The following is a 141,128-nucleotide window of genomic DNA, read 5'->3' as shown; positions in this document are numbered from 1 at the left end:
CACCCTGCCTTCCATTTTGAAACACTCTCCCTTCATTGTTGAAAGCAACATTCTTCAGGCTCTTCTGCATCTTCCATGTGAATTAGGAACCATCTGTTTGCAGGAAACAGAAAACCTCTCTACCTAATAGGCTAAACCAGGCGTCCCCAAACTGCGGCCCCCTGAGGCCATTTATCCCGCCCCCCGCCGCACTTCAGGAAGGGGCATCTCTTTCTTTGGTGGTCAGTAAGAGGAGCACAGTACGTGGTGGCCCTCCAACGGTCTGAGGGACGGTGAACTGGCCCCCTGCGTAAAAAGTCTGGGGATGCCTGGGCTAAACAATACAGGACATCTATTCATTCACAAACAGTTTGGGCAGGGATGGACAGAGCACTCAGGGATGTCGCATCGGGCCAGTTCTTTCTTGCTGCCCCTGTCTTCCTCAGCCTCAGCCTCCCTCTCAGGCTGGCTGCTGTTGGTGCCACCTGCCTCTTCCTTCACACACTGATAGAAAGAGCTTCTTGGCCAGGTGTGGGGGCTCATGCCTGTAATCCCAACACTTTGGGAGGCTGAGGTGGGCAGATCACGAGGTCAGGAGTTCGAGACCAGCTTGGCCGGCATAGGGAAACCCTGTCTCTACTAAAAATATAAATCAGCTGGAAATAGTGGTGTGCACCTGTAGTCCCAGCTATCAGGCGGCTGGGGCAGGAGAATTGCTTGAACCCAGGAGGCAGAGGTTGCAGTGAGCCGAGATTGCACCACTGCACTCCAGCCTGGGCGACAGCGAGACTTCCATCTCAAAAAAAAAAAAAGGAAGAGCTTCTTGTCCCAGGATGTCATTCAAAAGCCCAGTAAGTCTCTGGCTGGCATGTTCCCCTCGAAACAATCATGATACCATGTGCTCCACTCCGGAGCCAGAGATGCCTTCAATCCCCAGAGTTGCCAGGATCTTCCAAATGAAAATAGGAGCTGCTGAAGTGGGGAAGAGGACTGGCCACTGGGGAGACCTCACCACATACCCCTGCCCTGACCCCTCCCACCTCTAGTTCTCTGCCTGCCGGCCTCAGCCTCCCTCTCCACACTGGTTCCCCCGGGGTCCAGAGCCCCTCCCCCAGCTCCGAGACCATGCCCCTGTGGCTGACTCCCTCCTCATCCACACTGAAGCCCTGACTCTCTTCCAACATCCTGCCCTATATCTTGATCTATTCACAAAGCATTTCTACTTGATGTCCTCAAATTCACCCTCATCTGAAAAGAACTAATGATTCTCTTCCTGACATCACATACCCACCCCCCTGGCACACACAGACACATACAGACACACAGACACACACACATACACACACACACGTTTGGCTCTCCAGTTATTCCCATGTTGGGCTGGTCCTTCTTCACCCCCGACATCACATCCTGTAGGACACCCTGGCAGTTCTCCAATGCATTGAGAGTTACCTTAAGCCTGGGCCACACGGAATCATACTCCCGGCTTCTGTCCCGGACATGCCCCCAGTCTCCTCCTCACTTGCATGTCAGCCTTCCTGAAATACCACTGCTTCCTGTCCCCCCTCCCTCAAACACCTTCAGTGACTCGCATCTCCCACATGACCAAATTCACCTCCCTTCCCCTGGCATTTGAAGGTCTTTGAGAACCAGCCTCCTCTAACTTGACAGGCTTCGCTCTGCCATCTGGCACAGATGTCTGTCTGGTTCACCGTATACCCAAAAAGAGCCTGAGCGTTCCTGCCTCTTCACTTCCCTACAGCTTCCCAAAGCCCCCATGCTCCTGGCAGTCTTCCCTGACCACCGTAGCCCCACAGTCTCTCTGTCACTGTCTGGGTCAGTGGCCTGGCCCTCAGAGCCACTGCCCAGCCTCCCATTTTTGTGTTTGTAAAACCATTTGCCTTTGTCTTCCCAACTGTATCCAAAGCCCCTTGAGACAAGAGTCGCCATCCTCAAATCTCCCCTGGGGAAGCCAGTTCTTGGTCGAAATGAGCTCTAGTCCATGGAAGCACCATGCACCATTCTGAGCAGAAAGGATGGTTTGGTGTCTTACCAGGGAGGATGTCAGGAGCAGGACCATTGAAAGAAACTACAGAAGTTGAAGGCTCCTCAGGGAGGGTGCAGTTGTTAAGGGCAGCATGCTTAGAGGAGAGAGCCACAGAAGACACCAGCTGGCATCAGAAGACACCAGCTACGGCTGGGCCCGGTGGTTCACACCTATAATCCCAACACTTTGGGAGGCCAAGGAGGGCAGATCACCTGAGGTCCGAGTTTGAGACCAGCCTAGCCAACATGGTGAAACCCTGTCTCTACTAAAAATACAAAATTAGCCCAGCGTGGTGGGGCTCACCTGTAATCCCAGCTACTTGGGAGGCTGAGGCAGGAAAATCGCTTGAACCCAGGAGGCGGAGGTTGCGGTGAGCTGAGATTGCACCATTGCACTCCAGTCTAGGCAACAAGAGCAAAACTCCATCTCAAAAAAAAAAAAAAAAAAAAAAGGAAAGATAACAGTTCTAATCCCAGCCACCCTGCTCACCAGTTGTGGCATCTTGGAGAAGTCGTGTAGCCTCTCTGAGCTTTGGTTTCCTCACTTGGATGAAGGGGTGTCACGTCTCCTGCTCTGCCTGCATCCCTGGGCGGTTGGAAGAGCACATGAGGCAATGTGCAGGGAAGGGCTTTGCAAAACTGCAAATAAACTGACCAAGGAGTGTTTACCCAGTGGCCTGGCCTCAGTCTGGCCTACCAGTGGGAGAGGAGAAAGAGCAACAAGGGAGCCTGGCCTGTCCCCAGCAGGAGGCTCTGCGCCCGTCTGGCCCTCAGCAGGTCGCGGGGAGAACAGGAGTTGATCAAAGGCCAGGGTTGTAAACAGCAGGCGAGGGCACCTCTCCCCAGGCAGGGGAACCTGCAGACCAGCTCCATCTGACACCCTCCCGGCCGCCAGCAGGGCCTTCCTGCCCTCCAGTGGACAGAAGTAGGAGGTGCACCCACTTCTGAAGCCGAGCTGCCTGTGAGCTGCCTAGCCTCACAGCAGCAGGATCTAGAGATTGCAGAATGCCATCTGGCACCAACAACTGTGGCATGAACTTTGTTCAATCTTTTGGAATTCTCAACAACCGTTCAAGGTTTGCATTATTATTCTCATCTTACAGAGGTAGATCCTAAGGCTTAGAAGGTATGGAATCACTCACAGCCATAATGGTGGGGCTGGGCTTCCTCTCTGCACCAGAGGGTATGTGGAGGGGGGTCTGAGTCCCTGTAGGCCAGGTCTCATGGAGCCAGGGGCATGGAGGATGTGGGCTCATTTTCAGGAAAGCCAGGCAAGGTGGCTCATACCTATAATCCCAGCACTTTGGGAGGCAGAGGCAGGAGGATCGCTTATGTCCAGGAGTTCAAGGCCAGGCTGGGCAACATAGCGAGACTCCTGTCTCAAAACAAACAAACAAAAAAAGAATGAGAGAAAGGAAGGAAGGAAGTGAGGAAGGGAGGAAGGAAGGGAGGAAGGGAGGAAGGAAGGAAAAGAAAAGAAAACCAGGAGAGCTGGTGTTCTGGCAAAGGCTCCTGAAACCCACCGCACTTCTCCGGCCCCTCTGTCTCTGTCTGCAGCTTCAACTTTCCTTTCAACATGGGGACTGAACCCGTGGTCCATGACTCTTATCCTCTAAGGTGGGGTCGGCAAGCTTTTCTGGAAAGGGCTGGATAATAAACATTTTAAGCTTTGTGGGCCCTATGATTTCTGTTGTAGCAGGAAGCAGTCATGACAATGCATAAGTGAATGAGCACGTCAGTGTTCCAATAAAACTTTATTTATAGACACTAGGATTCAAGTTTTTACACAATTTTCATGTGTCATGAAATATTGTTTTTCTTTTTGGATTTTTTTCAGCCATGTAAGAAAGTAAAAAGCATTTATAGCTTTCAGGCAGTACAAAAACAGGCAGGCCGTGATTCCCTGATCCCTCCCCTAAGATGCAGGAGTCCGTCTCTAAAGCAGTGATACGTCAGCTCCTCTTGTGTGACTGTTCCAAGTCGCTTTCCCTTGTTCCATTTCTTCTTCCAGTGCCCTCAGTGATGCCAGTACCCAAGGTCCTGCCCTCAATTCTCTGTCCTCCCTTCCAGGGGACTTTTCATTCCGTTGTCACAGTCGGCTGCAGGAAGTGCCAGTATATGCCCCTTTGCCCTCACTCCGCAGCCACAAAGCCTTTTGCGACCGCCGACGGCTCACCCATCCTTCAGTTTGCCTCACACCTCGTCTCACCATCTGTGTGTTTTAAAAGCCATTTGCTGGCCTGGTGCAGTGGCTCACACCTATAATCCCAACACTTTGGAAGCCCAAAGCAGGTGGATCACCTGAGGTCAGGAGTTCAAGACCAGCCTAGCCAACATGGCAAAACCCTGTCTCTACTAAAAATACAAAAAAAAAATTAGCTGGGTGGGGTGGTGGGCTCCTGTAATCCCAGCTACTCAGGAGGCTGAGGCATGAGAATCGCTTGAACCTGGGAGGTGGAGGTTGCAGTGAGCTAGGATTGTGCCATTGCACCCCAGCCCAGGTGACAGAGTAAGACTCCATCTCAAAAAAAAAAAAAAAGAAAGAAAGAAAAGAAAAGAAAGAAAGAAAGGAAAGAAAAGAAAAAAAGAGCCATTTGCCTTCTCCAAACCCTCGGGAGTGACAGGGCATGCTAGAGAGCGCAAACTGGTTGGCCAGCACTCTAACTTGGATCTAAAACCTGCCTCTCCCACCAGCCAGCATCTGATCTTTATCTTTCCCCTCTCTGGGCACTCATTGTGTCCGTGTTGTATGCTAGTGTTGGGGAAGCTGTGTGGTGTTGTGATGTCAGCACTGAGTAAGGAGCCAGGTGCCCCAGGGTCTGAGGCACAAGAATCACTTGAACCCAGGAGATGGAGGTTGCAGTGAGCCAAGATTGCGCTCCAGCCTGGGTGACACAGCAAGACTCTTTAAAAAAAAAAGAGAGAGAGAGAGAGAGAGAGAGGTAAATATTTGGGAGTCAACAGCATACAGATCCGAGGTGTCCAATCTTTTGGCTTCCCTGGGCCACACTGGAAGAACTGTCTTGGGCTACACATAAAATACACTAACAATAGCTGATGAGCTTTTTAAAATCTCATAATGCTTTAAGAAAGTTTATAAATTTGTATTAAGACATATTCAAAGCCGTCCTGGGCCACATGCAGCTCACAGGCTGCCGGTTGGACAAGCTTGCTATAGATAGTCATGCAGCTGTGGGCCAGGATGTCATCACCCAGAGAGAAGTTGAGTACCAGGACAGTTTTGAAATATGCACACAGGGTCAGTCGTAATCCTTGGTGGCCAGGAGGTGGCAGTATATGCCATTAAGGGGTGTTCTGAAGGGCAGGAAAGGGGCACTCAAGAGAGAGCAGATCTCCCAGACTTTAGATTTACCTCCTAGTTAGTCAGTGATGCCTGGCACCCAGGCATGTGGTGGGGTGGAGGATGAGGCAGGTGGAGATGAATCAGAGGGAAGCAGAAGTATGTGTAGCTTTTTCCAACCAAAACTCTCTGGAGGCTAGGTGCTGCTGCAGCTCACACCTGCCATCCCAGCAATTTGAGAGACTGAGCTGGACAGACTGCTGGAGTCGGGGAGTTCAAGACCTGCCTGGGCAACATGGCAAGAACATGTCTACAATTTTTTTTTTTTTTTTTTTTTTTGAGACGGAATCTCACGCTGTTGCCCAGGCTGGAGTATAGTGGCATGATCTCAGCTCACTGCAACCTCCGCCTCCTAGGTTCAAGGTATTCTCCTGCCTCAGCCTCCTGAGTAGCTGGGATTACAGGCGTGAGCCACCACGCCCAACTAATTTTTGTATTTGTAGTAGAGACGGGGTTTCACCCTGTTGGCCAGGCTGGTTTCGAACTTCTGACCATGTGATCCACCCGCCTCGGCCTCCCAAAGTGCTGGGATTACAGACATGAGCCACCATGCCTGGCCCATTTTTTTTTTTTTTTTGACAGACTTTCGCTCTTGTTACCCAGGCTGGAGTGCAATGGCGCGATCTCGGCTCACCTCAACCTCCGCCTCCTGGGTTCAGGCAATTCTCCTGCCTCAGCCTCCCGAGTAGCTGGGATTATAGGCGCGCACCACCATGCCCAGCTAATTTCTTGTATTTTTAGTAGAGACGGGGTTTCACCATGTTGACCAGGTTGGTCTCGATCTCTTGACTTCGTGATCCACCCGCCTCGGCCTCCCAAAGTGCTGGGATTACAGGCTTGAGCCAACGCGCCCGGCCTCATTTTTTTTTTTTTTTTTTTAATTAGCCAAGTGTGGTGGTGTGCACCTGTAGTCCCAGCAACTTGGGACTTGAGAGGCTGAGGCAGGAGGACCACTTAAGCCCAGGAGGGTGAGGCTACAGTGAGCCATGCTCACACCAAAGCACTCCAGCCTGGGCAACAGAACAAGATCTCCTGTCTCCAAACGAAAGCAAAAACAAAAACCTTACTGAATGGGGATCAAGATGTTACATTGTGAGAAGCACTTAACTAGGAGCCCAACGGGTGGGTGTCTAGGTCCAAATCCCAGTTCCACTGTTTACTAGCTGTGTGGCCTTGGGCAAGCTACCTAACCTCTCTGTGTTTCAGTTTCTTTGGTTATAAATAGTGATAATGATAGTATCTCCCTCCATTGGGTTGTGTATTAGATGGTTTGATACATGAAAACTTTTTAGAACAGTACAGCACATATATGTTTATAAATATTAGCAATTAATGTTATTATCTTTAAGATCATCCCTGAATGGGAAACCCTCCAGGTTCCTCTTTGCTAGGAAGAGGCCCCAACGTCTAAGTCTGGGACTCAGAAAGGTAGCAGTTGTGTAAGATCAGCTGCTGGGCTGGGAGAAGGGTCCCGGCAGACATGTACCACACCAGGCCGTTCCAGGAGCCTCAGACTTCAGAGGCCAAGCCAATGGAAGGGTCGGGTAGAGGCCACGTACCTCCTTACCTTCATGTTCTTTTTACCTGACCAGGGCTTAATACCTCCCTTTCTCCAGTGTCCAGGAGGAACTGGATCTAGAATAAACCTAAATGTCTGTGTGTGTGTGTGTGTGTGTGTGTGTGTGTGTGTGTGTGTGTGTGTGTGTTTGCAGGTGGACAGAGGAGAAGTCTCTCTTCTTCCCTCACCACTCTAGTTCGTCTCTGATCCTGAAGTCAAATGGTAAAGTGGAAGGACCTCGGGCCGGGCGCGGTGGCTCACGCCTGTAATCCCAGCACTTTGGGAGGCCAAGGCGGGTGGATCACGAGGTCAAGAGATCGAGACCATCCTGGTCAACATGGTGAAACCCCGTCTCTACTAAAAGTACAAAAAATTAGCTGGGCATGGTGGCGCGTGCCTGTAATCCCAGCTACTCAGGAGGCTGAGGCAGGAGAATTGCCTGAGCCCAGGAGGCGGAGGTTGCGGTGAGCCGAGATCGCGACATTGCACTCCAGCCTGGGTAAGGAGCGAAACTCCGTCTCAAAAAAAAAAAAAAAAAAAACATAAGTGGAAGGACCCCTGGGCTGGGCATTAGGTGACCCATGTTCCAGTCCTGGCTCTGTGACTTTGGGCAACTTACTTTCCCTCTCTGACCTCAGTTTCTCAAAGGTCCCTTCTAGCTGAGATATTTCATAATCTTTGAGTCAGCTTGTGATTCTCCTCCCGAAGTCATGCAGCTGCACCTGAGACTCCTCCTCCACTGTCTTCTCCCTCATCACCACATTCAACTCCAGTGTCCTTGCAAAGCCATCTAGAAATGGCTTAAATTATCTTTTGAGAGACAGAGAGAGAAAGACCGACAGCCTCTCATTTCCCCTACAGCAATGCTTCTCAGGGGTCAGTAGATGGGTCAAGACTGCCAATTTAGCAAACGCCTGGGCCCCTGGGAACAGGAGTCTGAAAACAGCTAAGGGGCAGGCACTGTGGAGGTCAGATGCTTCCACGCCGGCTTCAGTGGAGGGAGGTGGTGGGCTGAGCTCCAGCTCCTAGAACGCCTGCCCAGGTGATCATTTCCTGACCTTGCTGCTCAGAGCTCTGCGTCTGCCTCCGGCTGCAGCCCTCACCCCAATGGGTGTGAAGGGGCCCCAGCATCCTGCTGAGCACCAGTGGAAGATGTGCGTCCCTGGGAACTGGGGGCCTCCAACTTTGCGAGGCATTTGATATCTCACAGTTGGGCTGGTGGCATCAGGGAAGACCACCCTTCATTGCCAGAAACCAGGGCTCAAGATTCTCCCCCAAAAGTCCCTCTCCTCAGAACAAGCAGGAGTATGATCTGCTCCATCTCCCTGGAGGTGCTGGAGGCTGAAGGAGAGATGTGGTTCCACTTGGCTCACTCTGATTTCTCATAAGCAGCAGCAAGATGCATGGAGGATAAGCAGAGAAGCATTTTCTGGGCAGAGAAAATAACGAAGTGATGAAATGGTGGTTTGTTTCAGAGTGTGGGTCATGGGTCATCCTTTCTGGATTCAAGGAAATAAACCCACACCAATAACCCAGATGGGCTAGATAATTTGCAGGATCCAATGCAAAAGGAAGATGCAAGGCTCCTTGTTCAAAAAGTAGTAAGAATTTAAACGAGACAATACAGCATTAAAACAAGCAGGAGGCCCTCTGAATGTGAGGCTTTCCTGAGCATGGACCCTGACAGACTGCATGATGTGTGCCCATTGAAGCCAGCCCTGCAGAGAACTATCATTTCTTAAGCATCTACTATGTGCCATGTTTATTTATTTATTTATTTATTTTGAGAAAGAATCTTGCTCTGTCACCCAGGCTGGAGTTCAGTGGCACAATCATGGCTGACTGCAGCCTCGACCTCCCAGGCTCAAGTGATCCTCCCACCTCAGCCTTCCAAGTAGCTGGGACTACAGGCACGTGCCACCATGCCTGGCAAATTTTTTTTTTTTTTTTTTTTTTTTTTTTGAGACGGAGTTTCGCTCTTGTTACCCAGGCTGGAGTGCAATGGCGCCATCTCGGCTCACCGCAACCTCCGCCTCCTGGGTTCAGGCAATTCTCCTGCCTCAGCCTCCTGACTAGCTGGGATTACAGGCACGCGCCACCATGCCCAGCTAGTTTTTGTATTTTTAGTAGAGACGGGGTTTCACCATGTTGACCAGGATGGTCTTGATCTCTCGACCTCGTGATCCACCCGCCTCGGCCTCCCAAAGTGCTGGGATTACAGGCTTGAGCCACCGCGCCCGGCCCTGGCTAATTTTTAAATATTTTGTAGGGACAGAGTCTCACCATGTTTCCCAGGCTGGTCCTGAACTCCTGGGCTTAAGTGATCCTCCCGACTCGGCTTCCCAAAGTGCTGGGATTACAGGCATGAGCCACCGCACGTGGTCCAAGCCAGGTGTTTTATACGCGTTATATCATTTAATTATCAAATAACCTTAGACATAGGCATGATGAGGTTTTCTTTATGGAAGTGGAAACTTCGAGAAGTTAAACCGCTTGCCAAAGGTCATATCTGCTCATGAGTGGCATTGGAATCCAGAGCCTTCCAAGGTCAGAGCCTCTGTCCTCTCTTGAGCAACGCTGCCTCCGATTCGCAGAGTCCTTAGGGGACTGCCAGGAAGCATGCATGGCACCTGAGTATGGGCACGCTGAGGCGTGGCACAGATGCCCTCCCAAGTTTGACCTTCCTCGTGCTGGGCTGCTGGCGTCCTTCCCTGAGCCTGGAGCCTCCCTAGGCCTGCAGCTATTACAAAAGGCACACATGCTTGCAACTGGACGTGTATTCAGTGCTCAGCAATGTGCTGGGCCCCTCCCCACCCACTGGGGTGAGGGCTGCAGGCCGGGGTAGACACAGAGCTCTGAGTGACTAGGAAAGTCACATAACCCCTGTTAGCCTGTTTCCACATCTGTAAAATTGGCTAATAACAGTGAGCTCGTGTTGTCCTGAGGATTCACTGTAGTCTGGTATATAAAGTGCCTGAAACTTTTTAGGCGCGTGGCAAAGCCGGCTCTCCTCAACACAGCACACCCCTGCCCTGGAGTTGCAGCTAATTTCCCTAATTTCCTCCCAGACCAGCTTCCCCTTTCCCAGCAACCTGGGAGGGGCTGGAGCCACAGAGCAGCCAGGTGTGGCCCCTGGGAAGGGAGTGGGGCCTGGCAGGACAGGGAGAGGTCGGGAACTGGGAGCAGAGTGAACTGGTGCAAGGTGGGAAGCACATGTGGACCAGTGAAGAAGAGGTGGGGGTTTAGACTCACACTCCCCGGCCCCACCCTCTCGTCAGCAAGCCCCACCCCACCTGCTCCTGCTCCTTTTGAAGCACCCCAAATTCACTGTCCCCAGGGCTCTTCCCTGAGGCCCCACTGGTAAGGGAGAGCTCCTGGCTGCCTCTCCCTGAAATCACCCTTTGGGTTCCAAGATTTATTGCTAATCACACCAGGGAGGACTCAATTACAATGCCAAGGATGGGGAAATCACCAAGTTTCTGGATTCACCAGGTTTCTGGAGTGGCCATGGCCCGACTCCTTTCTGAGGTGGCAGCGCCGGCCCTGGTACTCAGGAACCACCTGCTTCCATTCCTCACTGAGGGTCTCACTCCAGTACCCCAGCTTTCCTCCTCCCCATCTCCTTTTAGGGAAACACAGGCCACCCCCTTCCTCTTGAATGCCTCCTTTCCCGGGAAGGCCCCCACTGGGGAGACTCTTTTCGTCTCATGCTGGTGGTCTGGGTTTCTCACCTCCTGGCTGAGGTTTCTCATCTACTTGGCTTCACCCCTCTCAGGGACAGTCTCCTGGGGACAAAGTTCCCTTTCAGTCCCCTCCCTGGCCCATCTCAGGAAGAGGAGGTAGATGGTTAGATGGCGGAATATCTAAGGTCTGAGAAAGCCTCTGGCACCAGAGAAAACAGCAAATCCTCCCTTCCCCTCCCCTAGACCCAGCCAACTGCAGCTCCAGGCTGCCTGGAGTGACACCTGCCCCTTTGCCCTCTTTCCAGGAGTAAATATTGGATCAGGTTCAGTTACCAGCTGTTCGACTTAAGAGCAAAGTCAGCTGTGTGATCATGAATGGCTGGGATCCTAGGGAAGACATGCCGAGAAATATCAGTGCCCCGGGGGGACCCACGGGAGAGCTCTTGGGGCAAACAGTGGGCCTGGGGAAGTACCAACTCCGGCTGACAAATCCCTTTGTTTCCCTGGCTACACCAGGTACTGCCAGGTACCAACCTGCAGAGCTAGGCTGGCCCTGCAGGAGCTGGCCCCCTGGATTATGTCTTTCTTGCCAGGGCATTTGGCATAATGATCTGATCTGGAGGCAGCTTGATATATTCAGGTTTTGTGCCTGGTAAGTTTACCTATTCACTCAGGTAAACTTACCATCACTGCCTGGCCTCTCGGGTACACCTGGTAGTAACCGACACACTCAAGTGCATTTTGATTGGATATACCTGTTCATGCGGGCGTGGGCCCCTGGATCTGGCTGATCATTCAGGAGTGTCTGAGCTGAGCAGGCCAGATATCCGCTCCATCACTCCGCTTGCGTTCCTGGGAGGCCCTGGGAACCCGAACCATTCTGGTCCTAGGGCTTAGCCCAGAGGAAAAGGAAGTGCGAGTCTAAACCCCCACCTCTTCCTCACTGGTCCAGATGTGGTCCCCACCTTGCGCCAGAGTCCACTCTGCTCCCAGTTCCTGACCCCTCCCTGTCCTGCCAGGCCCCAGTCCCATCCCGGGGGCCACACCTGGCTGCTCTGTGGCTCCAGCCCCTCCCAGGCTGCAGGGAAAGGGGAAGCTGGTCTGGGAGGAAATTAGGGAAATTAGTTACAGCTCCAGGAAACAACATCCCCAGGGCAGGGCTAAGGACTCCTGGCTGGTCCGCAGGCAAGGGAAACCGGTGCCTCCAGGCTGAGGTGGGGGCGTGACAGCTGTCTCCCCTCAGTCTGGTACAGACCCCAAGCCTGGCCAAGGGCTGCTTCTCAAACTGAGATTCTGAGTGAGCAGTAAGAGGAGCACAGCCTGTCCAGGCATTTCTCTGGGCTGTGCTAACCTCAGAGGACAAAACTGTGAGTCACCACCACACAGCTGTCCTCACCCCTGCGCCTAAGATGGAGGGGCCAGAGAGGCAAGGTCAGGGGCCAAAAATTCGTGCTGGCTCGGGGGCCATTTGGAGGCGAAAGAAGCCCCAGCGGGGAGGGTCAGGGCCCGGGGTAATTTCTGTGCACTTTTCTGAAGCTGTCAGCACAGCTAGTTCCCTGGGCTCTAGCTGGATGCTGGCCACCAATGCAGCAGCTCCGTTTTCACATGAAACGCCATGCGAATGTCTGACAGATAGCATCCACATCTTCTACCCATGCCCTGGTTTCAGAGGCTCTGGCCTCTGGCTCCCCTGTCTCTGACTTGCCTGTTTCTCTGCGTTGCACGATTTTCTCTCAGGCTCTGTCCTTCCCTATCAAGATCCAGCGGCTGGAGCTGGAACCTGGCATCATCCCGGCCCAAGCTGCCCAGGCTGGGCGACCCAGAGAACTCAGAGGTGGGGATGCTCCCCTCCCCAGGCAGCTGCCCTCTCTCCTCTCCACCTGCTCACATCCTGGCTCTACCTGGGCAGCAGCAGTTGGGTGGGATTGAGAAGTCTGGGAGCATCTTCCGCATCCTCCCTGGTGGTCACGGGTGGCAGAAGACAAGTGGGTGAGCAGGGCAGGCTAATCACTTCCACCTCTTCATGGAGACATCTTTTTTTTTTTTTTTCTTGAGACGGAGTGTCACTCTGTCGCCCCGGCTGGAGTGCAGTGGTGCCATCTCGGCTCACTGCAACCTCTGTCTCCCAGATTCAGGCGATTCTCCTGCCTCAGCCTCCCGAGTAGCTGAGACTACAGGCACATGTCACTACGCCCAGCTAATTTTTTTTTGTATTTTTAGTAGAGGATGGTCTCCATCTCCTGGCCTCGTGATCCGCCCACCTTGGTCTCCCAAAGTGCTAGGATTACAGGCATGAGCCACCACCCCTGGCTTGACATCTTTTCAATATTTGTTCAAAATAGGTTTAGAAGAGATGCCAAGGGCTTTGTGGGGTGGGCAGTGAAGAACTGCCGGGGCCAGCCTTGGGCCCTCTCCCTTCCCCAATCTGGTCTGTGTTCCTCACCTAGAAAGCAAGAGTCCTGCTGTGCAGCCAGCCCCACCAGCTTGTCATTAGAGAAGTCACCACAGTGAGGGGGTCACTGACAGCTTACACACTTGTCAAACAATTATTTTCCTTTCCTTTTCTTTTTTTAGACGGGGTCTTATCCTGTCACCCAGACTGGAGTGCAGTGGTGTGATCACAGCTCACTGCCGCCTCGACCTTCAGGGATCAGGCAATCTTCTGACCTCAGCCTCTGTAGCAGTTGGGACCACAGGCACATACCACCATGCCTGGCTATTTTTTTTTTTTCTTGAGACAGGGTCTCTGTCACCCAGGCTGGAGTGCAGTGGCGTGATCTCAGCTCACTGCAACCTTGGTATCCCCGGTTCAAGCAATTCTCCTGCCTCAGCCTCCACGGTAGCTGGGATTACAGACTTGCGCCATCACGCCTAAGTTTTATATTTTTAGAAGAGATGGGGCTCCACCTGGGTTGGCCAGGCTTGTCTTGAACTCCTGGCCTCAAGCGATCTGCCTGCCTCAGTCTCCCAAAATGCTAGGATCACAGGTGTGAGCCACTGCCCTGACCTAATTTTTTTTAACTTTTGGTAGAAATAGGGATTGGGGGGCGGGCAGGGAGGCAGTGGGGGAGGGACACTATGTCTCACTAGGTTGCCCAGGCTGATCACAAACTCCTGGACTCAAGCAGTCCTCCTGCCTCGGCCTTCCAAAGTGCTGAGATTGTAGGCATGAGCCACTGCACATGGCCCCAAACAATTTCTCTTATCACACATCTTGGTACTTTCCAAGGGCATTCTGTGCACCTGCCAGCTGGCCACTCCTTACTCCAGTCCTTGCTACAAGGTCCGCCTTGTCTAGCAACCTGACAGCGCCCCAGCATCCATCTCATCAGCCCTAGTCTGGCTCCAAACCAATGGAGTCTACGTGGTTGTGCTCAGATGTGAGTGGTAGAGTGAGTAGATGTTCTCAGACAACCCCCCTTTTTCTAGGACTTCATTTCTTTCTTTCTTTTTTTTTTTTTTTTTTGAGACGGAGTCTTGCTCTGTTACCCAGGCTGGAGTGCAATGGTGCGATCTCGGCTTACTGCAACCTCCGCCTCCCAGGTTCAAGCAATTCTCCTGCTTCAGCTTCCTGAGTGGCTGGGATTACAGGCACTTGTCACCATGTCTGGCTAATTTTTGTATTTTTAGTAGAGGCGTGGTTTTATCATGCTGGCCAGGCTGGTCTCGAACTCCCGACCTCAGGAGATCCACCTGCCTTGGCCTCCCAAAGTGCTGGGATTACAGGTGTGAGCCACCGCGCCCAGCCCTAGGACCTCATTTCCTAAAGTTGAACCTCAGAATCTCCTGCAGAAGCCAATGTGGCCCATTTGCTCTCTTGGTCCCAGGTGTTCAGATAGGAATGAGGTGAGACTCCTTCCTCTCATTCCATGCCCTTTCACTTCCTTTCCAAATCCCCTCCCAAGGTCATGGGCAAGCCCTGGGCTCTCTGTTCACAGCTCAGTCCTAGAAGCAAAGCCTCACCTTGGCTCTGTCCCTCCCCAACTGCCTCCCTGTCCCCCACAGGAGGGGCGGGCGGGTGTCTCCGGGAGGTTGGGATTTTGTGTTTAATTATGGAGCAGGAACTTGGCAATGACGCAGCTCCCAGCAGGGTGTGCAGTGTCTCTCCGCACCCTGGCTAATGAGATAGTGGGGAGCCAGCTGACAGAGGCAGGCTGTGTAATTTACGGGTGCCTAATGGCTGTGGAGGCTATTGCTTGTAATGTGATCAAGAGCAAAGGCCTTCTTTTCTTTTCTTTTCTTTTCTTTTCTTTTTCTTTTAAAATCCATTCCCCTAGGGGAAGTGGAGTTCTGGTTTCTCTCCTAACATGTGTTTTAAACTGGACACACTATTCAGTGGCACTGGGGATGATCCATTAGAATGGTCTTTCCTCGTGAGTGGCTGTTTAGAGCAGGGTCCTGAGCTGCCTGGGGCTTGGGAGACACAGAGGGGAAGTTCAATGTGCCTCAGGTGCACCTCAGACTCTCAGTCTAACTCCCCTTAGCACCTGTCCCAGTGGGATGCCACATTCAGCATGCAGGCTGCTCACTTACTGGACCAGTGGCTCCTGGAACCTTTTGAGAATCTCACAAAAGCTCTTCTCTCTGTCTCAAAAAGAACAATAGCTAGTGTTAATTGTCCTCTTAGTATGTTTCAAGATCTATGTTAAATTTCTAGACCTATCCCATCTGATCCTCATCACGGCCCTCTAAGAAGGGTGCTGTATTACCCCCATTTTACAGACGAGGAAATGGAGGTACAAAGTGCTGAATAATTTGCTCATATCACATAGATAGGACTTGAATATGGCAGATTGATTCCACTTGAACATGTTAATTTGTAGAGACTCTCTCTCTCTCTTGAGACGGGGTCTCCCTTTGTCACCCAGGCTGGAGTGCAGTAGTACGATCTTGGCTCACTGCAACTGCTGCCTCCCAGGTTCAAGAGATTCTCCCAACTCAGCCTCCTGGGTAGCTGGGACTACTGCCACACACCACCATGCGGGGCTAATTTTTGCATTTTTTTCGTGGAGACAGGGTCTCACCATGTTGGCCAGACTGGTCTCGAACTCCTGACCTCAAGTGATCCACCTGCCTCTGCCTCCCAAAGTGCTGGGATTACAGGCATAAGCCACTATGTTCCAGCTGAGATTCTCTCTTTAGAAACATACAGTCTCTGTTTCTCTATCTCACTTAACACACACACACTCACGATGTCAATATATAATGTTATGGGTTTTCAGACTCACTAAAGCCCTGAATGGACCCTCTTCTGCTGCTCAGGGATATAAAACTCCCCCATTTAGAAAGCTGGAATCCAGACCATGAAGTGCCTGAGGGCAGGAACTGTGGCAGTCATCATGACCTCTGAATTCAAACACCACTTAGTGTTTACTGAAGGAAGGAAAGGGGAAAGAGAGGAAAAGAAGGGAGGCTGTGAGGGCGGGCATGATCCCTGCCTTCAAGAAGTTCAGAGGCCCAGTGCGGTGGCTCATGCCTATAATCTCAGCACTTTGGGAGGCTGAGGCAGGTGGATCACCTGAGGTCAGGAGTTCAAGACCAGCTTGGGCAACATGGTGAAACCCCATCTCTACTCAAAATACAAATATTAGCTAGGTGTGGTGGCAGGTGCCTGTAATCCCAGCTACTCAGGAGGCTGAAACAGGAGAATCGCTTGAACCCGGGAGACAGAGGTTGCAATGAGCTGAGATTGCGCCACTGCACTCCAGCCTGGGCAACACAGCGAGACTCCATCTCAAAAAAAAAAAAAAGTTCAGAATCAAATTAGACAATCTATTAATAAGCAAAGACAAATGAGGCTTGTAAATAGCAATTCAAAAGAAGGGAATGGCTGTCTCCAGTCCAAGCAGGATCCATTGCGCCAACTGGATAAACCCCTGAATACTTACCGAAGGAGGTCAGACAACAGAGAACCACTGGTCCAGCAGGGATTGCTGTGGTGGGGGACTAGTCGGGCGACCCAGGCGGTAGAGTTGGAGCCTTTCAAAAAGAAGTCATTAAGCGTGTACACGGTGTTCTTGACGGCAGCTGTGTTTGTTTTCTTTCCAGGGAGGGGGTTGGCGGTGGGCAGCAGAGATGGGCCAGGAAATGGCAGAGTCCTTAGCTCCTGCCTCCTTTCAGCTCACCCAGACAGCTCAGTGGCCACCAGCTCTCCCAGTCTCCCTCAGCCCACGACATTTAGGCCTCTGCCCTACTCCCAGCTCTAGAATTGCCCTTGTTAAGGTCACCAATCTAGGGTTCCCAACCATCTCTGTTTGCCCAGAACTTTCAATGCTAGAACTGAGGCAATCCTGGGCAAACTGGGCCTGTGGCCACCCTCCCAATGGCTTCCTAGTTGCCAAATTCAATGACGTCTTTCAGTCTTGCTCTGTGGACACCCCCTGACTCGCCGTCCTTCCCGACACCTCTCTTCCCCTTGCTCCTGTCCTGATTCCTGCTCTGCTTGTTGACCTCTTCCTTGGTCAGCTTTGCTTCCTCTGCAAATCCAGTTCTGCCATGTCAGCTCTCTAAACCAGCCGTCCCCAAGCTTTTTGACACCGGGGACCAGTTTCATGGAAGACAGTTTTTCCAAGGACCAGGCAGGGAGATGGTTTCATGAGTGCATGGCGCTTAACGTGCACTTTATTTCTATTATTACATCGTACTATATAATGAAAGAATTCTACAACTCACCACAATGTAGAATCAGTGGGAGCCCTGAGCTTGTTTTCCTGCAACTGGACGGTCCCATCTGGAGGTGATGGGAGACAATGACAGATCATCAGGCATTAGATTCTTATAAGGAGCCTGCAACCTAGATCCCTCGCGCGTGCAGTTCCCAAGAGGATTTGTGTTCCTATGAGAATCTAATGTCGCTGCTGATCTGACAGGAGGCTGGGCTCAGGCAGTAATACGAGTGGCTGGGAGTAGCTGTAAATACAGATGAAGCTTTGCTTGCATGCCCACTGCTCACCTCCTGCTGTGTGACCCTGTTCCTAACAGGCCACCAGGAGTTGAGGACCCCTGTTCTAGACCCCAGTGAGCACCTGGTATATGCTAGTCCTGGGCATACAAAGACTAAAGATGTGACCTCTGGCCTCAGGAAGCTGTCAACACAGTAAAGGAGGAAGACACGGAGCCCCACGCACTGGGAGGCACGCAGTGAGAGAAATACGTAGAACAGATGCTTCCAACTGGGGAGCGATCAAGCCTGTGTAGACAACATAGAGCCTGTGTGTGTCAAGGAGGCAGTGACTCTTGAGCTGGGTTTTGAAGAACGAACGGGAGTTTACCAGGTAAGAAGTAAAGGAGGGAAGCTCTGCAGTAGCTGGAAACATGTGCCAAGGTATGAAGCAGTGAGTGGTGGTGCGTGCAAGAGAAGTACTCAGAGTTTGAAATGGCCAGATACAACATGACGGGGAGAAAAGCCAGATGAGCTGACCAGGGAGGCAGGGCTGGTTTGCAAGGACTCGTATGCCATAAGAGAGTCTGTGAATGAGCTTGAGGAGCCCCACAGCTCCTGAAAATGAATGGAAAATATGTGCATATGTGTTTTAATTCTTCAGATTTCATCAGATTCTGAAAGAGCAGTTGGGGACCCAAAGGCACCCTGTTAGGGAGCTATTGGAAGCAACCGGGCAGAGAAGGCGCCATTGGCAGACTGGCGAATGGCTAAGGTTAAGGCTGTCTGCAGGGCGGGACATGGAAGCTAAAGGCCAGCGGGCCAGTGGGGCCTGCAGGGTTCGAACCTCGGCCTTGGTCCCTGGCTCGGCCTTCTTCCTCCACCCTGAGCAAAGTCCTTCCAGGTTAGCCACCTCCATAGCACTTGTCTCCAGGCCCATCCAACAGGCCTCCGGGGCATTTCTGAGGGTCTTCACCAAGATGTTCAACGGGCTCCTCAAAGTCTACCTGGCTACTGCTGAAATCAGCACCTGTGCTCGGCCCATGGCAGATACTGACTAAATGCTTTCAAACAGAACTGAGATCCAACTGTCCAATGAACTCATGAGCTGGGTTTTAGGGTTTGGTTTTAGGTCTTCGTGGGGAGCAATCTTGTGTCCAAAAGTCTCAAAATTCTTAAGGTTTTCTGAAAAGAAAATCTATGGTTCCTATCCCTATCCATTAGTTGAGAAGTAATTTCATTATATTTCACTGCAATCCAAGCAGGAGTCTTTGACCCTGTTTCCTAGGTGAGCGAACAGAGATCCAGGGGTAAAGAATGGGCTTGGCTCAGGTAAACCAGTTATCTCTCCTCCCTGACCCTGCACAGGGGTCCTCTCAGTGGCCCGCCCCAGCCAGTGTGGACTGCATCCTTACCCCAAAGACTGTTCTAGTCTTGTTCCTAAGGACCACTTTCCCATTTACACCAGCTTTGTGTGGTGATTTTGTTGTCATGGCAATGCATCAACCTGAAGGGGGTGGGGTGCGTATGTGTGTAAATTTGGAAGGTGCTGCTGGATGAAGGGGTGGGGTTCTAATTGGTTTGATAGTTGCTAGGGTCAACTGGTCTGTGATTGGCTGACTCTATTTATGTGCCCACCTTTTTCTAGAACCCTCTGGGGATGCAGCTGTTGCTTCATCTTAGGTCTGGAATGGTGTGTGTGTGTGTGTGTGCGTGCGCGCACGCATATGTGTAAACACATGCATGAGTGCACACATGCCTGTACTTTCACCACAAATAGCAAAGGGAGGATGTGACACTTGGTGCAGTGATAAAGCGGAAAGTCCCAGGCTCTCTGCTGGAATCACACTGCAACCAGGTACATGATATTTTTCTCCTAATAGATCACTGGAAAACAATGGCCTAGGTTTAGCCAGAGGAGGAGTAAGAGTTGGCTCAGTCTAGCCAAGACCTGCTGTCCAATGACTCACAGACCTCTAACCGCCTAGGCCATAATGGGTCAGTCCATCTTCAGGTCTCTGCTGCCAATCTCCCTCCTGCCTGCCAAAGGCAGGCTGTTGAGGTGAGTTTCTCTGTTCTTGCTTAGCTTCTCATTTCTCATGTCTTCACTTGACTCCAGGAACCCTAAGAAGGGCCTTTTGGCTAAACACTGATGATCTCGTGCAGACCGTCCTACAGTGTGCAAAGCACTTTCACGTTCACCTTTGCATGTAATTCTCATATCCTGAAAGGCAGTGTTCACACTATTCCCATTTTGCTACTGAGGAAAACAGACGCCCAGATAAACAAAGTGATTTCTGTACCTTACGGGCAGAGTCAAGTCTCCGGCCTCCCAGATGTACCTGCAGTGCGCTCAGAGACTGCCTGCTTGGCGGTAAGGCTAGAGGGAGGGGAGCCTACAACATGTACAGAACGGAGATTCTCTGTTGGCTGAACTCTCCCTGTCTGGAGGTTGTGCCTCCCAGGGGAAAGAGGGGCGGGCTTGAACTTTGGTTTCACAGAAGCTATTCAAATCCACTGCCCACACAGTCTGTGAGGGAGAGCGGTTTCCAGCTTCCCTGCTCAGCCCTCAGGCACCCAGGGACGCCTGTCCTATCTGCAGAGCAGCGGCTTGTCACTGGCAGCGGGCAGGAGAGACAGGAGCAGAACGGGGAGCGGGCCGAGCTGCCGCTGGGGCCACCATTGTCATGCTGCTCAGGCCTGCCAGCATTACACTGCAGCTAGGGTGACCAGGGCCTCGCAGGGATGCCAGAGATCCATTCGACTAGCAGAGGAGAAGGGGGCTGCAGGACCCACGGGGTTCAGGCCACAGGGGCTGGGGTGCCAGGGAAACCCCCAGCTAAGAGTCTGTTGTCTGAACCTCTGCAAGGAGGGAGTTAATGGGATGCAGAGAAGAGAAACAGAGTTGATTGGGTGCCAAGTTTACATCTTATCGAAACCTCACAACAGCCCCATGAGAGCGGGACTATTACCATCTCCATGTTACAGCCAGGAAAGGAAGTTAGATATGTCAAATACTGCCCAAGGTCACACAGTCTATGTGGCTTTAAAGCTCAAAGTCTTGCTTGGTAAGGCAGCAGGAAAGGAGTCGCTCCTTAGTGGAAGACCTGCATCTACTGTGTTGGGCTTATTGCGAGATGCAGAGAAGGAAACTTGGCACTGGAGGGCAGGGGACACCGAAGGGTTCAGAGGGAATTTCTGGAAAGGTACAGACAAGCAGAAAAGTTAGGATGACCCAAAGAGCACACATGCACAGGCCACTGCTGTGCATGACAGCATATCACAGACTCCCTGTCCAGCTACTAAGCCCTGCCCAGGGTCCCTCTTACCTGGTCCTCCCTCCCCTGCCAACCTGCCCATCTGCACTTGCCCTTTTCTGGGGTGGTCGAAGCTCGGCGTGCCATTCCCTGGGCTCCATATAGAAGCCCACCTGCAGTTCACCCCCTTCCCTCAACCCCAAGAAGCAAGATGATGCTTCAAAACTGAAGCTTTCAGAGATTCTGAAGCAATCGCATGTGGTCAAGGGGGACAGGGGTGATGTGAAAGGCTCTGAGCAGGTGGCCGGCTCTACATCATTTAAACTTTAAGCTCTCATCTCTCCTCTGTGGATCTGTCCCAAATTCTCTTGGGTGGAGTTAAGGGCTTCTTCCACTGCTCAGCCCCTATTGCCTTGGTAGGTGCCTGTTGCTCCGCACATCTTTCTCCCTCCGAACAGTGAGCAGCATGAGAATAGGTGCTCAGACTTAAACTCATCTATCCAGTGCAAGGATCCAGTATAGTCCTCGTCACACAGCAGGTGCTCAATAAATGTTTGTTGAATGGCTGAAAGATGGTAATTTGCTATCAAGTTCTCCGTTACAAGCCACGCCCTATGCCAGGCCCTTAGCATACATTACCCTAACGTGCACAACAACCATACAAGATCGATTTAGCAACTTTGTTCTACAGAGGGCCTCAGAAAGGTTAGGTCACTTGCCCAAGGTCACAGAGCAACATAAGGAGATGCTGGGAATCAAGGCCCACCTAAGAAGCTCCAAGGCCCCGCTCAGCCTATCCAATCAGTGCTTCCAGTCTTGACACTCTTGGCTCCCTTATCTTCTAGAACCCAATAGTCACGAGGTTCTATGACCCTGTCTCCTACCTATCTCTCAAATCAGTTCCCGCCTCTCCTCCCTGCTGCCACTGTGTGGTCTAAGCTCATTCTCATTTGCCACTAGGATCAGCCTCCAAATTGGGGGTCTTCAGGATCCAGCACCTGCCCCCTCTGCTCTGCACAGGGGATTATTACCCCTCCTGGAAAAAACAGTAAAACCCTCCCTCCCTTCCTTTGTCGCCTTATCCTGTAACCCTCAGCTCAAGCGGGACAGCTCCTCCCAGACATCCATCACACTAAGCTCCCTCCTACAGCATCCTAACTGTTTGCTTCCCTGCCCCATTACACCATGAGCTTCTTGAGGCCAGGGACTGGTTTTATTGATCTTTTGTGCCCAGAGCCCTGGCTATCATTTGGCATATAAGAGATGTTGAGCCAGACGCAGTGGGTCACGCCTGTAATCCCAGTCCTTAGGGAAGCTGACGTGGGAGGATCACGAGGTCAAGAGATCAAGAGCACCCTGGCCAACATAGTGAAACCCCATTTCTACTAAAAATACAAAAATTCGCTGGGCGTGGTGGCACACCCCTGTAGTATCGGCTACTTGGGAGGCTGAGGCAGGAGAATCGCTTGAACCCGGGAGGCGGAGGTTGCAGTGAGCAGAGATTGCGCCACTGCACTCCAGCCTGGCGAAAGAGCAAGATTCCATCACAAAAAAAAAAAAAAAAAAAAAAAAAAAAAATGGGGGGTGTTGTTGAGAAAGTGTTTGTTGAGACCTCTTGAATTTAACCCCCCTAGTTCCTTGAAACTCTGCCCTTTGGCCCTATTCCCTCTAATCTCTAGTAAACAGTTCCTTAGCCACAGCCCTTCTCCCTTCCCTCCCTGCCCCTTCCCCACCTCTTCATGGCCTCCTGCCCTCCTGCTCCCCAGTCTTCCCGCCGCACACTGGACTATGCAGCCAGGTCGGCTGCTCCACAACTGAAGGCTCGGGATCCACACACCCGACAACACTTGGACAGTTTCATTTTTAGGAAGTGCTTGTGCCCAGGAACAACACTTGGCAGTTTCGTTTTTAGGAAGTGCTTGTACCCAGGAAACGTGCATGCCCTGGCAGAGAAAACAGAGGTAAAAAAGAGTCGGGAGGCCCTCTGTGAGAGGCCGACTACCCACAGGTCACTTTCGGGCACGGGCTCAGTGTCTTCCTTCATTCTCCTGTCCCCAGCTGAGAGCGGGACCTCAGGCACTGTCTTCCGGGAGGAAACTGTTCTATTCTCAACAATTCATGGTCTTCAGGGAAAGGGTTTGGGAAGAAGCGCGTTTGCGCTGTGGAGCACCCCCTCCTAAGAAGACCTTCCCTGTTGGGGCCCTCAGACTGCAGCAGCCAAGCCCACTGGGAGGGCAGGGAAACCAGACCTCCGTGATTAGATGCCACAGAGCTGAGGCACACCTCCTCTCCTCACAGCCTTCAGGAGGAAGCAGAGATGAGAGCGGCCTGGAGCCACTGTGCCCTTCACCCTGCACCAACCCCCACCCCCCAGCCCAGATTTTTGTTTTGTTTTCTTGATCCTTGAAGTCAGATGATGTGGGTGGGATCGCCATTGGCCTGAGTTCTAACCAGTCATGGCTCGCCATTAACTCTCGTGGCACTTTGGGCCAGTTCAACTGCTTGGCATGGCCTCAGTTTCCCCTTCTGTAAAATGAGACTGCAACTAGCTGAACTAGCCATTCTGTAACGCTTCTTGGATGATTCTCAATTGTCCTGTGGGGGTTAATTCCAAAAGGACATGCTGAATTATCCTTTGGGGAGGAAAATGGGAATGATGGCTGGTAACAAGGGCTTCATTCAGGTCCTGGAGAGGTGGGAACTTTGTCTGGGAAGGTAAATGACGAGTTCCACTGGATAGGGCAGAAGGGGAGGCCGAGGGCTACCATTGTCAAAAAATGACCACTAAATTCTGTCCACGTACTTTCGTTTCTAGGGCGCTAGGTACTGGGAGGTACCTAGGAGAGGTAGGAGCACCGCCTTTAGAGCTAGGCAGGCACTCTCAGTGAACCACCCCCTGTGCCTTGGTGTCCTGGGGTGATCCAGTCCAGTAGGCCTCATCCCCTAGCTAAGGCTCTCAGGGCCGGCCTTGGAAACGAAACAGGAAGAGGCACTTGGACCCTGGTTCCCAGAGTGGGAGAAAGGGGTGGGCACCCGGGCAGAGGGAGCCCAGGGGATTGGCAGCAGCTGTGGGCAGGGCGGGAAGGCCGGGGGCGGAGTCAACTTGTACATGTGAAAAACTCTGGCGGGGGCCGGGCATTTTCCTTCCTCCTCCTCCTCCTCCTCCTCCCTCCTCTTCCCCACCTTCCTCCACTCCCTCCCTTCCCCTCCCCTTCCACCTCCTCCTCGGCCAGCTCAGGTTGCAGCTTCTCTGGGGACCCGCTCACCTTTCCGGAGCAGGGGAAGCTGCCCCTTGCCCGGGCGGGGACCCCAGCAGGGCGCAGGGCACGGCGCCCAACCCCGCGGCACCCCGGCCATTGCGGGCGGGAGCGGGCGCACCGCGGCCCCCAGGACACGCGCGGTGAGTCCCGCGGGGCGGTGCACCCGGGAGGAAGCGGGAGGTCGAAGGGGGGCACCGCGGCGCCGGGTTTACGGAGCAAAGGTAAGCGGAACGGCTCTTAAAGGCGCAGTTTGCTTTTGCCCTGGGGCGAGAGGTTGGAGGGAAATACCGGAGCGGCGAGGGGAGAGCAGAGATCACGAGGCGTGTACTGTGTTGTGTGTTGGGGTGTCGGGGGTGCCCTGGAAAGGCACTCCTAAGTTCCAGGTGCTTGAGAGGGAGGGCTATTTTGCAGTCTCCGACCCCGCGACCTCTCGCCCCCAGGGAGTCTCCAGCTGGGATCACTCTGGCCCCTGGGCTCCAATCTGAACCCTACGAAGCAAAGTTTTCCACCCAGTTCCGAACCGGGTGCTTTCTAACCGCCCTTCATTCTGGGATGGGCAGGGGTCAGGAGTCTCCAGGGACAAGAGGGCCCGAGAGTGTGGGGCCACATCAGCGCCTTGAAGGGCTTCCTGGGCTCTGGTGAACTTTCCAGAGCGGCAGGCAGGGGTGGGAGGCCCGAGCCCTGGGAAGAACGTGGAAGGACACGTGAAGCCCTGCAGGTTCCCAGGTCTGAGGGAGGCGGGGGTCTGGGGAATGCCGCCTCTTCCTCTTCTCTCTTTCAACCCCGAAAGACCAAAGGGCAGTGCCCCCCTCCAGCCCTCATGGGCAGGCGACAGAGGGTTAACGCAGCAGTGGGGAGGAGGGATGGTGACCTGTTGGCCTAAGGAGATGTGCCTTGAGGATTCTGCTGTAGTCGAGGGAGACCATCAGGAATCTGAAATCCAAAATCGGGTCTGGGCTGGAGGCCTCTGTTTTCTCCCTTTGCGGGGGAGCGGAGGGGCGGGGGGGGGGGGAGGAATTCCCTGGAGGTGTCTGCAGACCTTGTACTGGGAGGGAGTTGGCTGCAGAGAGAGTGAGGGGTTTTCTGTGCGGCAGGGTCAGCACCCTCCTAGGGCACCAGCTGCCTCTCTTCCTTCTCTCTGGGCCCCTCCCGGCAGTGGCAGTCGGAGTGGGAGGACTGGGCAGTCGAAGTGGGAGGACTGACGCTGTGGGGTGGGAGGACCACTCCCTGGAACCTCTTCTGTGCTGCCTGCTGCTGTCTCCCCTTCCTCCCTAACCCCGGCCCAGCCCTCCGCAGTTCCCCAACTGTGGCCTGGGCCCTGTGACTCACTCACACCACCGGCTTGCCCCTCCTGTGTCAGCACCCGGTGAGCTTCGGCATGTTCTCATGGCATTCCCCACCCGGGCATGGGCACGCAGCACATTCCTGGACACTGGCCTGAGAGGATGCCTGGAGTGCCCGGTGGACTGGCACGTCCTCAGAGGTCCCCTGCCTTTCGCCTGGCTTTGGGAGGGGACTGTGAAAATGGTGCTGAGGGTCGGTGGCTCCAGGTTTGGGTTTGCATCCTGAAGGCGTTCCAGAGAGAGGGTCACCTTGCCACAGCAAAGCTGCTGTCTCGGGTTACCCTGTCCCAGCCACCTCCTGTGCAGCTGAGGAGCCTGTGGGGCTGACCTCCCCTACCCTTCATCTGGGGTGAACCTGACCATTAGGTTCCAAGACTCTCCCCATACCCTGCCAGAATGGAAGAAGCTCTCCACATGTGCCAGAAATTCTTTCCAAACTTACTGGGGGGTCCCAGAGGCAGAGTACACTTCATAAGTTATATCCGATTTCTAAATGCCTCAGTGGGCACCATTTGTTGAATATGTACTGTGTGCCAAGCAGTGTGTCACAACTTTATGAAGTAGGGTATTGTTATCATGCCCATTCTACAGGTGAAGAAACGGAGCCTCTGAGAGACCCACTTTCCCAAGGGCACACAGAAGTGGGATCCAGCCCACTTCCTTCTGACCTCAAGCTCCTGCTCTCAACCCCTGCCCCATTATGGGGATGTTCCACCCCACTTTGGGGTTCTCTGGTCTGCACTGGTCCTCAGAAGGAGGAAGAACGGGGTGGTGCTCCAAGTGTTGAGGCTCCCATCTGTCTGTCCTGCAGCAAGCAGAGCCAGGCTCCTCCACGGAGCACAGAAGAGAGGGCACCAGATCTGAGGAGCAAATAGGTTTCTGGTCTGAGATCTCGAGATCAGGCTGCCAGTCCTGCAAACCCCTGCTCGAGTCTAGAGGAGATGGAGATGCCTTTCAGGCTGCATTTGCTTTCAGTACAGACTTGGACTCTGTCCTCTGCCTACCTGGGCCTTCCTGCTCTTGGGAATGCATCCCACGCTGTAAGGCAGAGTCTGGCTTGACTATCCCCAGTGCCTACCCTAACCAAGCCTCTACTTCCTGGGATCACCCTGTTGGGACTTTTGTCTGGCATCTCCATCTACCTGTCCTCTGGTTCCTTCTTTTCTTCTCTCACTGAGCTTGAGACCTAAAGGTGAGGGCCAACCTCTGGCCTTGGTGGAATCCAGCTCCAGCATTTTGTAGCTATGGACTTCCCCTCACCAGCACACTTGCGGGCTTCTCTTAGCATCAGCTCCCTCATCTGTAAAATGATGATCATAATAGAGAGAGCTGTTATAAGATTTAAATGAAAGAATGCACAGTGCCTGGTATGCAGCAGAGAGCAAATAACTGGTAGCTCTAGTGGCTGGCAGTGCTTGTTTGGAAAGGAAATTTCCTTGTGATCGTACCACGGCTGATCTAGAGACTGAGGTAGATTTTACCAGCCCTAACAGGCCGAGTCCTTAGATAGACAGAATCTTTACTGCTCTTCCAGGTTAGGAAGGAGGGCTCTGTGTACGAGAATAGTGGTGGTGGAAGAGGGATGGGTTGGATAGAAATCTTCCAGGAGCCAGGAATGGTTTATTTTTATTTTTATTTTTTTGAGACGAAGTCTTGCACTGTTGCCCAGGCTGGAGTGCAATGGCACAATCTCTGCTCACTGCAACCTCTGCCTCCTGGTTTCAAGCAATTCTCCTGCCTCAGCCTCCTGAGTAGTTGGGATTACAGGCACCTACTACCACGCGCAACTGATTTTTGTATTTTTAGCAGAGATGGGGTTTCACCATGTTGGTCAGGCTGGTCTCGAACTCCTGACCTCGTGATCTGCCCACCTAGACCTCTCAAAGTGCTGGGATTATAAGTGTGAGCCACTGCACCTGGCCTAAGGGGGCCAGGAATCTGTGCTGTGGGGGTCCTACCTTCTAGCAGGTATGAGTAAGTCAGGCTGGAGTTGGAGAGGCAGCAGCCTCCTGCTCTGAGGGGCGTCTGGCAGCGCCTTTTTTCCCTGGAGTAGGAGGACCCTCCCCTGGTATTATGTTCTGCTCTGTTGTCCAGAGTGAGTGGCTGGCCTGGTTCCAGGCCCACCTGATTAGCCCACCTTTGGGAAGAAGTCACATTTCTCTTCCTTGACCCTGTGTCCCACCATAAGCCCTCTGTCTCCTTTCCTGGACTTTTCACCCTTGCCCTCCAGGCATTCCCTGCTGAGTGGGCACTTTCCCACATCCAGCGGGTAGGAGCAGACCAAGGTTAATCTTGTCCTGGCTCCCACAGCTGCTTACACACACACACGTGCATGCACACCCACACACAGGCTGGGCTCACCACAGCTCAGGCCAAGGATCTGGGACCCAGGATCACTACAGAGCTGGTAGCTGAGCCTGGCTGGAGCTGGCCAGTGGTTCAGTGGCAAGTCTGGAAGAGGGAAAGCCGTGGGCGCATCTCCGCCAGACCTCCTGTCTGAAAGAGAGCCCATCTGCTCCTAGAATCTCCACAGCTACATCTGCAGAGGAGGAGGGGTAGTGAGGCAAGTGTGAGGTTTGGTTTTAAACTGAAAAGGGAGGTGGGCGGATTGTTTGAGCCCAGGACTTCGAAACCAGACTGGGCAACATGGCAAGACCCCATCTCTACAAAAAAATGCAAAAATTAGCCAGGTGTGGTGGCACCTGTGGTCCCAGCTACTGGGGAGGCTGAGAGGGGAGGACCGCGTGAGCCTAGGAGGTTGAAGCTGTAGTGATCCATGATTGTGTTACTACTGCACTCCAGCCTGGCCAACAGAACAAGAACTTGTCTCCTGGAAAAAAAAAAAAAATCGAAAAGGGTCTTGGGCTGGGCATGGTGGCTCATATCTGTAATCCTAGCACTTTGGGAGGCCAAGGTAGGTGGATCACTTGAGGCCAGGAGTTGGAGAACAGCCTGGCCAACATGATAAAACCACATCTCTGCTAAAAATACAAAATCAGCTGGGCATAGTGGTATGTGCCTGTAATCCCAGCTACTTAGGAGGCTGAGGTAGGAGGATCGCTTGAACCCTGGAGGTAGAGGTTGCAGTGGGCTGAGGTCTCACTATTGCACCTCAGCCTGGGTGGGGGAAAAAAAGGGGGATCTTGAAGCGAAGTTCCCCGACAGCTTGAGTAACCCTGGTGAGACCAGACACCCTGCTCTGGGAGACGTGGGCCAGAACTTTTGAAAGGACAATGGTGAGATCCTCTTTCTTGATAATGATCCCAGCCTGTGAGCCTTCCTACCCCATACCATTAAATAAAAGTCTTCCCTAGAGATGACAGGGTGGGAGTAGACAAGATGACCCAATAACGGCTGGCTGATGCACTCATGATTATTTATATGTTGAGTATATGTCTCCTGCCTACCATGGGTGGAGGCAGTTTGTGGACTTTGGGGTTCGTTCAAATCCTGCCTCCTCCAATCAGTAACAGGTTGCCTTAGGTTAACTCATTCGCTCGCCCTCCCATTTATAAAATGGGAGGATAATATTTTTATCTCATGTGCTTTCGAGGACTCCAGTGAGATAATGTCCACCCAGCAGCTCGTTCTTTACCTGATGTCATTATCGAGGGGTGGTAGCAGAGTTAATGGGCTACATTTGGTAGTTCTCAGTGCCTTTGGCCCCACTTGATATTTTTTCTGAAGTCTGGGTCCCTGCAAACATTAGGGCTCAGGCCCCAAATTGGGAAGAGAACTTTATTCTTAAAATGTTTCAGGCCAGGCATGGAGGCTTACGCCTGTAACCCCACACTTTGGAAGGCTCAGGTGGGCAGATCACCTGAGGTCAGGAGTTTGAGACAGCCTGGCCAACATGGTTAAACCCAGTCTCTACTAAAAATACAAAAATTAGCCAGGCATGGTGGCGCGCGCCTGTAATCCCAGCTACTCCAGAGCCCGAGGCGGGAGAATTGCTTGAACCCAGGAGGCAGAGGATGCAGTGAACCGAGACTGCACCATTACACTCCAGCCTGGGTGACAGAACGAGACTCCATCTCAAAAAAAGAATAAAACTTTTTTTTACCCTCCCTCACTCTGAACACTGTTCTCCATCTTATCATTATCGAGGGAAGACAGAACTACAGAAGAATTCCTGCCCTCTCATCTTGCTTCCCTGAAGAAGCCTGCCCTTTTCTGCCTGGGGACTCTCCTCAGGAACCAGAACTTCTTCTCTTCTCAGTGAAGAGCCTAGCGTGACCAACCCGGGGGGGACAAGGCTGTCCGTCCCACATCCTGGCAGGACCCACTTCCTGGAAGCAGGTGGGCGGTAGGTGTTTTGCTGGAGGGCATCACTCTAGACAGAAGCAGTGCCAGCTCCCAACTCTGCCTGCAGCATGGGATGAGGCCAGGAAAGTGGTCACAGAGACCTCCCTGATCCTGCCATGGAGCCCAGCTGGCATAATCCCTTGCAGTGGCTGGGCTGGGTGCCACATTCTGTGTGGGTGCCAACCCTGACATGGCTCCTTCCCCAAGGAAGGTGGCCCTTGGATAGACTGCAACCTTCTTGGCTGTGGTGCCCAATAAAGGGAGTGCCCATGCAGTCCCTTCCAACCCTGCACAGTCAGAAGCTCACAGTGTAGTCCCTGCTCTGCCCTGTCACCCTCAGTGGCCTCAGGCAGATCACTCACCTTTCTGAGTCTTGCTTTCTTTGGCTAAAACATGAGGGCACAGAACAGGAGATTTCCAAAGCCCCTTCTGAGGCTGCTGGTCTGAGGTTCCGACTTTTGCCAGTCCTGCTAACGGGGCGAGTCATGGGCTGGTGCCCCAGGAGGGGCTCAGCTTTCTCTTCCTCCAAACTTCAGAGCCAGGGGCTTCCCTCAGCTGATGTCTGGGTACGTGGTCCCTGCCATGCTCAGATGGGCAAGGAAATCCTGGAAGGCCTCACCTCCCATCAATTAGGAGGAGAACAAGTGCCTGGCAAAGAAATGTATGCTGGATTCAAACACTACATAGGCCCTAGAATAGATGCTCAAGGCCAGGGGTTAGCAAACCATGGCTCTCGGCCAAGTCCTGCTTGTTTTTGTATGGCCCATGAGCTAAGAATGGTTTTTACATTTTTAAGTGGTCAGCAAAAAGTCCAAAGAAGAAAATAACGTGTTGTGACCCTTAAACATTTTATAAAATTCAAACATTAGTGTTCATAGTAAAGTTTTACTGGTGCGAGGCCAAATTCATTCATTTACATCTTGCCCGTGGGTGCTTTTGTGCTACAAAGGCAGAGTTGCAGAGTTGCAACAGAAAGGATGGCCTGCAAAGCCTGAAATAGTGGCTGTCTGGCCTCTTACAGAAAAAGCTTGCTGACCCCTGCCCAAGAATCAGAGTTCTCTCCAGGCCTTGCACTGAACCGTTCCAGGACCTCAATCTAAAAGTACTTTCTTTTCATTTAAAAAGAAGTGTTTTGGGAGGCCGAGGCGGGTGGATCACGAGGTCGAGAGATCGAGACCAACCTGGTCAACATGGTGAAACCCCGTCTCTACTAAAAATACAAAAAATTAGCTGGGCATGGTGGTGCGTGCCTATAATCCCAGCTACTCAGGAGGCTGAGGCAGGAGAAGTGCCTGAACCCAGGAGGCGGAGGTTGCGGTGAGCCAAGATCGCGCCATTGCACTCCAGCCTGGGTAACAAGAGCGAAACTCCATCTCAAAAAAAAAAAAAAAAAAAAAGAAGTGTTGCTCTTTTCTTCTTATGTAAGCAATAAATGTTCATTATGGAAATATTAAAAGATGCAGATAAGTAAAAAGACATTAAAATCACCCACAATTCTACCACCTAGGGATGACTACTGTTGGTGTTTTGACTTACTGCCTTCTGGATTATCTCACAGTATGCTGTGCTTATATGTGCATGCCTGTGGCACATGTGTACATCCTGCATATGTACGGTTTTTTTTTGAGACGGAGTCTTACTCTGTCACCCAAGCTGGAGTACACTGGCGCGATCTCGGCTCACTGCAACCTCCGCATCCTAGGTTCAAGCAATTCTCCTGCCTCAGCCTTCTGAGTAGCTGGGACTACAGGCATGTGCCACCACACCCGGCTAATTTTTTGTGTTTTTAGTAGAGATGGTGTTTCACCATGTTAGTCAAGATGGTCTTATCTCCTGACCTTGTGATCCTTCTGCCTTTTGACCTCCCAAAGTGTTGGGATTACAGGCGTGAGCCACTGCACCAGGTGACATACCACTTTTTAGAAACTGTACCCATCTGTCCTCTTCACTTAAAAACACATCTTGGCTGGGTGGGGTGGCTCACCCCTGTAATCCTAGCACTTTGAGAGCCTGAGGTGAGCAGATTGCCTGAGCTCAGGAGTTCAAGACCAGCCTGGGCAACATGGTGAAACCCCGTCTCTATTAAAATACAAAAAAATTAGCCAGGCTTGGCGTCGTGTGCCTGTAGTCCCAGCTACTCAGGAGGCTGAGGTAGGAGAATTGCTTGAACCCAGGAGGCAGAGGTTGCAGTGAGCTGAGGTCACGCCACTGCACTCCAGCGTGGGTGACAGAGGAAGACACCATCTCCAAAATACTTTAAAAATACACACACACACACACACACACACACACACACACACACACACCCCACACACACATCTCAAACTGAACCCTCTGGGGTACACCCAGGCAGGATGCTCAGCAGGCAGCTGAACCCAAGCATCTAGAGCTCAGGGGCTTGGTGGAGCCAGGGCTACAGATCTGGAGTCATCAGCACATGGGTGGTGGTTTCCCCTTCAGGAGGGGATGAGGTCACCCAGGAAGCGTGCCCAGAGGGGAAGAGCAAAGGGCCAAAGAGGGAATTGTGGGAGTGTTGACATTCAAGGGACAGGTAGAGGAAGTGAGTCTACCAGACCCAGGAGGGAAGAAGAAGTAGGAAGAGACCCAGGAGGCCAAGGGAGTGGAATTGGAGACCCAGGGCCCAGGACCGTGCCTGGCGTATAGCAGGTAGTTGTGAAATGAGTGAGTGATTTTGAGGGGGCTGAGTCCTGGTGAGTGAGTAACACTGATAAGGGACATTTGGAGAACAGTTGAACAACGACAAGATGTTTAGAGGCTCCCTGGGGGAGGCCTCCTGTGCCCAGCCTTGGGGGAGGGAGGCCATTCGGAGTGTGAGGAGGGAGGGGCAGAGCAATCTAAGTACCAGAAGCTGGGAACTGGTCAGAGGATCCCAGTGGAGTTCTTGGCGGTGACAGGAAGCTGCTCTTTTAAGCCTGTCCCTCAGATTGGAACGAGGAAGATCAGAGGTGATCGGCCAGAGGCTCCTGTCAGAATGTGGGCACTGGGCGGCACGGGCCAGCCTGGTGGGGTGGAGTATAAATAGGAATATGGTTTAGAGATGCTGGGAAATCCTCCCCATCTCCTCCCTCCTCATGAGACTGAAAGGTCCCCGGGGATGCCAGGCTCAAAGGCCCTTGCCGTTCTGTTGCCAAAATTGGGCATGGAGAGAAACCCAGAGACAGGACTGGAGGTCCCATGACAGGCCAGCAGGAGAGCTGGACACGGGCTATCAGGCTGAGAGAGGGCTGCTGGGTGGGGGAACTTGACGCTCTTCATTTCTTCTCCGATTTATTGTGTAAAAGACAGTGGGCGTCAGTTTCTGTGCCAGAGCAAGTGGAAGGAAACAGATGGAAGCTGTTTCCTCTGGGATTTAAGAAAGACCTAAGGAAAGGCTGCAGAGGGTGGGAATCTCAGAAACACTGGGCGGCTGGGGAAGGACCTTCCTTGAGGGTCTTTAAAGAGGACTGCTAAAAGGCGCAGAGAGGGCCTTCTCTGGCTGGGAGAGTTAAGGCGGGCCTTCACTGGAGGCAGGAGGATGTGGGAGATGGAGGCCACGCCTGCCCCTTGCCCCTTGCTCTGGTCTCTGGTCTCTGGTCTGGGATGTTCTGTACGCCCAGGACCAGAGCTCACAAAAGGGCACCTTGTCCCATCTGATCACTTGGCCAAACTGAGCCTCCTCAGAGAGTGCAGACCAGCTTTAGCTAGGCCCTCAAAAAGGGTCAAAGGAAAATACCAGAAGATGCAATACACACCTCTCTTCCTCAGGAAGCCAAGGGGCAGCAGAATGGATATCAGTAGGACGGACATGGAGCCACACAGAGGGGCTAGATGGGAGGTCGTGAGGGGTCAGGAAGGGTCAACTGTGGGGGTCAAGGCCAACATCTGAGCCTGAGTAGTGTGCCTGCCCTGCAAGGCTCTTTGACTCTTCCCTGAGTGATGGAGCCAGGAAGAGGGCTGCAGGCGCCTGCCAAATCCTCCCCACAGCCCTGGAGGCCCGAGCTCAATGCATGTTGCAGGAGGAATCTCTCATTTGGGTTTTTCTCTTCCAGTCCACCCCTCACTGTAGGATGGTGCCTCCAGCCCAAAGACCTCCACAGACCTCACTGGGGAGTCACTGCTGGGCAGGACGCTGCCCCCACTCCCCCAGCTCATCTCCCACTGCCATCGGGCCACATGCTGGTAGAGGAGGAGGGTCAGGTTTCAGCTGAGGCCCAGAGTTCAGCTTTTATATATCACTTGCTAGTCATTTGAGGGCTCACTCTGTCTTAGGCCTTGGCTCAGGCTCTGGGAGTGCAATGGCGGGTCACATCACAGTGTTTGCCCTTAGAAAGCTCACAGGCAGACTAGGGAAATGACAAGTAAACGGTTACAGGACAGGGAGCCAAGAGCCCTGCCTGGGGACGTCAGAATGCTGTGGGAGCAGAGAAGAGGGACCCTCACCTGGCTGAGTTTCAGGCTAGAGGAGATGCAGAGGTCCCCAAGGCAGGATGAGTAGCACGTTGTTGGTTTCCCCTTAGCGCCCAGCCCACGTGCTTGGGTACCAAACTGAGACCCAAGAGAACTGAGGAGGAAGCATGCCCTGGGGAGTGTGGGGCTGGGTGACTGGACAGTCTAGGCTTGTTCTAATGTGCACAGAAAGAGGACAGGGCCAGGCCTACCCCAGTCACGCTCAAGTCCTGCCTAGGACAAGAGCTGGCCTAATGAGAAGAAACCCCTTGAAACAGGTCCCTGGCCTGCCTGAAACTGGAAAGAAAGGCACCAACATGTATTGCACGTGGCAATGTGTCCTAGATCTTAAAAGTGACGCAGGAATATGGTTTAGAGATGCTGGGAAATCCTCCCCGTCCCCTCCCTCCTCATGAGACTTAGAAGTCCCCAGGAGTGCAAGGCTCAATGGCCCCTGCCGTTCATGTTGCCAAAGTCGATCATGGAGAGAAACCCAGAGACAGGACTGAAGGTCTTTACGGTCTTTGTCCTTGAGGGGTCTGATGTTTATATATCTGTAGAGGAAAGGGGCTTAAATAAGTCATTATGATACAGTGGCTCGATGGCCTCATTCAGTCACTTGCTCATTCATTCCACAAATGCTGAGTACCTAGTGGACTCCTTACTCCGTGTAAGGTACCAGGGAAACAAAACTGTTAAGGCCCCGTTCTTGTCCTTAGGGATCTCACAGTCCAGGGATGAGTGTGTGCTGGCTGCTGTGGAAGGGACAAGGAGGAAGCATTTCATTCTACCTGGAGGAACAAGGTGTGGTCATGCGCAGCCTCCCAGGGGAAGTGACCCGTGAGTTGAGTTTGGGAGTGGTTTTACCGAGGAGAAAATTGAGGAAGGGCATCCCGGGCCAAATGACTGCAAAGCCATGGGATGTGAGTGCAGTTTGCTCTGGGTATGCCAAGTACATTTGATAAAACCAGACCCTCTGGGGAGGGGTGAGTGCTAAGACTCAGGAAGACGGGGATCCAGATGCAAAAAGCCTGGTCTGCCAGGCTCTGGAGTTTGGACTTTTTCCTGAAGGCAGTGTTAGCTCTGAAGGATTATTTTTTTTTTCCGTTTTCTTTTTCTTTTTTTCTGAGATGGAGTCTTGCTGTGACTCCCAGGCTGGAGTGCAATGGCACGATCTCGGCTCACTGCAACCTCTACCTCCAAGGTTCAAGCAATTCTCCTACCTCAGCCTCCCGAATAGCTGGGATTACAGGTGGGTGCTACCACTCCCAGCTGATTTTTGTATTTGTAGTAGAGACAGGGTTTCACCATATCGGCCAGGCTGGTCTTGAACTCCGGACCTCAAGTGATCTGCCTGCCTCGGCCTCCCAAAGTGCTGGGATTACAGGCATGAGTCCCCATGCCTGGCTGCTTTGAAGGATTTTAAATGCGCAAGTGACATCATCAGAAAGCAGCTGAGAAAGTTGTCTAGGAGGCTGATGGCAGTTGCATTGGAGGCCAAGTATTATTCTCAGTTAGCAGCAAGGAAACTGAGGCATGGGGTAACTTCCCAGGTCACAGCTATTAAGTGGGGTTTCTTCCACAACACCAAACTGCAGAGACTTTTGGAGAGCAGGGCTGGACACCGTGTGTTCCTCACTGCAGGACGTTTCTGGTTGGACTGAAGCTAGGAGACAATGGCGCATTTGTCTGGAGCAGGGGTGACCCTGAGCCCCACTTTGCCTCCTGAGCAGACATCCAACAGGTTTGCCCAAATTGCTCCTGGAAAGCCTTCCCCGCCTACTTCCTGCATTCCAAACAGAGGCTATGGGAATGCTCTTGGAGCTCTGGGACCATCCAGAGCATCTGTTCGTTGGCAGGGTGACTGCAGGTCTGGCTGTCCTCATTTCTGGCCATCCCGAAGGTGCCAGGCCTGCATCCTCTCTCATCCAGGCTGGGGCAGGGCGAGGTTGTGAAGAGGCCCCGAGGCTTCTGCTGCCTCCGAAGGCCGCTGCAGCTCCGGCCAGCTAAGGGGTGACTGGCTCCGCCTGAGGTTTGTCACAGGTTCCTGGTGACTAAGGCCTCCAGCTGTGCAGAACAGGGTCAGCTGGAGGATGAAGGAAGAGATGGTATCTGCAGGCTCCCTTCAGGCTCCCTTCTCCCTGGGAGGGAATATCTCTGAGGTCCTAGCTCATGACATCTGCAAACTTGGTCAGCCATGGCCTCTAGTTCTTTGAAATTCACCCAAGGCCCCAAGTGGCTGAGTGACTGAGGTGCGGGCAGGGAGTGGAAGACAGGGTGTCACAGGGATCCTGGCTGGCAGTGAGCCTTTGTGACTGAGGGGCAGGCAGCCGCAAGTTATACCCTCCAACCCCTGCCCCGCCCCTGGGCACACAGAGACCCAAGGTTGAAAAGAAAAGCAAAACAAAAGAGGGACTTGGGGATGCATCTACCATGTGCCTGGAACACAACAGGTGCGCACATGTGCCTGTAAGCAGACATGTGCCTGCTGGATGCCACCAGCACCAGGCATAGGGACCAACATGTTCCAGGCGAGGGAGACAGGTGAAAAGGGGGGGCACCTGGTGGTCCTGGGGGGACATTGAGTGGGGGTTGGGAAAGCATGTGCAATCAATGTTGGGGAGCCCCAGCAGGAAGTTCTGGCCAGCTGGTATGTGCCTGGGAGGAAGTGGCTGGAGCAGCTGAGAGCTTTATGACCTACCTGGGCAGGGAGGTGGGAGGGGAGCCTTCGGGGCATCTGCCTGCCCACCCTGCAGCTCCTCAGTGGGACTCAGCTCCTTCAACTTTCCCCAGCCCCCACTGCCGGGCCAGCATCCCTGGATGCCCATTGCCCTCTTCCCCTGGCACCAGTTGCACGGGAACAGCCCCAGCCTTGCCCCCTGAATGCTGTACAAGGCTCCAGAGACTTGTACAGCATGCAGGGGCAACAGAGAGGGGCAAAGCCAGAGGAAGGGGCCCCAGTTCTTGAGGGGCCTTTGGATGCAGGCTGGAGAACCGGGGCTTTGTTCAAGAGGAAGGCAAAGAGGTGTCTGGAAGAGGTTTGCTGAGAGGAAACTCCAGGCCTGGCCCCAGGAGCTGAAGAAGTGAAGCTGACGTTCCCATCCTCTAGTCTATAGCCAGAACTTCCAGGAAGTGGAGGCTGCTTCCCAGATTCCTGGGATGCTCTGCCAACTTCCTTCTCCACCAAGGTCTCCGGGTCACGGTCTCTCAGGGGCCCCAGCCTTAGGGCAGGTGTTAGGTCTGGGGCCTGGCACAGGTGGTCCCAGCAGTCAGTGGGCTGGGAATGTGCCCTCTCTGGGCACTGGGGCCGTGGGGCTGGCCTGGCCTGTGCTGTGGAGCTTTCTTTCCTCCCAAGATAGAAGACAGGACTTGTCTGCCAGGAGCTGGGGTTCCCTGCCTTACACGGGCCCCACACTGTGTGGCCCTGCAGTTGTCTAAGTAAGGGGGACCCTGCCTCCCTGGCCCTACCCGCCTCACATTTGCCAAGAGATGATCCTGCTCCCTGTCTCCTGACCCTCTTCCATCCTGGGATCCCAAAGCACCTTGTGATAAGGAAGTCTGCAGGGATGTTTGATGAAGTGTATATGAGGCCTCTTTTTATCTGGTCGGGGGCTTAAGAGAGGAGAGCCAGCCTTTGCTGGACATCTTCTCTGTGCCAGTGCTGTGTGTTGGCTCCCCTAGCATGTCCACCCAGATACCACTGGACATTGAAGATGTCACCTGCCCAACATCCAATTCCCGGTCTTCCCACTGAAACTGCTACTCCCAGAATGCCTTGTGACATCCAGTGACTGTTCATCCCACCACTCTGGCTGCTTGGCCAAAACCCGACAGTCAGGCTTGACTCTTCTCACCCACCACATACAATCCATCTGCAAAGCTCTTTGGCTCCACCTTCAAAATAGAGCCTGAATCCAGCCACTTCTCACCGCCTCCGCTGCCCCACGCTGGTCCCAGCCACCACTGAGCTCTCTCCTAGCCTCGGCAGCAGCCTCCTGCCCAGCACCCTGCTTTCCCCTTGCTCTCTCCTTGTCTGTTCTCAACACAGCAGCATGTCAAAGCCTCGGTGCAACCATGTCACGCATCAGCTCAAACCCTCCTTACCCCTCCAAGCCCAACACAGCTGCTCTGCGCTTCCTCCAGCCTCCTCTTCAGCCACACCATCGTCCTGCAGCGAGCCAGCGTCACTCTGCCTCAGGACCTTTGTCCCTGCTGTTCCCTTGCTGACCTGCTTCCCCCAGACCCTGCATGCCTGGCCCCTCACCTTACACCTGCTCTGGGTTTCTCCTGTCACTTGCTTCGCGGGGAGCCCTTCCTGACCACCCTACTTAAACTTGCAACTGCCCCTCCTATGCCGTCCCTCTTTCCTGCATGAATCCCCGTCATTGCATTTGTCACCATCCATCATCCTGTGCATTCATTCTGTTTATTATCTGCACACACCCCCCCACCACCCCTGTTAGAATGTATTAGGGCAGGAATTCACTTCTGTTTCATTCACCTGTGGATTCTCAGGGTCTGCAACAGTGCCTGGCATGCAGCAGGTGTTCGGTAATTGTTGAATGAATGAACGAATGACTGGAGCCAAGGGTGAGAGGGGTTTTATAACTTCATTGCGATTCCACAGCCTGCGAGTCGTAGCACCAGAGTTTGAAACTGGGTTTGTCTGGCGTTCAATTCAGAGTAGGAGTGGAGGAGACCTGGAGGAGAAAATGGCACATCAAGCTGAGGCCACAGGGACGGCGCAAGGGTCGAGAGGGCTCCAGGTAGGAGAAGAAAGGAGGAACATGGTCCACGTTTGTGCACTTGGCAATAACAGGAAACGGCTGTGTGATTTTGAGCACGTCATTTCCCCTCTCGGAGGCTCAGCGTCTTCAGCGGGCAAGGGATGGGGATGGAGGGTGTGTGAGCGTGTTCCCTGCTGACATTCTGGGAGGCCAGCCCTGCTCGCTGGGGGCACAGTGGCCTCTGGCAAGTGCTGGGTTTCCTCCCAGCCTGGCCCCTCCTTCCTCCTTCTGTGCCACCCGTGGCTCTGGCACCAACAGGAAGTTCTGGGCTGGCTGGTATGTGCCTGGAAGTGCCTAAAGCAGGTTAAGAGCTTTTTGACTTATCTGGGCAGGGAGGTGGGAGGGGAGACTGCCGGGGTCTGCCTGCCCACCTGCAGCTCCTCAGTGGGACTCTGCGCCTTCAACTTCCCCCAGCTCCCAATGCTGGGCCAGCATCCCTGGACGCCCATCGCCCGCTTCCCCTGGCACCAGTTGCACGGGGACAGCCCCAGATGGCTCCTTGGCCTGGGGACAAAGGCTGTGCTGTGCCTGGCCCTGGGCTGGCCTCAGGCTGGGTCATACTGAGCTCTTCTGTCCCCGCTTGGGGGTGAGGGGCAGACAGCATTAAGGTGACAGGCCTTTTTCCTGTCTCCCTTCCCCCTCGACCCCCAAATCGGAGAAGCTGACTCTCCCAAGGGAAAAATGACAGAGGCATCTTGTGTCTTGACCTAGGGAACAACAGACTATTCACTGCCCCGTCTGCCCTGTCACACCCAAGACCCTGCTGGGTTCAATGCCCCGATTGTCCCCAGCAGAGAGAGACATCCACTCTGCAGTGGTCACCACCCCCACCGCCTGCTCCCCTGTTACCATCAGGAAGTCCATCCTACATCTGACCTCCATCCCTCCTGCTACTGTGGCAGCCACTTCCTCTCGAGCTCCTCTCCTGAGGGTGGGGAATAGCTGGTTCTGGTTGCCTGCACTGCTTGGCCCCACATTCCTGCTCCAGTCATCTGCCCCTGGCCTCACCCTCCCGCCAGCTCCCTGCCCCACCGTCCACCCCATCCCAGGCACAGGCTGGTGGCTCCTTGCTCCTCACTGAATGGTGGGGAAGGCAGGTGTGACTCAGGGCTGGATCTCCTTTGTCTTGCAGAAATGGGGGGGAGGGCTCCTTTCCAGAGGCCTTTAATGAGCTCCCCTCCCCTCACCCTATAAGCAAGAGCAAGGGTGTGAGATTTATGGCTGCTACTGGTAGATTCCTGAGCCACAAACCCTACATGTCATCTCATAAATCCTAGACTGCAGGATGGTTTTATGGGGAAGCCCTGTTTTTAGAAAGGGGTGTGGCTGGTCTCCCTTGGTGGAGCTCAGACCTCAGGGAGCCAAGCGCCTGCCTCTCCCACCCCCAGAGAACAACCATGAGGAAGCACAGGGACATCAGTTTGTGCAGTGTAGGTGCACCAGCTCCCAGCAAGGGAGATTCCCTGTCCTGTGGGGGGCCTCCTGCTTCCCTCCCCTGCTCTGAGGGTCCCCCGCCTCAGCACAGGAGGGTAGTCTGGAAGCCTGGGCAGATAGTTGTCCCTTACCTGGACCTCAGATGCTTCCTGGTCACGGCTCCAGATGTACATCATTGAAGTTGTTTACAAATGCATTTTCCAAGGCACCATCCTCAAAACCTCAGTTCCAGAATCTCAGGGTGAGACCTAGGAATCTGAATTTTTTTACAATGCTCCCTGGTGATTCTTATGTTCAGCTATCTTTGAAAATAATTGGCTCAGTACAGTGGCTTATGCCGGTAATCCCAGCACTTTGGGAGGATCACCTGAAGTCAGGAGTTCGAGACGAGCCCCGCCAACGTGGCAAAACGCCGTCTCTGCTGAAAACACAAAAAGTAGCTGGTGTGGTGGTGCGGGCCTGTAGTCCCAGCTACTTGAGGCTGAGGCACAAGAATTGCTTGAGCATGGGAAGTAGAAGTTGCGGTGAGCCGAGATCGCGCCACTGCACTCCAGCCTGGGCAACACTGTCTCAAAAAAAAAAAAAAAAAAAAAAAGAGAAAGAAAAGAAAATAATTGATCTGTACAAGGGGCCATCTCCACTCTCCTATCTTGCTGGGAAATGGGAGTCACCAGGTAGGCATGTCTGGGTCCTCCTGTCACTGGGACCCATACCTCCTGCCACCATCATGAAGCCTCTAGATTAGATCTCTCTGGCCTGGATGCTATACACAAGTGTGAGGCGGGGTGGCTGCCCTCTGGAAGTTTCCTGTCTGTGAGAGTCCTGCAGACAGCAGGCCTGGGACATTGCACAGAGCCTTGGAGGAGCGGCTGAGGATGGCTGGCAGGAAGGAGTTTAGGGATGGAGAGTCAGGAACGTCCAAGGCTGGTGGGCTCTGCCAAAGAAGCCGAAGAGGAAGCGCTCTGTTACCTTCCCATCAAAGGAGGCATCACCAGCCCCTGAGTTCCTTGAGAACAGAGACCACCCTTTACCTGCCTCTGAAGCCCTCGTGCCTGGCACAATGCCGGTGCATTGTAGGTGCTCAGCTTTTATCTGTTTGTTTTTTGAGACTGAGTCTTGCTCCATCACCCAGGCTGGAGTGCAATGGCACAATCTCCACTTCTGTCACCCAGGCTGGAGTGCAATGGCACGATCTCCACCTCTGTCACCCAGGCTGGAGTGCAATGGCACGATCTCCACCTCTGTCACCCAGGCTGGAGTGCAATGGCACGATCTCCACCTCTGTCACCCAGGCTGGAGTGCAATGGCACGATCTCCACCTCTGTCACCCAGGCTGGAGTGCAATGGCACAATCTCCACCTCTGTTACCCAGGCTGGAGTGCAATGGCACAATCTCCGTGTGCAACCTCCGCCCCCAGGCTTCAAGTGATTTTCCTGCCTCAGCCTCTCAAATAACTGGGATTACAGGTGTGCATCACCACACCCGGCTAATTTTTTTGTATTTGTAGTAGAGACGGGGTTTCACCATATTGGCTAGGCTGGTTTCAAACTCCTGACCTCAGGTGATCCACCCACCTTGGCCTCCCAAAGTGCTGGGATTGTAGGCATGAGCCACCATGCCCGGCCAGTTTGTTGAGTGGAAATGAGACCAGGGCCCACTGACAGAGATGGGCCTGCCTAGCAATGCGAACCTGAGGCCTCCACCCTGAGAGGTGCCAGCCCGTTGAAGGAATGGAGAACCTGCTCACATTTAGCCACAGGGATCAGGGTGGCTGGCGGGCTACCACTGAGCTGGGTTTGGGGGCCGCCAGGAACATGTGCTGCCAGACAGAGGACCCTTTCCAGGCTGGCTGAGGACAGAAGGATGTGATCATTAAGCAAAGCCAACATGCTACCGAACGATAATCCCTTAAACCAGGAGGATTCAGGAAGGGCCTGGTCGCCTTGGCAACTAGGCTGCTTCCCGGGGGGTGTGTGCCTAGGGCATGGGTAGCAGCTGGGAGCAGGTGCAGGTGGCCCATCACAGGGCTATCCCTCTGGTGCTTTCTTGCCAGCATGGGTGGGAGCCTTGGTGGGCCCTCAAGGGCAGTGTGTGCAGAGCAGAATGACAAGGGGCTGCACTAAGCATGTAAGAAACCATGAAGGGGAGGGGAGGGGAGGTGGGACAGTGCTGCTCAAGGCAGGAGGGAGAAGGGAGGGTCTGCAGGAAGAAGCCGTTACCTGGGGTCATCGGGTGGCCAGCAGGGCATCCTTTAGTTCACAGGGCACGAGGAGCCGGGGAACCCAAGGAAGAAAGCTTTCACAGCTGGGGGCGGGGCATGGGGATGGGCAGAGCAGCTCACCCGCTCCTCCATGGTGTTCTTGGTAGAAGACACCCTGCCTGCTTGGATGGCTCTGGCATGGGAAGGTCCTAGCAGGGCTTAGGCCTCACCCTCCCTAGGGCTTGACTCTGTTTCTGGCAAGCTTCTGTGTTTCCCCTGGGACCTTCCCTGCTCCCGACCTCCCATATTTCAGCTGGAGAGGAGGGGCAGCTGGGCAGCGCTGATGCACTCTTCCCTTCCCTCCTCCCTTTCCTCCCTTGGCTTCCGGGGCATGCCAGAGCAGGGACTGTCCGGTGTCAGTATCGGAGGTGAAATGAGGTTTGGTCCTTATCATGCCCCAAGGGTGTTGGCCAAGCTGAAGTTCACTTTACGGGCCTTGGTCAGTAAGATTTGCTGGCTGTGGATACGTTCAAGCTCTGGCAAACAAGTTAGTAAATTTCTGCTGGCCCAGGGACTCCCTGGTTCTGGTGCCCTCCCTGCCACCCCAACTCTTCCCTCAGAACTCTCTAGACCTCCAGCAGCTAAGGGCTCAGGTCTAGGGGCCTTCAGGAGCCTCTATGTACATCATGCCTCCTATTATGACCAGTACTTTGCTGGACTAGGTGGTCTGTAGAGACCGCACGCGGGGGTGGGGGGTGGGGGGTGGGCAGTGCTAGGAGGTGGGCAGTCACTAGGAGGAAGAGGGTGACTGGGAAGAAGAGGGTGAGCACCCACTCTCTGTGGGGGGGGGGGTGTCAAACTTTGGAGAAGACACAACCCTGGCTCCTGGTGGTAGTGGCATACAGGGTGACAGAGCTTGATGGGAAGAGAGCTGAATTCCCAGTGGGTGGAGACCTGGGCTGGTGGCCTTGTTCTCATCTTCTCTTCTCACACCTCCCATCTCAGGGCCCGGCTGCCAGCTCCCTCATGATCATGAACAAGATGAAGAACTTTAAGCGCCGTTTCTCCCTGTCAGTGCCCCGCACCGAGACCATCGAAGAATCCTTGGCTGAATTCACGGAGCAATTCAACCAGCTCCACAACCGGCGGAATGAGGGTGAGAGGTCTGGGCCCACCCCAGCACCTCTCCCACCTTCAGACGTTTCCCAGGCACCTCCCTCCCCTCCCTGCCCGGCCCTTCCCCACTGGCCTTAGGGGAGGAGCACAGGATTGGGGGTGGGGGGGCTACCCTCCTCCCCCTCAGGGCAGAGAGGCAGGGAGGGGAGCTGATGCCTGTCCCCTCAGACCTGCAGCTCGGTCCTCTTGGCAGAGAGTCCCCGCAGGAGTGCAGCGCCGTCTCCCCAGCAGACAGTGGGGAGGAGCCAGGGCAGCTGTCCCCTGGCATGCGGTTCCAGCAGCGACAGAACCAGCGCCGCTTCTCCATGGAGGTGAGTGCCTCTGGAGCTCTGCCCCGGGAAGGTGGCAGGCTGCACGGGCAGGAATGTGCACAGGAGGGCAGCTGCCTTGCAGCCAGGCTTTGTGGGTTCAAATTCCAGCTCTGCCATTCATTAGCTCTGTGACTTTGAGCAAGTTACTCAACCTCTGTGCACCATAGTCTCCTCTTCTGTAAAATGGTCATCATGGATGACATGGGTTAATCTATGCCAAGTGCTTAGAATGTTCCTGAACTTAGCAAGGGCTAGACAACTTGAGTATTTGTTGTTTGATCCATATGCATGTGTCCAAGTATATATATATTTTTAAAAGGCTAGGCGCGGTGGCTCACGCCTGTAATCTCAGCACTTTGGGAGGCTGAAGCGGGTGAATCACCTGAGGTCAGGAGTTCGAGACCATCTTGGCCAACATGGTGAAACTCCATCTCTACTAAAAATACAAAAATTAGCCAGGCGTGGTGGCATACGCCTGCAATCCCAGCTACTCAAGAGGCTGAGGCAAGAGAATCCCTTGAACCTTGGAGGCAGAGGTTACGGTGAGCCAAGATTGCACCACTGCACTCCAGCCTGGGTGACAAGAGCGAAAATCCGTCTCAAAAAAAAAAAAAAAAAAAAATACACATACAGAAGCAGTGCCTGTAAGGGTATGAGATTTACGTGGCACAGATGGCAATACTGTGGGCCAGAGAGGCGGCAAGTGACCTGCCTGTGTCAGCACAGCAGCCCCAGGCGTTCATGTGTATGTCTTGAGCACACACACTTGGAGCAGCTGTGAACCTGGGGTCACAGCCTGTGACTGGGCTCTGCATGGTTGCTCTGCAGGGAAAGCTAGGTCCAGAGTGAGACTCTGGGGCCCACCACCCTAGCTGCCCGGGAGCCAACAGTGGTGTCCCCATCTCATCCCCATCACTGCAGGATGTCAGCAAGAGGCTCTCTCTGCCCATGGATATCCGCCTGCCCCAGGAGTTCTTACAGAAGCTACAGATGGAGAGCCCAGATCTGCCCAAGCCGCTCAGCCGCATGTCCCGCCGGGCCTCTCTGGTGAGTGCCAGGAGAGTAAGAGGACACGAGGGTGGGACACCCCCCTCCCTAGCCTGGCATATCAGTCCCAGCTGAGGCCTGTATGGGGTTTCCAGGAAGATTCCTGGGCCTCTGGTGCCACCTGCTGGCCTGAGTGAATTCAACCAGCTCGTCCTCCTAATGAACATTCATTTCCTAGATGGGTCCCACGTGGGCTGGAACGGGGCTCTAAGCCCACACTGGGCCCCATGGTCTCCACGTGGTTAAGAGCAATAGGCCAGCTGGCAGGTGCCTTCTAGTCCTAGCTGCCTATCAATCAGAGCTGTTTGGGATATCTTACAAAACACAGACTCTAGGCCAGGCGTCCCCAGACTTTTTACAGAGGGGGCCAGTTCACTGTCCCTCAGACCGTTGGAGGGCCGCCACATCCTGTGCTCCTCTCACTGACCACCAATGAAAGAGGTGCCCCTTCCTGAAGTGCGGCGGGGGGCTGGATAAATGGCCTCAGGGGGCCGCATGCGGCCTGCGGGCCGTAGTTTGGGGACGCCTGCTCTAGGCCGTCTTGTTAAGGGTTGGATACGCCTGAGCGAGAAGTGTGCTGATGAGAGACACGGTCAGGGAGGTGGGTGCTGAACTGGACACTCAAGGTACAACGGGGGAAAAGGCAGCATCTGCTCTGGAAGAGCTTGTGGTCTCACTCGGAGACACAGGTGGCCAAGGCATGCGACCATCCCAGGTGCCACAGCTCTGGGCTCTACACTCTTGGCTGTCCTGGGAAGGAGAAGCTCACACTCCCACAAGTTCTGTCCTTTGTCACAGGGATAAAGGGAAAAGGAGCTCCTTCCACCATGGAGTTTCATCCCTTCCCTCCCAGAGGCTGGAGTTCGGGGAGGTGTCATGTCTGTGGGGCTGCCGAAGCCTTCAAGCTCACCGCATTCTATGTCTCTCCCTCTCAGTCAGACATCGGCTTTGGGAAACTGGAAACATACGTGAAACTGGACAAACTGGGAGAGGTAAGAGGCTGGGTTTGGCCTCTGAATAGCCAGGCAGGATGGCTTGGAGGAGGGGCAGGCCTCCCGGGTCAGCCCTCTCTGATTGGCCCTCTTGTGGCCCCTGCCCCGTCAGGGTGCACAGCCTTTGGAGGTGTACTCTGGCCCAGCCTTTGGCAGGAGTTGAAGTGGGCTCAGATCCTGAAGGAGGGTGTGAGGACAGAGTAGCCATGGGACTGGGCAGAATCCAGTCTTTTTTTTCCCTGCCAGCCCTTCTTGCCTGGGTTCTAATCCTAGCTCCACGATTTACTAGCTCTGTGACCTTGGGTGAGTTACATGACCTCTCTGTGTGCCTCAGTTTCTTCCTCTGTCCAGTGAGATAGTAACTCTCCTACCGCATAGAGTTACCGTGAGGATGAGGTAGGTCACTGTAGTCAGCTTATGTATGGCACACAGACGATGCCTGGCACATAAGAAGTGCTATGTCACTTAGCTATTTCTGTTGTCACTGTGCAGAGGCCTGGGGTGGGTGAAGGTTTACAGAGAGGGGGAACACACAGCCCTCTCCCTCCAGGAGCCCAAAGAGGGAATCTCTGTGTAAACAGCGTCATGTAAGGTAGAGAAAACCCGGTGTTACCATAGAGGTTGACACGGCATGCTGGGACTTAGAGGAAGGACTGATTACCTCTGACTGGGGAGTCATTAGGGACACTTCCCAGAGACGTAGGCTTTGTAGGAAACAGCATGTCAGTGAAGGGAGGAAGGGCACTCAGGCCCAAGTCATAGCCCAAGCAGAGACACACACAGGGAGGCACTGGACCGAGGCCAGCAGCACCTGAATGTGCCTGGGGCCGCTGCGGCCCTCCATCCCAGGGCACCTATGCCACAGTCTTCAAAGGCCGCAGCAAACTGACAGAGAACCTCGTGGCCCTGAAGGAGATCCGGCTGGAGCATGAGGAGGGAGCGCCCTGCACTGCCATCCGAGAGGGTACAGCGTCATAGAGTCCTACGCTGCCCCCGAGGCTTCTGGAGGAGGGGTTCAGCAGCCCGTGCCCTGGTGGGAGCTGGAGGTGGAAGGTCATTGCTGGGGTGGGGCTCCTGGAGCTGACGCCAAGAAGAGAGGGTATGGGGACACGGAGTCCTCGGGACCCAGGCGGGCCTGTCTCCCCTCAGTGTCTCTGCTGAAGAACCTGAAGCACGCCAATATTGTGACCTTGCACGACCTCATTCACACAGATCGGTCCCTCACCCTGGTGTTTGAGTACCTGGTGAGAGTCGGGCTGGGGCTGCAGTCTCTCCCTCTTGTGGCAGAAACAGGGTGTGGGTAGCGGAGTGGGAAGCTGAGGGAGTGGGAGAGGCGGGGTGCAGGCAGCCCAGGCCTTGTTCTGGAATCCGGTTCTCAGATGCTCCCATGCAGGAGTGGGCCAAGCGCTCAGGCTTCGGGGTGGCTGGAGCCAGGGACTTGTCCCACTAGTGGGCATGGGCCCTTTCCAGGGCGGGGCTTCCTCTCCTCAGCCTGTGTCTGGGCTTAGGTCAGCATGGGGCAGGACTGAGCCGGGCTCTGTGTTCCAGGACAGTGACCTGAAGCAGTATCTGGACCACTGCGGGAACCTCATGAGCATGCACAACGTCAAGGTGAGGCTTCCCGGGCAGAGTCCCCCATCTTAGCAGCCACCTATCCAGAAGCCCGGCACGGGGACCCACTCTCACCACCAGAGCTCCGGTGAGGCAGCTCAGACCTTCCCACATGGGAGGAGGGAGAGGGCATTGCCATCAGCGAGTCCAGGAACCGGGCTGAGCACTTCACCCTGGGAACAGACACATGTTCTCTGCCACTGTCTAGCTATTGGTGTAAAACCTGCTCCCAACTCCGAACATCAGTTTCCCCATCTGTCAAATGGGAGTGTGAGCTACCTGCCAGGTTGCAAGGAGGCTTCTGGGGAAGCTCAGGGTTATGAATGTCCTCTCCTGGTGTTTGTTAAAAGAATCAAGGCTGGGCATGGTGGGCGACGCCTGTAATCCCAGCACTGGGAGGCCAAGGCAGGAAAATGGCTTGAGCCCAGGAGTTTGAGACCAGCCTGGGTAACATGGCAAGACCTCATCTCTACTAAAAATTGAAAAAGTAGCCGGACACAGTGGTGTGTGTGCCCGTAGTCCCAGCTGCTTGAGAGGCTGAGGTGGGAGGACCACTTGAGCCCAGGAGGTTGAGGCTGCAGCGAGCCATGATCACACCACTGTACTCCAGCCTGGATGACAGTGAAGCCCTGTCTCTAAAAGAAAATGGAAGGATCAAGCACCTGCTTCTCCACCTAGGCAGCCATTCTGAACCCGTGCTCCTGCCTGAGACTTCTCTGGCCTCCCCCATACTCACTGCCTCTTCTGCACCCCTGGTGTCCTCTCCTCTGGGTGGGATTCCCCGGTGTGGGTGGGGCCTAGGATGGGGGCTGCAGAGTGGGCAGGGGAATGAGGGGCTTGTGCTGACCTCACCACCAAGCCCCTGCCCCCATCCCGTTCCCAGCCTTGGAGCAGAGGCTCAGGGCCACCGTCCACCCAATACTTCTCTTCCCCCTCCCCCAGATTTTCATGTTCCAGCTGCTACGGGGCCTTGCCTACTGTCACCACCGCAAGATCCTGCACCGGGACCTGAAGCCCCAGAACCTGCTCATCAATGAGAGGGGGGAGCTGAAGCTGGCTGACTTTGGTGAGGCTGGGGTTAGGGTGGGGTCTGACGCTCCCGGGCTGCACAGTGGCCTCAGGGTGTGGGTGCAGTGGGGGAGGGCACAGCAGTCAACCCCCCAGCACCTGTGGGCAGAGGTCCAGTGACATGTCTGCCCCCAGGACTGGCCAGGGCCAAGTCAGTGCCCACAAAGACCTACTCCAATGAGGTGGTGACCCTGTGGTACCGGCCCCCTGATGTGCTGCTGGGATCCACAGAGTACTCCACCCCCATCGATATGTGGTGAGTGAGCACTGTGAGGACCGAGGTGGGGGACAGGCCTGGCCGCACCTCTAGACACTCTTCTGCTGCCCCAAGGGCCTCCGGGAAGAACTGCCTAACTTCCTTCACCTAAAAGTCATGTGACATCCTGCTGAGCTGGATGTTAAAGAATTAAGTCTGAAATATAATAGATTAGGGTTTCCCTGGCTGAAACAGACCCTCCAAGGCTGTGCATCTGAAATCCTCCTCCAGGGGCCTGTGGGGGGTTACCAGAGACCCAGAGGGTCCAGGACGGCCCCCATAGTAAATACGATGCATCTTCCCCAGGCATCAGTCCCAGTGAAAATGTTGAAAGAGAGATACTATTTTTATGTGAAAACGAACAAGGGTATGATTTGGCGTAAAACGAAGAATCAGCCCGAATTGAAAGCCAGGCCGCCGGTGGTCATGAATGGCTGCGGCTGTGCCCCAAGGTCCCCAGGAGAATGGATTTATGTACTTCTCTCTTCCAGTGGGGCGCACAGTGGAGAGTTTCAGACGACACTGCTGAAAGGACTGCCACATGGGCGCTGGCTGCACAGACCCAAACCTCACAGAGTGAAAGGGGAGAGGTCGCAGCTTTCCCAAGCCCAGGGAAGCCCCCAGTGAGGGGCTGCAGTGGGGGCTGGGCAGCTTCGGAGCCTGCACTGCCCTGGGCCCCTAGACCCGCTGCCAGATCCACGACCCTTGCAGCCGCCTGTGGCAGGTCGTCGTCGGTGCCCTGGTGGAGCAGCCCTAGGAAGGGCGGCCGCCCCTGCCTGACGCTGCCCCTGTCCCTTGCTCCCCGCAGGGGCGTGGGCTGCATCCACTACGAGATGGCCACAGGGAGGCCCCTCTTTCCCGGCTCCACAGTCAAGGAGGAGCTGCACCTCATCTTCCGCCTCCTCGGTAAGTCTCCCGCGGCTCCGTCCCTCTCACCACCAGGGGGCGCCGGAGCTCCGTCCAGCCCAGGCGCCGAGCGGGACCGGGAAGCTCCGGGGCGGGGACCCCTTGTGGCCTGGGCCATCTTTTGCCCCTGCCTCCTATATTGCACCCCTTTCAAGTCGGCCTTGGCTTTGGCCCTCACGCAGGCCCTCCCCATCCTCTCTCGTCTCCCCAGGGACCCCCACAGAAGAGACGTGGCCCGGCGTGACCGCCTTCTCCGAGTTCCGCACCTACAGCTTCCCCCGCTACCTCCCGCAGCCGCTCATCAACCACGCGCCCAGGTAGCCCGGGCGCCCGCGGGGCCCCTCCTGCCCTGGCCCTGGGTCCCCACCCCCCACCCCCGCTCAGGCACAGCCCGTGTCCGTGCCTTCTCCTTGCAGGTTGGATACGGATGGCATCCACCTCCTGAGCAGCTTGCTCCTGGTGAGTGTCCTCCCGGAGAGACCGCCAAAGAGCCCGAGTCCCCATGCCCCACGCCGGGCCTACGCCCCAACTTCTGTGGCTTTTGTGCTCACACGTCTTTGAAACATCTCCCCTGTACTCTCCATCCCCAAGGCCCACGGGAGTGCTGGCTTCCATACACAGCTTCTGGAGTCTGTGCACTGCGATCCCAAACCCATTACTAGCTGCGTAGCTTTGGGCGAGTTACAGAGCTCCGCCATGCCTCAGCTTCCTCAGCTGCAAAATGGGATTAATGATTCCTATTTTACAAGCTGGCTGTGAGGATGCATTGAGATGGCGGGACACACTGAGTGTGGTGCCTGTCTTATAAGCCACACGGTGAAGGGTCTTTATCGGCACTACGCTTCCTATTACTGACGTTCGCCTTCTCATCATGGTTGGTTTGCATCTGTGTTTCTATCCCAAGAGAAGGTCATTCGCTTGAAGTTTCATTTCTATTTTTTCCTGGTGGCTGGAGACGGGGGAGCCTGGGTCTTGAGATGGCCTAAGGTTGGGTTTGTGTGGAGGCTGACCTGGGGCATCTCCTTTGAGCCTCAAGCCCCACCCACCTTGGTGAGCTAAGGCAGCTCAGGAGTCCTGCTGCCCAGAGGGCTCCCTGCAGCCCCCCAGCCAGGGCCCAATAGCCCCATCCTGTTCTTTTCAGTATGAATCCAAGAGTCGCATGTCAGCAGAGGCTGCCCTGAGTCACCCCTACTTCCGGTCTCTGGGAGAGCGCGTGCACCAGCTTGAAGACAGTGAGTACTAGGGGGCAGGGAGCAGGGCCACCCAGAACCAAGGAAAGGGGGTGGTGAGTGTGGGCAGAAGAACCGGAACAAAGAGGCCAGAGGCCCCACGCCCAGCCGAGCAGCCCTGGGCACCTGGCCTCCCCTGCCTGGGTCCTCATTCCGAACTGAGGGACGAACAGTGGAAATGACATGCTGCCTCAGTGGCTCAGGTGGTCTTTCTGGGCCAGTCCTCCCTGGAGGGTCTTCTGGGCTGGGCACTCGATGGGAGTGGGGGCAGCGGGCTCCCAGAGCAGGGCCGGCTCCACCCCGCCCTCTCTCCACCATGTCCTTCTCTCCCCCAGCTGCCTCCATCTTCTCCCTGAAGGAGATCCAGCTCCAGAAGGACCCAGGCTACCGCAACTTGGCCTTCCAGCAGCCAGGTAGGGGCTGGTGCCCTCCTGGCCCCCTCCTTTTGTTAGCAGAAGCCAGTGCAGGCTACTCTTCCCCAGTGGGGACTCCCATGGATCCCCCGCCACTGGCTTCCCTTTGAAGTCTTTGGGGAGCAGAGAAGGAGTTGGTTTCTCCTGCCTAGGCTTCCGCATCCAGTTCTTCCCTCCTCAACCCTCACCACAGACAGAGCATTGCATCTGACAGTAGCCCTGGCAAAGAGTCATGCTGTCTGTGGTGCATTCTCTCTGCAAACCCTGAGCTCTCTAATCAGATTCCACCCTGGGAGAACAGTACTTTGTTCCTAGAACCATTAATGGCCTTGGACATGACAAATGCTTTCCAAACATCCTCTCCTTTAATCCTTAAAACACTCCTTCAAGTTGGTACTATTAATATTCCCCATTTCATAGTCAATGAAACTGAGGCTCTGGGAGGTTAAGTCACAAGTTTGTGCAGCTAGTAAGTAGCAGAAATGGGATCTGACACCAGGTCGGACTGGCTCCTGCGTGCATGCCCTTGCTTGCTCCGTCAGAGCAGCTCTGGAGGACAGCGACTATCCCTGCTGACCTGGGGCACCCTCAGCCCAGCCTCCTCCCTGCAGTCCCACCTCTTCCCCATTCTCCAGGGCGAGGGAAGAACAGGCGACAGAGCATCTTCTGAGCCACATCTACCCTGCTGTGTCCCGAGGGGCAAGAGGTCACATGGAGCACAAACTCGGGTAGGACGGAGCCTGTGTGGCCCTTGGAGGACAGAAGAACGAGGGCTGACAGCCAGTCCGGAAGACCGCTTGGCAGCCCTGCCGGCCACGGCTGTTTCTTCTCTCTGCTTCCCACGTGCCTCCCCGGTGGCTCTTACCTGCATACCAACCCCTCCATCACTCACCTCGGGGCTGGCGTGAACTGCTTCCCTGAGAGGACATGAGAGAGTGGGGGAGGACCTCGTACCCTCTCCCACCCTGAAGTGTTTGGGCACCAGCGTGGGATGCACATGGATGGGAGAGCAAGGCGCCAGGATGGGCACTGTGCCCTGGGTACAGGCTCTACCTTCCTCCCCCAGGGGCCTGCCTAGTGCCAGTTTGGTGGTCCTCCTTTCTGGCCCCTTGAAGCCCACACACATTTCATCTTTTTCCCCTCTGACAGCAAGAAGAGACATGGCATGCTGTCTGGGACCCTGGAATCCTGGGTGCCTATGTGTGTGCCAGAGCCTGCCCCACCTGGCAGATGTCCCACAGCGACAGAAGGAACAGTAGTTCTCTCTCTTTCCATCAGCCCTACCCTACTCTCGTTCCCCTGACACTCTCTAGCTTGACCAAGGCTGAGCAGCGCCGGCATGCTTGGATGCCCAGCTGTGTCCAGAGGTGGCTTGGGACTGCCAGTTGCACGCCTGCCACCTCAGCCAGCCCCGCCCATCTCCCCAGTCTGAATGGAGTTGCCTTAAATTGGCAGGTGGTAGCACGCTCACTGCCCTTGGAGCTGTGACCCGGCTCCTGCCTGTCCACTGCTTCCCGAGGTGGCTCCTGCTTATCTTATCATCCTGGGGTGCTGATTAGCCAGGCCTGATCAGGATCCTGGGCACAGCACCCAGATATGCAGAGTCACCCTCACACTGGTGCCAGTCTGACCTCAGCTCCCGGAGGCTGGCACAGCCCCCCCCATCCCTCCTTCCTGGCCCTGTGGCTCTGTCCACCTGATCCCAATACCAGCCTCCGTGATCCCCTGCCACCCCAGATGGTGGCCACGACAGGGAGAGGTGTAGATGCCACCATCTAAGGTAGAGGAACAGGGACAGGAGCAGGCGCTGACGCTGAGAGGCTTGCCTCCGGGGGCTGGCAGCCTGCGTGGCATGGCTCCTGAAGAAGGCACCCCTCTGTGTCCCCCCAGGTCTCTTCAACACTGGGCTGGTCTTGAATGGCACAAGCCAAGGGGAGGGCAGCCTCACCTTTCTATCTAGGCCCCTACCCTGCCCACCTCAGGCCCCTACCCTCCACTCCTCCCCATGGTACTGTGAACTTCCTGTGACTCAGCGCAGAGACAGATAATATATTTAATTCATGTTGTACAGAAAGGAATGAGCAGTCTTGTACAGAAAAGCTGATTTTGATAGATTGATGCCAAAGATGGAGAAGCGAAGGCCCCTCTCCAGGCCTAATGAGTGTGGGTGGGGCGTGCTCGAGTGTATGTGTGTGTGTGTATGTATATATATACATATATCTATTTAGTGAGAAGAGAGTTCGGTTTGTGTGTATCTCTGACCTCCCTCACACCCCGGGCAGTATCCAGCGTTCATCCCGCTGTATCCTGGGCACTGCTGTTTGGACCCAGAAGTTGGCTCTTGCTGAGGAGCATCAGTGGTGTTTGTGGGTGGGCAGAGGAGCCCCAGGCCTGGGATTGGCCCAAGTTGGTGCCTGTGGGGTGGGGCTAGCCAGGAGAGCAAAGAGGGACTCCTGGGTGGGGGTCTGGGGTCTGGCCATGCAGCTGATGCCTGGGCACCAGATGGCCCCTTGGCTTCTGGGGAGGGAGGGAGGCAAGATCAAGGTGGGGTTGATATGGAGGTGGCCAAGGCGGGCACAGCAGGATGAGGGTGTGGGCCTTGCTGTAATTTAGGCCCCACGAGAATTGCTGCAGACCTCCAATCCACCTCCTGCTGCCCTGACCACGCCCCTGCCTTGGATCTAGACACAACCCCCATCACACACAGCTCCCAAAGTGCTCAGAATCATCACACACAGCTCCCAAAGTGCTCAGAATCCTGCTGTTGTCCAGTTCGGCATCCAAGTTTGTTTCTCCCGAGACCACTCGGAGAATGCCAGATCCCAAACCCTGCCCCTGACCTATTCTCATGCCTGGCCTTAAGCACTCTGCAGTTTGCTGGCATGGTTTGCAGTTACTGGAGAGGGTGGCTGCCTTCCAGAGGAGGAGGCTAATGCTGAGACTGATGCTGCCTCCCAAGGCTCTAGAAATAAGGGGTGGGCCAGGGCTCCATTCTCAGCCCATCACCAGTTCTACCGAACAAGACCTCCTCACTTTCGCTTGTAGGCAGTCAGACACCAAAGCAGGATCGTAACTCAGACAATTAGTGCTTGAAGGGAGGAGAGGGAAATGCATTGGCGGGAATTGGAAGCCAGACATTTATTAAGCTCCCTGCTGGATGCCAGGCAGCCCTGTGCCCAGACATTGTCTTACTGAATCACAGCAACCCCCTTTCTCCCCACTTTGCAGATGAGGACATGATCCTCCCAGGGGCTGCCTGGGATCACATACGAAATTAGAATCCCAGGTGTCTGCCCCCCAGTCCTGTGGTCTTCAGGGAGTGGGAGGCATGGGGAGGGCGAGGTGGAGAGAGTGCAGAGGTCCTAGAGGGAGGAAAACACAAGGAAGGGCATGTGCAGATGCTGCTTTGAGGAGCACCTTGCAAGGCCACCCTTATGGCAGGCAGAGGTGGCCCGGCCAGGCTGCTGCATCTTGAGGAGTCTCTGGGGGCAGCTGTCCTTGCTGCTGTAGCTTGGCCCTGCTGGGAGGCACACACCTAGGGCTTCTGACATCCGGCCCTCTGAGCCTCTGCCCTAGAAAACTATCAGGGCTGGAGGTGTGGGCCAGCCTGGGGGTGTGGGACTCAGCTGGACAGGCTCACACAAGGCCTTGAATATGGTTGGTACTCAAAAAGTAGTGGCTCTGGAGAAGGAACCTGGGTGTGAAGAGGGGCTGAGTGATTTTGATCATGAGCTGCCACTGGGCTCCCAAGGACAAGGCTGAGCTATAACGCAACCCAAAGACCTGGAGCCCTCGGTTTCCTGGGCACCCCGCAATCATTTCCTTATGCCGGTGACTAAAAAACAGGAGCCAGCCCCATTCTGCTGGAATCCCTGACCCAAAGCAGCCTTTTGCAAGTCATTTCCCCCTCTGGCCTCACTTTCGCCCTCTGCCTGCTTCTGGGACAGGTCAGGAGCATCCAGGGTGCAGACGCCTTCCCATCCGCTATGGCCACAGGGCAGGGGCGTTTGGAATTTGCAGCAGCCCTGCAGCTTCAGACAAAAGGTCCTATTTGATGACTTCTGCAGGGTGGGGGTGATATCAGCTCCCATGCTTGGCACTGCGGACATCATCTTGAACCCCGGTGGGACCTGGAGTTGGCTGTCCTCTGCCCGCCCTCCTGTGGTTTCCCACTCACCCTGCCCTACTGTCTGGGTCCGGTGGTCAGGGCTGATATATAATAGGCCACCACTCCTCTACCCTGCTAGGCCCCCTGAACCAGCCAAGTGTCAGGCGCTGTTGCATGCCTGCCCCTTCCCTCCCTCCTTGAAACATCCCAGCCTCCTTTGGGCCATCTCTCCACCTCTGTCTCTGCTTGGACCCTTGCTTCTGGCTGTGACACTTTACAGAACCCCCATGATATGGGGAGCCCCCGTATCTCTAGAGCAAATCATCAGCCCCATGAATTGGCCACAGCCTCCTCCAAATCTGGCCCTGTGTTGGACACCAGGACACCAAGATGCATGACATTCCACCCCTGTCTTCCAGAAGCTCAGACCTGCTGGCAGAGATGGCCTTGATTTCAACAGGTTTTATCAAGAACCCACTGTCCACCTGGCGCTGTGCTAGGCACTGAGGATATACCCATGAACAAGACGGCCAACCCCTATTCTCATAGAGCTTATGTTCCAGTGGAAGGTATAAGACGTTATCCAAATAAACAGGCATGTCAGGGGGTCATAACTGTGATGAGACAAAATAAGGCAGGGGCAGGGTGGTGGCAGGGGAGAGGAATGTGATGGTATAGGGTAGGGGACTGCCTGGTCAGGGATGGACCTCTCCATCAGAAGTAAGCTGTGGGCTGGGGGTGGCGGCTCTGGCACTTTGGGATGCCAAGGCAGGCAGACTGCTTGAGCCCAGGAGTTTGAGATCAGCCTGGGCAACATAGTGAGACCCCGTCTCTATAATAAATAAATATAAAAAATGACCTGGGTGTGGTGGCTGATGCCTGTAGTCTCAGCTACTCAGGAGGCTGAGGTAGGAGGATCACCTAAGCCCAGATCGAGGCCACAGTGAACAGTGATCATGCCACTACCATCCAGCCCGGGCAATGGAGTGAGACCCTGTATCAAAAAAAAAAAAAAAAAAAAAAGTGAGCTATGTTGTGTAAGGGGGCCAGGTGGACAGCCAGGGACAGAGTGTTTCAACAAAAGCCCTGAGGGGACCAAGCTTGAGAATGAGCCCGGCAGCATGGCGGGAGGGCTGGATCATGGGGGACGGTGGCTCTGCCCCTTAGATCCACTGGGGAAGTGTTTAAGATATACCACCATCCGGCCCCAGCTCAGATTGATTCAGGTGCCCCTAACATGTAGCCAGGGTTGAGAACTGCTCACTCCTGTGGGCTGTGGTAGGGGTTCTGGATTTTATTCTGAGATGGGAAGCCACTGGCCTCTGTTTTTAAAGGCTCAGAGAGTCAAATAGGAGGTGTCAGCCCCTATGAGGAGGGTGCTGGGGCGGGGGGAGGGAGGATCCCCCAGGCAGTGGTAGAGCAGCAGCACGTGCCGTGGGAAGGGAGAAGGGAAGTACCTGCTCTCCTGTGTTGCTGTGAGAGGGACTGTCATCCTAATCCCAGTAACCTGCGTGGCCACACAGGGGGTAAGGTAGGCTGTTAGAATTCCAACCCCGGTCTGCCTACCTGAGCAGCTGCCTCCCGGCAGGTGTAGTCTCTGACATGGATGCTCCACCTCACTCTTTTGAATGGAGGATGGGTGTCTGGTTTCCAGGGACTAGGAAATCCTTGCCTTCTGGTCACCTAAAAGCACTGTCTGACAGGCAGCCAGTAGGCACCTGGCGGTTAGGCAAAAGTCACTATCCCCCACCCTACCAGGTACCCCCTGCCATCACTCAGTCCCTCTTCTGGACCCTCAAAACTTCCCACCATTTGCCAACTAAAGGCATCATTGGGCACCAGGACTCTGGGACTCTGCTCCCACCCCAGCTGTGGCGGCCGGGTGGCTGGCATCATTGCTGATGGTCAGCGCCCAGACTCTAGGCGAGTGTGTGCCAATTCTACACAGGATGGCGGGGCCAAGGGCAGCTCTGATGAGATGGCAGATGCCACTTGGCCACTCCCACTTCCTCCCTTGTTTTCTCCTCTCCCTTTCTCCTGCTTCTTTTTCCTTCTCTCAGTGCCCCTTGGGGCACTAGGTATTACTCAGTGGGTGCCCAGTAACAATAATCTGACCCAGCCTCTTTTCTAAGGAAGAAGATGTTGCAGCCTCTCCCTTCAATCAACGCAAGCCTCCAGTCCCTGAGACATGATCTCGAAGCCAAGCATCAACCCTTGCTCCTGCACCCCCAGGTCCTTCCCATTGATGTAACGCAAACATGGAGAACTGTAGCATGGACAGGGCGTGGCAGGGAGGATCACCGCTGCCCTCCTGCATGAGGTCAGCATTCCAGCTTGCCCCTTTCTGGGCTAGAAGCTTCTAGCCAGTTCCTCATCTTCCTGTCTCCGCCAGAGCTCCTCCCTCCTTAATTTACTCATTATCCATCAGATGGTTTCAGACTCTGTGCCAGGCTCTGTTTTCAATAGCCAGGATACAAACTTGACCCTGACTTAGACTCTACTCCGAGGAGCTCAGCGTCTCAGAGGCGGCTAGGATGTAATCTTTTCTTCCTCTCGGCTTCTTAAGATCTCAGCTACTTGGAGGAAGGACAGTTGTCCACTAGTCATTCTATTAAAATTTGCCGAGAGTTTTTTTTTTTTTTTTAATTTCAAGAACAATAAAAATGTTTAATGCCCTCATGTTTTCCCTGGAGGAGGGATTGACTGAGTCCTGGGTTCCTGGGGAGAAGGAATCTTGCACAACCAGGGAAATAACACAGAGGCTCCAAAATCATACACACTTGGATTCAAATCCCAGCTCTATGGCTTGCAAGCTGTAGAGAATGCTTGGGAATGCTCCTTAACTGTTCTATGCCTCCGTCTTCCTCTCTGTAAAATGGAGATAGTGATAACACCTATTTCACAAGGTTGTGAGGATTTAAGAATGAATATTTAGGCCAGGCCTCTTGGTTCACACCTGTAATCCCAGCACTTTGGAAGGCCGAGGCGGCTGGATCACTTGAGGCCAGGAGTTAGAGACTAGCCTGGCCAACATGGTGAAGTCCCGTCTTTACTAAAAATACAAAAATTATCCAGGCGTGGTGGTGCATGCCTATAATCCCAGCTACTTGGGAGGCTGAGACAAGAGAATCGTTTGAATCCAGGAGGCGGAGGTTGCAGTGAGCCAAGATCACGCCACTACACTCCAGCCTAGGCGACAGAGTGAGACCTTATCTAAAAAATAAATAAATAAATAAATAAATACATAAATAAAAATAAATTTTAAAAAGACCCAGAGTGCTTCACATCCTCACTCTGCACACCCCCACCCGCTTCTCCATCAGCAGGAATTCCAGCTCCCTCCCTCCCCAGGGATCACAGTCCTGGAAGTAAAATGGAAGATCATATGCTCTTTATTTATTTATATATTTTTTTGCATTCTTCACTCTTGATAAGATCTCAATCAGCAAGAATGTATAAAGAACATCCTGGCCGGGCGCGGTGGCTCAAGCCTGTAATCCTAGCACTTTGGGAGGCCAAGGCTGGTGGATCATGATGTCAAGAGATCGAGACCACCCTGGTCAACATGGTAAAACCCCGACTCTACTAAAAATACAAAAAATTATCTGGGCATGGTGGCGCATGCCTGTAATCCCAGCTACTCAGGAGGCTGAGGCAGGAGAATTGCCTGAACCCAGGAGGCGGAGGTTGCGGTGAGCCGAGATCACGCCATTGCACTCCAGCCTGGGTAACAAGAGCGAAACTCCGTCTCAAAAAAAAAAAAAAAAATTACAAAAAATTAGCCAGGCATGGTGGTTGGTGCCTGTAATCCCAGCTACTTGGGAGGCTGAGGCAGAAGAATCACTTGAACTCAGGAAGTGGAGGTTGCAGTAAACTGAGATTATGCCATTGCACTCCAGCCTGGGCAACAAGAGTGAAACTCTGTCTTAAAAAAAAAAAAAAAAAAAGCCGGGCACGGTGGCTCAAGCCTGTAATCCCAGCACTTTGGGAGGCCGAGGCGGGTGGATCATGAGGTCGAGAGATCGAGACCATCCTGGTCAACATGGTGAAACCCCGTCTCTACTAAAAAATATAAAAAATTAGCTGGGCATGGTGGCGCGTGCCTGTAATCCCAGCTACTCAGGAGGCTGAGGCAGGAGAATTGCCTGAACCCAGGAGGCGGAGGTTGCGGTGAGCCGAGATCGCGCCATTGCACTCCAGCCTGTGTAACAAGAGCGAAACTCTGCCTCAAAAAAAAAAAAAAAAAAAAAAAAAAAAAAAAAAAAAAGAACATCCTACTTAAAAGATTTTGCGAGACTTTTAAAAAGATGACCTCAGCCCAGAGTTTTGTTTCCATGGCAGCTTTAAATGTAGCTGGGGAAGTAAACATGGAAAGAGAATTTATGAACAAAGGCATCGCTGGGTCAGGTGTCACTCACAGTGGATCCGCTGCCTTTTGAGGTAGTAAGCACTTTGTCCTCCAGACTGGGAAACCACTTGGGAATTCCAGGGGCACCACTGCCTGTGGTACGTCTTGCGGGTTCCTGCGGAGGCCACAGCAGATCTGCACGTGGCCCGACCCTATTGCTTGCATCTCTTCTTTGCCGTGCAGAGTAGCAAGGTATAACTGGCAGAGGAGACACAGTCCTCAGAGAAGCCAGAGGAATGTTGCAAAGCATGATTCTGGGCTTGCAAACACCCTTCTCCTTGGATTCCAGAATGCCAGGGGCACCTTCTCAGTCCTGCCACTGGCTTTGAGGCCACACTTGGCCTTTCAGGACCTAAGACTGATTCTAGGGTATGGGAATGAACTTATCTAGGACCTTTTTTTTTTTTTTTGAGACAGAGTCTCACTCTGTTGCCTAGCCTGGAGTGCAGTGGCACGAGCTTGGCTCACTACAACCTCCATCTTCTGGGTTCAAGCAATTCTCATACCTCATCCTCCCAAGAAACTGGGATTACAGGCATGTGCCACCATGCCCAGTTAATTTTTGTATTTTTATTAGAGATGGGGTTTCACCATGTTGGCCAGGTTGGTCTTGAACTCCTGGCCTCAAGTGATCCGCCTGCCTTGGCCTCCCAAAGTGCTGGGATCACAGGCATAAGCCACCGTGCCCAGCCCTTAATCTGGGATTCTTAAAGCTGGAGTTGATGAGGGTAGGAGGGCCACCTCTAGGAGGGCCACCTCGGGGACGAGGGGATGGGGCCAGGGGTTAAGGCTCATTACTATATCCTGCCTCGGGCAGGTGCCTCGAGTGGCTGCCTTCAGCCTCCTGTGAGTCCACACCTCCCGCCAAGTGTTCCACTTGGTAATGGAATTTACTGCCCAGCTTCTCTTTAGAAGAGGAGGAGTGGGGGTGGGGTGAGGTTGAGATTTACAAGCAATAGAGGCTGTGCTGTGCCTGGCTGTCTCAACCTGAGTCCTGACACCACCACATCCTAGTTGTATGACCTTAGCCACATAGCATGGCTTCTCTCTGCCTCAGTTTCCCCATCTGCAAAATGGGGTGATCATAGAATGCGTGAGGATTAAATGAATTAGTACATGAAAAGCCTGCAGAATTTACTGGTCATATAGAAAGCACTACACAGTGTAAGCTGTTGTTATGTCATCTTTCTCCTGAGGGTAGAAACGGGCACCACCTGCCTCCTCTGTTTCACTGCGAGGGCTGTGACCAGGAGCCAAAGGTTTCTGTTTTTATTTGTTTGTTTTTGGAAAGGAGTCTCACTCTGTTGTCCAGGCTGGAGTGCGGTGGCACAATCTTGACTCACTGCAACCTCCGCCTCGTGGGTTCAAGCGATTCTTCTGCCTCAGCCTCCCGAGTAGCTGGGACTACAGGCATGCACCACCACGCCAAGCTAATTTTTGTATTTTTTAGTAGAGACGGGGTTTCACCATATTGGACAGGCTGGTCTCAAATTCCTGACCTCGTGATCCGCCTGCCTCAGGCTCCCAAAGTGCTGAGATTATAGGCGTGAGCCACTGAGCCTGGCCCAAAGGTTTCTTACTAAAAGGGGGAAGGGTTCCGTGGGGCACACAACTGCATAAAACCCTTTCTATCTGTGGAGAACTACCTGTCCTCCTAAAATGGCATTAGAGTTTGGGAATTCTGGTGTCACTTATTCTAACAGACATAGAGGTTAGGCAAAGGGCTATGAACTTAACAAACATTACCTAAATTTTAAAGCTTTTTAAAATTTAACAGACACTTATTTAAAAATTCTGGGGCCAGGCACAGTGGCTCACGCCTATAATTCCAGCACTTTGAGAGGCTGAGGCAGGTGGATCACCTGAGGTCAGGAGTTCAAGACCAACCTGTCCAACATGGTAAAACCCCGTCTCTACTAAAATTACAATTAGCCAGGCATGGTGGTGGGCACCTGCAATCCCAGCTACTCAGGGGGCTGAAGCATGAGAATCACTTGAACCTGGGAGGCGGAGGGTGCAGTGAGCTGAAATAGTGCCACTGCCCTCCAGCCTGGGCAACAGAATGAGACTGTCTCACAGAAAAAAAAAAAAAAAAAGAAAAATATCTCCTTGGGTCAGGTCCCGTGACTAACCCCTGTAATCCCAGTGCTTCGAGAGGCTAAAGCAGGAGGACTGCTTGAGGCAAGGCGTTTGAGACCAGGCTGGGCAATATAGCAAGACCTCGTTTCTGCAGAATATTTAGAAAGTAGCCAGGCATGGTGGTGCATGCCTGTAGTCCTTGCTACTCTGGAAGCTGAGGCAGGAGAAGAGCTTGAGCCCAGGAGTTTGGGCTGCAGTTAGCTCTGATCGCACATCCGCACTCTAGCCTGGGCGACAGAGCAAGACTTTGTCTCAAAAAAAAAAAAAAAAAAAAAAAAAAGTCTTCTTGGCCTAGACCCCTCTGTGAAACACTAGAGATTCAGAAATAAATAAACAGTGTTATAGCCTCAAGGAATTCACAGCCTGGTAAAGGAGAGAGGTCAGTTGCAGAAATAACAATGGCTTTGAAGCAGGCTCTGGTATCAGCATTTCGTAGATGCGGTAGGAATTATCCCAGAGATTGTAAACAGCTGCCCAGATGACTTGCTCCTTCCACCTCCCTGCCCTGCCTTCCTCAGCCCCTGCAGTACCTACCTGGCTTGCAAGTCTTGTAAACTGAGTTGGGCCTCCTTGCTAGGCTCATAGTTGTGAATGAAAATATGAATGAATTAATGTAAACAGGAAGTGTCTGCTGCCTTAGGAACCTGCTGGAACCCACTCTTGCCTGGCCAGCTCTCTCCCTTCCCTTCCATGCAGCAGCGGGCACCTCGGGCCTACCCTCCTGCCTTGAGCTCAGCCTTCAGACTTGAGTGCCGTTTGCAGTCACGGCTGCAGCCAATTGTTTCCAAGGGGTTTCCAAACTCTACTCCCCAACCTCCACTCCAAGGTGTTCCTGGGCTGCAGAGGGGCTCCAGAGAGGCTTCAGGACATGCCATTGACTGTCCCACTGTCACCGTTAAGGGTTGTGCTTCCTCCCCAGCAAGGTGCCTAAGCCCCTTGTATCCTGGCCCTGGCTTCTCTGCAGACTCTTCAATCTTGCTACTAGACCAAGGACCCACTTTCCCCGTGGGCACCTCCTCCCTGAAGCCCTTGTGCCTGCGTCTGTCCATGTCCCTCTGTTTGGACTCCCTTCCTTCCAGCTCCCTGCAGCGCCAGTTCCAGTTCAGTCACTGGGCCTTTGGCAAAATCCCTTACCTGGCTGAGACCTTAGTTCTCTGTCCCTACAATGAAGGTGTGCCCTGGATGCCCTCAGAGTCTCATTCTTGCTCCTGGATTTTACATAAACCTGTCTGCTGTCACTTTTGTGTTTTGTATTCCCCACTCTTCTTCTTTCAGTCATGCTTCAAACTCCCCTCCTCCAGGAAGCCTTCCTTGATCAGCCCCGTGAATACTCCTGTGTGTGCCCAGTTCTGTTGGTAGCCAGGGGGCCTATGCCAATGCTGGTGCCAAGGGACCTTAGCTCCTTCATAACCTCCACTGTCCAAAAGGCCACCCGAATACTCACAACCAAAGTAAAAGCAGAGCTTAGTATAGAAACAGTGACCACTTCTCAGTCAGTCCCCCAAGCATTCTCCCAACCCCCAACCAGACCTACCCCAAGCCAGACAGTCTAGAAATTCTAGCCATCTACAGTCTACACTATTTTGTTTTGTTTTGGAGATGGAGTCTTGCTCTGTCACCCAGGCTGGAGTGCAGTGGTGCTATCTCTGCTGACTGCAACCTTCAACTCTCAGATTGAAGCAATTCTTCTGCTTCAGCCTCCCGAGTAGCTGGGACTACAGGAACATGCCACCAGTCCTGGCCAACTTTTTGTGTTTTAGTAGAGACCGGGTTTCACCATGTTGCCCAGGCTGGTTTTGAATTCCTGATCTCAAGCAATCTGCCCACCTCGATTTCCCAAAGTGCTAGGATTACAGGCGTGAGCCACCACGCCCGGCCTAGTCCATACTCTTGCATCTAGGCTTTCAGTGTCTAAGTCTCTTTCTTGTGTTTATGTTGTAAGCTGCCTGGGTTGAAAAGGACCATGCCTTCTAATTCCTGGCTATGACCTCCCCCAGGGGCTTAGTCAGGGTAATGACACCACTTGGTGGCCAAGTAATTTTTAAAATAATAATTATTATTTTATTTTTGTTTCTTATTTATTTTTTGAGACAGAGTTTCACTCTTGTTGCCTAGGCTGGAGTGCAATGGCATGATCTCACCTCACTGTAACCTCCGCCTTCCAGGTTCAAGCGATTATCCTGCCTCAACCTCCCAGGTAGGCAGCTGGGATTACAGGCGCATGTCACTATACCTGGCTAATTCTGCACTTTTAGTAGAAACGGGATTTCACCATGTTGGTCAGCCTGGTCTCAAACTCCCGACCCCGTGATCCACTCGCCTTGGCCTCCCAACGTGCTGGGATTACAGGCGTGAACCACTGCACCTTGCCAATTTATTCGGCCAGCAGCCCATGTTGCCTCACCTTCTGTGAGGGAGACAGAGCATGCACGATTTCCCTACTTCAGTGGATGAGGAAACTGAGGCTCTGGGAGGTTGAACTCCTTGCATATATATGGTTGATTAAGTGGCAATGGTTGGCCTTCCACCAGGCACACCCCTGCCCAAACGCTGTGCACCATAGGTCAGTGACTTTGAACTGCTTTGTTTCCCAGCTCAGGTTTTAATCCGTTCCCGTGTCAGACCATGAGCAGTAGCCCCGGGGCTGGCAGGAGAGCCAGAATAAGCAGATTTGGCTTCTCATCGGACTCACCCAACTGGTTCAGAATGCCACCAGACGGGGAAAATTTGGGTGATTTCCCTCCCCCACTTGCTCTCACAGCTGTCCTCTAGCCCCTCTCTGCAGTCCTTCCCCCACCCCTACCAAAGCTCTGGGAATGTATGGGGAGGGTGGGGGGTCGGAGAGGCGGGTTCCTAGGAGGATGTGAGCCCATGGATGGGTGGGGGGGGGATGTTTTTCTCCTCGGCATTGTTCTCCCATGCCTATTGTCTGTGCTGTGAGCAGGACGTCACCAAGTCGCCTGGCAGGCTCTCAGCAGAGCTGGGGAATGTTTCCGGAGCGGACTCACCCATTATGAATGGCTGAAACTTTTTAAAAGCTCTGACATTTCTTTGGATGGCCAGACTGGGAGAGCCAAAGAGAAGGAAGGTTTTGGAGACTCCTGGCTTTGACGCTAAAGGTCCCAGGGACCTTGGCAGACCCATGATTTGCCAAGAGGGCCTTTCAGACTGGGCCTGCTTCCCAGTGAGGGATTTGGGAATGTCACATGGAGGGGAAATGGTGGGGGGTGCAGGGGGGTGGATGGAGGGCTCAGCTGGAAATGTGGAGAGAGTCAAAATTGTATTATGTTTTGTTTACAACACATGACCCCAACATGGGACTTGGGATGGCTCACACTTGAGTATGGGAAAGGAGCTAGTCACCTTTGAAAGCTTCACTGAGCTCCCCCCAGAGGAAATGGAAAGTCGGAATTGTTTTGAAGCAGGTCAGTGTTTGCCAGTGGGTGAGTAATGCTCAGTGCTCCCAGAGAAAGTATTCCTCTATGCATCCCTCTCTTTACCACTAGGCTGGGAGTGCCGCCTCTCTGGGGTGTCCCGTGCTTTGCACACATTTCCTCATGGTTTCATTGGTCTTGTGAGGATCAGCTCATAGCAAGACCAATAAGCACGTGTAGTAACCCATTTCTGATAGATGAGGAAGCTGAGTTTCACAGAGGCTGAGATTGCACACAGCTACTTTGCGGCAGAGCTGGGACCGGAACCCATGTCTGTGACACTCCAAAGTCCATGTTTTACGACAGAATTTCTCAAGCATTCATGTGCATAAGCAATGACTGGGGTGCCAGCTGAGAGTGCAGATTTCTGGGCCCTGTCCACTCCTCCTCCTAATTCAACAAATCAGAGTTAGGGGCAGGAATCTGTATTTTTGACAAATAACAGGTGATTCGGAACGGTTGAGGCACAGGTTGAGAAACACTGCCTTGGGGCTCTTTTTTATGATTTCAGCCAAGAGAGCAACAACCTGGTCTGAAAACACAGGCACAGCCCAGGGCCCTCTCCCCTCACTCCACCTTCACCTCCAGAGTGAAACACAGGAGAAGCAGCCCAGTCTCTCAGAAGGCAAAAGGACCCATCTTCAGCCTAGAAAATCTCCCATTGCACTTTATAACATTTTCAGCCCCCAAAAGAGAAACCTGAACCACACGATCAGAAACATTTACCCGTCCCTCAGATGTTTCTGGGCCTCCTGCCACGAGTGAAGGGCTGGGACAGATAACTCCTCATGAGGGTGTAAAGCAAGTTTCTCAGAGATGGGTGCATCAGGATCCTACTGCTTCAGAATTATCTGAGGGTTTGCTAAGAATTCAGAGTCTTACCCCAGACCTCTAAAGTCCGAATCCCTGGGGGGATGAACTCTGTGAATCTGCATTTTAAATTCTCTCCTCAAGCAATTCTATAGGAAGAAGTTTGGCAGGTGGTTTCCTGAGAGTCTGGGAGGGAAAGGAACTGAGAACACCATAGCTTAGGGTCTTATGGGTTAAAGACCATGGTAAGACACCCAAACTACAACGTTTGTCAGCCAGGAATGCCTGGGGTGTAGCTGTGGATTTGTGGAAGGAGAGCCGCATGTGGCATGTGAAGTTCTGAGTTAGAATCCCGGCTGGGCTACTCTGGGATTCTGGGCCAGTGACTTAACCTCACAGAACTCAATTCCTCACATGCCATATAGGATACTCTAGTCCACCCCCCAGCGTTGCCATGAAGACCCAGTGAGCCTGCCGCAGCTCTGAATGAACAGCGCAGGCTGTGCTGGAAGGAGCTCATTCTGCGCTACATGGCTCTAAGCAATGCCTTCCTTCAGCGGGCTCCCAGCAGCCTTGAGCTGGAGCTGATCCACTTCACTCTGCTGGGGAGCCAGGGGGTGGGTGGAGATGGCTGGTTAGAGTTCAAAATCAGACTTTGGACACATGGGGTGGCCCAGGGTACCCAAAGAGGGTCAGGGGTCAAGCTGTGCCTCACAAGCCCCTGAAGAAGACAGTATAACCCTGGCAGGATAGCCTCGTGGTTAAGGGCATAGGCTCTAGAGCCAGAGGGTTCAAATCCTGGCTAGACTATTTGTTAGCTGAGTGACCTTGGGCCACTTACTTCACCTCTCTGTGCCTCAGCTTCCTTATGTGTAATATGGAGATATGAAAAACTCACTTCCCTGACGCAGGGGAAAAGCCCTCAAAACATGTCATACGTATTAAGTATCTAGTAAATATTAACCATTATTGATTATTAATGGAAGGATTTTGTGCACGGGGACTTTTTTTTTTTTTTTTCCTTTGGAGACAGAATCTTACTCTGTCACCCAGGCTGGAGTGCAGTGGCATCATCTCAGCTCGCTGCAACCTCTGCCTCCTGGGTTCAAGAGATTCTCTTGCCTCAGCCTCCCAAGTAGCTGGGACTACAGGCGTGTGCCACTATGCCCAGCTAACTTTTGCTTTTTTTCAGTAGAAACAGGGTTTCACCATATTGGACAGGCTGGCCTTGAACTCCTGACCTCATGATCTGCTGGCCTCGGTCTTCCAAAGTGCTGGGATTATAAGCATGAGCCGGGGACTCTTTCAATAGTTGACTTCATAGTTGTCTGTGTGTGCAGGGCTGTGTGCCCTCCACGTCCAGGTTTCTCCCGGGCTGCCCTAATCTGGAGATGATAACCGAAAATGGAGCCAGATGTCCAAGTCTTCCAACTGGGATTTATCTTCTTGGTAAATCTCCTGGGATATGAGGATAAGGATGAAAGCAACAGCAGCCGGATTCGGAAGCATCTGTATTAGTATCGCTTAAATCAAGGCTTAAGAGAAAGCACAGATGGACATAGAAGGAATTCAACACCTGCCCTTCTCTGTTTGCTTTTTTTTTTCTTAGACAGAGCCTCACCGTGTTGCCCAGGCTGGAGGGCAGTGATGAATCCCGGCTCACTGCAGCCTTGACATCCCGGGCTCAAGCCATCCTCCCACCTCAGCCTCCTGAGTAGTTACAACTACAGGCGTGCCCCAGCATGGCTGGCTAATTATTTGATTACTTGTAGAGACAGGGTCTTGATATATTGCTCAGGCTACTCTCTAGCTCCCACTTCCGCCTCCCACAGTGCCGGGATTATAGGTGTGAGCCACCGCACACCGCCTGCTCTTCTCTTCCATTTCCCTTAGGTTCAGCCAGGCATGGTGGCTCATGCCTGTAATCCCAGCACTTTAGGAGGCTGAGGTGAATGGAACACTTGAGGTCAGGAGTTTGAGACCAGCCTGGCCAATATGGTGAAACCCTGTCTCTACCAAAAATACAATAATTAGCTGAGCATGGTGATGCACACCTGTAATCCCAGCTACTCGGGAGGCTGAGGCAGGAAAATCACTTGAACTCAGGAGGTGGAGGTTACAGTGAGCCAAGATCACACCACTGCACTCCAGCCTGGATGATAGAGCAAGACTCCATCTTGAAAAAAAAGAAAAAAGGGTTCAACGTGGACTTGGGAGCAGGGCTTGGCTAAGAGACAAAGCAGTCTGTGAATTACTGGATCTTTGTACGCTGAGAAACTGGGAAGGAATGGCACTCTGTTCCAGCTCTACTCTTCTTCATGAATCTGCTAAAAGGCAAGGAACCATCTCAAATGCTCGAAGAGGAAAGGAGACAGCTTCAATCACTCCCCTGCTCCTGTCTCCTCCCCTCCTGCCCAGTTTTCTTCTGGACAGGGGCAGGCAAGAAGACTTGGAAGCGTCCCAGGAGGGAGTGGAAGTGTCAGGACAAATGTGTTACCTGGGCTTCCAGCCCCACTTTCACCAATATGACTGACCGATGTGAGAAAAAGCCCTCCTTCCGCCCGTCTCCTGAGGCCCATCCGCTGTCTTCAAGAGCCCCTTCTCCTCCAGCTAGACCCCTCCTGGGGGTTGGTCGATATCCACCCTTGGTTTGGAAGATGCCGCTCCGTCTGAAGGATGCTGCTAAGTCGAGGGCCCCCCCCCCAGTGGGGAGCAAGCGCTGCCGCAGGTCTGGCAGAACCCCCTGGAAACAGTGATGCACAGAAAGGAGACACCGTGGTGAGGAGAGGACTGTGGCCAACTGGGACTCCCGTAACCCAGCCATCTCACGGAAGGCGGAGGGAGCGAGAAGCGCTTGTGATCTTTCAGCCTGCACTTGCCAGCATTTGGCACACCTCCTGAGTCAGGGCAGGGGCCATCCCAGGTGGCACAGGGACAAGAAAACAAGGTCCCCACCCACCAGGAATCCAGCCCAGTGGGAAGCAGTTGGCTATGTGGTCACGAAGGAGGGAGCCACTGATTCTGTCTGGAAGGGGGTGACACATGAGCTGCACAGTGGAGCCTGGGTTGTGTTTCTGCAGGACAGGGGAGAACAGCTAAGGGGCCATGTTCAGAAACCACCAATCCTGCTGTGTGGGGGGAGGATGGGAAGTGGTACAGGAGGAGAATGGAAATGCATTGAAGACACTGAGCTTGGTCCTGTGCACCACGTAGGGGAGGGCAGCATCCATTATGTTCTTACTGATTATTAGAGTTGATATGTTTATCAGAAAAAAGTGAGAGAAAAACAGTAAAAAGGATGGAGAAGAAAATTAAAATCACTCATGTGCCAACTACCTATAAATAACCACTGTTAGTTAATATTTTAGTGCTTTTGTAAACCAAGATGTTTCTGAAGCAAGTGTCAATTAATTTAGAGGTTTATTTTGCCAAGGTTAAGGACGCGCGCCCAGGAGACAGGTGTGTGCCTGTCTTCAAAGATGATTTTGAGGGCTTCAATATTTAAAGAAGAAAGGGTGGATGTTGGTGAAAGAGGAAGAAATTTTTAAAAGGCATGGGTAGATAAGAGGCAAATGGTTCCATTCTTTTGAGTTTTTGATCAGCCCTTCACATGTGAGAGGAGGGTAGAGGACTAGTCACCTATGCATTCATCTAGCCCAATGAATCTGCATTTTTACATAGGATAAAATAAACACAGGGGCCAGCATGGTGCTTCAAGCCTGTAATTCCAGCACTTCGGGAGGCCAAGGCAGGTGGATCACTTGAGCTCAGGAGTTCGAGACTAGCCTGGGCAACATGGCAAAACCTAATTTCTACAAAAGATACAAAACTTAGTTGGGCATAATGACGCATGCCTGTGGTCCCAGCTACTTGGGAGGCTGAGGTGGGGGGATCACTTGAGCCCTGGGAGGTGGAAGCTGCAGTGAGCTACGATCATCCCAACACACTCCAGCCTCGGTGACAGAGTAGAATCCTGTCTCAAATAAATAAACAACATAATAACATAACATAACATAACATAGCGTAAACATAGGGCAGAAGCAGCAATCAGATATGCATTTGTTTCAGGTGAGCAGAGGGATGTCTTTGTGTTCTGTCCTTTGTCCTTATCTGTGAAGATAAACTATCAATTTACATTGTCAAGGTGAAATTCAGCAGAACTGTTTTCAAGATCTTGGGACCCACAAGGAATATTGTAGTGGGCAAACTGTGAGAGGGGTATATAGTTTCATTTTCTTTTTTTTTTTTTTTTAATCTTTTAGCTATTTTATTTAGCGATAAAATGGGAGGCAGGTTTGCCTGACATAGTTCCCAGCTGGAATTTTCCCTCTGGCTTAGTGACTTTGGGGTCCTGAGATTTATTTTCCTTTCACACTTTCAGATTCTTTTATAAAGAGACCATTAAAAATGTATGTATTATAGATATAATATGCAAACATATTAATATTGCAAAACGCACATTTCATATTTTCAAAGTACATTAGGATATGATATATTCTGAATTCAGAGTATGTATAGATTACACACAAATTATTTTAGAGTAATTTAGTATGTGTATAACTTTTTTAAAAATAAAAATAACTGGCCGGGCGCGGTGGCTCAAGCCTGTAATCCCAGCACTTTGGGAGGCCGAGGCGGGTGGATCACGAGGTCGAGAGATCGAGACCATCCTGGTCAACATGGTGAAACCCCGTCTCTACTAAAAATATAAAAAATTAGCTGGGCATGGTGGCGTGTGCCTATAATCTCAGCTACTCAGGAGGCTGAGGCAGGAGAATTGCCTGAGCCCAGGAGGCGGAGGTTGCGGTGAGCCGAGATCGCGCCATTGCACTCCAGCCTGGGTAACAAGAACGAAACTCCGTCTCAAAAAAAAAAAAATAAATAAAAATAAAAAAATAAAAATAACTAAATTTAGATAATATAAAGGGAGAGTTTTACATTTTACTTACTTATTTAAAATAGAAAACACATTCATGTCTTCCATAATTCAAAAGGTACAAGAGGGTATATAGTGAAAATGTCAGGCTGGGCATAGTTGCTCATCCTTGTAATCCCAGCTGAGGTGGCAGGATTGCTTGAGGCCGGAAGTTTGACACCAGCCTGGGCAACATAGCAAGACTCTGTCTCTGCAAAAAAATAGTAAGAAAAATAAATAAATAAACAAATAAATGAAAACGTCTCTTTCACCTCATGTCCCCATCTGTTTCCCCTACTTGGACTCGGTTGGTGGTGGTGTAACCTTACCGGAATTTTACATACAGACAAAAAGTTAAACATATTATTTTTTCCCTCTTTTACACAATTATTACATGTATTAGCCACTTACTCTGTGTCAGTTTTTACTTAATCTTAAATATTATTTCCTATCTGTAGATAAAGAATTTTGTCTGGCGGGCGTGGTGGCTCAATCCTGTAAACCCAGCACTTTTGGAAGTCAAGGCAGGAAGATCACCTGAGGTCAGGAGTTCGAGACCACCCTGACCAAAATGGCAAAACGCCATCTCTACTGCAACTACAAAAATTATCTGGGTGTGGTGGCGTGTGTCTTTAATCCCAGCTACTTGGGAGGCTGACGCATGAGAATGACTTGAACCTGGTAGGGGGAGGTTGCAGTGAGCTGAGATCATGCCATTTCGTTCCAGCCTGGGTGACAAAGCAAGACTCTCAAAAAAGAAAAAAAAAAAAGAATTTTCTCATATTTATGACTACATAGTATTCCACAATATCGATATATTCTATTTCATTTAACGAGTCTCTACACATATTCATTTGGATTGTCTATAGTTTTTTTTTTTTTTTTTGAGACAGGGTCTTGCTGTGTTGCCCAGATTGGTCTCAAATGCCTGGACTCAAGCAATCCTCCTGCCTTGGCCTCCCAAAGTGTTAGAATTACAGGTGTGAGCCACCACACCCAGTCTATAATCCTGTGCTTATGTAAACAGTACTGCAATAAATAACTTGGTACATAGGTCATGTTTTACATGGACAACTCGGTAGGCAGGATAAATTCCTGGAAGTGAAATTGCAGGTCGAAGGGCAGGTGCAGTTATAATTTTTATGGATATTTTAAATAGCTCTCCATAGAAGTGATGTTAATTGCTTTAAAATGTCCTTCTTTTGCTGTAAATGAGGGACATAATCAAGTCTGAATTTAGAGCTGATAAGGCTGAATTAGGGGAGAGTAGGCAGGAACCAGCTAGGAAGTTGCTGCAATCGTACAGGAGAAACCACCTGGAATGGAACTGTGGGCCAGAACCACTGGACCAAGGCAGTAGAAGACGGAGCCCTGAATTCAAGGAACTTGCCAGACTTAGAACTGACAGGACACAGACACAGTTGGATACGGAGGTGATGAAACAGAGATTTCTGACAGAGGTGAGTGGGAAGCTGCATTTAGAAACAAAAGCAGTCCAGCAGGGCCACAGTGGGGCACGCCTGTAGTCCCAGCACTTTGGGTGGCCAAGGCAAGAGGATCGCTTGCGCCCAGGAGTTCAAGACCAGCCAGGGCAAAAAAGGCGATACCCTGTGTCTATAAAACATACAAAATTTAGCCAGATGTGGTGGTATGGTGCCTGTGGTCACAGCCACAAAGGAGACCGAGGCTGGAGGATCACCTGAGCCAGGGAGGTCGAAGGTATAGTGAGCAGTGGTCATGCCACTGCACTGAGCCCGGGCAACAAAGCAAAACACCGTCAAAAAAAACAAGAAGAAGAAGGAATCTCTCAGATTTCAGGAGCCTCTATTTCCCAGCAGGAGAGATATTCGTTATGATGATGAAACTCTCAATTTGTTTCATTCTCCTATGTTAGGAGAATGACCATTCTGAAAAAGGTAAAGCAGACACATTAAGAGGAAATTTCCGTTCACGGGCTGGGCATGGTGGCTCATGCCTGCAGTCCCAGCACTTTGGGAAGCCGAGGCAGGTGGATCACTTGAGGTCAGGGGTTCAAGACCAGCCTGGCCAACATGGTGAAACCCCATCTCCACGAAAAAATAGAAAAAATTAGCCAGATGTGGTGGTGCAGGCCTGTGATCCCAGCTACCCAAGAGGCTGAGGCAGGAGAATGGCTTGAACCCAGGAGTTGCAGGTTGCAGTGAGCCAAGATCATACCACTGTACGCCAGCCTGGGCACAGAGTGAGACTCTCAAAAAAAAATGATGTGTGTGTGTGTGTGTGTGTGTGTGTATGAAATGAAATCTGCCAGCTAACCAGGCTGGCTCACTCTTAAATATGAAAAGACAAAGATCATCAGACATTTGAAAAATGACCTTAGCATGAAAAAGAGACAAGGATAAATGGTAGTGGTGGTCAGGGCAGTGCTCCATAAGAAAGAAAAGTAATTTAGGAAACATAAGACGAAAGAACATTTTTTTTTTTTTTTGAGATGGAGTTTCGCTCTTGTTACCCGGGCTGGAGTGCAATGGCACGATCTCGGCTCACCGCAACCTCCGCCTCCTGGGTTCAGGCAATTCTCCTGCCTCAGCCTCCTGAGTAGCTGGGATTACAGGCACGCGTCACCACGCCCAGCTAATTTTTTGTATTTTTAGTAGAGACGGGGTTTCACCATGTTGACCAGGATGGTCTCGATCTCTTGACCTCGTGATCCACCCGCCTCGGCCTCCCAAAGTGCTGGGATTACAGGCTTGAGCCACCGCGCCCGGCTCGAAAGAACATTTTAAATATTTCATTGGCATTCTCAGATAGATTGGAGATGTGTTACATCCCTAAACGAGAGCAGGATGCTAGGAAAAGGAGTAATCAGAGAATAAGTGTGAACCACTCGAAATTCAAGACAGGATCACAGAAATAAAAAAGTCATTAGAGGGTGTGGGAAGGTAAGAGAATTAGTTTTATATCTAAATAATAGTGTATCTAGATCCTAAAAATTTCCTTATAGGTTAAACCAAAAAGGTTACCTCTAAAAATATAGGAATCAGACTGGCCTCTAAATTCTTACCAGCAAAAGCGAGAACTATGCCTTCAATATCGGATGACCAAAGCAATTTTCAACCAAGAATTCTATATCCGTATCCGTCCCAACTACCATTCAAGTGTGAGCATGGGGCAATGATAGTTTCAGACACAAGGGACTCAGAAAACCACACACCCCTTGAGAAATTAAAGACGGTGTGCAGCAAAATGAGAGAATAAACAAAGAAGAAACGAGTAGAAGAAAGGAAGAGAAGGAGGAAGGAGGAAGGAGTGCTGCCAAGCTCAGGGCATCAGTGAAAGGAAGAAGCCCCAGGCCAGCACGTATGTGGCGGAGGGTGGAGGGCTCTGTGTAACTGGTCCTGAGAAATAAGGCACCTCTACTCATTTGCTGGAAAGGTGGAAGCAGACTTGAGGAAATTACAAGGGCATTATTAAAGAATGAGCCTGGCATGGTGGCACATGTCTGTAATCCCAGCTATTTAGGAAGAAGGCTTGAGTCCAGCCTGGGCGACACAATGAGACCCTGTCTAAAAAAGAGAGAGAGAGAGAGAGAGAGAGAGAGAGAGAGAGAGAGAGAGAGAGAGAGAGAAGGGAAGGGAAAGGAGAAGAAAGAAGAAAGGCAATTTGAAACTCTTACGAAAAACTAGAAGAAATAAAAGGAAGAAAATTCATCCTAGGGCATTGTGTGGCTCTGTAATAAACAATATTTACATTGTCACAACATGTAAACACTATTTATTGGATTTAAATGATTAGAAACAATCTATAAACAAAGCACAGAAGACCTAATTATGTTTAGAAAATTAGAACATAAATGTTGTTAACACTGAACGTTTAAAGTAAATGTGCTGGGTGTGGTGGCTCATGCCTATAATCCCAGCACTTTGGGATTAGGTGGGCATTAGATGCCCACTCTTCCTAGGTGGGCAGATCGCTTGAGGTCAGGAGTTCCAGACCAGCCTGGTCAACATGGCAATACCTTATCTCTACTAAAAATACCAAAGTTATCTGGGCGTGGTTGTGCATGCTTGCAATCCCAGCTAGTTGGGAGGCTGAGGAAGGAGGATCTCTTGAACCCAGAAGGCAGAGATTGCAGTGAGTTAAGATGACACCACAGTACTCAGCCTGGGTGACAGAGTGAGACTCTGTCTCAAAAATAATAATAATAATAATAATGTTCAGAAGACAGAAGTTGGGAAGGGTAGCCTAAAGGGAAAGGTAGGAGTGATGATACCTTTATCCTATGAAACAGTGAGTCAAAACTACTATCAACAGCTGGTGGGATGAAAAATAAAGATGTAGTCACTTAAGGCAACAAAGGTAATTGACAGATTTATTTTTATTTTATTTAGAGGAATTAAGTAAGAACAGTTATATAACCATCCTGAGAGCAGGATAGGGGGAGGGTTGTTTGGATTAGATATGATCATTTTTGATAGTTATAAATTATTATTATTATTAGTGTGTGAGACAGTGTCTGGCTCTATCACCCAGGCTGCAACCTCTGCTTCCTGGGTCCAAGCAATTCTCCTTTCTCAGCCTCCCAAGTAGCTGGGATTATAGGCACATGCCATCATGCCCAGCTAAATTTTTGTATTTTAGTAGAGACGGGGTTTCACTGTATTGCTCTGGCTCATCTCAAACTCCTGAGCTGCCTCGGCTTCCCAAAGTGCTAGGATTATAGGTGTGAACCACCAAGCCCAGCCTCATTTTTGATACTTATAAATTAATAGAGGATGTTTAAACTTGAAAAACTAAGGAACAGTGGCATTAGCATATTATTTAGAGATATGGAAGTTACTCCCAGAATAAAGAGCTAAAAGAGTTAGAAGCAGTTGCCTCTGGGGAGCAGGACTAGAGTTGGGAGGGATGAGGTAGGGGACTTATCAACCTAAGCTCTTCTGTTATAGTTTATTTTTAACCATGTGCATGAATTACTTTGATATAAAAAATTTTAAGTGTGTCAGAAGACAGATGAGAAGGTAGAGGGTGAGAGTTTTTGTGGCCATAGATGAGTTCTGGGGTCCTATTCAGGTGAGACACCAGAGTCATGAAATCTCTTGCAGGTAGGACTGAAAAACAACCTAGACACATGAGGATGCTGGAAATGGGGAAATGTTCTCATTTTTACAAGGAGACAGAAGGTATTTCTGGAAAATATAGACCAAACAGCTCGATATAGAATCCTGGCAACATTCTAGCACAGATTATTAAACAGATGGCTTGGAGTGCTTTGTGACTTTTTATTTATTTATTTATATGCCACCTTATTCCAGAAAGAGGGATCTGTAGTGGCTTACAGAGATACATACTGTACTATAAGATAAACATATTTCTTTAAATGAGGAAAGGGGCTCAAAGAGTTAAACATGGAGTTACTATCCAACACAGCAAACCACCCCTTTAGTATATACCCAAGAGAACTGAAGGATATTCACAGGAAAACTTGTGCATGAATATTCTCAGAAGCGTAATTCCTAATAGCCAAAAAGTAGAAACTCAAATGCCCATCACCTGATGAATGTATAAATAAAATGCGGTATATCCATACAATAGAATACTATTCAGCAATAAAAAAGGAATAAAGTACTGATACGTGCTACATCATGGATAAACCTTGAAAACATTATACTAAGTACAAGAAATGAGACACAGAAAGCCACGTATTGTATGATCCCATTGATATGAAATATCTGGAACAGGCAAATCCATAAAAACAGAAAGTAAGTTGAGGGGAGGAGAGAATGAGGAGTGATTGCTAATGGGTATAGAGTTTCTTTTTGGAGTGATGGAAATGTTCTGGAATTAGGTAGTAGTGATGGCTACATAATCTTGTAAATATACTAAAAACCACTGGATTGTACACTTTAAAAGGGTGAATGTTATGACATGTGAAGTATCTCAAATAAAAAGTCTTATTATAGAAAAAGTTAAGGAAAGGAGGGTGTATTTGTCCATTCTCACATTGCCATAAAGAAATACCTGAGACAGGGTAATTTGTAAAGAAAAGAAGTTTAATTGACTCACAGCTCTGTGGACTGTATAGGCTTCTGCTTCTGGGAAGGCCTCAGGAAACTTACAATCAGGATGGAAGGTGAAAGGGAAGCAGGCACATCTTTACATGGCCAGCAGCAAAAAGAGAGCAAAGGAGGAGGTGTACATACTTTCAATCAACCAGATCTCTTAAGAACTCACTCACTATTGAGAGAACAGCAAGGGGGAAGTCTGCTCCCATGATCCGATCACCTCCCTCTACTCCCCTCCTCCAATATTGAGAATTACAATTCGGCATGAGATTTGGGCAGGAACATAGACCCAAACCATATTAGAGGGTGACAAGAAAAAGACAAAAACTAAGAGCCAAGTCCATATGTAACACATATACCACAAAATTCTTTATAGGTGATAAAGACGGACCATGGCTTTGATCTTGAGCTTTGCAGCAGTTACTACAAACCTGGAAAACAGTGTTAATTAAACGATTCCTATAATCCATAAAATAAACATGAACTGGTTGCTCGGGAGAATCACAGCCTTTTTTTTGGTGGTAATGCCCAATAGACATCTCTCCGGTGTGTCTTCATAACGGGGACCCATCGACAGCATCTCCCCATAACTCTAGTGACAAGAGCCACACAGTTATATCCTAGGGTCACTCAGATTGGACACAAAGCCCAAGTATAATTCAATAAAGACACTTTAGTACAGAGCCTAAACAGTACAGGATATGCAGGCGGTTCTCCAGTGGTAAAACATGGACTTTCTGGAGCAGTGGTTTCCAACTCTAGCTGCACATTAGGAAGCCCTGGGAACTTTTGCAAAATAGCAACACAGGACTACACCAATCAGAGATTCTGACTTTTTGTGTTTCCAGGGGATTTTAATATATAGCCAAATCTGAGAATGACTGATGAAACTGATATATTGTATACTTTTCATGAAATCCTCTATAAATACTATTTCTTGCCTCAGCGTTTCATCAACTCAAGGTTCTAATACTTAAACATGTTTTGGTGTGGCTAACATTTTTTGAATGCCTGCTATATGCCAGGCAGGTGCTGTGCTCTAAGATAAAAGGATAATTGTGTGACCCAATCTCCACCCTCAAGGAGCTGATCCAGTATTGATCCGGGTTACAGACACCTCGGCTGGTCATCACAAGGTAAGGTGGCGAGGAGAAGCAGAGAACACAAGACAGGCACCTGGGACAGCTCCGGGTAGGCAGAGCACTCCCAGCTCCCAGCAGAATGAATAACTTAGCTGAGTCCCAAAGGAAAGGTTAATCAGGAAAAAGTGGGGTGGGAGAGTGGTACATTGTGGTCAATATTTTTCTCAGTAATTTGCATGACTATTACTAACTATCCTGTATGAATTGTGAGGTGACATGCTTACTTAAGAACAGCTGGAAGAATAGCCTCTTGCTACGTGACTGAATGGGGGGCCAAAGCGCACTGGTGGGCAAGAGGAACTCAAACCAAACTTAATTGACACTCCGGAGCAGGGGAAGGCAAATAAGAAGTGTGAGCGGTGTTACCCTGAGTGTTCTACCAGAGGCTCCGCATGTGTTATCATGTAATCCTACATCGACAGTTTAGAAAACCAGCCTTATCATGAAGTCGAGGTAGCTGCCTTGAGTTGGCACAGCCAAATGTGTGGCCAGAACCCAAGTCTGAGCCTGTCTCACTCCAACGTCCAGGTTCTTCCTGTTATTCCACATGGATCAAGTCCTGTACTTAGATTCAAAGAATCAGCTGCTCATAGACAAGATGGGAAGCCTTGTTTCGACGGCATTTCCTGCGGGGGAAATTGTTAACAGCTATCCTATCAGCTTATGCACTAGTCTTAGGTGTGTGCACTGGAGTTGAATGTGAGAGGCAGACATTCTCGTGGGAAGGATCCAGACTTTAGAGTCAGGCAACCTGGGCTCAAAACTCAGCTTTGCTCCTTATGCTGTGTAGCTTTGGGCAAGTTACTCTGCCTTCCTGAGCCTGTTTTTTTATCCATAAAATAGGGATAATAGGGCCAGGTGCAGTGGTTCATGCCTGTAATCCCAGCACTTTGGGAGGCCGAGGCAGGCAGATCACGAGGTCAAGAGATTGAGACCAGCCTGGCCAACAGGGAAACCCTGTCTCTACTAAAAATACAAAAATTATCTGGGTGTGGTGGTGCATGCCTGTAGTCCTAGCTACTTGGGAGGCTAAGGCAGGAGAATCGCTTGAGCCTGGAAGGCAGAGGTTGCTGTGAGCCGAGATCATGCCACTGCACTCCAGCCTGGTGACAGAGCGAGACTCCATCTAAAAACTAAATAAATAAAAATAGGAATAATAATGCCTACCTCACAGGACTATTGTGAAAATTAAAGTTAATGTATATGCATGGAAGATTTTCCATAATAGACCATATGTTAGGCCACAAAACAAATCTTAACAAATATTTAAAAATCAGGCTGGCTAGGGTGGCTCATGTCTGTAATCCCAACACTTTGGGAGGCAGGAAAGATCGCCTGAGCCCAGAAGCTCGAGACCAGTCTAGGACACACAGAGTGAGACCCCATCTCTATGAAAAAAAAAAAAAAATGGAAACCATATCAAGTATTTTCTCATACTACAATGGAGTAAAACTAGAAATAATAACAAAAAGATCCCTGGAAACTGTACAAAAACATGGAAATTAAATAATACATACTTAAATAACCACTGGGTCAATGAAGAAATTAAAAAGGAAATCAAAAAATTTCTTTTTTTTTTTTTTTGAGACGGAGTTTCGCTCTTGTTACCCAGGTTGGAGTGCAATGGCGCGATCTCGGCTCACCGCAACCTCCGCCTCCTGGGTTCAGGCAATTCTCCTGCCTCAGCCTCCTGAGTAGCTGGCATTATAGGCACGCGCCACCATGCCCAGCTAATTTTTTTTTGTATTTTTAGTAGAGACGGGGTTTCACCATGTTGACCAGGTTGGTCTCGATCTCTCGACCTTGTGATCCACCCGCCTCAGCCTCCCAAAGTGCTGGGATTACAGGCTTGAGCCACCGCGCCCGGCCCAAAAAATTTCTTAAAACATGAAAATGGAGGCCGGGCACGGTGGCTCACGCCTGTAATCCCAGCACTGTGGGAGGCCGAGGCGAGTGGATCAAGAGGTCAAGAGATCAAGACCATCCTGGCCAGCATGGTGAAACACCGTCTCTACTAAAAAACTACAAAAATCAGCTGGGCATGGTGGCACGCACCTGTAGTCCCAGCTACTCAGGAGGCTGAGGCAGGAGAATTGCTTGAACCTGGGAGGCAAAGATTGCAGTGAGCCAAGATTGCGCCATTGCACTCCACTCTGGCGCCTGGTGACAGAACAAGACTCTGTCTAAAAAAAACAAACAAACAAAAACAAAAACAAAAAAAAACACATGAAAATGCAAACACAACATACCAACACCCATGGGATGCAGTAAAAGCAATACTAGGAGAGACATTTATAGCAATAAATATTTATATCCAAAAAGCAGAAGATTTCAAATAAACAACCCAATGATGCCCCTCATGGAACCAAAAAAGCAAAAACAAATCAAACCCAAAATTAGTAGAAGCAAAGAAACAATAAAATCAGAGCAGAACTAAACAAAATAGAGACTAAAAGTAGTACCAATAGATGAAAAAAGGAAAACTTGTTTTTTTTCCTAAGGATAAATTGACAAATCATTAGCTAGACTAAGAAAAAGAGAACATCCAAACAAATAAAATCAGAAGCTAGGCACAGTGGTACATGCCTATAGTTCCAGCAACTTTGTAGGCTGAGAAAGGAAAATCTTTTGAGGCCAGGAGTTCGAGGTTACAGTGCATGATGATGGTGCCTGTGAAGAGCCACTGCACCCAGCCTGGGCAACAAAACAAGGCTTCATGTCTTAAAAAAAAAAATCAGAAATGAAAAGGGAAACATAATTCACACCACGGAAATACAAGGAATCATTAGAAACTATTATGAACAACTGTTTGCCAACAAACTGAAAAACCTAGAGGAAATGGATAAATTCCTGAATATATACAACCTATCAAGACTGAGCCAAAAAGAAAACCTAAAGAGACCAATAACAGCAAGAAGATTGCACCAATCATGCCACTGCATTCAGCCTGGGTTACAGAGCCAGACCCTGCCAAAAGAGGAGAGGAGAGGGGAGAGGAGAGGAGAGGGGAGGGAAGAAGAGGGGAGGGAGGGGAGGGGAGGAGAGGGGAGGGAGGGGAGGGGAGGAGAGGGGAGGGAGGGGAGGGGAGGAGAGGGGAGGGAGGGGAGGGGTGCAGAGGGAGGGGAGGGAGGGGAGGGGAGAGGAGGAGAGGGGAGACTAACACCAATTCTTCTCAGATTGTTCCAAAATAATTACAGAGGAAGGAATTCGTCTGAACTCATTCTACAAGGACAGCATTTGATTCCTGATATCAAAAACCAGACAAGGACAAAACAGAAAAAGACAACCACAGGCCAGTATCCCTGATGAACACAGATGCAAAAATCCTCAACAAAATATTATGAAACAGAACCCAACAACACATCATAAAAGTAATAATACACCATGATCATGTGAGATTTATTCAAGGAACGCAAGAATCGTTCAACACTTGCAATTCAGTAAACGTGATACATCACGTCACCAGAATAAAGGACAAAAACCATATGATCATCTCAATAGGTGCAGAAAAAGGATTTAATAAAACTCTACATATTTTCATAATAAAAACTCTCAACATAGGTTTAGAAGAAACATACCTCAACACAATAAAGGCCATATATGACAAACGCACAGTTCACATCATACTGAATGAAGAAAAGTTGACAGCATTTCCTCTAAGAAGTAGAACAAAATTAAGATGGCTACCCTCACTATTCTTATTCAACTAGTACTGGAAGTCCTAGCCAGAGCAATTAGGCAAGAGAAAGGCATAAAGGGTATCCAAATGGAAAAACAGACTCCACCAAAAAAAGAAAAAAAAGAAAAAAAAAAAAGACTAAATCTAAAAGACTCCACCAAAAACAACGACAACAAACTCTTGGAACTGATAGACAACTTAAGTGAAGTTGCAGATACAAAATCAACATGCAAAAACCAGTAGCATTTCTATATGCCAATAATGAACTAGCTGAAAAAGAAATCAAGAAAGCAACTTCATTTATGGTAGCTACAATGACATACCTAGGAATAAATTTAACCAAGGAGGTAAAAGATCTGTACAATGAAAACTGCAAAACACTGCTGGAAAAAACTAAAGAGACATTAAAAAAATGAAGACATCCTGGCCGGGCATGGCGGCTCACACCTGTAACCCCAGCACTTTGGAAGGCTGAGGCGGGTGAATCACCTGAGGTTGGGAGTTGGAGACCAGACTGACCAACACGGTGAAACCCCGTCTCTACTAGAAAAATACAAAAAATAAGCCAGGTGTAGTGGCAGGTGCCTGTTATTCCAGCTACTTGGAAGCTGAGGCAGGAGAATCGCTTGAACCCAGAAGGCAGAGGTTGCAGTGAGCCGAGACTGCAGTACCGCACTCCAGGCTGGGAGAGAAGACCATACTACCCAAAGCAATCTACAAACCCAACACAATCTGTATCAAAATACCAATGACATTCTTCACAGAAATATGAAAACAATTCTAAAATTCATATGTAACCACAAAAGACCCTGAGTAGCCAAGGCAATCCTGAGGGAAAAAAAAGAAAAAAGAATGCTGGAGGTATCACACTGACTTCAAAATATACTATAGAGCTATAGTAACCAAAACAGCTTGGTGTTGGTATAAATATAGACACATAGACACATATACCAATTGTACAGAATAGAAAACCCAGAAATAAATCCATGTACTTTCAGCAAACTGATTTGCAACAAAGCTGCCAAGAACATATTCTGGGAAAGGATAGTCTCTTGAATAAATGGTGCTGGAAAAATTATATATTGATATGCAGAATAATGAAATTAGACTCTCATCTTGCACCATGTATAAAAGTCAATTCAATGGATTACAGACTCAAATGTAAGAAACAAAACTATAAAACTACTGGAAGAAAATGCTTCAGGACATTGGTCTAGGCAATGATTTTATCTTTAAGACTTCAAAAGCACAGGCTACAAAAACAAAAATAGACAAATGGGACTATCTCACATGAAAAAAGATTCTGCATAGTGAAAGAAACAATCAACAAAATGAAGAGACAACCTGTAAAAGGGGGAAAACATTTGTAAAGTATTCACCAACAGGGGACTAATATCCAAAATATATAAGAAACTCAACTCGACGACGACAACAACAACAAAATTAAAAAGTGGGTAAAGGATCTAAAAAAATAGACATTTTTTTCAGAAGGATACATACAAATGGCCAACAAATATAAGGAAAAATGCTCAGTATCACCAGTCATCAAGAAAATACAAATCAAAACTGCAATAAGACACAATCTCACCCCAACAAGAATGGCTGTCATTAAAAAGATTTTTTTAAGAATGCTGGTAAGGATGCAGAAAAGGAGAACTTTTTTTTTTTTTTTTTTTTTTTTTTGAGATGGAGTTTCGTTCTTGTTGTCCAAGCTAGAGTACAATGGCAGGATCTCAGCTCCCTGCAACCTCTGCCTCCTGGGTTCAAGCAATTCTCCTGCCTCAGCCCCCCAAGTAGCTGGGATTATGGGCATGTGCCACCATGCCTGGATAATTTTTGTGTTTTTAGTAGAGATGGTGTTTCTCCATGTTGGTCAGGCTGGTCTCAAACTCCCAACCTCAGGTGATCTACCCACCCTGGCCTCCCAAAGTGCTGGGATTACAGGCATATTATAGAAAATAGTATGGAGGTGCCATTTAAAAACTAAAAATAGATCTAGCTACCATACAGTCCAGCAATCCCACTACTGAGTATCCAAAGAAAAAACTCAGTACAACAAAGAGCTATCTGCATCCTCATGTTTACTGAAGCTCTATTCACAATAGCCAAGATATGGATTCAACCTAAATGGATGTCAACAGATGAATGGGTAAAGAAAATGTGGTTTATATACATAATAGAATACTATTCAAACATGAAAAATAATGAAATTCTATCATTCACAGCAACATGATAAGGCTGGAAGGCATTCTATTAAGTGAAATAAGTTCAGGCACAGAAACATAAATGTAGCATAATCACACTCATATGTGGGAGCTTAAAAAATTGAGTTCATAGAAGTAGAGATAGGATTGTGCTTATTAGAGATTTATAAGCGTGGGGAACAGGGGAGGATGGTTAACAGATACGAAGTTACAGCTCGATGGCAGGAATAGGTTCTAGGGTTATGTAGCACTGTAGGGTGAACATGGCTTACAGTAATTTAGAGTATATTTTTGAAAAGCTAGAAGAGAGGATTTTGAATGTTCACAACACACACACAAAAATAAATATTTGAGGCGATAGATATGCTAATTGCCCTGCTTTGATCATTACATACATTAAACCTGTATCAGAACATTACTCCCGGTCCTCAGGCTGCACACATATTAAAAAAACCTCTGTACCCCATAAATATGTACAATTATTCTATGTCAACTAAAGATAAAAGGAAAAAAAGATAATGTATGTACAAACAAGGAAAAGGTATTTACAATACATGGAATGGACAAAGAACTCGTATCCAGCATATATCAAGAACTCCTACATAAATCTCAAAGAGATAGACAACCCAATTCTAAAAGTAGACAGAAGACTCAAAGGGATATTTTTAAAAAGAGGATGTGCAAATTGCCAATAAGCATATGATGAGATACTGAACCGTATTTGTCATAAGGGAAATGTAAATGAAAACCTTTGAGATACTAGTACCCCTACAGAGGAAGGGAGGAGAGAAGAAGGGGAGGGAAGGGGAGGGAGGGGAGGGGAGAATAGGGGAGGGGAGGGGAAGACTGACAATGTCAAGTGTTGATAAGGATGAGAAACTACAACTCTAGCAGGAGTGTATACTGGAACAACCACTTTGGACAGCTGTCTTGCAGCATCTGCTAAAACCAAACCTATCTGTGACATAGCAATTTCATTTCTATACATAAACTGAATAGAACGAGAGTTTCTGTCTACCGAAAAATAAGCACACAAATGTTCAGAGTAGCTTTATTGTAGCTGCAAACTAAAAACAATCTGAATGTCCATCAATAGTAGGTGAGAAAAAGATATCGTAGTATATCCATGTAATGGAATACCACATAGCAACGAAAAGAATGAACTACTGGTCTCACAGATGTAATGTGGAGCAAGTACACTACTGTTTTTGGCACGGGTGCTGGAACTGTTGTATATCTTGATCTGGATGGTGGTCACATAGATGTGTACACATAAAAATTCTTTAAGCTATTTAAGATTTGTGCACTTTAATATATGTAAGTTTAACTTCAATCAAAAAAGTAAACTAAAAACTACTATATGTCATGTGCTTGGCACGAGGTGGGCACTGAATAGTAGTTGTCAGAATTTCTAGAGAAGAGGAGGCAGCAAGCCCATTCCACTGTGCACTGCTCAGACCACCAGGGACCCCTGAGTGCAGTGCTGGGAGCCACCCTTTTTGAGAGGGTTGATGACCATGAGAACATGGCATGACGGTGAGATAAGAACAGCAAAGGAGACCAGGCTTGGTGGCTCACGCCTATAATCCCAGCACTTGGAAGGTCAAGGCGGGTGGATCACAAGGTCGGGAGATTGAGACCATCCTGGTTAACACAGTGAAACCCCGTCTCTACTAAATATACAAAAAAATTAGCTGAGTTTGGTGGCACGTGCCTGTAGTCCCAACTATTCGGGAGGCTGAGGCAGTAGAATTGCTTGAACCCAGGAGGCAGAGGTTTCAGTGAGCCCAGATCACACCACTGCACTCCAGCCTAGGTGACAGAGCGAGACTCCGTCTCAAAATAAAAAAGAATAGCAAGGGAGGACTTGGTAAATAAGAGATGGTTGAAGGAAGATGATTATGTCAGGAATAAGACTTCGGAAGAATATAGAGTGTCTTTAAATAGTGAATGGCTCTCTGTAGAATGGGAATTAGACTTTTGCTTTGTGGCTCTAAAGCAGGGATTCTCAAACTATAGCTGCATCTCATTCCCCTGGAGGGCTGGTTAAATCACAGATTATTGCCAGGTGTGGTAGCCTGTAATCCCAGCTGTTCCAGAGGCTAAGGCAGGTGGATCACGAGGTCAGGAGTTAGAGACCAGCCTGGCCAACGTGATGAAAACTCAACTCTACCAAAATACAAAAGTTAGCCAGGTATGGTGGTGAGTGCCTGTAATCCCAGCTACTCAGGAGGCTGAGGCAGGAGAGTCACTTGAACCCAGGAGGCAGAGGCTGAAGTGAGCCAAGATCACCCCACTGCACTCCCGCCTGGACAATAGAGGAAGACTCTGTCTCGAAAAAACAAAACAAAAACAAACAAACAAAAAAACAGGTTACTGAGCTTCACCCCTAGAGTTTCTAATTCAGCTGGTCTGTGGCAGGACCAAGAGTCTGAATTTCTAACGATTTCCCTGGAAATGCTGCTGCTGGTGGTCCAGGGACACGCTTTGCCAGCCACTGTTCTAGTGCACAAAAAATGAGGACAGCAGTTTGTGCTGTTGTTAATAATAACAATAACCATCAGAATTTATTGGAAACCTGGTGAACCTGGTGCACCAGCTCCTGTGTTACATACTGTCTACATTTTCTCACAGTAAGGGAGTTCTTATTCACCCCATTTAAGAAAGGGGGAAAGCGAGGCTCAGTTTCTCAGTGATCTCACAGCCTGGGCTAGATCCTCTGATTCCAAGCCTAGGTGTGCTCAAGCTGAGGCCAGGTGGCTACCTGCAGGGATGCTGTAAGTGGAATCCCATTTCTGAGTGGGAGGTTGCACTAATTTCAGAGTCCTTCCAACTCTCAGACTAGCTTCAGCTAGCACTTTAAGCACTAGCACCTAGTAAGCACCAACTAAATACCAGACTCTAGGCAACACCTCCCCAGGTGTTTATGGCAACTGGTTTAACTCTAAGATGCTTCCGGGTTGTCTCACCTCCTCCTGTCCCTCCCTTTCTTGGCACCTGTGTGACCACTCCCCTTACCCTCCAGGCAGGCTAGCACTAAGTAGCTCATCTGGATATTTGGTAAAGGAGGCCCTTTATACAAACACACTCTGCTGTTTGCATTCATGTGCCTTAGGATGGCTGGAGCCATCCAGGTATAGTTGGCACCAAACTATCTGCCATCCACCCCAGGCCAACCTCAGACAGAGCCTGCCAATCCACCCCCACACTCTGGCCAGCAGGACAACCATAGAGAGAGTGACAAGACAAAATCTGGAGAGGAGGGAGGGGTGGCTTCATGACCCAGAATGACCAGAGGAACTGCAGGATGTGCTTAATGACCTTGAGCTGGAGACTTCACTCTACTGCTCCTGCCTGGCCTCTGCAGAAACTGCAAAGCAGAGACCAGAAGGCCCTGGGGACAGAGGGCAGCCCCGGGTCACTAAGAGGATCCTGCTAAGCATGAAATCAAGCCCAAATCCCAGTGACTCCCCGCTCAGCTAACGAGAATCGGGCCTCTTTCCTTTATACCTTGTTTAAATATGTAAGGTTTTCAATTCTAACAGAAACAATAACAAAAACAAAACGTGCAACATGATTTTATACACTAAGGAATGTCTGCAGCTGTGATGCCTGTAAAAGGACAGTGGTAAGAGTACCTTGCTCTTATTTCCCTGTTTACCTTCTCCTGTATGTTTCCCCGACATAGATTCTCTACCTATGGATGGTCCAAGATCTGCAGGTGCATTTATTGCTTCTCAACTTTCAGGTATAAGCACAAGAGTTCAGCCGGGTGCGGCCGCTCATGCCCTAATCCCAGGACTTTGGGAGGCTGAGATGCGTGGATCACCATGGGCCAATGTGGTGAAACACTGTCTCTATTAAAAATACAAAAATTAGCCGGGTGTGGTGGCATGTGCCTGTAATCCCAGCTACTCAGAAGGCTGAAGCAAGAAAATTGCTTGAACCTGGGAGGCAGAGCTGAGATTGTGCCATTGTACTCCAGCCTGGGTGACAGAGTGAGACTCTGTCTCAAAAAAAAAAAAAAAAGAAGCGCAAGAGTTTAGTGTAGTGCAAACACCTCTCGCCAAGGAATCAGAAATCCAGGCACCCGGTGATGAACCAACCCTGTGGTCCTTGCCCTGGAAGAGTGGTACTAAACAGGGAATCAGCACTAGGATAAGTTGGGAGCCCCAAGGAGGGAGCCTAGGAAGGTCAGAAAATGACTTCTGGAGAGGCAACCCTTGAAGCAATAAATAGATTTCAGTCTCCAAGAGCTCGAGAACCCTTTACTCCTACAGATCCTTTATTCCAATTAATGCAATCTTTCCATATTTGGGAGTCTCAGATCACTTTCCATGGCTTGTGAGGGAGGGGGATAATTCCTTTCCAATTTATAAGGGGGGAAATCAGAGAGGCGTTAAAGAAGCATCCCAGGTTTTGTCCTTCAAATTTAAGAATAAGCACAAGGTGGCGCAAGGGAAGGGATGGAGTGTGGGGGGAGATTGGGGAGGGATAACGTGGGGAAAAATGCCAGATCTAGGTGATGGGGGATGGGGGCAGCAAACCACCTTGCCATGTATGTACCTATGCAACAATTCTACATGATCTGCACATGTATCCCAGAACCTAAAGTTCCAAAAAAAAAAAAAAAAATACAGCACAAGGTGCCCAACCTAGAAGGGCATTTGAATACACAGCACAAAGGAAAGACTGGATAGCCTCTGCCCTTGGGGAACTTGTAATTGGGAGATAAGGCATACACATGTAAAACCAAAAGTAATTGTGTACTTTTTGTACAAACAATTCACTTCACCAACTATTTATCCAGTACTTGCTATCTGCAAGGCATTCTTATGTGAGGCACGTGAGAAGGGTGGTGAGAGTGAAACACAGGTAAATAGACATACTCCCAGCCCTTAGGAACTCATGGTTTAACTGGCTTCTGTAAGGGGCTGGAGGAACAGTCCATAAAATGTAATACCTGGCCCTGTGCAGATAGGGTAGCAGTATAGGAATGGATGAAAGTCTTGCTGGAAATGAGAATTTAATATAATTAATTCATCTGGGAAAGATGCCTAGAGGAGGTGGATAGTGTGTGATGCTGGAAAATAGAAAAGACAGAGAAAGAGATGAAGAAAGCGAAAATAAGCAAAATCTTTTCACATATAGACTCATCTTTGAGACCCTAACTCAGAAGCCAAGCCACCTCTTCCATGAAGCCTTCCCAGGCAGAAATAGACACTTAGCTCTCCAGGCCCTCAAACTGCCCCATTACAGAACATCCCTCACTGCTCTACAATTGGCCTCCTGTCTCTGTGGATTCTGCATCTGTAAATTCAACCAATTGTACATCAAAAATATTTGGAAAAAAAATTCATCTGTACTGAACATATACAGACTTTTTTCTTGTCATTCCCTAAACAATACAGTGTAACAACTATTTACACAGCACTTACATTGTATTTGGTATTACAAGTAATCCAGAGATGATTTAAAGTATACAGGCTGATAGACATAGGTTATATGCAAATACTATGCCATTGTATATCAGGGACTTGAGCATCTGCAGATATTGGTATCTATCTGGAGGCACTCCTGGAATCAATCCCCTCACAGGATATGGGATATGGAGACATGGCTGTACTTGTTTCTGTATCTGCTTATTTCAACCCAAGGACCTTGTACAGTACCAGAACTATAAAGAGGTTGAGTATTCTATTCATGGTGAAGTGTCTCCCTTTATTTTTACTTATTTTTTGTTTTTATTTTGCTATTATAGAGCCTGGCAAATGGAGAGCCCGAGACATCCTTTATCTCCAGAGAGGGGCTAAGGGTCCTCTCCTCATACCCGAGCTGTGGGGGTAGAGGAAATCCGAACCCCTCACCCTTTAAACCTAGGCTTGGTGTGAGGGAGATGGCAGATTTCTAGTGTTCTCCTTCTAAAGGTCAATGTGATTAACCTCTTGGGGTTCTAATGAAAGCCATGCACAACTTCTTACCAAAGAAGAAATGTATATACAACAAGATTTTGCCTTCTGTTCTGGGGGAAAGGTGGTTGCTGTTAGACCCTCAAAGTATTTTAACTTACACACACAAAAATGCACAAATCTTAAGTGTGCAGCCCCATAAATTTTTAAATATATTTACACCCATGTAACCACCAACTAGATCAAGCTTCAGAATGCTTCCAGTACCGCTGGCACTGGGGGCTACCTCTTTGTGCCAGGGTCATTGTCACTGTAGCTGGAGGAGCTGAGCCAGTAGGGTGCTGCAGTTGGGGAACACCATTTAAGGAAATTATGGAAGGATTTCAGGTGTTTGGACTAGAGAAGCACAATCACTGGGGCAGGGTCATTTGGGGTGTGAAGGACTTACATGACAGAACAATTAGATTTGTTCTGTGTGGGGCCGTGGGAAGCAGTTACAGGGAGGAACATTTCAATGTAGCCTAAGGCCCTTTCTACAACCAGAGCTCATCCACACTGCAAGCAGATCCCCTGGAAATATGCAAGGTCCTCGGCACTAGAGGTGTCAGTCAAGAACAGGACTGGCAAACATTCAGCAGCAGGTATGAGGAGGGGATAGGGGACTCCATTGGATGCTATTCCTTCCAACTCTGATCTTCTATGATTCCTGGAGTTCTGTGAGTGGCAGAGAAGACCCAGTCAAAAATTGGTGGTTATGATTTGTTTGGTGTTTTTTCCCCCCAAGGGGGTAGCTTTTTAGTTTATTACAATGACTGTGCAGGCCCCCCCCCATCATCACTATTAAATAGGCACTTGTCATTACACAGAATGGTGGGCCACGGGACCCTGGACTCCCCCATCTCTGGGGCTCACTGTCCAGGGAGGGACAGAGCAGAGAAGGGTGCCGCTGTGAGATGGGACCAGTACCCACAAGAGAAGTTGGTTGCCCCACCTCATGCCAACTTGTCTTGGGGACACCTGCCCATGTACCTCCTCAGTCTTTTCAGCCCTGGTCCCCTGGTGGGCCCGTGGACACGATGTCATGGCTCCTGTCACTAACAGAACATCTGGGCAGAGGTGGCACCACAGGACCTTACTGTTTGGCCTCCAGGGGCCAGATCCTGGCTCCCTCAGGAGCGGTAACACTCAGAACCCACCAGCCAGCCCAAGGCCACCTAATGAAGGGACAGGCTAGGTCAGCTGCAGGTTCCTCGAACAATACTCAGTCTAGACACTAATCAACCCCCTATCCACTGCCAAGGCTTTATCCCTTGAAGAAAGAATTTTCCCTAGAACTCTTTTATAAATGTTTTTTCTAGATGATTTCAGAATTTCTCCAGGGGTTTCTCCAGGACACGGCCCTTCCCTCTCTGCCCTCCTCCAACTAGTTAGAAAGAGAAAGAGAAACAGCACAGATCAGCGTCACCCTCCACCTCCCCGCATCTGGCCAGGGCTGGGATGGGATGAGGCTGGGACTCTCGGGCCCTCCCAGGGAGTTTAGTGTGGGAAGATGGCAAGTTTCTAGGGTTCTCCTAAAGGGCAAAGTGATTCGCCTCTTGGGGTTCTAATGAAAGCCATGCACGAATACTCTCCCAAGAAGAAACGTAGTTACAACAAGATTTTGCCTTCTGTTCTGGGGGAAAAGGGGCGCCGTTAGACCCTCGAGGTCCATCTGTGAAGCGCCTGGGTTTAAAGCGTGAGGGGTCCGGGTTTCCTCCACCGCCACAGCCCGGGCGCGGGGAGAGGGCCCCTAGCCTCCCTCTGGAGGCACAGGACGTCTCGGGCTCTCCGTTTGCCAGGTTCTAAAATGGGCGCTCGCGCCCCTCGGTCCCTGGGGGCTGCATCCGGAGGCTGGTGGGGCGGGCGGGGGGCAGCGCGGCTCCCGGTTGGTCTCCGCAGCCGGGGGAGGGCGAGCATGTGCGCTCCGGTAGGAGGGGGAGGCCGGCGCCTGGCACCGCACCGGGAAGGCGCGGGAGCGGACGCGCTGCCCACCCGCCGCAGAGGCGCCCCCGCCGCCGCCCGGGCCCGAGGGCGGGGCCCCTCGCCGGGGCGGCCCCTCCCCGCCCCTCCCTCCCGGCCGCGGGCCTCCCCAGCCCGGCCGGCCCTCCCGCGGGCTGCACTCGGACACCGGGCTCGCCGGGACCAGAGCCGCGAGCCCGCCAGCCGGGGCCATGGGCTGCGACGGCCGCGTGTCGGGGCTGCTCCGCCGCAACCTACAGCCCACGCTCACCTACTGGAGCGTCTTCTTCAGCTTCGGCCTGTGCATCGCCTTCCTGGGGCCCACGCTGCTGGACCTGCGCTGCCAGACGCACAGCTCGCTGCCCCAGATCTCCTGGGTCTTCTTCTCGCAGCAGCTCTGCCTCCTGCTGGGCAGCGCCCTCGGGGGCGTCTTCAAGAGGACGTGAGTGCCGCGCCCGTGCGCCCCCGCCCCGCGAGTCCCGGCGCCCACCCTCGCCGGGCCGACCCTTCCCTCCGCCCCGCGACCCGGCCTCCGCCCCAGCCCCATGGGGCTGCCCGTCGCCCCCGCCTCCCGGGCCGCGACCACCCCTCCCAGCTCCGCCGGCAGCTCCCCGCCTTGGCCGCAGAGCTGCCTCCGTCCCTCCCCCGCAGTTCCCCCTGGAAAACTCTCTCCAGAGACTGAAGGTGACTTCTGGCTTATTTATTGGTCACCACTCATCCCTGTGAGAGGATAAAACCAGTTTCCACCTGCTTCCCCTACCCACCGCCCCGTGGGGAGAGGAGTGATGGAGTTTGCAGAGGTGCGGAGGCCGCCCCTCTTGCACAGCACCTCTGGGGTTTGTCAGCAGCCCCAGCTGCTGGGGGCGGGATTGGACGTGAGGTGGAAGGACCGAGTGAGGGCCAGCTCTGTGGCGGTGCAGAGTGCTGGAGGTGGCCTGCGGCTTGGCTGATTCCCAGGGCCCGGCTCCACCGTAGGCAGCTCCACATCAGTTATCACAGGCTGTCCCTTCCCCCGGGTAGCCACGGGGTTGGTGGGTCCAGTGCAGCCCTCCTCCTGTGACAGCCAGAACATGGTTTCTGCGTTGGCTCCCGAGACATTGGCAGCACCTCACCATTAAGGCCAGGTAGGGAGGGGCAGGACACTTCACCCATAGCTTGGTAAGGTGACACTCCAGCCCTGGTGCGAAGGTTCCCCTCCACTCCCCACCCACCTCATGCTACTCCTGCTTGGCCTCTGCCCCAGAACAGGGCTCTGGACTCTCCCTGGCACCGCCCCCACAGGTACCCCTTTGATATCATTGCAGAGCCTCATTCTCTCTGCTTTAATTGGACAGAGCCACCTCCGGGGGCCTTTGGGGAAAGGCAGCAGGATTCACGCTCCCGGTGCAGCGTGGAAAACAGAGACCCATCATAGAATAGGGAATAGATGGCCTGCAAGCCGGAGGCTGCGGGGTGAGACCCCAGCCCCAGCTCCTGGCTGAGTGGTTTCCCAGATCCCATGGACTCATCCGAGCAAGCAGCTGGCCTGGAGACAAAACCACAGTTGGGCTACCCCAGAGAAACCTCTGGACAGGCCGTTCTGGGCTGTGGTCCTGCCCTTTGGCTCACTCCTAGAGGTGTCCATGAGGGCAGGTGTTTCCGTCCACCTTGCTTCCAGAGCAGGCAGAGGGAACACAGGTGTCAGTACAGATGAACCCCACTTTAAGCCACCCAGGCTTAAAAACATGGTCAATTTTGTAAGTGATTATCCCCATTTTCCCCAAATCCTCTTGTAAACCAAACTATTGTCCTCTTAAAAAGCAAGTCTCCTTGTGTACACCAGTGTTTTGTGGGTGTGGTACAGGACTGGAATATACAGGAGACTCAGAAAATCTTAAGAAAAAGCTCAAGATTCATTCTGCCTAGAGGTTTAATTACAAGCGAAGATAAAGCATCTGTAGCTAGCAGAGGTTTTTTTGGTTTTGCTTAAGTACTTTAACTTACAAAAGCTCCTTTACCTGGAACTTTTAAAGAACATATGTAGTGCAAAGAACAGGGAGGGGAATGAGGATAATTCGAAATGACAGGTTGGCAGGGCAGGGCTTGAAGGGCTCTGAAGCCAGCAGAGATGGACACTCACCCAGCTGGGCCATCTCTTCCTGGGTAGCTTTGTGTCTCCCTCAGTGCTGCTTACCCAACACGGGGCTCTGAACAGGGAGCAGAAAGAGCCCTGCAGCAGGAACTGGCTCACAGAAAAGAAAAAGAATCATGGTAACAATGATAACTCACTTTATTCTGCACTTACTGTGTGCCAGGCACTATTCATAGTCCTTCACATGTATCAGTGCATTTAATCTTCACAACCACCTTGCAAAGTAGTACCATTATCTCCATTTTATGCATAAGGAAGTGGAGGCACAGAGAGGTTCAGGAAGTTGGCCCACAGCACGTGGTTGTTAAGAAGAAGACCACCCAGGAATCGAACACAGGCATTGTCGCTAAGACAGATACTTAGGCAATACCTCTTGCTTTGTGAGTCATCATCACAAACTCTGCAGATCAGGCACAGGTTTGGGATGCGTAGCCCTGAGGATGCTCATGGGCTGGGTATTCCTGAGCTCTGACAACTTATGGGATTGCAACGGTGGGCATCTGGGGCTTCCTGCTGGGATCTTTGAGGTGGGGGGTAGATCCTATCAGTGGTTGAGGTTTAAATTCTGAACCTCCCACCCACCAAGACAAAATGCCATGAAGAACTCTCTCCTTTGGTTAAGAGCAAAGCAGACATACAGTGGAAACAGAAGAATGTCCAGGGGTGGCCTTGAGTGTAGACGACAGTTTCCCACCACCTCGCTGACTCTGGGCAGCTCTCATCACAGACTCCCATCCCCCCAGACAGAACCTCCTCCAGCCCTGCAACCAAGCTTTAAAGCTGGATTCCATGGGACCATGTCTCAGCTAAAATGCAATAGCCTCTCAAGCGAGTGCTTTGCAGCTTAAGTGATTACCAGCTCCGCTCTCGCTTGGTTGATACTTGTGAGTGGGGGATTGCTTTAGCAAATCTGTGAGAGCCAGCTGTTGCGGGGGAGTGGGGGAAAGTTGAGAATGACACATGGGAGAGGAGAGTTGGGGGTAGTGTCTTTCTCGTGGGTTCCTATTCAGGTCCTGCCTACTGCTGGGTCCAGACTGAGGGCACAGGCTGAACGGGGCTTCTAGATGCCTCCATAGGGACGTGCATTGGAAGGACTAGTGTGGAAGGTGGAGAGCCTTGGATATTGGAGTGGGTGGAGGGGAAGACTTGAGCTCAGGGCAGCACCAGCTTGCTCACTGTCTTAGAGAAAAACAAAAAGCCACCTGGTTGGCAAGGGTGTGTAGGTATATGCTTTGTCAAGCAGGAAAGGGGAAGGGGTATTTAGATTAAAGGTTAGGATTTTTCCTGGTTTCTTGGGGACCTGTCTAACCGCCCCAGGCAGTTGGGGGACCCCTTTATCTTGGAGGCAGCAGGGTAGGTAAACAACTTTCAGAGCTTCACCAGCCTTCTCCCAGTCTCACCTTGGCCTCTCCCCTGCCCACGCTCTTTTTTTTTTTTTTTTTTTTTTTTTTTTAGACGGAGTTTCGCTCTTGTTACCCAGGTTGGAGTGCAATGGCGCGATCTCGGCTCACCGCAACCTCCGCCTCCTGGGTTCAGGCAATTCTCCTGCCTCAGCCTCCGGAGTAGGTGGGATTACAGGCACGCGTCACCATGCCCAGCTAATTTTTTGCACCTTTAGTAGAGACGGGGTTTCACCATGTTGACCAGGATGGCCTCGATCTCTTGACCTCGTGATCCACCCGCCTCAGCCTCCCAAAGTGCTGGGATTACAGGCTTGAGCCACCGCGCCCAGCTCCAAGCTCTCTTAATGGAGGGTTTGTCAGAGGGTTTGTTGAGTTCTTCCTCTCTTTGCCCTGTTCACCTTCTCTTTTTCTCCCTTTTTTCCCCTGTCAGATTCCTTCTAATCTACAAGTCCTACCCTGCCCCAGACCCAGCTATGACTCCCTCCTGGCCACTGCATCATACACCAGTTTCCCAGGCCACCCCCAGACCTGCTGGTTCCTTCCAGTCCCTGGAACACAGCACAAACCAGCTTCTCCCCCTGAGCTGGGCTCTGGTTGGTCTCTCATCCACAAAGCCTCTGCCTCTCCCTCGAGCACTTTGTCTACCTATCAGCATGCAATGAACCTGTGCCTAAAGCCTCCTGGGAGTCCAGCACCAGACACTGTCCTTGTTTTAAAAATCAGCCCCAACATGGGGCTGTCATATGACCCCAACCCCCAGGTATGTACCCGAAAGAACTGAAAATGTATGTCCACATACTAAACCTGTACGTGAATGTTCATAGCAGCATTATTCATCCCAGTTAAAAAGTAGAAACAAACCAAACATCCATCAATGGACAGATGGACAAGCAAAAACATGGCCTATCCAGCCAGGTGTGGTGGTGCATGCCTGGTTGTCCCAGCTACTTGAGAGGCTGAAGTGGGAAGCTCCCTCAAGCCCAGGAGTTCAAAGCCAACCTGGGCAGCATAGTGAGGCTCTAGGGTCAAAACAAAACAAAAATGTGGTATATTGGATGGGTGGGCTGGCTCACTCCTGTAATCCCAGCACTTTGGGAGGCTGAGGCAGGTGGATCACCTGAGGTCAGGAGTTCAAGACCAGCCTGGCCAACATGGTGAAACCCTTTCTCTACTAAAAAAAAAAAAAAAAAAAAAAAAAAAAAAAAAAAAAAATTAACTGGGCATGGTGGCAGGCATCTGTAATCCCAGCGACTCGGGAGGCTGAGGCAGGAGAATCACTTGAACCCAGGAGGCGGAGGTTGCAGTGAGCCGAGGTTGCGCCATCGCACTCCAGCCTGGGCAACAAGAACAAAAGTGTGTCTCAAAGAAATGAAAAAGAAAACAAGTGATATATCCATGGAATGGAATATCACTCAGTCATAAAAAGGAATGAGATACTGGCACATGCTCTACCACAGATGATCTGGAAAACATCATGCTAAGTGAAAGAAGACAGACACAAGAGATCACATATTATATGATTTTATTTATGTAAAAGTCCAGAATAAGGAAATCTGCAGATACAGAAACCAAATTAGTAGTTGCCTAAGGCTAAGGGTAGGGTGTGGAGAGGAATGGAGAGTGACTACTAATGAATATAAGATTTATTATTTGTTCATTTATATTTTTTTGAGACACAGTCTTGCTCTGTTGCCCAAGCTGAAATGAAGTGGTGCAATCTTGGCTTACTACAATCTCCATCTCCGGGGTTCAGGCAATTCTCAGGCCTCAGGCCTCCCAAGAAGCTAGGATTACAGGTGTGTACTACCATACCCAGCTAATTTTTGTATTTTTAGTAGAGACAGGTTTCACTATGTTGGCCAGGCTAGTCTTGAACTCTTGACATCAAGCAATCCTCCCACCTCGGCCTCCCAAAGTGGTGTGAGCCACTGCACCCAGCCTAGATATAAGATTTCTTTTTGGGGTGACAGAAATGCTCTAAAGGTAGATTGTAGTGATGGTTTTGCAACTCCAAACTTTCTAAAAACTATTGACTTATATGCTTAAGTATGTGAATTTATAGTATGTAAATTATATATCAATTTTTTAAGTTAAAAAAATTCTTAAAGCTAAGTTTGGTGGCTCACACCTGTAATCCCAGCACTTTGGGAGGCCAGGGTGAGAGGATCACTTGAGGGCAGGAGTTCAAGACCAGACTGGGCAGCAAAGTGAGACCTTGTCTCTAAAAACTTTTTAAAATTAGCTGGGCATGGTGATGCACACCTGTAGTCCCAGCTACTCAGGAGGCCGAAGTGGGATGATCACTTGAGCCTGGAGTTTGAGGCTGCGGTGAGCTGTGATTGCACCACCGCACTCCCACCTGAGCAACAGAGCAAGACCTTGTCTCAAAAACCAAAACAAAAATCTCAAAACTTATCCCACCCATTAATCCACCCATTCAACAAATACCTCTTGAGCCGATCCTGATTGAAGGTTGACTACCACAGACAAAGTAAATGTCGCTGCACTCATGGAGCCCACATTCTGGAGAATTTTACACAGTGAAATAAGGAAATAAACCAGGATAGCATGGGGAGTGGCAGATTTGGGGGGCTACTTAGCTAGGTGCTCAAGGAAGTCCTTTCTGGGGAGGTGATATTAAAGCCGACTCTTGAGTGACAGGAGAGAGCCAGGCATACAAAGAATTGAGGGAGAGATGTTCCAAGTGAACAGACTGCAAGTTCAAGTTCAACCAGCATCTAAGGAGCATGCCTTGTGTACCCAGCACCACAATGGGTTCGAGGGGATGCCATCATGCGCAGGATGCAACTGCCAACCTCAGAGTCTAACAGGGTGGTCCTGCCTCAGCTTGGAATCTCCTCAAAGGCCAGTTTGTCTGCCCCTCCCTTTGGATCGCTCCAGATTTAATATGGGGCCCTGAACAACTGGGGTGTCAGTGTAAAGCCTGGGGTGACTGAGTTAGAGGAGGGCTTTTTTTAACAGTTGCCTTGCCCTCAGTCTCAGCTGCCCCTTCCCCATTAGCCTGGCTTGAGATAGAGTCACCAACCTGCCCTAGCTCCCAGGGGGTCCCTTGTCTCCTGGTTTCTTGTCTCCGGTCCCCATACCATCTCCCTCTGGGCGGCTGCCCCTTTTGGGGTAGAGAGGGGTGAGAGACACTTTCCTCTGTGACTCTTCCACAGTTCTGCTCTCTGCCCCTCTGCCCTGGTCTCTCGAGGAAGGAGGTCATCCAGGCTGGGAGGGGAGAGGCGGGAGGAAGATGTCCTGAGCATCCCTGCTGGGCAGAGGGATTGCCTGGGACAAAAATGTAGAGAATGTCAGTGCCATCAGGCCCTACCCAGGGTGGCATGAGGCTGGGCCTCAGCAGCATTATTCCCCACCCCTGGGGGTGGCAGGTAGGAGTGGGCCGCCTGGCGTCTTACTGCTCAGGCCATTCCCCTGTTTCAGAACCAACCATTCCCTCCTCTTTTCACAGAACCAGGAGGGCAAAAACAGGTGCCCAAGGCAGGGCCAGGTCAAAGTGATCACGTGTTCCCTTGGGGTAAGGTAGAGCATGGGGCTGAGAGGGGGCAGCAGCAGCTCAAGGTCACCCAGCAAGCGGGGCTGGGCAGGCAGCTCTAGCAGAGAGAGTGGAGTTCACCTTGAGAACTCTGGCTCCCTCCTCTTCCCTCTCCCACTTACACCTTCTGCCATTAATAAGTAACTTGGTCATTTCTGAGGGTTCCTGCAGTAGGTTTTCCAGACTGTCCAGGCTATTTCGTGGGTCTCTCTGGGTCTTCAGGAAAGTGAGGCTCTTTCTCTAATTGGCCTGAATTAACCTGAGAGCACAGGACCAGGGGAGGGAAGATCAATGCCACTCTGCCACTCTGCTGGCTTTGCCTGGATTGGGAGCTAAGACTTTGGATCCTAGATCAGTTCCACTCCTCTCTTTTACCCTGTCTCGGCCTCAGTTTCCTGATCTGTAAAATGAGAGACAGGTGTCATTGCTGCCACACTAGCTGAGATGTTACCCAGGGTGGGGAGCGAGTGGGGCAGGGGACAAGGGGCATACCTCCTTCCAACAGTTCCTGGACCAGCCTCCCAGGGTCACACCAAAGGCCCTTGCAGCAGGAACAGGGGCAGGCCTGGATGCAGTGGAACCTGGGAGCTGGCACTGGTCTCTGCATCCTGCCAGCTCAGTGCAGGTCTCTGGGACTGACATTGCTCTTTGGGGAAGCCAGCAGGGAGGCAGTGAGCACCTGGGAGAGGGTGGCAGGTGGCCAGGGGAAAATCCCAGAGAGTGAGCAAAGGAGGATAAAATGTCACATCACGTGGACTCCTCCTGGCAGCCTCAATCTCATGCAGAGCTTGTTGTCCCCATTTTACAGCAGAGGAAACTGAGGCTCAGAGGGGCTAAGCGGTAAGTGGCTTGCCCAAGAGACACCACTGGGAAGTGGCCAAGGTGGGCCTAGAACCCAGTATTCTGATTACAGATCCCACTACATCCTCGACTCCAAAACTGTTTTGACATGATTATTCCGTAATTTTTAATTATTCACATTCCTAGAAGGGGCTATTGACCAAGCCATTTCAAACAGGCAATAAGTGTATTTCAGTCTGGCTCTGGGATGTGTCTGGGACTTCCTTTTCCTTGGCAACAGCCTATCAGTCTAAAGAAATGTGTTCAGGCTGATGTTTGGAATGCCCAGGCACAGCCCTGTGGAAGCAACTGGGGAGGGAGGGCAGCCTGGGATCTACAGACAAGATTTCCTGTGGCACAGATGTCCCCATTTATTGGGAACAGATCTCCATCCCCCTAACCTCCAAGCCTGTCAAGCTAAAATCACAGCCCAGGGAGATGCAGGGTGGGGATTTCCCAGGCTTGGTTCTCTCCAGTCTCCCTTTTCCGTCTTTTCTCTCTTTATCCCTCCCTCGTGCCTGTGGCTGAGCCTGGGACCAACCATGCCCCCAGTGGGCACCTAGTGTCCTCCTCAAGAATGACAGGTGAGAGGAGACAAAGAGCAGGGAACAGGATAGAGGCGAGACCTGAAGAGGGAGGGCTTCCTGACCCCGTCCCCTTTTCCCAATCCCCCACTGTGCACCTGGCACCTTTCTGGCAACCCGTCCCTGCATTATTCTTTCTCTGCCTCTGTCTCTGTCACCCATATCAGATAAACTAGCAAAACTCCCACACTGGCCTCCCAGCAGTAACCAGTCCCTTCTACCAGCCCATCCCGTGTGAGGTGGCAAGACAAGCATTCCCCAAGCACTGTTGCCAGTCACTAGCCACATCCAGAAGCCTGGGTCGAGCGTCTCTGCAGGGCCGAACGTGGGGCCAGACATGGCTTCCACAGTGAACGGCCAGAGGCAGATGCCTGGGGAAGCTGGCGGTGGAGCCGGCAGTGATGCTAGTGAGCATGTAGATCTCTGCTAACCCCTGCAGAGGGGTGTTAGAGGCGTGTGTTCTAGAGACTGCGGCAGCTCTCCAGTGCTTCCTAGCCCTGCCATCAATGCCCTGCAGAATCTGGTCTCCTATTCTCGGCTGGCGCCCCCCTCTCCAGCCTGGCTTGGTCCATGGCTCCTTCCTTTCCCTCCTACATTTGCACCTTCTAAGTGGAGCCATTAGCGAGTAGCTCGGTCACATACCCATACACGTGCACACACATGTGCACACACACACTCCTCCACGGAAAAGCAGCATAGCATACGGATTATCAAGCCAGAAGACCTTGATTAGAATCCAGGCTCTGTCTGCTGCTGTCTTAGCCTTTCTCAGCCTGAGTTTACTCATGGGTCAAATGGGCACAATGACAAAGCCTGCCTCACAGCCCGGTCATATGCACCAAATGACAAAGGTTAGCAGTTGTCCTGCAGACCACAGTCGCACTTGCTATTATCCTGGTTTCCTTTCCCATACCTCCGGGCAGCCCCTGCCCCTGTCAGTTTATGGATCCCAGGTCCCACCCCTCCGGACTGAGCTGCAGGACCACTTGCTTCATCACTTTGCCCCAGGATTTAAAGCACCAATGATAATGAGTTAGTTTTTCAAGTGAGTTTTGCACTTGCCTTGGGGCATCCCTGCTTACCGTAAAGTGGTGAGTGAGGAGGTGGAAATGTCGTGTCCTGGTTCCGGGATCAGTAGGGGGATATCTGAGAGTGCCGACGGGATCCGCTCGCTATCCCTAAAGTCAGGCCACCCAGGAGCCTGCCTAGCTTGTCTCGGCCAGGGAAAGGGAGGGGTAAGAAAGAAAACTATGATGAGCTGCCTGCTTTTCATCAGCCCATGGTGTCTATTAGCATTGCCTCTGTGCCAGGTGCCAAGGAGGATGCTGGAGCAGAAGCATGTGGGGGTGCTGCAAGTGGCAGCAGGCAGTGGGCAGTGGGCGGGGGTGCGGCACAGCCCGGCTCTCAGTTCTGGGGACTGACAAAGCAGGGACCCCAGGGGAGTCAGAAGGGACCTGAACAGGCCTCCCCATGACACAGCCTCCCTCCGTCTCCTTCTAACAGCTGGCCTTGAGGTTGGTCCCCCTTCCCTCCTGATGAGTTCTGATCTGGGAACACGCTGGTGTCATGACTGTCATGATCGGTAATCTCCCCAGCAGATCAGCCTGGAAACAAGAAAGGAGAAAATAACGAACTGCTGCTATCAGCAGAGCCGTTCTGATAAAGGATTTAATCAAAAATGGGGCAAGATGAGATGGCTGAGGGCCAAGGCCAAGAGCCAAGGGGGTCAGGCGCAGAAGCTCTGGGAAGACAGCCTGAGGGGTTGCTGGGGCCACCCACTTTTCTTCAGTGTGAAACTCAGAGAGGGCTTTTCCCCTCCCCTCTCTCAGCTCCCACCTTTCCAGGTCCAGCAGCCACACTGGAGGCTGATGGCAGTGGGTGGCTCTCTCACTTTTCAGAATCAGAGAAAGTTCCTCTGCAACCTCCAGAAGCTTCCTGCTGCCCAATCTCTCCTCTCTGACATTAGCCTTTCAGATTGGCCCCAGAAAACACAAGTCATTATCCTTTCTTTGAGAGTCTGGTTATTGGGCAGAGTGTCCCAAAAAAGACCTTGACAGAGCCTTAGACACTCCATTCATTCACTCACTCATTTATTCATTCATTCATTCACTGGTAGGGTAGCAGGCCCTCCGCCTGCCTGCTGTGGGCTTTTCTATGGTCTGAAGAAAGGAAAGATCAACACAGTCACCTCTCAGTGGGGATGGCCAAAGCACCTCCTCTCTCACCTTCTGCACATTTGCCAGGCACAGAGCCTGTGACCTGTGCCTGCTACAGGGGTCAGCAAATCACCCAAATGCCTGGGCTGTGTACACTGGTTTGGGTGGCCCGGGCCTGTTGCCTGTGAGGCAATGGCTGCCTCAGCATCCCTGTGTGGGGAGGGCACAGGGCAGCCAGTGCCAATTCCTGAGGAGGAGGAAATTCCCAGCTCAGGGACTTCCAGGCTCAGGCTCCATCCGGGTCCCACCTGCGGTTGCATGCTGTGGCACAGGTCTCTTGAGATGCTCAAAGCAGGTTCCCTGAAAGGGGTGGGAAATATTTTTGCATTAATTGCTTTTAAGTAAACACTTTCAGGTTTAAGGAAATCACATGCAATTGTGCGTAGGTAGAATAATAGTGGCAAGGCTTTGTGAAGAGTCCTGCAGCCACCTTGTGAGGTAGACTGTTATCTGAGCAGACAGATATTGACAGCTTGCTCACTGCTATTAAGTGGGCAGCTTCTTCCTCCGCTCGATTCCTTTTCTACCAGAGGGGGAGAAATGTCTTGGTTGCCCAGACCACCCAGCAAATGGAGGAGAAGCGGGAGGGGATGCTTCCAGCCCCTCCCCTGACACGGCTCTTCCTTTCTGCAGCCTGGCCCAGTCGCTATGGGCCCTGTTTACCTCCTCTCTGGCCATCTCCCTGGTGTTTGCCGTCATCCCCTTCTGCCGCGACGTGAAGGTGCTGGCCTCGGTCATGGCGCTGGCGGGCTTGGCCATGGGTTGCATCGACACCGTGGCCAACATGCAGCTGGTGAGGATGTACCAGAAGGACTCAGCCGTCTTCCTCCAGGTGAGCCAGGCCAGCAGGCACAGGGCTGGGGCCTGGGGAAGGCACAGTAGCTCCCCGGGCCCCCTCAGTCTCTCCCAGCTTCCTCCCCCAGGTGGCCACTTAAAGCCAGGTTAGTAAGTTCTGGACTGTTTCCCCATCTGTAAAGCAGGGCAGTGATCCCTGCCCTCACTGCTGGGTGTCCCAGGAGCCGAAGCGCTGAGGAGAGAAAGCTCTCTGCGAACTGGAAAGGGGATGTGACTCAGGGTTTGGCTTCCCTCTCTTTCCTCTCCTTCCCTGTCTCCTCTCTCTTATTCCTTCTCCCCCAAGTCACCCAGGATTCAGCCTGCCCTTCCCTTTTTAGTGCCCCCTTCCTTTTGGGGTGTTAGCTAGTGGATGCTAACATGGGGATCAGTCCCAGCTGGGGATTAAGAGATATGGGGAGGGAATTGCCCACTGTCACTGAAGTCATCTCAGGCCCGCAGGGTGATTGAGAGAGGAATGTCATTCCTCACCCCTCCTCACCTCTCCTGCTTCCTACCCACCGTGGCTCCCCACTCCAGGGCTGGGCAGCAGCCCCAGATGGGGCACAGGGTGAGGTTGGGGAGGGGGCTCACTGTGGGTACTCTGGGCTGGACACCAGGCCACGGCTTCCCTGGGCTGAAGACTGAACCACACCCCCACCTGCCACCTTCCCTCTGTCCCCAGGTGCTCCACTTCTTCGTGGGCTTTGGCGCTCTGCTGAGCCCCCTTATTGCTGACCCTTTCCTGTCTGAGGCCAACTGCTTGCCTGCCAATAGCACCGCCAACGCCACCTCCCGAAGCCACCTGTTCCACGTATCCAGGGTGCTGGGCCAGCACCACGTAGAGGCCAAGCCTTGGTCCAACCAGACGTTCCCGGGGCTGCCCCCAAAGGACGGGGCAGGGACCCGAGTGTCCTATGCCTTCTGGATCATGGCCCTCATCAATGTGAGTGTCCCTGGGGCGGGCTGGGTAGGGAGCTAGTGGACAGTCCACACACTGAGTCCGCCCCACGCCCAGTGCAGATTCTTCAGATGCTCAGAAACCTGCTGGTGCTGATGTGCATCCCAGAGGAGGCAGGAGGGTGGGAGAGCTAACCCTCCCTGTGGTCCCTCCAACCCTGGTCCTTCAGCGACTTGTGATTGCAGTTCTCAAGGAAGGTAAAACAGTGAGCAGGCTGAGCACGGTGAAACCCAGGGTCAGCTATCGAATTATCTGAGGCTCTGTGGGAACCTAGTTTTTCCTTCCAAGACCAGATGAAGTAGGCCCTAGACAGACCCTGGCAGGAAATGGCCGATTTTTCTTTGGGGCCCTTCATCCACAGGGATTCTCCTGTGCCCTGCTCTCAGGGGCTCCTGTGGAAGCTGGGAGACAGACAAGATGACCTCTCCTAAGGGGCCCTGCCTGCCAAGACAGCCTATGGCAGGAACAGCAGAGAGACCACTTCACTCCATCACTGGGTCAGACACTGACCCAGCTGTAAGTGGCCACCTGGGGGAGGAAGCTGGGAGAGACTGAGGGGATCCAGGGAGCTCCTGTGCCCGCTTTGTATGCCCCTGCCAAGTCAGCACTGACTCTGGTCTCTTGCTGGAAGCCTCCTCTGGTGCTCTGCAACCCAAGTTGGGATCTCCCACGTTAGCCCAGGCTGGAGCGAGAGCGTCAGGCAGGGAGACCCCCTACCCCATCCGCCTGGCTCGGGGAGGACCGTCGGGAACACCAGAGCAGCCCTGGCTCCTGGGCTGGGGGCGGGAGCATTCCAGTGGCCACAGTGCTGGCTGTGGGGTGGAGGCACCATGCTGCTTGTCACAGTGGCTTAGAGCCTCTCTTTGCAGTGGGTGGACTTATCGGCTCTTCTGGGGCAGGCGGGGTGGACTCAGGCACTAGAGCAGCTGCCCAGCTGCTGCGCCTCAGAATATGTCACACACATAGCACCGAGAGGAGCCTTTGAGACCACCATTCCAGTGAGCAGGAGAGCAGGGTGGGGGTATCGTGCCATCAGCAGCTCAAGGCCCTGACAAGGGACTGGTAGGAGGCTGAGCCCAGCTGGAAGCCCTGACCCTCAGCACAGGTCTGTACCATCCACCTGCTGCCCCCTCATCACCCTTCCTGTGTAGATTTCCTTTCCCTGGTCTGAATCTCCTCTGGGAGGTCTCATAAACACACTCTCTCCCTCTACTCCTTCCCTTTTCAGCCCATGCCCATCCATTGTTTTGGAAACAATGCAGCTTTGGGCTTGTGCCTTCCAGGAGAGAACTTCGAAAGAAAGGAGTAGTGTCAGTAGAACCTCTAGGCTGGGACTCCCAGACCAGGAAGCTGGAAGGTCCGGCTTAAGCCGGAGGTTTGTTCTCTCTTGCCCCACAAGGTGCAGACTGGAGGGACTTTGTTTGCTGCAGGATTTCCGGACTTTTTCTATTGGTTTGTGTCTGAAAATAAACAGTCCAGCATAGAGGAAGATGGGGCTGTGCATGCAGTCATGTGGGCGCACACGCACGTACACGCACATGCACGGACACATGCACACCCCACCTGGCCTTCTCTGACTTTTAAGGTGGGGCTGTCTTCCTCGAATGGAATTCTTATAAAATCGGGTGTGTTCCTGCCAGCAATGCCAGCCAATCCTCTGTGAAGTCCTTCCCAGCACCCACCTCCCTGGAAAGCCCCACCTGAGTATCACGCCTCTTGTACAGCTGTTTCCCCTTGGCCTTTACTCAGGCAGTCTGCCACTACAGGCCTCTGTGGGTGGGTTTCCTGTTTCCCCGTCACACTCTCCCCGACTAGCGCTCGGACCTCCTGAGGGCAGGGGCTATTCTCTCCCCACTCAGGCCTGACAGCCAGGGGCCATGTCTGACCTTGACTTCTTTTTGAGTGTGCAGAAAGGCTCCCAAGGTCACCATAGGGAGAGACCAACACAGGGGTGGTTTTTGTCTTTCACTCCTGCCGGGTGGTTTGGGGAAGTACTGGTGAGAGCCAGCCTGCCTCCAGGGGCGGGGAAGGGTTTCCCCAGAAGAGCACCAGGCAGGGGCTGGCAATCTGCTGGCCTTCCATCTCTACCCTGCTGGCCTCTCTTGTGGACCGGGAAGAGCCCAATAGCTAGGCACTCTCACCAACCTCTGGGAGACATCCGCAACTCCCTGGGCTTCCTCTCCTTCCTAAGCAAAAGGAACTGGGCTGAAGTTGCAGCAGAAAGGACAGTAGTTAGACTTGATGAGATACTTCCTGGCAGCCAGTGGTGAGACACAGGCAGGAGCCCCTGAGGAATGTGGTAGAAGCTTCTTCAGGCAACCTCAGAAGCAGGAGCCATTTCCCATTGCTCTGAAGAAGCTCAGATTTAGAGTAAACTGCAGCAAGCTGCCTACTGGGCTTATGTGTATGGGCCGCTCATAAACGTGTATTTTTTAATCAAAAGGAGACCACGTTTGTGTTTTCAAGCCTCTGAAGAGAGCCTCTGTGCCCTGCTAGGATAAACATCACCAAGGCAGCTCCTTAGGTGGAGACAGCACTGGAAGAATCAGGATGCCAGGTTCCAGTCTTGCTTTGCCCTGAGTACGCTGTGTGACCGGGGCAGTCTCTCAGTCTCTAGTTTACCCTTTAGATCTCTTCCAGTTCTAACAGGTTTATGACTAAGTGATAACATCAAGCCTCAGTTATGCTATCTGGAAAATGGGGATAATAGTCCCCCAGCATTTTTGGTAGAGGTGTAATGCCCAAAAGCAAAGCTGCTTTGTAAAGCATCACGTGACCTACCAGCATGAAGAAGTGTGAGGTGTGACGCTCCAGCAAGCTTACCCCCAACACCTCTCCTGGGCCAGCAGAGTTTGAGTCTAAGTACTTTGCATGTGACAAGTATCTGTTTTTTCAGGGAAGCGAGTACGGCAAAGATCAAGCAGCAATTACCCCAAGCCTCCCCACTCCTACCTTGGTCAAGGCACCTGGCTTCTTAGGTGGGGATGGCTCAGCTCCTAGCTGGGCACCCTTGGGAAAGAGCTGTCCTCTCCCAGGACTATGCACATGCAGTGTGTGCAGAGGCCAGGTCTGGGAAGCGGGAGCCTCAGGGCAGGACTCTCCTGACCCTCTGCCTGCTCCCCAGCTTCCAGTGCCCATGGCTGTGCTGATGCTGCTGTCCAAGGAGCGGCTGCTGACCTGCTGCCCCCAGAGGAGGCCCCTGCTTCTGTCTGCTGATGAACTTGCCTTGGAGACACAGCCTCCTGAGAAGGAAGACCCCTCCTCACTGCCTCCAAAGTTTCAGTCACACCCAGGTAGGAGCTCTAATAAATTTGCATCCTTACAGCCTCATGTTGAGGCTTCCTTGGTAACCCCTCTCCCAGAGAGAGTGAACCTAGATCACAGGTGATAATCTTTTTTTTTTTTTTTTTTTTTTTGAGCTGGAGTTTCACACTCGTCACCCAGGCTGGAGTGCAGTGGCGCAATCTTGGCTCACTGCAACCTCAGCCTCCCAGATTCAAGCAATTCTCCTGCTTCAGCCTCCCAAATAGCAGGGATTACAGGCTCACGCCACCACACCTGGATAATGTTTGTATTTTTAAAGCAGAGACAGGGTTTTGCCATGTTGGCCAGGCTGGTCTCGAACTCCTGACCTCAGGTGATCCACCTGCCTTGGCCTCCCAAAGTGCTAGGATTACAGGTGTGAGCCACCACGTCTGCTGATAAAGTTTTCTTTTTTTAAAAAAAACCTTCACCCTGATGGTGCAACCTGGCCAAGAGAATGAGGAAGGCAGACTTCTGGCTCCAACCTCCATTCTGCTCAGCCTTGCCTTCTGTTACCTTGGGCAAGTCACTTGACCTCTTTGAGCTTTGGTTCTGCCAAGACGGGGAGATGGACAGGGGCTGTTCCTAACAGAAAGGTAGCGAAGGTGGAGGCAGTAGGTGGGCCCCATCCCACAGGGCTCTTCTGACTGCCGGCTTGCCAGCCACGTCTCTGGGACATGCAGAGGGAGGGCACAGAAGCTGAGACTCACCCCTGCTCTCCCTGTGCCTCCTCCAGGGCATGAGGATCTGTTCAGCTGCTGCCAAAGGAAGAACCTCAGAGGGGCTCCTTATTCCTTCTTCGCCATCCACATCACAGCTGCCCTGGTCCTGTTCATGACGGATGGGTTGACGGTGAGCCTGCCTCAGAGAGCACCCCCTATTGGGGAACCTGCACCCTGAGACTCCAGTCTGGGAATGGCAAAAGGAAGAGAGGAGCATGGTTTCCTGGAGACCTCGCCTGGAGTACAGTTAATTCAAAAATTTAATCTAAAGTCCTAGAGAGCCTGTCTCCAGAATCAGCCGCAGTGCACTGGTACTATGGGCTTCTCTCTTGGCCAGTTTTTTTTTTTTTGTTTTTTTGTTTTTGTTTTTGTTTTTTGTTTTTTGTTAGTGCTATACGTAGGGGCCTAACTGGTTTGTTGTTGGAGCAGGCTACCTGCATTTTTTAAAGGAGCGGTGCCCTATTCCCCAATTAGAGGTCATGCCATAGAAACTCTTTGCTTCCTGTAATACAGTACAAACCTGAGTGTCTCAAGCCAGTGTTGTAATCAAGCTTCAGGTGGAATTTAGTCCCAGATGTTCATTTCACTAGTGACCTCTGTTACGTTACTTAGCACCTTTTCCCAGAAACTTCTTAGGATTATATTAGGACAGTCATGAATGGCTGATCAACTGATTGCCATATGATGGCCTCTCCAAAGAAAAAACCCTAAAAACTTAGATGAGCTGATGGAAAGTACTCGTGACAGTACTGGTTGACTTCTAGCACTTGGTATGACCTTGGGCAAGTCACTTCTGTCTGCTTTCTCATCTGTAAAATGAGATGCTTGTACACACTTTTTTTTTTTTTTTGAGACGGAGTGTTGCTCTGTCCCCCTGGCTGGAATGCAGTGGCACGATCTTGGCTCACTGCAATCTCTGCCTGCTGGATTCAAGCAATTCTCCTGCCTCAGCCTCCCAAGTAGCTGGGACTACAGGCACATGCCATCACACCTGGCTAATTTTTGTATTTTTAGTAGGGACAGGGTTTCACCATATTGGTCAGGCTGGTCTTGAACTCCTGACCTCAGGTTTTCCACCCGCCTCATCCTCCCAAAGTGCTGAGATTACAGGCATGAACCACTGTGCCTGGCCGCACACACCTTTTTTTTTTTTAATTTTAAGTGGTGTTCGTCTCTGGTTGAAGTGGGGAGCAGTGCCTGTCTGCCCCGGACCTGTAGCCATGGAGGTCCTATGTGGACAGGCACTGCTCCCCACCTCAACCAGGAAGAGCCAACTCTCTGGAACCCCTAAGTCTCCATGGTGCAGTCTGTAAGCGAAGATGCCCCAGGTTCTGTCCTCAGCTCAGGCCCAAGTGTGCTGTGCAGCCTTGGCTCCAAGCCCCGCCCTGGCTGAGCCTCTGGGAACAGGAACAGGCAGTCCTCCCACCGCCCTCAACACACCTGCCCAGCCTGGGCTCCCTTTGTGAGGGTCGTTGTCTGGCTGGGCTGCAGGTGTGCTCAGCAGTGCCCGGTCTCTCCACAGGGTGCCTATTCCGCCTTTGTGTACAGCTATGCCGTGGAGAAGCCCCTGTCTGTGGGACACAAGGTGGCCGGCTACCTCCCCAGCCTCTTCTGGGGCTTCATCACACTGGGCCGGCTCCTCTCCATTCCCATCTCCTCAAGAATGAAGCCGGCCACCATGGTTTTCATCAACGTGGTAAGCAGCTGAATAGCCTCCTCTGACTTCTGTGGGATCCAGGAGAAGCCTTCTCCTCCTGGCCTACCCCAGGACATTTTCCCAGGCCTGGACTCTGCCAGCAGGATGGGAATGCAGGAGTAGAGGGAAGAGAGAGGAGAGAGTGTGACGAGGAAAGGGTGGGAGCCTGGAAGGTGCAGCCTTCCTATGTGACCATGAAAATCCCTTCCCCTCTCTGGGCCTGTGACCTTATATCCTTAGAGCATAAAAAGGAAGGGTCTGTAGGAGGTGCCGGCTGCAGCATGCGGAGCCCATCCGTGCTGACAGCCAGTCGAGAGCATGAGGAAAGCCAGTGCTGGCCCTCGTCCTCCTGTGTTTACCTTGGTCCCCAGCTGGTCAGAGCCCTCCAGCCAGTGGAAAGTGGTGGAGGCCAGGGATCCTGCAGCTTTCAGAGTCATCACCTCTGGGCTGGGCCGTGGCTCTCCTAGGTGATTCTTCTTTTTTGGAGACAGGGTCTTACTCTATCACCCAGGCTGGAGCACAGTAGTGCAATCTCAGCTCACTGCAACCTCTCTCTCCCAAGTTCAAGTGATTCTCCTGCCTCAGCCTCCAAGTAGCTGGGATTACAGGCACCCACCACCATGCCCAGCTGATTTTTGTATTTGTAGTGGTGATGGGGTTTCACCACATTGGCCAGGCCGGTCTTGAACTCCTGACCTCTCAAGTGGTCCACCTGCCTTGGCCTCCCAGAGTGCTGGGATTACAGGCATGAGCCACTCTGCCCAGCCCTACGTGATTCTTAAGTTGGCAGAAGGATATGGAGGATGACCTTCAAGGAACTGGTCTGCCTGGGAGGCAGGAAGTCTGGGTCTCAGCAGTAGGTTAAGACTCTTGTCTTGGTGTTCATCCATGTCGCCATCTATGATGCAGGGGTCCACATTACAGACTCCTGCCGAATCGTCTAGTCCAATCTCCCAAAAGGCTTGAGCCACCTCTATAACATTCCTTCCAAGGGGTTCACTGTCTGCTTAAACACGTCTAGTAACTGCAACTCACTACCTTTCCAAGTAGCCCAATGGGGTACTAAGCCCAGGTAAGAAAGCATTTCCTTGGTTAAGTTTCTAGCAGAGAGGGGGTTTGGACATTGTGCTGCAGTTTCAGAGACAAAGATCATGATCGCTGAGAAAGGCCCTTGGATTTCACCTTGTGCCAGCTGATCCTCAAGAAAGAAATTTCAGTTCAATATAGATGGGAAGTAGGTGGGTAAACCCAAACTCAAGAGGTTGAGGGTGAGAAGGAGATGAGCAGTGGAGGAATTTGCATTTCTCTGTAAATATTTTTGAGTTGAAGGGAGTTGTGTTCTGCAGGACTCAGGGTGGTACGAGCGTGTTGATAGGCAGAGGAGAAAGGGAGGATACCAAGTAGGAGGAGGGGTCTATGAAAATACCATTGTGGGAGAGTAACTGAGCGAGGAAGGCCCTGACAGAGGGGAGATGGGACGGAGAGCGGGGGCAGGGGAAGTGCTCAGCTCAGCAAGGAGGAGGGCCTTCTGTCCATGGAGCTGGGGTGAAACGATGTCAAAGGGAAAAGCTTCCAGAAGAGGAAGGGCACAGACATGGTGGCCAGCCTTGGCTTCCTCCTCTAGGTCAGACACAAGCCCAATTGCTAAGACAGAGGAGAATGGGTGAAAATCTGGGTTTGGGAAAATAAAGGTCTGAAGCAACCACGTGTGTTAGGCATTGCCCATAAACACTCACCTGGATTGCTGCGTTTTAAAAGGGAAAAATCAGGTTCCTGGGCCCAACCCAGACTGAGTGAATCTGAATGTCTAGGAGGAGGCATAGCAAATCTATATATTAAATGAATGCCCTCGGGGGAATTATATCATCAGGCAAGCTTAGGAAAACACTGTCCTAGAACAAGTGACTCCCAAATACATCAGATTCCCTGGAGCTGCTTTTAGAAAACAGGATCATGAAAAGGCCAGGCGTGGTGGCTCACACCTGTAATCCCAGCACTTTGGGAGGCCAAGGTGGGCAGAACACGAGGTCGGGAGTTCGAGACCAGCCTGACCAACACAGTGAAACTCCATCTGTACTAAAGATACAAAAACAGCCGGGTGTGGTGGCACACGCCTGTAATCCCAGCTACTGCAGAGGCTGAGGCAGGAGAATGGCTTGAACCCAGGAGGCAGAGGTTGCAGTGAGCCGAGATAATGCCACTGTACTCCAGCCTGGGTGACAGAGCAGAACTCTGTCTCAAAAAAAAAAAAAAAAAAAAAAAAAGAAGAAGAAGAAGAAATAGGATCATGGACCCCTACCCTAGAGATTCTGATTCAGGAGGTAAGGAGAGGAGCTTGGGCCTCTGGGTTGTTTTGGAAGCTTTCTGGGTGCTTTTGTGGGCACCCTGCTTAAGAACTGTAGCTGAGTGGCCCTGAGCTAGCCTCTCCTGTGCAGATGCAAAGTGCCTGTGTCATTTCATTTCACTGTGACTACTTCCAAGTATTCCTCTCTAGGTTAAACTAATGGCCACCCTGTTCTCAGCATTCTCCTGGAGCTCAACAGCTACTTCCTGACTTAGTGTGTTTGTGTTGTGTGCAAAACCCTGCTTCAAAATCCAAGCTGTCTGGAAGACAAGGCTCCTGCTTTCAGGGAGCTTACGGCCGGCCAGAGAAGGGTGGTGTGCCTTGGCACAGATGGAGGGTGAGGGGGTGTAGTCAGTGGGGATGCAGGCTCAGTGCCAGACTGAGTCACTCACTGGCTGAGGCAGGGGCCATACTGTGTGGGAAGAGAGTTGGTTGGAGCTGATAGTTCACCCTGGTTGTATTTAGTCTTTTATCACCAAAGCTAAAATAAGACTTGGGTGTTTTTCAAACTTCCCCAAATCTAGAGATTTTCAGGGTGACAGTCTTTGACATTTGGCTGGAAATCAATGTGGTTTGTAGATGGGGTAGCCAGGTGGAGGGAGAGGAGCAGGAGCAGCAACTTCCCAGCCCTGGCATCTGTCTCAGGCTCATAAGTTGGACACTCGTTATCAAGAAGGTGCCAGCCCTTCAAGGCAGGAGGTGAGCAGGCCTGGCTAAGGTTTAAAGGCCTGCGTTCAAAGGCCTAGGTTGGGGGTATGAGGCTGACTTGGGGAGAGCATAGTAGGCATGGTGGGGGATGGGGAGCAGAAAGAGATGAGGATGGGGAAGTAGACAGGGGCTACATCCTCAGGGTTTTGTAAGCCAGGTTTTGAATTTTATTCTAAGTGGGCGGGAAGCTAATAGGTTTTAAGCAGGTCTGCATTGCATTTTTTTCTTTCTTTCTTTCTTTTTTTTTTTTTTTTTTTTTTTTTTTTGCATTTCAGATACATTTATTCATGCTATGAAGTAAATGACACTTATGCAGGTGTCCCATGATGTTTCACATTTCCATCTAACATAGCTTGCATTGCATTTTTAAAACTTACTATTTTTTATGGAAACAGGGTTTTGCTATATTGCCCAGGCTGGTCTCGAACTCCTGGGCTCAAGTGATCCTTCCTACCTCAGCCTACCAAAGTGCTAGAATTAAATACAAAGCGACTATGTCCAGCCACTTGCATTGCGTTTTTTTTGTTTGTTTGTTTTTAGACAGAGTCTCACTCTGTCACCCAGGCTGGAATGCAATGGTGTGATCTTGGCTCACTGCAACCTCCGCTTCCTGGGTTCAAGCGATTCTCCTGCTGCAGCCTCCTGAGTAGCTGAGATTACAGGTGCCCTCCACCACAATTCAAAAATTAACCAGCCTGGCTAATTTTTGTATATTTAGTACAGACAGGGTTTCACCATGTTGACCAGGCTGGTCAATATACTAAAAACTCCTGACCTCAGGTGACCTGCGTCAGCCTCCCAAAGTGCTGAGATTACAGGCATGAGCCATCGCGCCCGGCTTGCATTACATTTTACAAGTGCACTCTAGTGTAGAAGAACAGACTGTAGCTGGCAAGAGTCAAGTATGGATTGTCTGTTATTGCAGTTCAGGCGCAAGAGGGAGGTGGCTGGGTTGGGGGTGGTCTGGATGGATCGGAGCAATACAAAGATCTAACATGTGTTTTGAGGTGGCGTGGGCAGGACTTGCTGCTGACCCAGGTGTGGGAGGGATCAAGGACTTAGACACAGGGTTTGAGCAACTGCGTGACGGGGACGCTCTCACTTGATGTGGGCAGGAGTAGGATTAGCAGAGGAAGTGAAAAGTCTTGTTTGGGCCACGTGGTTAGTCATGCAGGAACTGACTGTATCAAAGGGGCAGCTTTAGGTGCAAGTCCGCAGTCCTGGACACAGCTCATGGCTAGAGGGATAGATATAAGCCTCCTGCTGTAGGGGCAGGTGAACATGGAGCAGGGCACCGTGGATACGGAAGGGCCAGAATAGAACCCTGGGCCATCCCAACATTGAGTGAGTAGAGGGGGAAGCAAGAACAAATGGATCTCAGGGACCGTGTTCCACACCAAAGAAAGAAAGACATGACCTTTGGAACCATAGATATGCTATGACTTTCATATTTACTGCATGAAAGAAGTCTTTTGTGTTTCCATTTCCATTGTGAAGGGAATGTGTTTCTCTCCTTCAGCCACTGTTTTGTGGCCGATCCCTCCCCAGGGCAGGAAATCTGTCCGGGTAAGGACTCTGAGCCTCAAGAACACTTTCCACCTAACAGCTCCTGTGGCAGAGACCGAAGGAGGGCTGCTAGAGGAGAGTAAAGGCCTCAAGGACTGGGGACCACTGGTTTGATTTTCCAGTTGGAGCAGATCTCCCAGGATCCTGACTCTGAAAGCCTTTTCCTTTCTGTATGCCCAGAAGTGGAGGCATTGGGAGCTGGATGAGATTGCTTGCATAGCTCTATATTCTGTACTTACCTTTTTTTTTAGAAACAATTGTCCTCATCCAGGGGATTTTTACCTCAAAGCCATTGAGGTGGCTATAGAGGATCCTTATCTCCTGGGACATCTAAGAAAAGCCCACAGAGGAACACTAGGACTGATATTTGTCTGAAGCACCACAGTTTACAGGACCCCTTCATTTATATTCTTTCACCACCACTCTTTAGCATGGGTTTTGTAACTATTCCCATTTTGCAGATTAGGAAGTTAAGACTCAGAGCCATCAGCTACTTCCGGGTTCCACAGCTGGTAACAAACATCATCAGGACTTCCACCTGGGTCTTCTGACCCCAAATCTTGTGCTGCCTGGATTTACTCCCAGATACATCTTGCATAGAAATGACTCAATGCAGACATAAAACCGTGTTTAAAGAACTTAGAAATACGGTTATGTTAACAAAAATATGCCTGTGTGACAGAGACCTTTACTGAACTAGAAAGATTTGGCATGGTGGCTCACGCCTGTAATCCCAACACTTTGAGAAGCTGAGGCAGGCGGATTGCTTGAGCCCAGGAGTTCAAGACCAGCCTGGGCAACATGGCTAAACCCTGTCTCTACTAAAAATACAGAAAATTAGCAGGTGTGGTGGCACACGCCTGTAGTCCGGCTACCCGGGAGACTGAGGTGGGTGGATCGCTCGAGCCCTGGAGGTTGAGGCTGCAGTGAGCACTCCAGCCTGGGCGACAGAGTGAGACACACAAAAAAAAAAGGAAAGAAAAGAAAGATTTCTGGGTCTTCAGCCATAGGTTAGCATCTGCCCATGGGAATCTGAGCCAAATCTGAGGGCACCAAGCTGATTGCCGCAGCCTCTGGCCCTCTCCCTGGAAGGTTGGCTAGGATTCCCAGAGAATGGGACCCTGCAGCCACCACCCCTCCTCTCCTACTATCTGAGGGCTTCCTGTTTGTGCACTCCTGGCTTTTAGGACAAGAGAAGCAGCTTCTCACAAAGAAATAGGGGCCTCTCCTACCCCCAGGGCTGGCAGGGCAGAGAGAGCTGATGAAATTGGCTTGAGTGGAGTTCCCGTGGTTACAGATAAGACCCTGGGGACAGGCAGTCGCCAAACGCTTACGCAGCAGGTACGGTAGCTGTTAGGAGAGATGTCTAGGTGGGAATATGTCTAGGCGGGGGGTCTCCTTCCCCGGCTTCCTTCTGGATGTCAGCAAGGTCCCGGGGAACGCTGCGGTTCCCGCCCGGTCCACGGGGTGGCGCGCGGGTCACAGAGCTGGGCTCCAGGGGCCAGAGAGGCACCGCCAAGCCTGGAGGCGCCGACTCCTGGCAGCTCCCTCCACCGATGCTCAGATTTTCGCAATTCCTAACCGCCTCCACCTCTGCCGCGACAGGTCGGCGTGGTGGTGACGTTCCTAGTGCTGCTTATTTTCTCCTACAACGTCGTCTTCCTGTTCGTGGGGACGGCGAGCCTGGGCCTGTTTCTCAGCAGCACCTTCCCCAGCATGCTGGCCTACACCGAGGACTCGCTGCGGTACAAAGGTGAGGGCCGGCCCGAGCCAGGAGGCGCGCTCCCGCTGGGTGCCGCCGCCTCCCTCTGCACCCCGTCTCTTCTAGGCCAGCACCATCCCCCAGCGAGAACGCTGCCCTAGCTCCCCGGAGAACGGAATGCCCCCCTCCTGACTTTGGCGGGGGCAGGCTCACAGCGGGGATGGTTCTGACCCGCTGGGCTCCCTCCATTCAAAATGATTCCCGTAATGATGGGATTGCAGGCAGCAGAGAAGCAGTTAAGCTGCTTTTTTCCATCTGCTTTGTCCCCATCGTAACGTCTGCTGACCTACAGCTGACATTGACATTTTGTGCGATATGCATGTGCGGGAAACGCCAAGTTCCAAGAAAAGCGATGCACGGGAGAAGTTACGGCATAGGAGAGGCATTTTGTAACCTAATTTTCAGGAACAGTACCTGCCTGCCGTGTGGTTGTGGTGGGTGTTAGAAACATGGAGATGCAGAACACTGACTCCGCATCTGGTTTCAGGAGTGACACGGCGTCTTTGATGTCAGAAATCTCTAATTCTCTCGACTAATCGCCCTCTGCTTTCCCCTAGCCTCCCTAGGGCCTATAGCAAAGATCTCTTTTTTAATGAGTTAATTTAACAAAATTATGTTTTGAACATCACCAGAGACGCACTGGAGACTTTAGATGTGCATTAAGCTGTGCAGTTTCTTTAGAGAGGAATGGGGTAAGTTGGTGTATGGGGAGAGTCAGGGCAGTTAGAGCTGCACCCAGCTGTTATCTGCAGCCTGGATCCTTGAAATCGAAAGAGAAGCCCCAGATAATTTTGGCACATAACATCACCATCAGTCACTAGGAATAAAATCTTTTCTACAATAAACCTGCACACTTTTTGTTTTTCCAAAATGGAAATTTTTTTATTATGTAAGTCGTATGTGCTTGCTGCAAAAACCTCAAACAATAAAAGCATAGTTTAAAGCAGTAAGTGAAAGTAGCTGAAAATAACCCCTTCAGCAGATCATTTCCTCCCAGATCCTTTCCAGCTCGAGACCATTCTCTGCGCTGTTTCATGTTTGTAATTTAGAAGACAATTCCTGTGAGAGAATGAATGAGCAAATCAAGTGTATCTGAGTTTCTTCGGCTTCTGGCTCTTCTGAGAGGGGGTACTACGCATCATCTGAGAAACACCCCCAAATCAGGGCACACCTGGCATAAATTCCATTGAATCGTGACTCTGAAGAGATCCTGGCCATGGTGAAAACTATGAGGGCAGAAAATATATCAGCCAGTCATCATCCAGCCAACCCATCACTCTCCCATCTTTCTGCTACTCAGGACATCATGCGAGGTCCCACAGGACATGCCCAGGGATACACAGCTTCTCCCTGCAGCTCGTTCTAGGGACAGGACAGCCATGCACCCAGCTCCCACACATGAGGGCCCAGGAGCCCTCAGGCTCCTCCCTCACCCATTAGTCTCCAAGCTTCAAGGGAGTAAATGAAGTAATGAAATAAGGTAGCTATCACATGTCACACAGTATAACTCAGAGTTTTAAGTGCTCAACACATGTTAAGAGTTTAGTAATGATAAGTGAGGCCCGGTACAGTGCCTCACGCCTGTAATCCCAGCACTTTGGAACGCTGGGGCAGGTGGATGACTTCAAGTCAGGAATTTGAGACCAGTCTGGCCAACATGGTGAAACCCTGTCTCTACTAAAAATACAACAATTAGCTTGACATGGTAGCAGGTGCCTGTAATCCGAGCTACTTGGGAGGTTGAGGCAGGAGAATCGCTTGAGACAGAGGTTGCAGTGAGCCGAGATTGCACCCCAGCCTGGGTGACAGAGCAAGACTCTATCTCAAAAAAAAAAAAAAAAAAAAAAAAGAAAAAGAAAAAAAAAAAAAAGAAAAAAGAAAAGAAAAAAAGTGATATTGATTGATTCTACCTGCAAATGATCACTCAGCTCCACCCTCTTCATTTCTTACTGTCCCTGCCTAATTTAAGGTCTTTGTCTTCATTCACCTGCTTGGACTCGTTAATGGTACCTAGCTTTTCCCAAGTTCTAATCACCGCCACCCTTTCCTTGATGGGTCTTGGCTTGTCTTCTTGTCTTCAGTCTTGCCTCCATCTAACCCAGCTGGCTGAACGTTAAAATCACCTGGAGCTCTGGTACTAAAACCCAGTGACTGCGCCTCACCTCTGAGTCTGATGCAACTGGTCCAGAGCTGCTGGGTGATTCTCATGTGCAGCCAGAGGTGAGGGCCACGTATTAAGGCACCCTCCACACTGTAAAACAGGGCTGTGCTTACTTCAGCAGCACATGTACTAAAATTGGACCAACACAGAGACGATTAGCCTGGCCCCTGTTCAAGGATGACGTCCAAATGTGTAAAGTGTTCCCAAAAAATCCCAGAAAACAGAGCTGATCACAACCTCCAGATCTACCTATGGAGCGTCTCTCTCTCTCCAGCCTTCTCTCTCCCTGCTTCTCCTCCAAGCCTGCATCCTACTCAGGAATTACATGCTATTCGCTGATGGCACAAAAACTGTTCTGCACTTCCCTACTTTGGCATGTGGTGAACCCTCTGCCTGAAACGTCCTCCCTGCTCCATCTCACCCCTTCATCTGCCTGCTCTTCCTTCCAGACCCAACTCAAGGAAGTGTCCCCCTCCAGGAAGCTTCTCTGATCCCCACTGGAAAGGTGTGCCTCCCCTCTGTGCCTTTGACATTGCCCCCACCTCGTGTTTGATTGCCCATCTCAAGACTTTTGTACCTATGTTATCTGCTTCTCCTAAATAACATGACCCCAGTAAAGGACCAGGGTAAGAGCATGGGCTGTGAAGGGAACAGCACACCTGTCAGTCCTGCCTCCAGAGCTACTGGCCTTATGACCTTGTGCAGTTTCACTTCCTTCCTGTCTCTGATCCTCCGTTTTCTCACCTGTAAAATGGGGATGCAAATACTTTCGTTTTAGGATTGCTTTGTGCATCAGAAAAAATGTAAAGCTCTTGACTTGGCATCAAAGCTGGCTCACAGGCACTCAGGGAGGGTCTTGTTGCCTCAGAATTCACCTGACCATCCTCAGTGGCTAGCACAGAAGCCAGGGGTCCTCAAAGTTTTTTAAACACATGAGTGGAACAGACAGTTGGATGCCGCTAGAATTCAGAGAAGGGAGTGAGTGGTCAGTGTTGATTTAAATAAAAGTAGCTTCATAGAGGGGATTGGATGTGAGCTGGCCCAGAATGTAGAAAAGCAAGAGGAAAATGGACAGGCATTCCTGGGCAGGGTAGGGCAGGATGAGGGCAAAGGCACAGAGACAAGTCTGAACGTAAGTGAGACTGAAAGAGCTAGAAGGAATGTGAAGTCCAGAGTAGACAGTGATGACAACTGTTTTATTTAAAAAAAAAAAATCGTGTCTATGTGTTAGCTGCTGTGCTACTAAACACTGGTTTATGCCAGTGATCTATATGACAAGGCAAGGCCATCCTCTCCTGGGCTTCCAGCCTAGTGGGAACGGTTGGCTGGTCAACAGATGGTGTGGTGAGAGCGGGTGCAGTGTGATGTCACAGCACAAAGGAGGAGCAACCCATCCAGGCATGGGGACCAGAGAGGAAGATTACTGACAGAAGTCTAAACTAGGACCTAAAAGATAAATGGGAACCAGCCTAGTCAACATGGCAGAACTTCATCTCTACTAAAAATAGAAAAATTAGCCAGGTGTGGTGGTGCATGCCTATAATCCCAGCTTCTTGGGAGGCTAAGCCACTGTACTCCAGCCAGGGTGACAGAGCAAGGCTCTGTCTCAAAAAAAAAAAAAAAAAAAAAAAAGATGGTAATTTACCAGAAAAGATGAGGAGGAATGTTCAGTGGGGAGTGGAGGTGTGTGTTGGAGCCTGGAGGTGAGAGTATGGAGGGGGAGGGGGGAAGGGGGAAGAGAAGCCTGAGCCGTCAGCAGGGGCAGAGTCTAAAGCGCCCTGCAAACCGCATGGAAGCCCTTAGTCTTCATCCTGAAGGCAGTGCTGAAGGCCTTGTGCAGAAAGTTGGGTTGGTTTTGAGTTGACTGTGTGCCAGTCCTATGCCAGGCTCTTGGCATAGCTTACATCAGAGTTACCCACACAGTAACTCTGTGAAGGAGGTGTGATGCTCATTTCACAGAGAAGAAAACCAAGGCCCAGAGAAGTTAGAGAGCTTGTCTCAGGTCACATGGCTAGGAGGTGACAAGCTAGGCTTGGACCCAGGTCTGACTCTGAAGCTTGGGCTCTGAAGATCTGCACCATGCTGCCATATTCACCAGGGTGTGTGGCTGGTCAGTGCAATGCCAGGACAACGAAGATACCAGTCTGCCTGCACCAGAGGGCTGGCCTCAGGATATCAGGAAATCTTTCTAGAAAGGTAGGTAGTAGTCAGGTTGGAAAGAGCTCTGAATGCCAGGGCTAAGCAATTTGGGATTTACCCTGAGATAGTGATGAGGAATTCAAGGTTTCAGAACAAGGAAGGGACAAAATGACAGTAAGACCTAAGCATTCCCAAAGCAAAGTTACAAGCTCATGTCTGAGAAACCCAAAGTAGTCCTTTTTGCATCTTCCAGAGGTTTCCCAGAAGCAACCTGGATTTTTTTTTTTTTTTTTTTTTTTTTGACAGGGTCTCACTCTCACCCAGGCTGGAGTACATTGGTGCGATCATGGCTCACTGCAGCCTCCAACTCCTGGGCTCAAGGGATCCTCCCATCTTAGCCTCCCAAGTAGCTGGGACTACAGATGCACACCACCATGCCTGGCTAAGTTTTACAAATTTTACTTTTTGTAGAGACCAAGTCTTGTGATGTTGCCCAGACTGGTCTTGAACTCCTGGCCTCAAGAGATCCTCCCAATTCCGACTCCTAAAGTGCATACGCCACTGTGCCTGGCCAGCAACCTGAATTGTAGCTCTGACTTCTGTCTCTTTAACTTGCTTTTACCAAACGGAACCTTCTCTTTTTGTCAGGCTGTGCAACCACAGTGCTGGTGACGGGGGCAGGAGTTGGTGAGATGGTGCTGCAGATGCTGGTTGGTTCGGTATGTGGGGGCCTGTAGGGGAGAGGGGAGCATTTGGGGAGCACTCCTCTGACAGGTGAGAAGATGCAGCTAGCGGCCTTCTGCACCCCAGCTGTCCCTTTCCTGAGTCTCCCGCAGAGCCAGCAGGGCTCCCTGTGCCGGTGTTACCTGTTTCCGTTTCTGAGCCGGCCCTGATAGCAGAGCCTCCGTATGTGGGATCTGGAGATGTGAACGGATGCATGGAAAAGTCCAAAGCAAACACAAGCCACGTCTGGGAGCGGGGCCAGAGGGGGCCCATGGGAATGCTGTTTAGCTTTCAGAGCCTGAGATGGGTTGGAACTGCAGTGAGAGTTCTTTTTCCATCCCTTCAGAACCCACCACTCCCTACCCCACCTCTCGCAGCCTCTGGCAGCCCTGCGCAGGGCCCAGCTTCCTGCTCGACTCCTGCCCTGACCGAGGGCCAACTCTTTCAGTTCTCTTCAAATCTACCCATGTTTCATCTGTTCACTAGGAGAAAAAAATAAAACCTAACATTCAACATTTTATTGAATACTATAATGTAGATATTACTCCCCTGTTTACAACAGAGGATACTGAAACTCAGATGAATTTAGCAACGTGCCCTAGGTCAGTCACACTTCCAGTAACTGACAGGACCTCACGTCTAGATCTTTCAGCTTCCAAAATCTCCCTCATCGTGACTCGATTCTCCTTTCCTCCTCCTTTGCCCTGCTGGAGGGAGGGGAAGAGCTGCATCTCATGATACCCTCCCCACTGAAATGACGTGATGTCTGGGGCTTGCTTTGGTGTAACCTAGTGCAGAGAAGTGGAAGCTCACAGATGAATGGTGCTGATTGCTAAAGCTGAGTGATGGGTTCCTTGGGGCTCCATATACGACTTGGACACATTTTAAGTTTTCATAATAAAAGGTTAAAACAATATATCCTCTGTAAAGTTCTGGTTAGGGCTTATGGGTATAGAAACGCCTAGTATGACTGGAGTTTCAATGATGATAGAGATTGTCAGAAGGCTCCAGAACACAAGGGACTGCAGGGGGTCACCAGGTCCAGCCCCTGCCTTTGAGTAGGACTTCTGCCTTCTCCAGACATATAACCTTGAAATAAGGCCAAGGCCTCCCTCCTCCCCATGATTCCATCTCTTGGTGTGACGGGCCTCAACCTGACCGAAAAACCAGCCAAGGATGGAGAAGCCTGCTTCTTCCAATACACCTTCCACGTGAAGTTTTAATGGTCTATCTCTCTGTGTTTTCCCCTTTGGCAGATATTCCAGGCTCAGGGCAGCTATAGTTTCCTGGTCTGTGGCGTGATCTTTGGTTGCTTGGCTTTTACCTTCTATATCTTGCTCCTGTTTTTCCACAGGATACATCCTGGACTCCCATCAGGTAAGGAAAGAATCCGTTTCTACACAAGAGGAGGAAAACAGAGCAGGGGGAGGACGGGGGAGATGCTATGGATCTTAACGTGCCAGAAACGCTACTCTGTTCCAAGTAAAATGCAAGGAAATGTTTATTTTTCTACAGCTTCCTTTCCCCCTCTTCCTGCTTTCCATACAATTGTCTGTGCTGGACTCTTAAGATAGGCGAGAGCTGGGTTGGCTGACTCATGGTTTCTCCATTAGCAGAGGGGCATGGATTGTGAACTTGGCTTCCTGCATCCCACCATGCCACAGAACCATGAGCCAAGAATCTCTTTCCAGCCTGTGCAGGGCGCTGAAAGGCAGAGCCCGACTCCTTGGCTGGAACTCAGCCCAACGGCCTAATTGGCCATCTCTTCGCAGTTCAGGATTTTGATTCTAGTCCAGATCTTTTTTCAAAAAGAAGTCCTTCAGGCCAAGTGGCAAAGAAAGGCTCCTTCAGGGCAGAGATACTCCTAAGAATAGTCTCCCTTCTAGAGACCCCAGGCAGGGAGAGTCCCAAAGCTGTTTTCCTAACTCTGAGCCCTCACCTGCTCTTATGTCTACTGCTTTCAAAGTGCCCAGGGACTGCATCAGCTGTGTGCAGAGCCAGTTCTTGAGAGGGGGCGCCCCGGCAGAGACTTTGTCCTCTCTATAAAAAGGAAAATAGTCACAAAAAGACTAAAGGAACAGGCATCCACCATCCACTCTCAGTGGGTGAGCATATCCACCCTCTAAACACTCAGTACAAAGGCCCAGAAGGAAAGGCGGCCCCCAAAATAGCACTAACTACAGCCTCACTTCTGGGATAGCATTACTGGTTGCTGTCCAGCTCGGCACGCAGTGCAGGGTTTCATTTCAGACCTACGTTCAATTAATATTTGCTGAATATTAAATGAATAACACTTAATGGTTTCCTTATTCATGGGAGACAGACGCATTCCCCAAGCCCTAGACAGCAGTCTCAAGGAACGGCCTCCACTGTTCGCCAGAACTAGTGGATCTGACTTTTTCACTTTGCTCCCTCTAGAGCCGCAGAATGGCAGAGAAACAAACAGCCTCGGTAAGCTCTCAGAATGAATCATCGCTGCAGCTCATCAGAACTGCTGAAACATGCTACCTGTTTGTTTTTCTTTTGTAGTTCCTACCCAAGACAGATCAATTGGAATGGAAAACGCTGAGTCCTACCAGAGGTAAAACTGGGTGAAGGAGGCAAAAGACGACGTTCAGCCTCTTGATCACCAGCACAACCACGCTGTTTCAGAAAGCTCAGTGGTGGTGCAGGCGCTCTCTCAATCACTGTTCAAGTCTTCTCCACTAAAACTTGGTTGGGTAAAGGAGATTAAATTGAGGCTTGGTACCTGGTCAAAATCATTAGAAGTTTACCTGGCTTCTCAAGTTACCTTCTTCCCTGGTTCAGACTGTTGGTAAGAGCTGTCCAGATACCCAGATGGGAAGGAAGGAGACAGCCACAGACTTCACTCCATTTGTTGCCTCACGCATGGGCCATCCTCTGGGTTTGAGATCATTCTTCATCAAAGTTTGTAAAAATAGGTTGAAATTGTAAACCTCCATGATCATTGATATAGGAAGATATATTTTAAGCAAAATAAGCTGCAAGTTATTACCTGGCATGCTTAAAGGATTTATGTGCTTTTCACTTAATAATCTAAAGTCCCTTAAATTCCTGCTGCAGACATCAATAGCTTATCTATATTCTCAAACACCAAAAGGAAAAGCTGAATCTTGCTCTCTTCGGTACACTAATTTAGTGGTATGCTGAGCTAGCTCATACCAGCTTCGAAAAGCTGATTGTAAAATTTTCATTTTGACAGCTGGTTATTAAATGCAGCCATTATTAAAAATTAAATCACACAAACATAATTAAATAAATTACATTTAAAACAAAGGTAAGAAATATTCAAAGCTTATCACTTCCTAATTTTATCTTGATGCTCTTGAGGTAATTTATGTCCATGGTACCTGTGTGGTGGAATTACTATATATGATGGTGTGCTATTGTGCACCTTGTCCCAGCCCCACTCTTGGTGACAGCATGTTGGTAGCTTGAAATCAGCCAAGTAGGAGTATTACCATGAACACTGGCAAAAGCTGCAGAGCCCACTGTTAATTAAACATTTACCAGCATACCATCGCTAGTAATCAAGGCTAACTGATCCAGAAATCGCCCGGGAGAATGAGACGGATGTTCCGTTTTTCTCTGCTGACACTGACTAGCATATAAAAGGTATAGAAATAGCACTAAGAATTCCTGAAAATACCTAATAAAAATGTTACACCTTTTATAGAGGGAAAAAAAACTCTTTATGCCATGACAAGGCCTTTTCTTTCACAAAAAGCTGGGCCTACTGAACGATTCAAACGTGCAGCAGACTGAAGCAGTATTTGTCAAGGAGTTACAGCTCCTGTCCAGAGCAAATCCTGTAGTGATACAAGAATACAAACTTGCCAGCTTAGACAGGGCTCAGTCCTCAGACTGCTGGCAGGAGCAAATGGCTGTTACAGTAACTGTATAATGGTTTTGCCTGCACTTTCTCTATGTATATACAAATGTACATGTATCAATTAAAAACTAGGTGATCATGGTTCTCAGTAACCTGTCCCAACTGCTGTGGTTCACACACCTGACACTAAAACATTCTTCCTGGTCCAGTCAGCCAGCTGTGACCACCACAGCTGACTGCTGAGAATCTGGCTGGCAAGAGAAAGCCGACTCAAGCACTGGCTCAGCTTCTAGCTGTGTGGCCCTGGGCAGGTTACTGAGGATCTTCCAATCTCACTTTTCCACATGTAAAATGGGATTTCTAAAAGTACCTTCCCTACCTCAAAGGAATTTTGAAATTAAGTGACTTTGTATAAAGCACTCACAATATGCCTGACACAGAAACTGCTTAATACATGTTAGTAACTTTTAAAACCTCCTCATAAGCATCTTTGGAATTATTCATATGTTTGGTACATACTGATTGCAAGTTAAGTAGATCCAACTTTTTTCAAAAGCTGCTGGTCTAGGAGCATAGTTTTAATTATGTTTGTAAATACTCCAAAGTATTAGATGCCAGTCTAATTTAAACGCAGTCTGACCATAGTGACTCACTGACCTGGGCAGCGAAAAAGCAGTTGTATTTTTCAAGAAAACATCCTTTTTATACAGATTTAGAAAGAAGAATCAATGGCTATATCTAAGTTATAGACTTATGACTCATTTGTTAATAGAGAAAAAAAGATGAAAACAAATCTAAGAGTACCTTTCCTAAAATAAAATATTTTAAACTTATTAAGTGTGTTATCCATTATGAAGACCAATTGATCCTTTTGTATAAACTCAGAAACAAACAGCCTCTTGTTCCCCAGAGACAGGTCTCTCTCATACTATGGCTGATATTTTAGAAGACAGAACACTGTCTCACAAAGGAAACTCTGATTTAAAAAAAAAAAAAGAAAGAAAAAATAAATAAAGAACCTCTCATAGCAGGCTGAGTGCCGCTATTCCCATAAAATGAGAATAAGGGAAAGGCAGATAGATTCCTATACTACACTTCTAAATCAGTTACACAGCGAATAGGACTTTCTTCGTGATCTTCCTCTTAAGAATTTCGACATTTCAGAGTCCTGTGGAGTCACCCTGTTCCCAGATTTTCCTCTGCTACTTGGACATGGAAATTAACCCATCAAGCACATCTAATTCACTAAAAGAAGACACACTGACATAGAGTTCGAGTGAATTTCATTTATTCAGTCAAAAAATTTGTTAAGCACCTGCTATGTTCAAGGCACTAAGATACAGACATCCAGTGGTGACTGAGACAGAAGTTCCTGCCTCACAGGGATTATACCACAGGTGAAGACATATAGACAGCAAACAAATACTATAGGTAACATGCCACAGGGTGAGGGGTAATGTAGCACCATAAAGAAACATACAGCAAGGAGGTGGGGTGGGAATGGGGGATGTCACTAGATGCTCTGGGCCAGGCACGGTGGCAGTTGCCTGTAATCCCAGCACTTTGGGAGGCCAAGGTGGGCGGATCACCTGAGTTCAGGAGTTCAAGACCAGCTTGGCCAACATGGCAAAACCCTATCTCTACTAAAATTATAAACTTTAGCTACGCATGGTGGTGCACACCTGTAATCTGTAATCCCAGCTACTGGAGAGGCTGAGATGGGAGAATCGCTTGAACCCGGGAGGCGGAGGTTACAGTGAGCTGAAATCGAACCACTGCACTCCAGCCTGGATGACAGAGCAAGGCTCTGTCTCAAAAAAAAAAAAAAAAAAAAAAAAAAAAGATGCTCTCAAAGGCCTAAGGAGGTTCTATTTGTGTAGAAAATTAATGATATGTGAGAGCAAGCCAACCAAGTACTTGAAAACATCCTATCAGGCAGGAGACACAGCAAGTACAAAAGCCTTAGGCTGGAATATGCTTACGGTACTGGAACAGCAAGCAGGCTGGTGTGGGTCAATCGCAGTGAGGAAGAGTCGCAAGGAAGAGGTGGGAGCGGTTGCGAAGAGGCCAGATCATACGAGCCATGGTACGTGTAGAGGTTTTTTTTTTTTTTTTTTTTCCTGAGTGATGTAAGATTACTGGGAGAGTTGTGAGCAGGCAAGTGACACGATCTGATTTACATATGTAAAGTATCACTCTGGCTATTATGGAAAAGAGACTGTGGGACTGTGGGGCAAGCATGGAATTGGGAAGACCAGCTGGGTACCACCTGCAGTAGACTGAGCAAATGATGGTGGCTTGGACAATGTTGATAGCAATGATGTGGTGAAAGTGATTAGATTCAAGCAATATTTTGAAGGTCAAACTGACAGAATTTGCTGATAGACTGGGTGTAGGCTGAGAAAAATAAAAATCAAGGATGACCCCAAGGAATCTGACCTAAGTGACTGGGTACATGATGAAGCCATTTAACACTGGAAAACCATGAGGAGACATTCAGAGTTCTGTTTTGGACATTATCATCTTATGATGCAATCTTAGATGCCAAGAAGGCTGTTAGATATAGAAGTCTAGTTTAAAAGATAAGTTGAGGCTGAAGATACAAATTTTGTGGTCACATGGGACTAAATACAAATTTAGTCACTAAATACAAAATGACACAAGCTATGGAGTGAATGTAGAGATGGTCAGATTGAGCCCTGGGATTCTTCAACATCTAGAGTTTTAGAAAAAGAACAAGTCCCAGCAGAGCAAATGAGAGCAGCCAGAGAAACAGGAAGTTCAAGAGAAAATGTGATTTCCTGGAGGGCACACGAAATGTACCTCAAGGAGGAGGAGTAAGTAATCAGTGCTGCCAAGGCCCAATGAACACGGAATGTCAGCCACCAGATGTGGCAACATGTAAGGTGACCTTGACTAGAGAAGGTAGTTTCGGTTAATGATGGTGACACACTCAAAACACATGGTGGTGGCTCATGCCCGTAATCTCAGTGCTTCAGGAGGCCAAGGTGGGAGGATCATTTGAGCCCGGGAGTTCAAGGTTGCAGGGAGCCACAACTGCCCCACTGCAGTCCACCCTGGTGACAGCAAGGCTGACCCCAAAACAAAACAAAAAAATCACATGGGAAGCATCCAATGGACTCTGATACTCCAATAACCTCCTAACACCGACGCTTGTCAGTTAACTGGCACAGCTGTTTGAGTTTGCTCTGGTTTCTTTTTTTTTTGAGAGGGAGTTTCACGTTTCACTATCATTACCCAGTCTGAAGTACAATGGCATGATCTTGGCTCACTGCAACCTCCGCCTCCTGGGTTCAAGCAGTTCTCCTGTCTCAGCCTCCCAAGTAGCTGGGACTACAAGCATGCCCAGCTAATTTTGTATTTTTAATAGAAACAGGGTTTCACCATGTTGGTCAGGCTAGTCTCGAACTCCTGACCTCCAGTGAGCCACCTGCCTCGACCTCCCAAAATGCTGGGATTATAGGTGTGAGCTACTGTGCCCAGTCTGCTCCTGCTTTATTTTTCAATAAAATGAAGTCATTTTCATGGACTCCCTGCAGTTATAGGGTGTAGTCCAGTAAGTGCAGTGTTTTGTAGCAACAATCAATATGAAATCGTGTAACTGTTAATGATTATCTCCTACCTGATAATGCCAGCCCTGGAAAATTACCCAATATTAGGATATTGGTTTGTCATTAGATGCACCTATAAAAACAGAAAGTGTTTGCAAAACAGGTAGGCTTTTTTTTTTTTTTTTTTTTTTTTTGAGACACAGTCTCAAAGAAAAGACACTCTAGCCCAGGCCAGAGTGCAGTGGCATGATCTCGATCTTGGCTCACTGCAACCTCTGCCTCCTGGGTTCATGCGATTCTCTTCCCTCAGTCTCCTGAGTAGCTAGGATTACAGGTGCACACCACCACACCCAGCTAATTTTTTGTATGTTTAGTAGACATGGGATTTCATCATGTTGGTCAGGTGGGTCTTGAGCTCCTGACCTTTTGATCTCCCTGCCTCAGCCTCCCAAAGCGCTGGGATTACAGGCGTGAGCCACCATGCCTGGCCACAGGTAGGTTTCTCACAAGTAGTGTCAACAGTCAGAAAGGTAAGAAAACAGTGGTGACTTAACAGGCTTTTTAACTGAAGGACTTGGCATTTTGATATTCTAAAATCCATTTTGAATTTCCATGAAGAACCCATTTCCAAAACTTATTTTGCCTCATGGGGTTACTGTCCCAGGTGATACACTCTGACAGCAGTGTGTTAGGAGAACACAGCAGTCCCCATGAGTTAGCACCATACTGTGATTCACATGCTGACTGACCCACCATCCAAAGTGACATTTCACCCATTTCACCAGGGTAGTGAACTGCCCCCCTTGCCCTAGAACACTGTCACTCTATCTTCCTGTGATTTTCATTTAAAGATACAAAACAACTCTCTGCTGTCATTTGTCACCTATAAACCCCACTTTCCTTTATGTATATTATTTTGACCCAATTCTGAAAAGGCCTAATTTAATTTGCTAAATGAAGTCTAAATTGCTTTTTTTTGTTGTTTTTTTGAGACAGTCTCGCTCTGTTGCCTAGGCTGGAGTGCAGTGGCATAATCTCAGCTCACTGCAACCTCCACTTCCCAGGTTCAAGTGATTCTCCTGCCTCAGCCTCCTGAATAGCTGAGATTACAGGCACCTGCCACTGCACCTGGCTAATTTTTTTTTTTTTTTTTTTTTTTTTTTTTTGGTAATTTTTAGTAGAGACGATGTTTCACCATCTTGGCCAGGCTGGTCTTGAACTCCCGACCTCGTGATCCACCTGCCTTGGCCTTCCAAAATGCTGGGATTACAAGCATGAGTCACCACACCCGGCTCTAAATTGCTTTTCACAAAGGCTAGATGAAACCCTCTGGTTAAAAAAAATTGTTTTGAGACAGGGTCTCGCTCTTTTGCACAGGCTGGAGTGGAGTGTGATCTCAGCTCATTGCAACCTCTGCCTCCCAAATTCAAGCGATTCTTCTGCCTAAGCCTCCCAAGTAACTGAGACTACAGACACACTCCACCACACCTGGCTAATTTTTGTTATTTTTAGTAGAGATGGGGTTTTACCATGTTGCTCAGGCTAGTCTCAAACTCCTGACCTCAGGTGATCCACCCGCCTTGGCCTCCCAAAGTGCTGGGATTACAAGTGTAAGCCATCACACCCAGCTGATTAAATTTTTAAAACCCTTTTTGAATGTAAATAAATTTCAAGTAAAATAAAAAGAGATTCCACATGGTATTTTTTCTAGCTATTCAGTTCTCTTTTAACTCCTTTTATGTCAACAATCATTTTACAATCTCCCCTGTTCACCACCTATCTGAATCTAGACTTTCAACATTTTAATGTAGATAAATATAAATTGCTGAAGGCCAGATTTTACTGATAACCACTGGAAAACAACTCTTTCCTGACCCCCAGTTAGCATGGATGAAATGTAATACAGAGACTGTAAAGAGACCACCGCAGTGAGAGAAGGGAAATGAATCACCAATTCAGAAAATCATTTTGTTAAAAATATTTATTTAAAAAAATACAATTGCTGTCCATATCTAGTTGCACATATATCTATTAACATATCCGTATAATTTTAGACTTGTAGTAAATTTGCTACGGTGCTTCTGTAAAGCCAGCTTGCATTATACAAAGCAAATTCCTCTGTCAGTTCTTACATAAAATAGATTTTTAAAAATGTTTATCTTTCCTAAAAGATGCATATTACCATTATAGAATTTAAGAAAATTTTTGCATAAAACCTGGGAAGTGTTAGAAAAAATGATCTCCTGATTGGTCAGAGCAACCCCTTACTATGTCTGGAGATGCACTGAATATCAACTACACATTTTTTTTTTTTTGAGCAGCATATTATTATAAAGCCCTCAAAGTGCTATCGCATCCTTTCCCTCACCTATCTAAACTCTCTATAAAAAGTTTCTCTGCCGCATACAGACAGAATTCAAGACTGTAGCTACAATCATCCTAATCAATCTTAGAGCAGTGTCCCTTTGTTTCCCAACAGGTAAGTCAGACTGCTTAGCTAGGTGATGTGGCAGCTTCCCTCCAGCTGCTTCATCAAGTTAAGATGAATTTTAATAAATGTTAGCAGTGACCATTTTAATTGCTTTTTTTAGGAAAAAGAAAAAAAAAAGGTGCTCTTAATACTTTGAAGGTGCTTTTTAGGTCTCCTTAATGTAAATTATGCTGAAATTAACTAAGATGAATTATTAATAACACTTTAACAGTTATCCATTCCTTTGGATAGGTGTGCACTTGCATTATACGTAAGTAGCTCTACAAAGTGTTAGGTACTGAATATGAGATATAGATTTCAATAAAACAGGGAAAAAATAAACAATGATGTAACTGTCTTCTCGGCTGAGCTGACAGGTTTGAAGAAAGCACTCTGACATGTTCTTATTACCACATATCCCAAACTAAGACAGTTACATAAAATAATCCATCTCTCCTGGGTTAACACTGACGGAGACACTGTAATAGTCCCATGACAGACATATGCTTTTCTTCTGAATTACAGATTGGCTGAATGAAAATTAAGAGTTTATTACTAAATATCTTTTAATTTTTAAGTGATGTCCATAGTTGATGATCCACAAACTGTCACTGCCACTGTGGTTAAATCACTTGGTGTATGGAATTTAAAATAATCTAACCTACAGTTATTTCCCATTAATCAAATTTATCCCTAGTTGTCTCTTAGGAAGGTCTTCTTAAAAGAAGATCCAATAAGGCTCATGGAAAATTATTTGTTTGTTCTTCAAAATACAAAATTATACACTCTTATTTTTCAGCCAATCTGATTATTTGGTAAAGAAAGGGCATAATTCTAAGAGACTAATTTTAATCAAAAATTTTTACTTGCCTCAAACTAAAGCTTACCAGTAGCAAAATGACTGGACTCAGTTTCATATTTAATTTTCCCTGCCCACAAAGATAAATGAAACTGTTCAAAGGCAAAAACGAAGAGATATGATTGTGATTATAAAGGATCCAGGGCCAAATCAAATAAATAGACCTCAAGGAATCAAAAATTAATTGCATTCATTTCTTTTCTATCTTTACATATATGCATCTTAATTCACTAATACTGAACAGGGAAGTTCATAAAAACGCTACGCTACCACATAAACAAGAAATGTAAGCAACGAAAGTACATACAAAGGCCACTGGTTAATACTGCCCCGAAAAACAAAACAATGAAATGTCTTAAGAGAGGACTGTGTCCCCTACACAACAGACAATAAGCAATAATGACTAAACAGAAAAGAAACTTAAAATTGGGTACTTTACAAATTTAAGTGTAATCTATCAATTGCAAATTATTTTTTAAAATTGTAAATTTATACAAAGTACAGTATTAAAAGGTTGCAAATTATTTAAAAATAACCTAGGCAAGAGAGCGTATCTTAGAGAGCCTAGAAGAATGGCTCACTAGGTAACCCATTTATCCCTTCTACAAACACCCTATAGGTTCCAGAAAACATAAACAAGAAATAAATCTTACTTCCCTGACCCTCAATATCCTTAAGTTGAAATTAAACAAACAACATAATCATTAAGTGCTTCCAGTTATAAAAAATGAAACAGTGCTAATATTGGTGCCCAAGAAAGTGCCAAGTGATTAACACCAATATATGGCATTCCCACCCCTGAACTCTAGGCATTCTTGAATGATTCCACTGGCTAGAACTCTGGGCCAGCCACAGGAAACCCCCACCTCCTCCCTGATGCCATCCAGAAGATCCCAGGCCTAAGTGAGCATGGCTCATAATCCTTGGAGGGGAAACCAAACCAGAAGGAGGCTTTATGAAACGGAAACAAGGCAAAGTTGAGATCATTCAGCCCAAGACATTCTACTCTGAGGTTTTGGCTAATGCTAATTACGTACAGTTTAAAAGGATAAATTAGGCCACGATGCCAGAATTCCTTCACTACTATATTCAATCCACGGTTGAATCTCTGTACTTTAGAAATACTGCTTCCAGTATAAACCTCCTCTTTGAGAAACTTACAACACAAACTAATAAAGATTTTTACACAAAAGCAAACATAAATGTAGGAATTTTAAGAAAGGACATCCTTATTTGCTCACTAATACATGAACCTAAGAGAACAATTTACAATGACTTTGTTAAGAGTATGTCACATGTAAGCAGTGTAATTCTAAAATGTTGGCAAGCAATTCGTTTTTAAGGCCTACTGAAATGTGCAAAGCATTAATCTTTAAAAAGTGGCAACTGCAAAGTGCAGCAATTTTATTTTTATTTTTTTAGTTTTAGTATAAAATAGACTAGGAGCCATCATTTTATGTTCCCTCTGAAAACGGACTTCTCTCTCTCTCTCTCTCTCTCTCTCTCTCTCACACACACACACACACACACACACACACACACACATACACACAGTCGATACATCAGCATACACTCATACACATACATACTAGGCCGATAAATCAGAATGACTCTAATCTCCCAATTAAATATTTCAAAGTAAAGTCTTCAACCTCATAAAACTTCCTGATGTGGATTATACTCAAATGATTAGCACTCAAGAGATTTACTACGTTTGATTGTATCCCTCATGAATTTTCTTTTTAAACGTTTCCTTTAAAATTATGTCAACAACAGCATGAATTTCCTGGTTTCTATAGAAAGTTTAGAGGCAGTATTTCCCCTTTCCAACAAACCACTCTGGATTTTCATCTATCACAATGACTAAGTGTGAATGGTAGCACCTTAGAAATTGCTATTTTCTGGCAGGCTATCAATCTATCACAATTTTTTTCAGAGAAGTGACTTGAAGAAACTGACAGCTTCAAATGGAACAATTATACTACCATTAACAATTCACCTCTCAGATTTGAAGTGACACGTTCCACCAAGTACAAGAAATAAAATCAAACAATTTTCCTTTTTTAATACACCACCAGCCACAAGAATTCTAGAGTCTAAGATTAAAACTTCAACTTCAGTAAGCAGAGTTCTGATGACATAAGAGGAATAACAGGGCACTTTGTTTCAGGCAACGCCAGCAGCATTAAAACAGTAGCAAATCATTTATTTGTTGATCCCAAACCAAGAATATAATTATATTTTCCACAGAACCCACTCTCTCTGGTCAAAGTACCTGCCGAAGAAAGACAATTATGGCTGACCTCCACACTTCACTTACAATACTATGGACTGAACAATTAACTTCTCAATACTATTTTAGAAATAATGTATTCCATCATACCTTCAGATGACACACTATATCATGAGTAGTCTCTTTAACTTTCCTATTGGTTTGGTAATTCATCTGGAGCTTCAGGGTTCTGCATAGAGACCTGCATTTGTCTCCAAACTTGTTTTCACACCTAAGAATGGCACCTAAGCATGATTCTAGACTCCTGGCACAGGTAAATAAAACATATACCATCAGTGAGTTAAAAACAGAAGAGAGCTATAAAGAAAAGTATTCCTTCAGATGCTGTAATATCACAGATTTCAAAAATCAAAAACTTAACGCAGCAAGAAAATGTTAACTTGTTATCTATTTTAACATAAAGCAACTTGAAATGATTCTGAATTTGTTGGTAAAATATAACATAAGGCCCAAAGAAGTTTGTGAGCAGACCACTAAATAAAAATAGTCATACCTAACATGAAGATAAGAGACAACAGGCTGACAATAGTAGTATGAATGAAGCTGTGGAAAACAGGTGGTAATGGATTATTATTTAGAAATTTATCAAAAAGAATGTAAAATTTCAAAAATTGACAATAAACTCTCTTGAAAAACTCCCAATCTCTAGGATTTCTCCATATATCACAAGAGGAGCATCATATATTTTTGGAGATTAGACTGAGAATACCCTGAGTCAGCAGTGCTTCTGGGGGATGTACAAGATAACCAACTGGGGTGTGGGAAGAAAATACAGTAACTGCTACTCAAGATTTACTTTCCATGCCATCCTTCAAGGTTTGTGTATGTTTTATAATGGACATATTACTTTGGTATAGTCGTACATAATTTAACATATACCCATATAAATTTTTAGTAGGGAAAGTTTTACTGATCAAGGTGCATGTTCAAAAAGGCTAGATGCTGCTTTTCTGAAATACTGCTTTTCTAAACCACCGCTTCAGGGGTATTGAGAAGTGGTACTGAGTGGCTCTAAATGTGCTTACATTCACTAAAAACATAAAGCGACCTTTAAGAACCTGAGAATCATAGTAGAAAGTCTGAGATCAGGATGAAACAATGTTGTCAGACTGCACGTCACATGATGCAGGCGTGAATGGAACTGAAGTGATACTATCAACATCCTGGAGTTACAGCTCCAGAATTCCAAACCTCTGATTTATTTATGTCAGTCTTGCCTTTTAAATAAATCTGTAATACAGATGTAAATCTTCAAGGAATTTTCCAGTTAAAAAAAATCCAGTACCCTAATAGAGGCTCACAAGCTTACTGTCCCTATCAAGATTTTAACTGTCAAAATGTGGGAAAAAAGTTAAACTCATATTTTAACTCTAAGCAGCTTACGGTTGACCTTTTAAGGGCCTCTACTACTTTTTTTTTTTCCTTATCGTAGTCCTCAAAATCTAGATTGTGTATAAATTTTTTTAAAAAAGGAAATTTCCACCTTTGTTCAAACACATAAAGTATGCCACAAAGCAATGTAACATCACAAACGTACTGTGACAAACCATTAATAAAGAAGGCTTACTAAGCCAGGTGTGGTGGCACATGCCTATAGCCCGACTATGTGGGAGGCTGAGGCAGGAGGACCACTTGAGCCTGGGAGTTTGAGTCCACCGAGGGTAACACACCAAGACTCCATCTTTAAAAAATTAAATTAATTAAAGGATTCCTGAAAGCTCTCATTTCTAGAAAAATAAAAATAAAAAAATCGCTGAAATCAGACATGAGACTTTAATTTCGTATATTTAAAAATCATTACATAAATAAGAAAAAATTATTTTAGAAATTATATGAAAAATCCACTCTTGGATGGAGTAAATGCAATGGTTTGTCAGCACTGGCTCTGAGCCAGTGCACATCCCTCCTCAACTCTAAGGTGGTAGCTTGAAATCAGCCACAGGGTAATTAATTTATATCAAAGAAATCAGCAAATGCTACAAATTCAGGGCTTCCCCCTCCCCCACCCCAGATATCCTGGTTGTTAAAACATTTTCCAGCGCACGACTGAGTGGATGGGGGCCAGAGCAGAAGGAAAGCTAAGACACCAAAGAAGATGTCTCAAAACCCCATTCCATCTGCTCCACTTCTGTAACAGGCTACTGGTGCCCAACAGCATTCATCCTGGCAAAGTGACTAGGGATGGATACCAGCTACAGCTACCAATTACAATTCTCTCCAGTGAAAACCGATCTGAAGTGGTATGTCACACTAAGAATTCTTCGAATATTCAACAGAATATGAAGCTGAGACTTTTCCAGGAAGGAGGTAGTCTATAAACAGAATTGTCTGCCTCATACACTTGCACTAAAGTTGTAAACTTTGACTTAAAAAAGGACATGCACACACGTTTCTCCAAATCAGTTGATCTCAAAGAGACAGCAGATCACCAATCTGTGACAGCCTCACACCTCTCAGAGGCTTCAGCTATAGGTTTATGCAAAAAGGACTCACTAAAATGGTTTGCTAGGAAGTTGCTCCAACTGAGTTTCAATGGTGCCCTTGGTTCCAAGGTACCTCTGTGCTGAGACAGTTAATTATTAAATATACCATCTGTGAAAACAAATCAATGGCTTTTCTCCTTTAATTCAAAAAGATAAAATACCTTTGTGCTTTTAAAATTTAACACATCTAGTTAAATCAACCATCTATATTTACTTATTTAATATACAAAATGTTAACCTAATGTAACTATTCCAAAGTGCTGCTGAGAGGTCCAATTTCAAACAGGCATGCGAACTAAATAATTCAATATGGGAAAAAAAAGTCCAATATGTCTGTTCCCCATCACTACTGAACACTGCCTTTCAACACTACTATTGCACATCTCAGGAAAAGAACCTTCAGCTGATAACCACAAATGAACCAGTAAAAAATCTCCAACACTACAGTTAATAAAGGCAGCTCATTGAATATGTTCCCTCTACTACTAAGTTAGCTAGCATAGATGTCTTCTTATACAAGAGCTTCTCTCCACCGTATATAAGTAAATACCATGCATCTGAACGATGCTAGTTTTTAACAGTGTCAGTATGAGCCTTCAAGTCCTTACTCCTTCATTCCACTTAGTTCGTGTGATTCTACAGGGTTAGAAGAATAGTTTAACCGGTGGGAGAGGTTGGTGTAGGAGGGCAGTAGTGGTGATGGATGGTGACAACATATAATTTAATCCTGGACTTTAATGCTAAATTTTTCAAAAGACTCCACCACCATGATATTGGTATCAATTCAGTTTGGGGAACCAACAGATCTGTACCTGGCATTGATTACCATATAGTAATATTTTACAAATTTGGTAATGCAGATATAAAGGCCTACATTTTTTACTACTAATATGAACAATCCAACCCCCTATGTATAAGCATTCCCAAATGAACTCTGCTCTTCCCCATTAAAAAAAAAAAAAAGTTGAAATAAGCACATCTTTACTTAGCTACTGACTGGGGAGGCTTCACTTTGAATTCTACCCTCCTAACTGCATCTTTAAAACTATTATAACCTCTAACAACCTGAAACATAAAGGAAAGGTGATCAATATATAGTAGAAAATGAGGTAAAATGAACAGGAAAGAGACACGGTCATTAACTCAGTTATCTTCTAATTGAGAAAACCCCTACATGTTGTTTCAAGTTATTTGATTGAATCTTCTACTCAGAGATGTTTCAAATATTCAAAACCCGAGTTCATCCTCCTAAAAGTGTTCATTTCCCATGCTGTATTTCATGGGCATATAATCATACTACCCAGAGGGCAAAACACATTTCTGTGCTAGATATGAGGTCCCATATTCTCACTAGATGTTCCAAGAAGTATCCTAAACCCCAGGTCTAAAAAAATCTTTCTACCTTGAAATAGACTAGCTCCATGCCCTGTTGACAGGTTCAGACAGGATCATACAAATGGCTAAGAGACCCACCCTGAATAATGGTAAACAAGATGCCTCTTTGGGGAGTTGCTTACACATGTTATACTTCACACAAAACAATCTCCCCAGTATGAATGCTCCAATCTTACTTTGTATGAATAGGAATGATTCTTCTTCCACTGCTTAGGAACAGCTCACTTTTAGCCATTCAACAGAGCACACTTAGTACTAAAGATGCCAATTCATTTCACTAATATTTCTTTAAATAATAGATTCTAAGCATAATTTTTCCTGGCCAAAGGGTCCCAACAGCCAAAAGGAGTAACTTTGTTCTTAATTGTTCTTGCAAAGCATAGCCACTAAACCCCACCAAAAATTTCTTCAGCACAAAGCTCAAAATATTTTGGAAGGAGAAAAAAAAGAAAGAAAAAGGAAAAACAGAGGGAAGTGGAGTTTGGACTCCAATTAAGGCATTTTTATACACATAGTCCAACTTGAGTCCTATTCAAAGAGAATCCTAAAAAGATGTTTTAAATGGGGAACAGCAAAAATTACAATAGTCTATTATCAGCATTGTAGAACTATCAATTGCTCACTTCAAATGCAATCATGTTGAATGTCTCTCTGTTTCTTTGTTCCTCAGTTCTCTCATTCCACAAATGCATAGGTTATGTCTTCTGTAAGTCTGGGGAAAAGGGGCCAGGGGTGGAAGGTCCATCCAGCCCAGACAGAGTGAACGGCCCATGACTGTTCAGTACAGAAGGAAACTGAGAAAGAAAACAAAACACATTAGCATCCTATTACTCAACCCCAGCTTTTACTTTCTGTCCTACTATACTCCCTGAAGCAAAACACAACAACAGCCTTCTGCAATGGCTCACAGGACAAAGGCAGTGGCTGTTTATCGTGACAGAATATGATGTCATGACAAAAACTAAAAACAAAAATGGTTTGTCCTAACATTAACATTCGCCAACTTACCTCGATGGAGTGAAACAAAGAACCACCTGTACCTTCCTTCATATCCTAAGATACATGGGTTTACAATTAACCTCAAACGAAGGTTTTAGAAAGTTCAAGTAAATAACAGTATATACTACAGATAAATGACAGTATACACCCCAGAGTATAGTTCAATTATGAAGCAAATCATAAACCCTCAAAAACAGACCCAGAAAGGTAAAAATAGTTAGTGGGTGCTCATCCTAGAAAAGGGTTCCCCATCCAGTATTCTAAGGCTAACTCTCTAGGGAGATTCCAGGCTGAAGCTATAGAAGCACTGTAACTTTGCTTAAGGTCTCAGCTGACTCCATAACTCAATTATCTGCTCATGAGTGGCAATGAAAAAATACATATAAAAAATTCTCAACTTTTTTCTACTCAATAATTTTAAATGTTTGCAAAAAAAAAAGCAAGAGTAGAAAGATTTTTAATTTTCTTTTCCTCTACCATTTCAATTCTAAAAGAATGAGAAATTACAAAACATAAGAAAATCAGAGACAGTCAACCCTGAATAAATAAATAGACTGACTCCAAGAAAGCCTTTAAGTTATAAACTTTAGATGTTTTGGGCAAAACAATGGCTAAACCCATTAGTAATGAAAGAACTTTCCTAACATCTTGGTGAAGAGATAATATAATATTCGTATTTTTTTTAAATGTATATTTAAAATGTTGATAAATTATCAATTCTGAGTAAGGGAGAAATGGGAGTATTTGATATACCATTCTCAAGACCTTTCTCTACTAAAAAGAAAAAATCCTTAATTAAAAGAGGGAACCTATGTGCAGAAATCCCCGTGTGTGTGTGTCTGTGTGTGAGAGAGAGAGAGAGACACACACACACAGAGAGAGAGAGAGAGAGAGAGAGAGAAAGAGAAAATGAGAATGAGAATGAGTGTGTGTATTTGATCAAGCAGTCCTCCCAGCTCAGCCTTGATAGCTGGGGCCACAGGCATGTGCTACCATGCCTGACTTAATTTTTTATTTTTAGTATAGACAAGGTCTCCTTACGTTGTCCAGGCTGGTCTCAAACTCCTGAGCCCAAGCAATCCTCCTGCCTCAGCCTCCCGAAGTGCTAAAATTACAGGCATGAGTCACACAGTGCCTGGCACCCCCCTTTTTTTTTTTTTAAATAGAGAATTTCTAGTGACAAAAAATTGGGGTGGGTTCTAAATCTCCTACAGTATTG

General features: G+C 49.8%; 3 protein-coding genes, 2 long non-coding RNA genes and 1 other non-coding gene across 14 annotated transcripts in view; 4 read left to right on the top strand and 2 right to left on the bottom strand.

The window, feature by feature from the left end:
* Positions 1-23,895: 23,895 nt before the first annotated feature.
* On the top strand, positions 23,896-53,787 carry CDK18 (cyclin dependent kinase 18). 5 transcript variants are annotated; one of them, XM_039466352.2, is made up of 17 exons: positions 23,900-24,164; positions 38,801-38,884; positions 43,546-43,696; positions 43,885-44,027; positions 44,949-45,074; positions 46,010-46,066; positions 46,916-47,030; positions 47,216-47,310; positions 47,615-47,677; positions 48,620-48,743; positions 48,881-49,001; positions 49,810-49,907; positions 50,119-50,224; positions 50,324-50,366; positions 51,049-51,139; positions 51,472-51,549; positions 52,185-53,787. In XM_039466352.2, the coding sequence occupies exons 2-17, from the start codon at positions 38,831-38,833 to the stop codon at positions 52,217-52,219; spliced, it is 1,500 nt and encodes a 499-aa protein (XP_039322286.1). In that variant the 5' UTR covers positions 23,900-24,164; positions 38,801-38,830; the 3' UTR covers positions 52,220-53,787. The 5 variants fall into 5 exon arrangements, with proteins under 5 accessions (XP_074241026.1, XP_039322286.1, XP_039322285.1 ...); XM_039466351.2 differs by having other exon boundaries at positions 38,746-38,884; XM_003938332.4 differs by lacking the exon at positions 38,801-38,884.
* Positions 53,788-67,574: 13,787 nt separating this feature from the next.
* Positions 67,575-92,688, bottom strand: LOC141581058 (uncharacterized). Its single transcript, XR_012513505.1, has 3 exons — positions 92,611-92,688; positions 71,398-71,574; positions 67,575-70,421 (listed from the first exon to the last, which is right to left on the bottom strand). It is a non-coding gene; the product is annotated as an uncharacterized LOC141581058 (long non-coding RNA).
* On the top strand, positions 72,536-83,876 carry LOC141581059 (uncharacterized). Its single transcript, XR_012513506.1, has 3 exons — positions 72,536-72,823; positions 78,491-78,543; positions 81,747-83,876. It is a non-coding gene; the product is annotated as an uncharacterized LOC141581059 (long non-coding RNA).
* On the top strand, positions 92,476-125,872 carry MFSD4A (major facilitator superfamily domain containing 4A). 2 transcript variants are annotated; one of them, XM_039466501.2, is made up of 10 exons: positions 92,476-92,781; positions 103,703-103,901; positions 104,586-104,846; positions 107,986-108,154; positions 108,901-109,016; positions 110,409-110,582; positions 116,806-116,953; positions 121,911-121,981; positions 123,242-123,362; positions 124,515-125,872. In XM_039466501.2, the coding sequence occupies exons 1-10, from the start codon at positions 92,552-92,554 to the stop codon at positions 124,568-124,570; spliced, it is 1,545 nt and encodes a 514-aa protein (XP_039322435.1). In that variant the 5' UTR covers positions 92,476-92,551; the 3' UTR covers positions 124,571-125,872. The 2 variants fall into 2 exon arrangements, with proteins under 2 accessions (XP_039322435.1, XP_039322436.1); XM_039466502.2 differs by lacking the exon at positions 104,586-104,846.
* Positions 119,229-119,335, top strand: LOC120362857 (U6 spliceosomal RNA). The gene has a single exon (XR_005578655.2). It is a non-coding gene; the product is annotated as a U6 spliceosomal RNA (small nuclear RNA).
* Positions 125,873-131,373: 5,501 nt separating the features above from the next.
* Positions 131,374-141,128, bottom strand: part of ELK4 (ETS transcription factor ELK4) — a 21,982-nt gene continuing 12,227 nt past the window's right edge. For all 4 annotated transcript variants that reach the window (XM_039465999.2, XM_039465998.2, XM_010348979.3 and 1 more), the window contains one exon: positions 131,374-139,704. In XM_039465999.2, the coding sequence (XP_039321933.1) occupies positions 139,606-139,704 (99 nt within the window). In that variant the 3' untranslated portion in view covers positions 131,374-139,605. The remainder of the gene's footprint in view (positions 139,705-141,128) is intronic.

The sequence above is a fragment of the Saimiri boliviensis genome, chromosome 14, assembly GCF_048565385.1.
Source record: "Saimiri boliviensis isolate mSaiBol1 chromosome 14, mSaiBol1.pri, whole genome shotgun sequence".
In the NCBI taxonomy this organism is placed as follows: Eukaryota; Metazoa; Chordata; class Mammalia; order Primates; family Cebidae; genus Saimiri; species Saimiri boliviensis.
Note: the sequence above shows the minus strand (reverse complement) of the source record. Positions and strands in the feature narration are given on the sequence as shown.

Coding starts and splice junctions, on each gene's coding strand:
- CDK18 (XM_039466352.2), top strand. CDS start 38,831: ATGGCACATCAAGCTGAGGCCACAGGGACGGCGCAAGGGTCGAGAGGG. Junction 44,028..44,948: donor AGCGCCGCTTCTCCATGGAG/GTGAGTGCCTCT, acceptor CCATCACTGCAG/GATGTCAGCAAGAGGCTCTC. Junction 49,908..50,118: donor CCTCATCTTCCGCCTCCTCG/GTAAGTCTCCCG, acceptor TCGTCTCCCCAG/GGACCCCCACAGAAGAGACG.
- MFSD4A (XM_039466501.2), top strand. CDS start 92,552: ATGGGCTGCGACGGCCGCGTGTCGGGGCTGCTCCGCCGCAACCTACAG. Junction 92,782..103,702: donor GGGGGCGTCTTCAAGAGGAC/GTGAGTGCCGCG, acceptor TCCTTTCTGCAG/CCTGGCCCAGTCGCTATGGG. Junction 103,902..104,585: donor ACTCAGCCGTCTTCCTCCAG/GTGAGCCAGGCC, acceptor CTCTGTCCCCAG/GTGCTCCACTTCTTCGTGGG.